At 51.8% G+C, this 139,262-nt stretch overlaps 6 protein-coding genes across 10 annotated transcripts in view; 3 read left to right on the top strand and 3 right to left on the bottom strand.

The window, feature by feature from the left end:
• LOC144277734 (C-type lectin domain family 10 member A-like) overlaps positions 1–606 on the bottom strand; it is a 7,456-nt gene extending 6,850 nt beyond the window's left edge. Inside the window, exon 1 of one of the 2 annotated variants that reach the window (XM_077838698.1) lies at positions 460–606. In XM_077838698.1, the coding sequence (XP_077694824.1) occupies positions 460–538 (79 nt within the window). In that variant the 5' untranslated portion in view covers positions 539–606. The remainder of the gene's footprint in view (positions 1–459) is intronic. The other variant, XM_077838699.1, reaches the window with a different exon arrangement.
• A 4,287-nt stretch (positions 607–4,893) lies between these two features.
• On the bottom strand, positions 4,894–26,954 carry LOC144277732 (C-type lectin domain family 4 member G-like). Of its 2 annotated transcripts, XM_077838696.1 has the most exons (12): positions 26,828–26,954; positions 25,588–25,722; positions 25,182–25,217; positions 24,707–24,760; positions 24,271–24,324; positions 23,321–23,446; positions 21,422–21,484; positions 9,885–9,950; positions 7,916–8,011; positions 7,317–7,468; positions 6,095–6,204; positions 4,894–6,008 (listed from the first exon to the last, which is right to left on the bottom strand). In XM_077838696.1, the coding sequence occupies exons 1-12, from the start codon at positions 26,901–26,903 to the stop codon at positions 5,876–5,878; spliced, it is 1,101 nt and encodes a 366-aa protein (XP_077694822.1). In that variant the 5' UTR covers positions 26,904–26,954; the 3' UTR covers positions 4,894–5,875. The 2 variants fall into 2 exon arrangements, with proteins under 2 accessions (XP_077694822.1, XP_077694823.1); XM_077838697.1 differs by lacking the exon at positions 24,707–24,760.
• An 8,728-nt stretch (positions 26,955–35,682) lies between these two features.
• NDUFB7 (NADH:ubiquinone oxidoreductase subunit B7) lies at positions 35,683–38,027 on the top strand. Its single transcript, XM_077838791.1, has 3 exons — positions 35,683–35,867; positions 36,811–36,979; positions 37,852–38,027. Exons 1-3 carry the CDS (start codon positions 35,756–35,758, stop codon positions 37,940–37,942), a joined length of 372 nt encoding a protein of 123 aa, XP_077694917.1. The 5' UTR covers positions 35,683–35,755; the 3' UTR covers positions 37,943–38,027.
• A 2,287-nt stretch (positions 38,028–40,314) lies between these two features.
• On the bottom strand, positions 40,315–85,056 carry TECR (trans-2,3-enoyl-CoA reductase). Of its 2 annotated transcripts, XM_077838596.1 has the most exons (14): positions 84,926–85,021; positions 63,195–63,345; positions 60,179–60,229; positions 51,178–51,229; positions 50,217–50,261; positions 49,613–49,716; positions 49,414–49,529; positions 48,651–48,756; positions 48,422–48,494; positions 46,738–46,781; positions 46,317–46,374; positions 45,277–45,365; positions 42,900–42,945; positions 40,315–41,787 (listed from the first exon to the last, which is right to left on the bottom strand). In XM_077838596.1, exons 2-14 carry the CDS (start codon positions 63,210–63,212, stop codon positions 41,660–41,662), a joined length of 930 nt encoding a protein of 309 aa, XP_077694722.1. In that variant the 5' UTR covers positions 63,213–63,345; positions 84,926–85,021; the 3' UTR covers positions 40,315–41,659. The 2 variants fall into 2 exon arrangements, with proteins under 2 accessions (XP_077694722.1, XP_077694723.1); XM_077838597.1 differs by lacking the exon at positions 63,195–63,345 and having other exon boundaries at positions 84,926–85,056.
• Positions 85,057–102,148: 17,092 nt separating this feature from the next.
• DNAJB1 (DnaJ heat shock protein family (Hsp40) member B1) lies at positions 102,149–107,272 on the top strand. The gene is made up of 3 exons (XM_077838628.1): positions 102,149–102,423; positions 104,572–105,143; positions 105,678–107,272. Exons 1-3 carry the CDS (start codon positions 102,213–102,215, stop codon positions 105,906–105,908), a joined length of 1,014 nt encoding a protein of 337 aa, XP_077694754.1. The 5' UTR covers positions 102,149–102,212; the 3' UTR covers positions 105,909–107,272.
• Positions 107,273–111,958: 4,686 nt separating this feature from the next.
• Positions 111,959–137,291, top strand: GIPC1 (GIPC PDZ domain containing family member 1). 2 transcript variants are annotated; one of them, XM_077838687.1, is made up of 8 exons: positions 111,978–112,040; positions 113,593–113,784; positions 116,981–117,313; positions 117,678–117,863; positions 123,642–123,822; positions 132,631–132,743; positions 133,241–133,322; positions 134,054–137,291. In XM_077838687.1, exons 3-8 carry the CDS (start codon positions 117,032–117,034, stop codon positions 134,203–134,205), a joined length of 996 nt encoding a protein of 331 aa, XP_077694813.1. In that variant the 5' UTR covers positions 111,978–112,040; positions 113,593–113,784; positions 116,981–117,031; the 3' UTR covers positions 134,206–137,291. The 2 variants fall into 2 exon arrangements, with proteins under 2 accessions (XP_077694812.1, XP_077694813.1); XM_077838686.1 differs by lacking the exon at positions 113,593–113,784 and having other exon boundaries at positions 111,959–112,040.
• The last annotated feature ends 1,971 nt before the right edge of the window (positions 137,292–139,262 follow it).

Here is a 139,262-nt window from a genome sequence, read left to right as displayed (position 1 = left end):
TTTGAGTTAAATGTGCACTCACAAAAATGAAAAGCATGAAGCCAAAGGGCCAAACTCTGCTCCCAGTTACACCAGTGTAAATCTAGACTGAAGGCAACAGTGTGACTCAGGATTTACACTGGTGTAAATGGGAGCAGATGTTGGGTCAAATAGTTTCCAAACCTTTGGAGGAAAATAATCACATCCCCTGCCAAGCAGTGAGGTTTCCCCTGCACAGGGTGTGATGCTGTAGACCTGCCAGCTCCCCAGTCAACCCCGGGGCTTCCATGGATGGCAGGGTAGGTGAAACCCCCATTTCTGATCTGTTTTTGAAAAGAAGAAAAAACAAACTGCTTTTTGAGCTTTCTTCCAGCACCACGAAAGAGCAAAAAGAGAAGGAACCTGACAGCCACCCCAGGAAACAAGCAACACACGGAACAGTGGATTCCTCATCAGCCAGCAAAGGAGCTGACGTCTCACCGCGGGGAGGGGACAGACCCCCAGTCCATGTTCCTGGGTCCTCCCCGTCCCACTGAGGTTCTCCAGCCACGTCGGACATCTGCTCTGGGTCTCCTCGGATCTCTCAGTCATCCAGGCGCCTTCCTCTCTAGGGCCAAGGTTAGTGGGCTGGGTGGGTGCCCCGGGTGCTCTGCTGTTAGCTCCGATTGGGCTTCTTATACACATGGTGACTGAGGTGCTCCCACGGTGCAAACTGGGTGGGGCAATGTCAGGGCAACGCCCATCACCCTGCCTCCTGCATTGCGCAGTGGTGACCTTGATTGAGTCACAGATTCAAAAAGGGAACAGCCCTGCTAGGTCCCATCTGGTCCTTTGTCCCAGAGCAGGACTGTTCTCCCCAGGCTAGTTTTAAAGATAACATAACTGGGCAGGTTGTCAGGATCACACTGTGGACCTGAAGCCGTGATACTCAGATCTCAGGAGACAAATTAAGACTCAGCATTACCCAAGAGAGCCACAGTCGGGTGAATTCGCAGTTTCATTTACTGTAGGACTCTATGGTCATATTGAACCAGTGTGTCCGGTTTATACATATATGTATTCTCACACCACAACGACTGACCAAGTACCACTGTTTTATCAGCTGCAATTGGTTAAAAGCACCCTGGTTGGTTAATAATTTAGACTGGTCAATAATTACGGAAGCAAGGTCTGAAGCCGCTCTCCTCGGACATCTAGTGATGAGCTGCGGGGAGGGGAGGGGAGGGAGGCTACACAGACACACCGGCTCGGCCTGGAGATCCAGCAGACAGAGCTGGGTTGCCCACGTGATCAGTTTTGGCTGGTGCTGGGTTACAAATCGCTTTCGAACGCGGGGGCCTGAAATGTTTTCCTCCTGATTGTGGGAGGAACGGGCAGCAGAACGGTGCTTAGCCAGCCCTGGCTGACGGGATCTCCCTCAGCTGAACTGAGCTCACAAAGGGGGTTCGGATGCCAGAGCCCAGTGGTGAGGGAGAAGGGCCAGGGCGGGGCCAGGCCAGGCCAGTGTAAAGACAGAGGTACCTAGACTCCATCAGGTCTAAGGGCTGTTTAGATCTGTTGCGGGACAGCGTGTCTGCGGAAGAGACGGCTAGGCCCGCACTCGCGGTGAGGTTCCCCGGCTGAGGTCACAGTAGAGAGGCAGGTGCCAGCAGAAGGGGACAGCACAGGGCCAGCGGTGACGGAGAGGATGGCGCGGTGTGGTGACCGGAGACACAAACAACAGCAGCGGAGTGAATGACGCACAGCAGCGGGCAGTGAAGGCATTGCTCGATGCCCCCCACCCCCCAGGTGTGAACTCACGTGTAGGCACCTCTGGGTCTCTGCGGACCAAGGACAGCAGCTGTGAGTGGGGTGTGGCAGAGGGAGAGGGGAGTGCGTGTTAAAGGGACGTTTGTTTGTTGCACTTTCACACCGCGGTGAAAAAACGGAGGCAAAGGACACGGCCCAGTGTCCTCTGGGGTGGGAGTTTTGCTCATGGTCAGATGTGTTCGACTCATGGTTGTGGGGTTTCCCCCAGTTAATGCCGGGTTCTTTCCCCCTTTTTATTAAACGTTTTCTCGGCCATGCACAGATTCAGTGCTTGTGAAAGGGGAAGTGTTGCCTCTTACAGGCGCCCCGGGGAGTTTGATTTTCCCAGATTGCTGGGTGGGGGCTCGAGGCAGTTCTGTGGTGTATTGTTAAGAGGGACCCCTGGATACCGAACCCGGCCCTGGTGGCTGCCGACTCCACCCGGCAGAAGGGTACAATTCAATCACACCGTGTTTCAATATCACGTGCTGCGAAGAGCCGCCGGAGAAGCATTAAAGAGCCTCTTACGGCTCGCGAGCCTCAGTCTGAGTAAGGGTTGCCCGGAGTCTGGTTTTCAACTGGAAAGTCCAGTCGAAAAGGGAACCTGGCAGTGTCCGGTCAGCAGTGCTGACTAGCCGCTAAAAGTGCCGTTAATCACAATAACCAGCCTCCGCCACCGGGGGCAGGACGAGCAGAAGGTGCTGGAACCTGGAGGAGCACATGGGAACTGGGGATCGCGGTACTGTGGGCTCCCCCGTCCTGCCCCACTCACCCCCACGCCCGGAGTGCGGCTCTCCCTCCCCCGCCCTGTCCCACTCAGCCCCCTGACCCCCAGAGAGTGGCTCCCCCTCCCCTGTTCTGTCCCACTCACCCCCTATGACCCCCAGAGTGTGGCTCCCCCTACCACATCCTGCCCCTCTCACCCCCCACCCCACAGCCCTGGAGCATGGCTCTTCCTGCCCTGTCCTGCCCCACTCACCCCCCCCCCCCCCGACACCCAGAGCACAGCTCCTCCTTCACCACTCACCCCCATGCCCGGAGTGTGGCTCTCCCTCTCCCATCCTGCCCCACTCACCCCCTATGACCCCCGGAGTGCATCTTCCCCTCCCCCGTCCTGCTCCACTCATCTCCTGGCCCCTGGAACATGGCTTCCCCTCCTGCATCCTGCCCCACTCACCCCCCACCCCACAGCCCTAGAGCATGGCTCTTCATGCCTTGTCCTTCCCCCCTCCCCTCCAGCCCTGGGAGCATGGCTCCCCTTCCCCATCCTGCCCCACTCCCCCCCGCCCCCACACCCAGAGCACGGCTCCCCCTTCCCCACTCAACTCCCCACCCCCAGAGCGTGGCTCTCCCTCCCCCGCCCTGCCCCACTCGCCCCCCCACCCCTGGAGTGCAGCTCCCCTTCCCCCATCTTCCCCCATTCACCCTACACCCCTGGAGCACGGCTTGAATGATGGGTTGCCAGGTGTACGGTGCAGGGGCGGAGGGCAGCAAAGTCTTTAAGTGGGTGGATCCGTTTGGAGCCGGGTCCACCCTTGCCCGAGGGCTGGGCGAGAGGAAGTCACCCACGTGCAGGTGGTGAGCGCTGCTGCTCGAGGAAAGGGCCACCCACTGGGACTGCTCTAAGGGGAATCCAAGCCTCTGCACCTCGATCTCCGAAGGGTTTCAAGCTCCGGAGGTCTGAACAGAGACCAACCACTGCCCCAAGCCTGGGGCACCTAGGCTCACTACCAGGGCACAGATGTTCCCTGTAGCACCCCCTTCCTAGCGTTGGACCCTGCTGTCCAGCTGCCTGCCCCTCTGGCCACAGCGCTGACCCTTCAGACTCCCGTCCTTAAACCCAGCCTCCCCCAGAACTCCACCCAAAAGGTGCCATGCTTCCGACCTACAGTTTAACCCTCTCAGGGACACGCCTCTGTTGAGAAGCAGTTACACACACATTATGCAAGGTAGCCTATTTCCTCTTGTTTTTTCCTACCCCCCGCCCCAGATGTTCTGGTTTAACTTGGATTTAAACTTGGAGAGTGGTCAGTTTGGATGAGCTATTACCAGCAGGAGAGTGAGTTTGTGTGTGTATGGGGGTGGGTTTTTGGAGGGGGGTGAGGGAGTGAGAGAACCTGGATTTGTGCAGGAAATGGCCTAACTTGATTATCATTCACATTGTGTAAAGAGTTGTCACTTTGGATGGGCTATCACCAGCAGGAGAGTGAATTTGTGTGGGGGGGTGGAGGGTGAGAAAACCTGGATTTGTGCTGGAAATGGCCTAACCTGATGATTACTTTAGATAAGCTATTACCAGCAGGACAGTGGGGTGGGAGGAGGTATTGTTTCATATTCTCTGTGTATATATAAAGTCTGCTGCAGTTTCCATGGTATGCATCCGATGAAGTGAGCTGTAGCTCACGAAAGCTCATGCTCAAATAAATTGGTTAGTCTCTAAGGTGCCACAAGTCCTCCTTTTCTTTTTGCGAATACAGACTAACACGGCTGTTACTCTGAAACACACAGACAAACACACACACACTCTTCGTTCAGTCTATCAGCTTTATGTTCATTATATTTGATCATGTAAAGCCCAGGAGAGCACAATTCACACAAAAAAGCAACGAGAAACAAGGTGGGCGAGGTAATTGACTGGACCAACTTCTGAGAGAAGCTTTCGTGCAACTCTGAGCTCTTCTTCAGCTCTGGGGAAGGAGGCAGAGCAAGCAAAATACAAGTTGGCACAGATTGTTGAGCAGAAGGGGTCATACGTGGCGGAGGCGGTCACAGGAAATGAAGTGGGCAATTGGGGGGTAGTGTGTTATGCATAAAGGGCTTGAGGTGGGCCGCATGGTGTGTTACAAATTGTTGTAATGAGCCATAAAACCAGTGTCCCTGGTAAGTCCATGGCTTTTGGTGCCTAGCGGACTCGCCTTTCGAAGGCGTTGTGCCGTTTGCCTTTGAGGACAAGTATGGAAAGGTCAGATAGGGAGCAATCGCTTTGAGAAAAGCGTTCACACACGGGTGATACAGTGTTTTTGTCTTTGATCATTTTCCTGTGTGAGTTCATTGGCAAAAACGAACAATACACATATAAAACAGCCTGAAAGCAATTGCTAAATAATATAGTCAATTGCTTGCCCATGCTTTGGCTCGTTATGAAACATATTCAAGAGACCAAACAATCAATATCAGTCAGGTTTATTGCTAAAAGCCAGTAATCATATAATAGAGGAAGAAAAGTTGAACAGTTTACCACTTTCTGGGCAGCCATATAGTACAGCACCAGGAGGGGTTATCCCATCGCTAGAGGAAATCCATCTCCCCGAGACGGGTAGCGTTAAGTAAACAGAAGAATTATTCCACCAACTGAGCTCTCCACACTGGGTGTTAGGTCAGTTTAACTACATTGCTCAGGGGGGTGGATTATTCACTCACGTTGGTGGGTCAGTCTGATTTTCTAGTGTAGATCAGCCCTTAATCTGGTGCAAGGTGGCTCTGTCCCCAAGAACGCTCCCCCCTGGGTGTCCCTTTCTAAACTGCTGCTTCTTTCATTCTGCCTTTTGGTAACTTTCCATTACTTCCAAGCCCCCCTCACCTTGGACAAGAGCAGAAAGCGCCATCTCCGAGGCAGAGGAAACTCATTGTCCCACGGTGTTTAACGTAATGTTGCATGCTGGTCCGTTCCCATTGTGTCTGGCCTGGCAGAGACATGCCGACCCTGCTACCCCCTGGGGCATCCACACACACGTAGGCATTCCATGACCCAGCCATTTCATAGTACAGTGTCATACAATCATCCAAAATTCAGAAGTGATACAGCCTGAGCCCTTACAAGGGGAAACTGAGGCATGGGGAAGGGAGTTGTCCAAGGTCCCAGGATGAAGCAGGGAATAGAACCCAGGTCTGCTGTGCTCCAGCCTGATGCCCTACCCACTAGGAAACACTGCAGAAATACCATCCCCCCAAGGGATTCGGAAAAACTCCCGGCTCCCAGAAAGAGCTGCGCGACGGGGAGCATCACCAAGAGAACACAGCTTGGGGAGACTGTCGACCTGGAGGAGGCAGGGCCTGGTCCCTCAGCCCATGGCTCAGGAAGGGCGTGGGCCGGCGGCCAAGCCAGGCTCTAGCAGAGCCAGGCCTTTTCGCAGATCCAGTAGTCGGTCATGTAGCAGTTTATGTCATTCCAGCGCCCGTCGGTCGCCATGGTGCCGCAGTCCTCATTGCCGGAGTCATTGGGCTCCCCGGTGCTCCAGAAGCTGTGAAGAAGAGCAAAGCTGCATGGAGACCACAGCGGGGAGCAAGGGGTTGGGCAGAGGGGCATGGTGCCTTTCACCCCGCACACCTGAGGTTCAGAGGGGAGCCATCCACCCAGAGCCATTGATTTTCCTTTTTCTGGTCACTCAGCCCCAGCCAGTACACGCGGGACGTTGTGCGGGCCTTCACCAGGAATGCCTGCAATAGACAAGAACAGACGAAGGGGGTGAATGGGTGTGGGACAGGCCACGCGCTCTACCAACACCAGGAGCAATGGGACTCAGGAGACCCAGGTTCAAATCCCAGCTCTGCTACTGACTCCCTGCATGGCCCTGGCCAAGTCCCCTGCATCTCTCTCTATGCCTCAGTTCCCCCACCTGGACAATAGCCCTGCCCCTAAGGGTGCTAGCAAGATAAAGGCATTGAAGAGTGTGATGTGCGGGTGGGGGGGAGTGCTTAAATACCATAGATATGTCACCACCTCAAATCCAGCCATAAGTGAGAGCTGCTCCTGGCAGGTGGGTGAAATGAGTTGGTGTGGTCTCAGTCCAGCTCTCACCCCTGAGCAACAGGAGGTCTGAAGGGGGCATGAGGCCTGAGCTCCTGGGGAGGTGGGGATGGATGCAGGGAAGAATCATGACCTGGTGTTGGGGGAACATACAGGGGTTCAGGGTGGAACCAGCGCTATAGTCATGTAGGTTTGTCTGGCTGATCTCTTTAAAACACCCCAGCAATTCCCATCCCAACAGACATGGCAAAAACTCCATAGGGAGTCCTAGAAATATGGGGTGGAAGGGACCCTGAGAGGTCACTGAGCCCATCCCCCAGTGCTGAGACAGGACCAAGGAAACCGAGCCCATCCCTGACGGGTGTTTGTCCAGCCTGTTCTTACAAACCCTGCTCCCTGCTTATATTTTCCAGCTCTCGCAGGTTTTTGCCATGCTATTTAGGCTTTTGTTCTGGGTGCTTTTCTGGCATGTTCAGGCCCCAATATTCCTCTGCTGGGAATATTAGCCCGGGCTGCCCTCAGAGCTTGCCCACGGTGGGCTGGTTAACACGCGGCATGTTGCGTGTGCTGGTTTGCAGAATGCCAGGCTGCCTTTGAGACCCAGGCCCGCTTGCGGTTTTTGAAAAACCTGGTGACCCTTAAAAGAGCCGTGTTTTAAGGGCCAGGCGCATTCTCACCCGCTGCCTGGTCACCTGGGTCCCACCCGCCAGGGATTCCCAGGGTAAAGCTGCTGCTGTCGCCGGTAGCTGTCCAATTCCCTGGCCCGGTCGGGGTACGCCAGGAGGGTGGCAGGTGGCTTTACCTGCTCCTCTTTGGTGTTAATGATCACCAGCTGTGCCCCGGCATCCAAACAGAACTGCTTGGCCTCATGCCAGGTTTTGGTAGACTCTGAAAAGTGGTAACAGGTTCTCTGGAACCAGACCCAGCCCCATGGGCAATGGCCGCAGACAGAATCTAGAAAGCAAAACCCAGAATAACCCAATTCAGGGCCAGACAGGGAATCTGGCAGAGCCAAGAAATGGACCCAGGAGTCCTGACTCCCGGCCCCCTGTTCTAACCCCATTCCCCTCCGGGGCCCAGGGGACCAAGTGCAGCCCCAGCCGCAGCGCCAAAGCAATAGCCACCCGGCTCTTTTTAGCATGCCAGCGCGAGGCTCCCTTCCAGCTCCAGGGTAGACATACGGAGAGAGATCCACAGGGGATGGCTGTAGACAGCAGCCTCGGTGGGCCTGGGGTTGGCTCAGAGAATCCCCCGCCCTGCAGCTCCCCCTGAGAACCACAGAGAATCCCGCAAGGGGAGATGCCGTGTGCTGAGAGCTCCCTTGAGCATCTGGCCCTGCCCTGTACCTCCCTCTGATTGCAGCCCTAGTGTGGGCATGGCAGCTGGCACTGTGCTCCTCACCTACTCTTTTCTGTAACGCCGTGATCCGCTCTTGCATTTTACTGCTAAACTGCTTCACAGAGGCCAGCTCCCCAGATACCGAACGATGGACAGCGTCTGGATTGGTGGAGGAAAGGAGGTTAGCAGCCAACGCGCAGCATGGTCATCTCAGAGCTTCCTGCACGGCCTCCAACGTAGGGCCGCTTACAGACGCCGCGGGCCCTGCTCGAAGTCTCCTCTGCGATGCCTGGAACCTGGACCCCTGGCGACAGTCAGAGCAGCCTCCTGGCTGCTCTAACTCACACTCTGCCTCCTCTGGGAAGCAGGGAATACCCATGGTGCAGCACGCTCCTGATCCAAGCCCCTGATCCATCCCTTACACCAGGGGCTGGGAGCCGAGGCTCTGACGCCAGCTCCACACTAACCTGTGATTCCCCCCTGCCCAGGGCAGGGGCAATTTCCACCCCCTTCACACCAGCAGTGTGGCCCAGTGTGACACAGGATCAGTCCCTTTAGGGGACTGCAGAAAGCCAGTACCAGGCCGCTTAGGTCCTACTTAAAGACCCCAAATAGGGCTTTAGGCAGCCTTTGAGCCAGGTGCTGGCTCCTGGGCAGACGAACCAGCTATGCGAGAATTGTTAACAAAACAATTTTCTGTGTCTGTTTCTTTAAAAATGGATCACTCGGGAGGGTTTTTAATTGCTTCCACCCTAATTAAACCATCGAAGCTCACCCCTAAGAGTTCATCAAAAATGCTTCAGGGCAGCCACTGCTCGGCAGAACCCCACCAGAGGTGGGTGGGTACCAAACCTACAGAACTGAGCAACGTGTGAAGGAGGCAGGGTAAGCTCGTGGAGACAGCACTGGCCTGAGGCTCGGGAGATCTGAGTTTGATCCCCAGCTCTGCTAGTAACCCACTGGGTGACCTGGGGCAAGTGATTTCCTCTCCCTGTGCCTCAATTTCCCCATCTGTCAAATGGGGATAATGATACTGCCCTCCTTTGCAAAGTGCTTTGAGACCTACTGATGAACAGCACTATACAAGAGCTAGGGATTATAATATCTTCCTTGCCCTCTACTGTTTAGCTGTGTGTTGTAGACCCGATACTGCTGATGGAGATTCTCCTTAAGATCTGCCCTACCCCCAGCCTTTGTATTGGTATAACTATTTTGTTTAGGGATATGATTATTTTTTTAAACTGCTCTAGGTATTCCATTACAACCCCTAGAGTGGACCCAGTTATACTGAGTCGAAGGTAGCTTTTACAGGTAGAGCGTATTCCGTCCCTGTATAGGAATGGCTGTGTTGGTGTAAGTACATTTACACCAGGATAACTGGACCTCCACTCGGAGGGTTGTAGTGCTTTAAATGGACCAATATAACTCGAGTAGCTCACTTTTGTGTGTAGCCCAGGCTCAGCTGGAGAGGTAGGGACTGTGCTTTCGGAGCAAGAAGCAGATTCATAGAGGGGCAGGGCAGAGGGGAAGAAAGCCTGCTGGATTCCGGGGGGCCTGGATTTCACCCACAGATATTAAGGCCAGAACGGACCGTTCTGAGCATCAGGGCTGGCTCCCTGCATCGCCCAAGCCAGAGAATGTCAAAGCCCCTCTCTGCATCATCCCTGCAGTGTTCTGAGAGCCCCAGCTGGGCAGGCCAGGGACAGCCGCACAGCCCTCAGTGGCTACAGACTCTCCATCCCATGGACACCGGGGTCCAGAGACGTGACTTGCTTAGGCTGGAAGAATTTTGGTCTGTGTTTGTACAGGCTGGGGCTTCTCGGAGCTACCGTAAAACACCTAATTACATACAGCATCTAGCACACTGGGGGCATGAGCCATGACTGGGCTCCAAGGAGCTACCATAATACACCTAATAAAAAACTTGCCCAAGTCCACAGCCCCAGGTGGATACAAAGCCCACAACCCCGACCTCGCAGCCCCTCACTCTCGCTACTGATGAGAGGCAGAAGCGTCTGTGTCATTCTCTCACCTACTGTTTTCTGCAGTGCCGCAACCTCTGCTCGGATCTTCTCCCAATCCGCCAGGTTCTGGGACACTGCAAACACAAACGCCTTTGGGATCAGGAGAGGGGAAAGGTCGCCACCACTAGGATGATGTCCTGAGTGGCCCCTGTAACACTTGGGGATGGCGGCAGCTGTCTGTCTCCATGGAGAGGAATAATTTGGTAATGGAGGGGTTCGTTGCTGACCATGGGGATTGTGACGCATGGCCAGAAAGGGTGAAACACCCTGCAAAATAAATAACCCTCCAAAGACGCGTGGGGAGATCATGTCTGTGGTTTTGTGTATTTACAGGTGTCAGCAGAGTCTGAGTGAGCTCTCCCCTGACGTCTAGTGGTGAGCTGTGGAAAAAAACTTCAGGAGCTGATCTTGTTTGCTTGGACACACCCACCCTGCCTAGGTGCTCAGCATGATGGGATTGTTTCCCCCAAATGATTCCTTGTGGCTGGTGTTGGCTCCCCCAGTCTCCTCGTTATTGGGACAGGAGTAATAAAGGATTGTTATCCTTGTTGTGTGAACCAAGGGCAGCAGACCTGTACCTGGCACACCCCAATGGAGGGACTCACCCTCAACTGAATGACACTCACTAGGCAGGGGACATGGTTCCAAAGCCCAATTTGCTGGGAGAGGGGGGGTCTTGGTTGGTGTTGTGGGGCCCTGTTTAAAACGTCTGGATATCATTTGATCCCTTTTCTCTCCATGCATAGTAAAAGAGCTAATTTAGACTCAATAGAGAGTCCTGTTACATGCTGCAGAGCTGTAATCACTGATGCCTAGGTCTAAGTATTGGACCTCCTTTGGGACAGTGTCTCTATTGCAAGAGACTGCCCAGTGTGCACCAGCTCTGAGGCTCTCCCACTAACAGCTGAAATCCCTGAGAGCTGTGTTAAGTACGGGGAGAGGGCTGAAGGCACCTGAGTGAGTGGCTAGTAAGGCAGCTGGTGGAGAGGTACGGAGAGGCGTGGCAAGCAGCCAGTAGTGTGCCGTGCGGAGAGGCATAACAAGTGGCCAGCAAGCAGCCAGCAGGGAGGCTGGCAAGGGGCGCGGCTGGCAGAGAGGTGTGGCTAGCAGGGCAGCTGGCGGAGAGCCGTGGTGAGTGGCCAGCAAAGAAGCTGGTGGAGAGCGTCAGAACAGAGCCCTGCAGAGGTATGGCAATTGGCCATTGGGGCCATGAATGAGTGCCCCAGCAGTGCAGTGTGTAAGGTGCCTTCTTGCCCCACCTCTGCTCCCCCGCCTTCCACACAGGGTGGGAGGTGAACTCTGAGGATGAACCTCTGAACTCTGGGGCTGCACTGGCCAAGGACAGCAACTGTGAGTGGAGTATAGAGAAGGGATGGGCGTGTTAAAGGGACTTTTGTGTTGCTGGACTTAAGACCCTGAGGGGAAAAGGACAATGCCCAACTTACTTGAGGGTGGGTCTTTTGCTCGTGGCTCTTGTTTACCAACCATAGTTGTGGTGTTTTCCCAAATTAATGCTGAGTTACTTCCCTCCTTTTATTAAAAGTTTTTGCTACACTCAGACTCTGTGCTCGTGAGAGGGGAAGTATTGCCTCTTAAAGGCACCCAGGGGGTGGTGTGTAATTGTCTCATGTCACTGGGTGGGGGCTCGAGCCAGTTTTGTGTTGTATAGTTGAAAAGGAGCTCCTAGATACTGAACCTGACCCTTGCTGCTGCTGGCAACACCTGGCAAAAGGGTTACACATATGAGGTAATAAAGGAGCTGTTTTATGCTGGCTTGGTCAATCTAAGTATGGAATATCCACCAGCTTTTTGGGGTTTGGCTGCCCCATTCTTTGCAGTTCACCCTAATTTAGTGACCACAGCTGGCTCCCCACTAGAACCCAGGTCACAGTGGCGTAATCATGCTTGGATGCACATTACCACAGGTTAAGTGGGTTTTTGGATCAGAACCACACGCTTGTCAAAAATTAATTTTGATATTGGAGAGTTTAAGGGTTAAAAATCAGTTACAATGAGTGACCCATGATCAAGTTCCTGACAGAAAAAAACTGGAAGAATTGTGCTTACAGAGGGGGTTGTCTTTTAAGAAAAAGGCCCTAGAGCAGGAACTGAGAAATCTGTTAATTGCCAGTGATAAGGAAGCAGACCCAGCAAAACTGCTTGCAGTGAGAAATCAGCAGCTAGAACTTGAACGAAAGCAAAAAATAGCTGATATGGAAGGAGAAGCTGCTGAAAGACAACATATGTGTTTTGAACATGAACAAACACAAGAGAGTATTTTTTCACGCAACGCACTGTCAACCTCTGGAACTCCTTGCCAGAGGGTGTTGTGAAGGCCAATACTATAACGGGGTTCAAAAGGGAGCTAGATAAATTCATAGATATTAAGGTCAGACGGGACCATTATGATTATCTAGACTGACCTCCTGCACAATGCAGGTCACAGAATCTCACCCACCCACTCCTGCGATAAACCTCTCACCTATGTCTGAGCTATTGAAGTCCTCAAATCGTGGTTTAAAGACTTCAAGGAGCAGAGAATCCTCATCAAGTGACCCGTGCCCCATGCTACAGAGGAAGGCAAAAAACCTCCAGGGTCTCTTCCAATCTGCCCTGGAGGAAAATTCCTTCCCAACCCCAAATATGACGGTCAGCTGAACCCTGAACATATGGGCAAGATTCACCAGCCAGATACCCAGGAAAGAATTCTCTGTAGTAACTCAGATAGATTCATGGAAGATCAGTCCATCAATGGCTATTAGCCAGGATGGGCAGGAATGGTGTCCCCAGCCTCTGTTTGCCAGAAGCTGGGATTGGGTGACAGGGCATGGATCACGTGATGATAACCTGTCCATTCATTTCCTTTGGGGCACCTGCCATTGGCCACTGTCAGAGGAAAGGATACTGGGCTTGATGGACCTTTGGTCTGACCCAGTATGGCCATTCATATCTAAAGAATGGCATATATTCAATTGCAGCAGCTAGAAGCCAAGGAAAAAGTGGACAAACTTAAGCTCCAACTCAAGAGAATAAAGGTACAACAGGAACTGTATCATCCTGGAAAGCCAGCTCCTCTCAACAGCAAAATGGGGATAAAATCTATCCAGTTTGTAACAATGTTGGTACGTTGTTTAACTCTAAGAAGTTACCTGTTTGTAATCAAATTTACCCCAACATGGCCACCTTTTATGTAAATGCTTTTTCTGTGAGCTCAAGTGAAGGTAACCCCATAACTTGTGCAGAGAATGTAAAAGTCAATGGTAAAAGCTGCTTAGGGCAAATTACAGCTTCTGACATCACTCTTGTTAAAGCAGATCTTGTCAAAGAGGAAGATTACTTTACAAAGAAGGTTGTGAATATTGTAATCCTCTATGAGTTTACTGTAAGTGTGCCTTTAGCCAGAATCCATCTTGAATGGAATAGTGTTAAACATGAAGTTACAGCTGATGTAAGGAAGCTATTGCCTAAGGATCTTTTGATTGGGAGTGATATTAAAACTTTGTTCAATCAAGTTGATGACATAAACCGGTCACAGGAAAGAAATAGTCCTGAACCTGCGTCTACTAGGGGTAAGGATTTGCCTGTGGAGAGTTTATCCAGATGTTTGTCCGAGGAAGATGACTGTTTGTCTGTGCAAAGAAGCAGTGCATATGTGGAAAAAATTTGTGAGTGTCTGTCTGGTATCTCAGAAGTGAATCTGGCATTAGATAAGGCTCAGGAAGATGTTTCTCTAGAGCAAATTAAAATTGGTGATTAGGTTAAAGCCCTAACTGAGGAAGGAAGGGGGACAGTCTTGGTAAGTGACACATTGTTGGCTACGTGGGAAAGTAAGCCTGACCCAGGTAAAAGTGATGTGCTTAAAAGCAGCTCAGTGTAATACGACACTATTTGTGGAAAACAGCAGTTTATCTGTTAAGGGAGAGAAAGGCAAAGAGTTTAGATGAGCATAAGCAGCCTTCTGAGCTGATGGCTTTGTCTAATCAGCAGTTTGGGAAGGCAAGGTTAGTGGAACATGAGTATCCCTACACCTTACCTGTTACAGTGTGACAGTGAAGGAAATGTTCCTGTGTCTGTTAGGGGTAATGACTTACCCATGAAGGGAGCTACCCCAATCTCCAAGCAATTGTCCATGAATAGCCATGTGTGCTGGGACAAGGGAAATGATATCCCAAGCTGTGCGCCTGTTAAAGGGGAATATTTCTCCAGGTCTTTTCTGTCTGTAAAGCAGACAGAAGAAGCCTTTCAACCTATGATGGTTGAAAATGTATCAATTGACCCAGAGTTGATTCTGGATACAGTTAAAGCCCAGGAAGGAAGTGGTCCTGAATTTCTGTCTGCTAGGGATGATGACATTGTAACTAGGTTGCATCCAGTTAATATCACAAATAGCTCCCAAAGACCAAGCGATTCTGGTGCTTTTATTTTGCCTGTTGCTAGTGTATTGCTGGGTGAAGATATGACAACCTCGTCTGATCAGGGTGATATCGTAGCCAGGGCACAAGGAAAGCATGAAGGTGATTTGACTATATTACCCACTGACAGTGTGAAAACTTGTAACAAGGAAAACAATACTTCTGATCTTGTGACTATGAAGTCTAGAAGTTTGCCTGAAAGGGGTTTTTGTGAAAATCCTCCTGATGGGACAGAGGTGATTCTGGATTTAAGTGAAGCCCAGAAAGAGTCTGTTGTTGCTCAGAAAAATTTTCCTTTAGAGCAAGTCCTAGTTTGCTGCAACTGATGGGTGTGCAAGTGATTTGACTGAGTTAACTCAGGGTGAATCACTGTATAGAGAAAGCAACAGTTTGTCTGGGAGACTTGTTCCAGTTCCTAACTGCCAGAGTCTTTCTGAGGTGTATAGATCCACTGACTTTGCTTTAAAAAGACCCAGTGTGGATAGCTTTGAAAAGTTTTCAAACGAAATACAAATTGTTAGCGAATTTAAACAGCCCTAAAAGCTTAACCAGCTTGTTGGGGAGACAATGTTGTTGGAACATGAATGTCTCCATGTTGATTCTTTAAGTAAGCAGTCTGTGACTCAGGTACTGAGGAAAGATCGGGATACTGGTTACTGGGTTACAAGAATGCAGGAGAGAGCAGGCAAACTCTCATCTCTAGATATTTTGGATATGACTTGTAGTCTCTTAGTGGACTTGACATCTGATTCCATGTGGAAGCAGAGGTTGGTAATGCAAGGACAAAAGAACCTTGAGTCTAACATGCTAGTGAAAATGGATGGAATTTCTTTAAGACATAGTCCAGCCGTGGAATTGGTAAAGGTTGAGAATCTGAAAACTAGTAAACAGGTGAGTGTCTGTGTTGATGCATTTCAGAGTAACAGCCGTGTTAGTCTGTATTCGCAAAAAGAAATGGAGTACTTGTGGCACCTTAGAGACTAACCAATTTATTTGAGCATGAGCTTTCGTGAGCTATAGCTCACTTCATCGGATGCATACTGTGGAAACTGCAGCAGACTTTATATATACACAGAGAATATGAAACAATACCTCCTCCCACCCCACTGTCCTGCTGGTAATAGCTTATCTAAAGTAATCGTCAGGTTAGGCCATTTCCAGCACAAATCCAGGTTTTCTCACCCTCCACCCCGCCACACAAATTCACTCTCCTGCTGGTGATAGCCCATCCAAAGTGACAACTCTTTACACAATGTGCATGATAATGAAGTTAGGCCATTTCCTGCACAAATCCAGGTTCTCTCACTCCCTCACCCCCCTCCAAAAACCCACCCCCATACACACACAGACTCACTCTCCTGCTGGTAATAGCTCGTCCAAACTGACCACTCTCCAAGTTTAAATCCAAGTTAAACCAGAACATCTGGGGGGGGGGGGTAGGAAAAAACAAGAGGAAATAGGCTACCTTGCATAATGACTTAGCCACTCCCAGTCTCTATTTAAGCCTAAATTAATAGTATCCAATTTGCAAATGAATTCCAATTCAGCAGTTTCTCGCTGGAGTCTGGATTTGAAGTTTTTTTGTTTTAAGATAGCGACCTTCATGTCTGTGATTGCGTGACCAGAGAGATTGAAGTGTTCTCCGACTGGTTTATGAATGTTATAATTCTTGACATCTGATTTGTGTCCATTTATTCTTTTACGTAGAGACTGTCCAGTTTGACCAATGTACATGGCAGAGGGGCATTGCTGGCACATGATGGCATAAATCACATTGGTGGATGTGCAGGTGAACGAGCCTCTGATAGTGTGGCTGATGTTATTAGGCCCTGTGATGGTGTCCCCTGAATAGATATGTGGGCACAATTGGCAACGGGCTTTGTTGCAAGGATAAGTTCCTGGGTTAGTGGTTCTGTTGTGTGGTATGTGGTTGTTGGTGAGTATTTGCTTCAGGTTGCGGGGCTGTCTGTAGGCAAGGACTGGCCTGTCTCCCAAGATTTGTGAGAGTGTTGGGTCATCCTTTAGGATAGGTTGTAGATCCTTAATAATGCGTTGGAGGGGTTTTAGTTGGGGGCTGAAGGTGACGGCTAGTGGCGTTCTGTTATTTTCTTTGTTAGGCCTGTCCTGTAGTAGGTAACTTCAAGCCTCAGAAACAACTCTGACATCATAATCAAAAAGGCTGACAAAGGAGGTGCTGTTGTCATCATGAATAGGTCGGAATATGAACAAGAGGCTGCTCGGCAGCTCTCCAACACGAGTTTCTACAAGCCATTACCCTATGATCCCACTGAGAGTTACCAAAAGCAACTACAGCATATGCTCAAGAAACTTCCTGAAAAAGCACAAGATCAAATCCGCACAGACACACCCCTGGAACCCCGACCTGGGATATTCTATCTACTACCCAAGATCCATAAACCTGGAACTCCTGGGCGCCCCATCATTTCAGGCATTGGCACCCTGACAGCAGGATTGTCTGGCTATGTAGACTCCCTCCTCAGGCCCTACGCTACCAGCACTCCCAGCTACCTTCGAGACACCACTGACTTCCTGAGGAAACTTCAATCCATCGGTGATCTTCCTGATAACACCATCCTGGCCACTATGGATGTAGAAGCCCTCTACACCAACATTCCACACAAAGATGGACTACAAGCCGTCAGGAACACTATCCCCGATAATGTCACGGCTAACCTGGTGGCTGAACTTTGTGACTTTGTCCTTACCCATAACTATTTCACATTTGGGGACAATGTATACCTTCAGATCAGCGGCACTGCTATGGGTACCCGCATGGCCCCACAGTATGCCAACATCTTTATGGCTGATTTAGAACAACGCTTCCTCAGCTCTCGTCCCCTAAAGCCCCTACTCTACTTGCGCTATATTGATGACATCTTCATCATCTGGACCCATGGAAAAGAAGCCCTTGAGGAATTCCACCATGATTTCAACAATTTCCATCCCACCATCAACCTCAGCCTGGTCCAGTCCACACAAGAGATCCACTTCCTGGACACTACAGTGCTAATAAACAATGGTCACATAAACACCACCCTATACCGGAAACCTACTGACCGCTATTCCTACCTGCATGCCTCCAGCTTTCACCCTGACCACACCACACGATCCATCGTCTACAGCCAAGCTCTGCGATACAACCGCATTTGCTCCAACCCCTCAGACAGAGACAAACACCTACAAGATCTCTGTCAAGCTTTCTTACAACTACAGTACCCACCTGCGGAAGTAAAGAAACAGATTGATAGAGCCAGAAGAGTTCCCAGAAGTTACCTACTACAGGACAGGCCTAACAAAGAAAATAACAGAACGCCACTAGCCGTCACCTTCAGCCCCCAACTAAAACCCCTCCAACGCATTATTAAGGATCTACAACCTATCCTAAAGGATGACCCAACACTCTCACAAATCTTGGGAGACAGGCCAGTCCTTGCCTACAGACAGCCCCGCAACCTGAAGCAAATACTCACCAACAACCACATACCACACAACAGAACCACTAACCCAGGAACTTATCCTTGCAACAAAGCCCGTTGCCAATTGTGCCCACATATCTATTCAGGGGACACCATCACAGGGCCTAATAACATCAGCCACACTATCAGAGGCTCGTTCACCTGCATATCCACCAATGTGATTTATGCCATCGTGTGCCAGCAATGCCCCTCTGCCATGTACATTGGTCAAACTGGACAGTCTCTACGTAAAAGAATAAATGGACACAAATCAGATGTCAAGAATTATAACATTCATAAACCAGTCGGAGAACACTTCAATCTCTCTGGTCACGCAATCACAGACATGAAGGTCGCTATCTTAAAACAAAAAAACTTCAAATCCAGACTCCAGCGAGAAACTGCTGAATTGGAATTCATTTGCAAATTGGATACTATTAATTTAGGCTTAAATAGAGACTGGGAGTGGCTAAGTCATTATGCAAGGTAGCCTATTTCCTCTTGTTTTTTCCTACCCCCCCCCCCCAGATGTTCTGGTTTAACTTGGATTTAAACTTGGAGAGTGGTCAGTTTGGACGAGCTATTACCAGCAGGAGAGTGAGTCTGTGTGTGTATGGGGGTGGGTTTTTGGAGGGGGGTGAGGGAGTGAGAGAACCTGGATTTGTGCAGGAAATGGCCTAACTTCATTATCATGCACATTGTGTAAAGAGTTGTCACTTTGGATGGGCTATCACCAGCAGGAGAGTGAATTTGTGTGGGGGGGTGGAGGGTGAGAAAACCTGGATTTGTGCTGGAAATGGCCTAACCTGACGATTACTTTAGATAAGCTATTACCAGCAGGACAGTGGGGTGGGAGGAGGTATTGTTTCATATTCTCTGTGTATATATGAAGTCTGCTGCAGTTTCCACAGTATGCATCTGATGAAGTGAGCTATAGCTCACGAAAGCTCATGCTCAAATAAATTGGTTAGTCTCTAAGGTGCCACAAGTACTCCATTTCTTTTTGTGTTGATGCAAATTACCTGACTGACTGGAGGGAGAAAGACTTGCCTGTAGCTGTTAGCAAAAAGGACATACCCAGCCGGCCAATGAATGGTAAGCAAAAGACCTCAGATTTTGACCCTCTGGAACAGGGAGAAAGGGGAAAAGTTTATCATGCAAATAAAGCCACAGGTTAACCCTTAAATACCAAAACCCCAAGGAAGTGGTTAAACTGAAAGCCTATGTTAAGGAAGACCCCGAGGTCAAGAAAAAGCTGCAAAGGTTCAAAAGGGATATTGAACAAGCTGACCTAAAGAATAATTTGTCTGAACCAAAGACTTGGCATGACAAAAATGATTGTAAATGTACACTTGTGATAGAACTGATGTTAATGTTCTTGCTGATGATTGCAACTAACTTGTTGCTGATACCAAGAACTGTAAAAATGTACAATGTGCATGGTCTTTTGGAAAAGCCCATGATCATTTTAAGAGTGGTACATAATAGAAACCCTTATGATTATGTGGTTGGTTCAACAAAAAAACACTTTGTGTTAAAAAGTCTAATAATGTTGAGGCTTCACAGCTAATGCATAGACATATTTCTAAAACTTTCCACAGCAGAAAAACCAGTACAAGCTTGAACAGCTGTGCATGAAGGGAAACTGAGTTACAACAGCTCCCAGCCTTCATGGCTGAATACCAGAGTAAGTGCTCTCCGAAGAACATTAATGGCTATGTTAAGTTAACACATAGACCAAGCCCTGGAATCACTGAAGTGTTTCACAAAGTATGGACTAAGTTTTTGGCTGGAGCCAAAGCATGCCTCAATAATTTGGCCTTACAAATAATTCAGTGTAAACACAGCTCATATCAATGTGGGGAGATCCTTAAGGTGTATCCAGGACCTCTCATTTCACCCTTCCACACCAGTCTCACGTTCGGGGTGTGACACATGGCTAGAAAGGGTTAAAAATCCTGCAAAATAAAAAGCCCCAAAAAGGCATGTGGGGAGATAATGTCTGTGGTTTTGTGTATTTACATATGTATGAGTAGGGAGGACAGTGTAATTAACAGTCCCCGTCTGTGCTGTATTCTGATAATTCAGAAGTCAAAAGAACATCTTATCATGTAAATGAATTGTAAACAGGGGATATCTCAGTATTCATCTCTCTTTGAAATGTACTGTGAAACGGGGAGGAACAAGCAAAAGGCCTTATGTTAATTCGTATAGCTAAGTATCAGTGATGGACCTCCTTCAAAGCCATCCTAATTACCTTTTGTTCCCCCAAGGAAATCGCAACTTGTCAAAGAGGACATGAAATTGTATAAAAGAGCCTTGGGTCCTGATTCTGTCATCTCAGATCTGCTTAGACTTCATCAGGGGAAGTCTGAGTCACAAGACTGAGGTCCCAGTTATGCTGGTACACCCTGAATATGAGATTCGGACATTGGACTATCACCTATGAACTATTTCCAAAAGAACTCTTTGCCACTACAAAGCTCACCGTCTCTGCTGTGAATCTGCACCTCAATGGATTGAACTCATGTCTGTCTGTATATTGATCGTTTAACCAGACTCTCTCTCTTTTGTGTTTTAATACATTTTAGTTAATAAGAATTGGCTGAAGCGTGTGTTTGGGTAAGATCGGAAACATGTGTTCACCTGGGTGGTGACGTGTCCGACCCTTCGGGATAGGGAGAACCTTTTCTTTTATATGAGGAAACAAGATTTACAGAAATTTTCATCATATTTGATGTGGGTATTTGGATGGAGGCCGAGGCTGGATCATTTTAAGGGAATTGTGTTGTTTGGACTTCTGAGTAACCAGTGAGGTAATAAAGAAGCTGTTTTATGCTGGCTTGGTCAATCTAAGTTTTGGAATATCCACCAGCTTTTGGGGGTTTGGCTGCCCCATTTTTTGAAGTTCACCCTAATTGAGTGACCACAGCTGGCTCCCCATTAGGACCCCGGTCACAGGGATACAAACTGAGTCTGACCTCTCTGAGTAGCAGGAGTTATGTAGAGGTTTGTGATCAAATGGTGCCTTTGGAGGGAAGGTTATTGCTGGCTGATGGGTGGTGCATAAGAGAGTCACGCATTCAGGTCTATGATGTTGAGAATTAGGATACGGAACCATTTACTATGGCTGATAACACTAGTAGCAGCTAGAGCTGCTTACAAGTTTTCATTTGGTTGTGTTAATGAAAATTAGCCTTAAAAAGTAGAAAACTTGGGAAAACACTGACATTTTCGTGATGTTTTCTAATTTCTTAACTGAAAATGTGTTTTCGGTGCTTGGCTACTTGAGGTCTGGTGTGAACATGCCCATGTGCCCCCCTCCACTCCATGGTGTCTCTTACTCACCTACCCCCGCCTGACTGGCCACATTAGCTCCCCAGTGGCATTTCTTGAAAATCGAAACTTTTTGGCTTTGGAAAGTTTCCAAAAAACTCTCTGAGAGACAAACACCTTGATGGGAAAACTACTAACATGGAAACAAAAAAACCCACCAGTTTGTGTCTTTTTGAAACCAAGTGAGAATTTCAAAACTCAGGCTGCTAAACAATTCACTGTAATAAAATGACCAGCTACAGCGACCCCACCCAGCCAGCGTCTATGCTGAGCCAGAGACAAGCATGCTGGGCTAGCCTGGGATTGGGAGCTTTTACTTACCATTAGCTGCCCTCTGGAAAAGGTGGAAATTCAGCTCCTCTGACTCCTGCTGCACCTCTGGGCCTGGGAGATGAACAAAGAGCAAACAGCAGAGTTGTGATCTCCCAGGGCATCCTTTACACTAGAAACTGCTCCAGGCCCCAGTGGCTGGGTTTCTTCCCCTACTAGGGGAATCGGTTTGATGGGGAGGAAGGGGAGAGATTTTCCAATGCCAGGTGTTCAAGAAGTTATGAATCACGCCCCCCCCCACCCAAAAAAAACCCAAAACATTAATCCTTTTAAAATAATTTTGGGGATTCTTCTTGTTTGCCCTCTGGTCTCTTGAGCTATTAGTAATTGTGTGTACAAAGGCAGTGTGTAGGGACCAGCCAAGATCGGCGCTCTGTTGGACCAGGCACTGCACAAGCTCAGAGTAGACAGTCCCTGCCCTGAAGAGCTTACGATCTACATAGCCAAGAGAGACGCAGAGTAGGAGGAAAGGGTCTAACACACAAGACCCCTTGGGGATTGTGTTCTCCAGCTATTCCTTTCCCAGCCATGAGGGCTAAGCATTTATTGGTTTGTTTGGAAATGAGCTAAGAGTCTCCCATCATCCCAGGACTCCGGGAGCTGGGGCTTTAAGGGTAAATGCCAAATATAGTGAGGGTTGGCAGCACTATTAACACCACCCCCTTACTCTTAGGTGGTGATTCCTCATGTTTATAGACCAGGTGCTGAGTGGAGTAAATCCAGAGTTACTCCCTTGCCGATACAGCTCCTTCTGCTGCACTTTGCTCTTCTGCAGCTTAGCCTGGGTGCTGATCCTTTAGGGTCCGGCCCTGCTGAGTGCTTCCCTTGCAGCTTTGGGCTCTTCGGTTTGGAGCAAGGACCCACCCTGCCTTCTGGGCCGGATTCGGATCACACTCCTGGCACAGCTACTCCGCTGGTTTCAGCGGAGTGATGCTGGATTTCCATCGGGGCCAGTGAGAGCAGAATCGCAGCGTAACACTTTTCAGGTACGAATTCTGGCTCCAGGGGAAGAGCGTCCGCTACTGAGATGCAGAGTTGCTCAAGATTTGCCCCCCACCCCCTTCAGATCTGGTGACGCTCGAGTCCGGGTGGCCTTGCCTGTGGACAGAGCTTGCTGGAAAATGCCAGACTTGTCCCCCAGACATTTTTTACACACACACACAAAACCTTAATTTTTGACTAAAATTCATGGAAAATTGATTTTTTTAAGACCTTTTTTCTTCCTATGGTGGAAATCCAAATACTGAAAAACTTTGATTTGGAAATTCTGCCCCGGCACCTCATGGGAGTTGTAGTTTGGATGCCTCATGCCCTCTTCCCCAGTAGGAACTCGTCTCCCCACCCAGACTTCATCTCCCATGATGCACCACCACCAGGCCCCATGATGCACTGCCTGTCCTCTCCAAGAGGGGAGACCGTCACACACCATGTGAGATTTTAATGGTCCAATCAGGGAGCCATCCCTCTCTCCCATGATGCACTGCAGTCTCCCCTCTTGGAAAGTGGAGGTGGTGCATCATGGGAATCCCTGGCAGGGGTGCATTCTGGGAGGTGTAGTCCAGTTGAGGAGACCAGCCCAGAGAGGAGAATGGGGACACGTGGTAGCTGAACTCAGCTCCTTTGAGGCACCATGGCAGCATTTCTGAATGAAAATATTTCTTCTTTCCAGTGCTTGGTTTTTCTCTGAAAAAGGCAAAAAATTTCTGTGGAAACCGACCCCTTTTTGCGAAATTTAGTGGAATCAAAACCTCAATTTTCTGCCCCAAAGTCTCACTGGGAAATTCCTGAGCAGTCCCGTCCCTGTGAGGAATCATTCCTGGCACGGAGAGCCCAGCCTGCATGACCCCACTTGCAGCTGTCCTGACACACCCGGGACCGTACCACACTCACGTTTCATGAGGGCCAGGATGAGGAACACGCTGCACATGAGGAAGCAAACCCCCAGCAGGATGTAGGTGATCAGCAGAGACCTTCCAGGGCAGCCTCTCCGTGAGGCAGGCTTAGGGAGGGGAAGATCTATGGGAAACAGCAGCACTTAGCTCTCTGAGGGGCGAGAGTATCAGGACAGGGGGGAAGCAGGGAGGGCTGGGTAGGACAGGTTATAGCGAAGGACTCTCCCTTCAGTGGGTGACTGGGAAATGTCGGCAGGAGGTACTTGCTGGTACAAATGGGTTTATGGAAAGGAGGAGAGGTTTATGGGGCATCCCACCAGATAGCTGGGTAACTCTACAGAGAGCACCTCCATTTGGCAAGAGCCAAGAAGCCAGACCCCCAGCTCCCTCTTCCCAGCTGTGTCCATACAGGGATCGCTTGTCCCAGCACTTCAGTGCAGCCACCTCTGGGGCGGCGTGCTGCAGCCATTGGAGAGTTGTGTAGCACAGGGCCTGGCTGGATGGAGAGTTCCCTGGGCGGTTGACAGGGCAGGGGGAATCCAGGGAGAGAGAATGAAATTCCCCCGCAATGGGCAGGATGCGGGGGTGAGCACCCCGACTCTCCCCAAAAGCTGCCCCAGGAGCTTTGCTAATTGGCTGTGTTCGGGCGTAATCGTCTGATTGTATGCCTTGCCTAAAAGAGATCACAGCGCCCCCTATGGCACTGGGGCCAGCACTGACTGCGAGGAGAGAGCCCCCTAGTGCTGCACTGTGGCACTGGGGGGTCAGCATTGACAGTGAGGAGAGCGCGCCCCCTACTGAGCCCTCTGGCCCGCTCCCAGCACCATAGTGCCCCCTAGGGCCGCACTGGGGTCAGCACTGATGGGGAGGGAAGAGAGCCCCCAACAGAGCCCCCACCCTGCAGCACAGCACCCCCAGTGCCCCCCTGCCCTGGCAGACTCTACTCACCTCCTCCCGGGGGCTGGAAGGCAGCTGCCACGGCTGCAGACGACAGGTCCAGCCCTGGGCATGGGGGAAAAAGAGCGTTAAATCTGCCAGCTCTGCTGACAAAGGCCATGAAATCGTACCCTCCTTCCTGGGCTGCAGAGGGGGCCGTGCACACAGCCCCTACCTTGCTGGGCTTCACCCTCCCCACGCATCATGGCTTGCTGCTCTGGGACAGTCTGTGCCCCAGTCTGGGGTGCTCCTGCTGGGACCCCCCATCTCCCCACCAACCAGCACTCAGCTACCCCAGCCACCCAGGAAGCAACTGGGCCCCAAGGGATGGACCAGCCGGGATTGATAGCCCCGGGGAACAGACTGGAGGGACAGATTCTGCCCTGGGCCGGGATGTGGGGTGCAGGGGGTGTTCTGCCTCAAGCCGAGCAGAGCTCCGAGTCCTCACCGAGCTTGGAAGGCCTAAGGGCCGGGTCCCCCGAGATCACTGAAATGGTCAGGTCTGAAAGGAAACAGGAGGGATTATACCGTGCGAGCTCCCAGCGCCGGGATGGGGGTTTGCATGGGCGAGGGGCAGCCCTGAACTCGGGCAGGGGATGTTCCTTCCAGTGCCATAGTGAGCAAGGGGGTGCCAGGGAGGTAAAGCCTGCGATGCCCTGGAAATGGGGGGGGAATGGGACACACACTGCACAGCCGGGACGTGTCAAAGCAGCTCGGGTATGTGGCGCTGCCCCCTGCTGGCTGGGACATGTCACGGCTGCGTTAGGCCAGCAGTCGTGAGAACAGAAGGTCGCGAGTTCTGTCCCCCGATGCTGCCTGTACATGACGAGCCCTCAGCTGCATGGACCTGCTGCTGGATGGCAGGGGCTGCTCTGTACCCAGGCCTCACTTGCTCCCCAGCAAAAAACTGGAACGTTTCTCACCGGTTTTGGGGGGTCTGCCTGGTGTCGCTGCCGGACCTGGAGAGAAGAGAGAAGGGTGAGTCTGGCTGGTGGCTTGGGGCGCCTAACAGAGACGGGTGCCTGAGTCTGTGCATCAGGGACCCGGGCAGTGCCCAGGGGTCAGGAACTGACCACAGGCCCGGCCTTCCCCTCCGTATACCCAGCCTGCTCGTTCTGTGCTACCACCTCCCACTGTGGGCTTGCCCAGCCGTTCCCAGCCGGGCCGGTTTGTGAGCAGCCAAGCCAGGCCCAGACTCACCGGCTCCCACGGACCCAAAGGTGGCTCGGGGCTGGATGCTGAGTTCTTCGCTGACACCCCCTCCCCAGCCTCTGAGCAGTGGGGCAAGAGCGATCCCTGCGGAGCGGGGCAGCTGGGGCTCCCTGGTACCTGCTCCTCCTTTGTCCTTGTGGTTCAGCGCGGCCGCCTTCGCCTTCTTCCCGCGCGGCAGGGGCGGGGGCTTGGGACAGTTCTCCAGGGACACATTCTCATAGTCATCGTCATTGTCGGACTCAGCGGCCACACCTGGACATTACAGAGCCACTCAGTCTCACCAGGACAGGCTGGGCCAGCATGGGGGGAATGGGAGATCTCCACGGGAGGGAGCTAGCCATGGGAAGAGAGGCTGGCTGGTCACATACCCTCCCTTGGGTGGGAAGGAAGAGGGAGGGTGGGGGCTCTTTTTGGGCAGCAGACGAGCTGGCTCAGCTGGAGGAGGGGGCTGCTTCACCCAGGGTGGGAGCGTGCTCACACACACTGATACGGTCTCTTGACTCTCCCTTTCATCCCAAGGCACTTCATGGGCTCTGGGTGTATTTCTATTGATCTATCACCTCACCCATGCCTGAGATGCAGCCACCTCTGGGGTGGGACACAGGGCTGTTTATACAAGGCTCTCGCACCCAGCGCTGAGATGATGCTGCCTCTGGGGTGTGGCATAGAGGCTGTTTATACAGGGATCCTTCAGCCTGAGATGCAGCCGTCTCTGGAGTGCGGTGTAGGGCTGTTTACACATGCAAATCCTTCATCCAGCATTGAGATGCAACCACTTCTGGGGTAGGACTCAGGGGCTGTTTATACAGGGATTCTTCACCCAGCACTGAGATGCAGTCATCTCTGGGGTGGGGGCACTGAGGGCTATTTAACAGCTATACAGGGTGGGAACAACGAATCCAATTCTCAGTTGAAACCACAATGGGGCTTTGGGGGGACAGCTGGAATTGCCTAGGCTGGAATTTGGCCAGGACACAACGGGTAACACCCAGACTTTTATGGAAGGGGCCAGAGGATCTTTAACAACCACACATGGCAAGACTTTGGGTGTACAACTTGTATGAAAGGCAGCCCTGCACCCTCTAGCACCACGCTGGGGCATTGGGGTCAGCCCTGCCGGGGTGGGAGAGTACCCACCCTGTGACACAGCATCGCCTAGCACCATGCCAGGACATGAGGGTAGCACAGACTAGCAGGGGAGAGAGCCCCGACTAATTTCCCCACTATGCTCCCTGCAGCAGCCTGGGTTTTCCTCTGAGACCTCCCATCCGAGTACCTAGCAAGTGAGATCTGCCAACCCAACAGCCCCCGGAAGGTCTGGTAGCCAGGCCCCCACTCAGATTACTTGGCCATTTACCTCTGCGCTCCGCTGGCTTTTTGCCCTTTGACTGCGAATGACCCATCCAGTTTCCGTAGTCACTTATGTGAGCCATGCCGATCCCCGACCGACGGACTCGAAGGACGTCTGTGGGGACCAGCAACAGCCTGGCTCTGCCAGGAGCTCTGTGATTTTCACATGCATGTAACTTCCTTCCTCCCCCAGCCCTACCATGGGTCACTGCCCACATTACCATACGTACCACACCCTGCTCCCAGCTGTGGGTTCAGTTAGAAGAAGAGGAACCCAGCCCATAGCCTTGCCCTTTAGATGCCAGAAAACAGAGTGACTGAAGGTGAGTCCCGTTCTGCAGTGCTTGGGCTGCAGGGATTTCTTATACGGCAGCCGTTGTCCTCTTTTTCATCTTCTACCAAGTGGGATCCAGTCAAGGGCTCGTCTAAGAATACATTTCTTTGGCATCCATGCAACAGGCCCAAACCACGTCATCCTTCTTTCTCAAATCATTGGCTTTACGGCTGTTGGCCAGGCCTTTGTGACATATCAACGTTTGTCACATTTTCCCGCCTGTGGACACCAACTATTCTCTGCAAGCGTCTCTGATGGAATGCGTGTTTCCTACTGGGGGCATCTCACATTTCCCAAGTGCCAGAGGTATATCCCAATGTGGATATCACAGCCATATTGTACATCTTCATCTTGGGTCTTGCGTGAAACTCCTTGTTTTCCCATATATTTGCCAGTCTCAGAACAGTTCCGCTTCCCTTCCCAGATCTTACTTCCACCTCCTTGGCCATCAGCACTGATTGTGCTTCCAAGATAAACAAACTTGTTAACCATGTCGTATTCTTCACTGTCAATCACAGATGTCCCGTCATGGCTGGTTCCTCTTTCAACGAACACAACTTTTGTCTTCTTTTGGCTAATTCTTAATCCTCCTTTGGTGGTCTCATGTTTGACTTTGGTGAGCGTCATCATCTGTGTCCAATGGAACAAAATTGAGATCTTGACGTTTTCCTCTGCTTGACATAACTCTGGTATCTTCCTTTGATATTGCGTTTCACTTTCGCATCACGTAATCTATCATCACACCGAAAAGAAGGAGTGAAGAGATGCGACCGTGCTGCTCTCCAGCAATGATAATCAGCTCCATTGGCCTCCCCACTTTTTGTCCTTACGTAGCATTTTACCCTTTGTACAGCATCTTAACCAGTGATATGATCTTTCTAGGAAGCCATATTGTTTCAAGATTTTCCATTGCAATTCTGGATGAATGCAGTCAAACATTTTGATGGACTCTGTGAAAATCTCAGAGTAGCAGCCATGTTAGTCTGTATTCGCAAAAAGAAAAGGAGTACTTGTGGCACCTTAGAAACTAACCAATTTATTTGAGCATAAGCTTTCACGAGCTCCAGTCAAGATTAAGTTTCTCTGCCAGGCAAGCCCTTTCTCTATCAGTCATCTCAGGGCAAATCTTTGGGCTCCACACACTCTCTTTTCAGTCTAAAACCTGCATGCTCATTACAGAGTTTTTCATATATGACCAACTTCATTCCATCCAATAGTACACTACCAAACACTTTTCCAGGTACTGAAAATAATGTTATTTCTGGCCAGTTATCACACACCAAATAGTTGCCTTTCTTTGGTAATTTACAGATCACACCTTTCTTCCAGTCCTCTGGGTAAAATTCTTTCTCCCAAACTATATTACAAAGTTTATAGGTCTCAAATATAACCACATCCTCACCAGCTCTGAGCTTTAAAGGTTCCTCTCTCTGAGAGCCCCTGGCAGGTGGCAAACACACCCACAGGGACCAGAATAGAAACCCCACCAGCTGCAGCCACCACGCTCCAGTGGAGGGGAGACCCTGGTTTGCGTAAACGCCTGTTTTACAAAACAAGTGCAGCTCATTAAAAGCCAGGCCTAAAGTGGGGCATTGGGATATTCTCAGCAGGATTGCGGGGGGTAAGGGGGGATGCGAACTGGTAAAAGGCCTGTAGCCACCCCACCTTGGACTGAGAGCTCATCAGATCCCACAAGGCTGGGTCTAAAGATCTACAATTTCCCAGGAACAGGCGGGGTGCTGGGGGAGGGGGCAACACAGATGACTTAATGGGGGTGAGGTTTTGTCTAGTTAACTCAGAGGCCAATGCCCAAGCATGGCACTAGAGGGCGCTGTGTGGTTTCCTCAGAAATGGGATCCGAGATGGCTGCGTTTCAATGCACGAAGAGGCATTTTTCCAGAAACCGTGCCTAGAAGCCTCAACCCTGGCCCAAAACCCCATAGTGCTAGGTCCTGCATGTTATTTATTAGCTGTATTATGGTAGTGCCCAGGGCCCTGTAGTGCTAGGCACTGTACATTAGTTATTAGGTTGTGATGTTCCCCTGGTGTTATCTGGACTGGTGATCTGGTAGGTCGCTCCAATCCTTGACTCTGGGAGCCAGCCTTACCTTGCTCTGCTGTGAGAACCCCCACTCCGGGGCTGTTCACGCACAGCCTCTGGCATGGAAGCTGCTCCCAGCTACGTGAGTGAGCACTTTGGGCCAGCCGCTGCTTGGATTGTGCAACCAAATGGCACTAGCTAATATCTCCAGTCCCAGACACAACCCTAGGAACCTCCGTCTTGCAGTGTCCAATTATGCCCACTGGACGCTGCAAGCTTATATGAGTTTGTCAGTTTAACACAGAAATTGATATATACCAGGCTTGTTATCCCAAGGGGAGCCTCTGACACACTTCAAACCAAATACACTGCTTCAGGTAGAATAAACAAACAAATTTATTAACTATAAAGGTAGATTTTAAGTGATTAGAAGCCAAAGCATAACAAGTCAGATTTGGTCAAATGAAATAAAAGCAAAACGCATTCTAAGCTGCTCTTAACATGTTCAGTGCCCTTACAAACTTAGATGCTTCTCGCCACAGGCTGGCTGGTTGCCCTTCAGCCAGGCTCTCCCCTTTGATCAGCGCTTCAGTCGTTTGGTGTGGTATCTGTAGATGGAGGTGGAAGAGAGAGAGAGAGCATGGCAAATGTCTCTCCCTTTTATCATGTTCTTTCTTCCCTCTTGGTTTTGCCTGCCCACACTCCCTCTGCCTTCAGAGTCAGGTGAGCATTACCTTATTGTAGTCCCAAACTGACCAAGGGAAGGGGGGTAACTCACTCGAGAGTCCAACAGATCTTTTGTTGCTGCCTAGGACAGTGTCCTTTGTTCCTGTGAGGCTGGGCTGGGTTTGTCCCATACATGCCCTGATGAGGCATGAACTGCCCCTCTGCTCCTGGAGAGTGTTTGCCTGGCCTTGTTTTAAGCCATGAGGACACATTTTCAGCCTCATAACTATATACATGACATTATAACCTATAACATCACTATAACAACAATGCTCAGTGCATCATGAGCCTTCCGAAGACACCCGACATGACAAACTTTGCATTGGATACCACACAATCATTTTATAAGGATGAACATGGGGGTGCAGGGTGTTCCCCTGAGGCACAGAGCATCACATAGGTGTATTATGGTAGTGCCCAGGGCCCCATGGTGGTAGGTGCTGTACGTTAGTAATTAGGGACATTATGGCAGCACCCAGGGCCCCGTGGTGCAGGGCACTGTATGTTATTTAGTACATAAGAACATAAGAATGGCCATGCTGGATCAGACTAAAGGTCCATATAGTCCAGTATCCTGTCTTCTGACAGTGGCCAGTGCCAGGTGCCCCATAGGGAATGAACAGAACAGGTCATCATCAAGTGATCAATTCCCATTGCCCATACCCAGCTTCTGGCAAATAGAAGCTAGGGACACCATTCCTGCCCATCCTGGCTATTAGCCATTGATGGACCTATCCTCCATGAATTTATCTAGTTCTTTTTTTGAACCCTGTTATAGTCTTGGCCTTCACAACATCCTCTGGCAAGGAGTTCCAGAGGTTGACTGTATGTTGTGTGAAGAAATATTTCCTTTTGTTTGTTTTCAACCTGTTGCCTATTAATTTCATTTGGTGACCTTTAGTTCTCGTGTTATGAGAAGGAGTAAATAATACTTCCTTTTTTATTTTCTCCACATCAGTCATGATTTTATAAACCTCTATCATATTCCCCCTTAGTCGTCCCTTTTCCAAGATGAAAAGGCCCAGTTTTATTAATCTCTCCTCATATGGAAGCAGTTCCATACCCCTAATCATTTTTGTAACGCTTTTCTGTACCTTTTCCAATTCCAATATATCTTTTTTGAGATGGAGCGACAACATCTGAATGCAATATTCAAGATGTGGGCATACTATCGATTTATACAGAGGCAATATGATATTTTCTATCTCTTTCTTAATGATTCCCAACATTCTATTAGTTTTTGACGGCCGCTGCACATTGAGTGGATGTTTTCCACAATGACTCCAAGATCTCTTTCTTGAGTGGTAACAGCTAATTCAGATCCCATCATTGTACATATATAGTTGGGATTCTGTTTTCCAATGTGCATTACTTTGCATTTATCAACATTGAATTTCATCTGTCATTTTGTTACCCTGTCACCCAGTTTTGTGAGATCCCTTTGTAACTCTTCGCAGTCTGCTTTGGACTTAACTATCTTGAGTTGTTTTGTAGCATCTTCAAATTTTGCCAACTCACTGTTTACCCCTTTTTCCAGATCATTTATGAATATGTTGAATAGGACTGGACCCAATACAGACCCCTGGGAGAGACCACTATTTACCTCTTTCCGTTCTGAGAACTGACTATTTATTCCTACCCTTTGCTTTATATCTTTTAACCAGTTACAGACCCATGAAAGGATCTTCCCTCTTATTCCATAACAACTTGCTTTGCTTAAGAGACTTTGCTGAGGGACCTTGTCAAGGGCTTTCTGAAAATCCAAGAACACTACATCCACTGGATCCCTCTCATGCACATGCTTGTTGACTCCCTCAAAGAATTCTAGTAGATTGGTGAGGCATGATTTCCATTTACAAAAACCATGTTGACAATTCCCCCAACAAATCGTGTTCATCTATGTGTCTACTAATTCTGTTCTTTACTATAGTTTCTACCAGTTTGCCCAGTACTGAAGTCAGGCTTACTACCCTGTAATTACCAGGATCGCCTCTGGAGCCTTTTTTAAAAATTGGCGTCACATTAGCTACCCTCCAGTCATGTGGTATAGAAGCTGATTTAAGAGATAGGTTACATACCACAGGTATTAGTTCTGCAATTTCACATTTGAGTTCCTTCAGAACTTTTGGGTGAATACCATCTGGTCCTTGTGACTTATTACTGTTTAATTTATCAGTTTCTTCCAAAACCTCTGTGACGTTGCACCCCCTACTGCTTTATAGAAATATGCTTATGAGTGTAAATATGACATAACTGGAATATGTTTTATGCTAGATATGCCATGTAGCATATCTTTGCAAAGGTTGTGTTCTTCTGCATGTATTCTTCCTATTCATATGCATGTATCATTTTTATATCTGAAGTTATGAGCGTTGGCTCTATGCTTGTATTTAAAGTGTTTGCTGTAGAAAGCACTAAGGCAAATTTGATCAACATAGTGTGAGGGGATTATTCAAGTAAATGAAAGTACTTGGCAAACTATGGACCTTGATAGACACCAATCCACATCTGAGCTTTTCTGGAAACATTCCTGTAAAGAACTAAGTCATGCATGGACATGGGACTTGCCCATATGACTCCAAAACTCCGTCTTGTAGAAGGGATTCTACACAGGGGGAGGGAGGGGTTAAGACCAACTAGGAGAAACTATATAAAGCCTTGGGAGACCCCTCCATTTTGTCTTCAGCTGACTCAAGAGATAGCTTCTCCACCCCCAAAGCATACCTAAAAGAAATTGGAACAAAGGACAGTAACCACAGCTGGACCCAGACTAGAAGGAGGCTAGTCTGTAAAAGAAATGTATTTGAACATCTCTGAGGGTGAGATTTCATCTGTAATCACGTTCTTACTGTATTAGGGAGTGTTTTATTTTATTTTGCTTGGTAATTCACTTTGTTCTGTCTGTTATTACTTGGAACCACTTAAATCCTACTTTTTATATTTAATAAAATCACTTTTTACTTATTAATTAATCCAGAGTATGTATTAATACCTGGGGCAGGGCGAACAGCTGTGCATCTCTCTCTATCAGTATTATAGAGAGCAAACAATTTATGAGTTTACCTTGTATAAGCTTTATACAGGGTAAAACGGATTTATTTGGGGTTTGGACCCCCTTGGGAGTTGGGTATCTGAGTGCTGGAGACAGGAGCACTTCTTAAGCTGTTTTCAGTTAAGCCTGCAGCTTTTGGGGGACATGGTTCAGATGTTGGTCTGTGTTTGCAGCAGGCTAGCATGTCTGGCACAACCAGACCAGGCACTGAAGTGCCAAGCTGCCAGGGAAAACGGGCTTAGAGATAGTCTTAGCACATGAGGTGGCAGTTCCCAACGGGGTTTCTGTGACCCAACCCATCACAACTTCCTCTAATGGCACCTCAGTCTGGGACAGCTCCTCAGATTTGTCACCTAAAAAGAAGGGCTTGGGTTTGGGAATCTCCCTCAAATTCTCAGCCGTGAAGACTGACGCAAAGAATTCATTTAGTTTCTCCGCAATGGCCTTATCGTCCTTGAGTGCTCCTTTAGCATCTCGGTAATCCAGTGGCTCCACTGATGGTTTAGCCGGCTTCCTCTTCTGAGGTACTTAAAAAAAAAATTGCTGTTATTTTTTGAGTCTTTGGCTAGCTGTTCTTCAAATTATTTTTTGGCCTTCCTAATTATATTTTTACATTTCACTTGCCAGAGCGAACAGAATGTTAGGAATCATTAAGAAAGGGGTAGATCATAGAATCATAGAATATCAGGGTTGGAAGGGACCTCAGGAGGTCATCTAGTCCAACCCCCTGCTCAAAGCAGGACCAATCCCCAGTTTTTGCCCCAGATCCCTGAATGGCCCCCTCATAGATAATAAGACAGAAAATATATTAGCTCTATATAAATCCATGGTACGCCCACATCTTGAATACTGCGTGCAGATGTGGTCGCCCCATCTCAAAAAAGATATATTGGAATTGGAAAAGGTTCGGAAAAGGGCAATAAAAATGATTAGGGGCATGGTAGGCTATGAGGAGAGATTAATAAGACTGGGCCTTTTCAGCTTGGAAAAGAGACAATTAAGGGGGGACATGACTGAGGTCTATAAAATCATGACTGATGTGGAGAAAGTAAATAAGGAAGTGTTATTTACTCCTTCTCATAACATGAGAACTACAGGTCACCAAATGAAATTAATAGGCAACAGGTTGAAAACAAACAAAAGGAAGAATTTCTTCACACAACACACAGTCAACCTGTGGAACTCCTTGCCAGAGGATGTTGTGAAGGCCAAGACTATAACAGGGTTCAAAAAAGAACTAGATAAATTCATGGAGGATAGGTCCATCAATGGCTATTAGCCAGGATGGGCAGGAATGGTGTCCCTAGCCTCTGTTTGCCAGAAGCTGGGAATGAGCAACACTTGATGATGACCTGTTCTGTTCATTGCCTCTGAGGGACCTGGCACTGGCCACTGTCAGAAGACAGGATACTGGGCTAAATGGACTTTGGTCTGACCCAATATTGCCGTTCTTATGTTATGTACCATTTATGCTCCTTTCTATTTTACTCAATAGGATTTAACTTCCACTTTTTAAAGGTTGCTCTTCTGCCTCTAATTGCTTCTTTTACTTCGCTGTTCAGCCACAGTGGCTCTTTTTTGGTCCTCTTACTATGGTTTTTAATTTGGGGGTATACATTTAAGTTGAGCCTCTATCATGGCATCTTTAAAAAGTTTCCATGCAGCTTGCAGGGATTTCACTTTTGGCACTATACCTTTTAACTTCTGTTTAACCAGCTTCCTCATTTTTGTGTAGTTCCCGTTTCTGAAATTAAATGCTATCGTGGTGGGCTGCTCTGGTGTTTTCCCCACCACAGGGATGTTCAATTTTATTATATTGTGGTCAGTATTACCAGTAAAAAGAAAAGGAGTACTTGTGGCACCTTAGAGACTAACCAGTTTATTTGAGCATGAGCTTTCGTGAGCTACAGCTCACTTTGTAGCTCACGAAAGCTCATGCTCAAATAAACTGGTTAGTCTCTAAGGTGCCACAAGTACTCCTTTTCTTTTTGCGAATACAGACTAACACGGCTGCTACTCTGAAACCAGTATTACCAGTGGTTCAGCTATATTCACCTCTTGGACCAGATCCTCTGCTGCATCTAGAACTAAATCAAGAATTGCTTCCCCTCTTGTGGGTCCCAGGGCTAGCTGCTCCAAGAGGCAGCCATGTAAGGTGTCAAGAAACTTTGTCTCTGCACCCCGTCCTGAGATGACATGTACCCAGCCAATCTGGGGCTAGCACACATTTATTAGGTGTATTACGGTAGGGCCCCAGTTGTGCTCGGTGCTGTACATTATTAGGTGCACTGTGGTCGCGCTAGGCGCTGTACATACACAGACAAGGAGGGCTCCCAGCACGGGCAGCGGGCGGACACTGGCGGAGGCTGGGGAACAGGCCCCCCTCGGGCCTCACCCACCGGGAGGCCCATGTCTTACCCCAGGAGCTGTGGCAGCCAATAGAATGTTACATGCAAATTCCCCCCCCCCCGCCCCCGCCCAGCAGAAGGGTGGTGATTGGCTGAGGTGTCCCTGCTCCTGGCGAACGGGAACACACCCTCCGGGGGACCCACGCGCCGGAGGCAGGGACAGGAGCAGGGGGCCCAGGGGAAAAGAGGCGGGGCGAACAGAGGGCCCGCCCCCACGACGACTTCGGCCAGAAACCGGAAATCCCCCCCCCCATCTAGGAACTGCCCAGTGAACTCTCTGGTACTGGGGGGGCGGAGCCAGCTCGTCACGTCCGGTTCCGGGTGTGGGGGAAGTGCTTCCGCGGCGGCGCGGCCCCGAGGTGACCGCGGCGGGCATGGGGGCGCACCTGGCCCGGCGCTACCTGGGCGGCGAGGACGTGGAGCCGGACCCGCTCCGCATGCCGAGCTTCGACCCGGGGCTGGGCTTCGCGGAGCGCAAGGAGCGGGGTGAGCCCGGGGCACGGCGGCCTGGCCCCGCCCCTTCGCCACTGGCCCCGCCCTCCCCGGGGGGGCTCAGGCCCCCCACCCCCTCCAGCGCAGAGGCCCGGGGGCCTGGCGGGGGGGGCCGGGGGGAGCCCCCGGGGGCAGTGGCCGGGGGGAGCCGGGCGGGCGGGGAGGTTCAGGGACCGAGGGGCGAGGGCGGAGCCCCCTGATTCGAGCTGGGAGTAGCCCGTGGGGGTCCCGCCTGCACCGGCCCGGCGCATGGGGGGCAGGCGAAGGGAGCCGATGTCGCCAATGTAGGGCCCTAATGTGGGGAGGGGGGGAGCCTCCCGCAGGGCTCTGTCCTTGCTGCGGGGGAGGCTGGTGCCATTGAGCCTGTAGGGTCAGCGGATCCCCCTTCACCCTTGTTCTGGGTGAGTGTTTAACAGCTGCCTTGCCCCACCCCAGAGGTGGCCGCGTTTCAACACTGGAGGAGCGTCTGAACTGCCTGTTCCAAGGGTCAGTCAGTGCTCTGCGTTGGAAGGACCGGTGTAAACCCAAGATCTTTACAGAGGGCAGCCGAACCCCGTCCTGTGTGTAGAGGCATCGATCCTGAGACAAGTATAAATAATAATCCGTGTAATTGAAATGGAGAGAGAGAGAGCTTGGAGCTAAAGACTCCTGACTTGTATCCCTAGCTCTCCCTCTGTGAGCCTGGACAAGTTGCTTCCTCGCCCCGTGCCTCAGTTTCCCCTTGGGGCTTCATCAGAAGGGCTCCTGTATAGGGCGTTCAGAGTCCCACTCTGTGCCCGATCCACGTAGGAGGCAGCTGTTACGGGCCCCGCTGTGGAGCCTGGCTTTTTGCCCAGGAGGTGCGGGGACGCTCGTGTTTTTAGCTCTGGAGGTCCCAGGTTCAGTTCCCACGTCCTGCTCCCAGCCTCACCTCTGCCCCTCCTCTCTGTCCCCGCAGTGATGGTAGCGACGCAGCAGCAGATGAATGACGCTCAGCTGCCCCTGGATCAGCGCGACTACTGCGCCCACTACCTCATCAAGCTGATGAAGTGCAAGCGTGACAACTTCCCCAACTTCCTGGCCTGCCAGCATGAGCGGCACGACTGGGACTACTGCGAGCACCTTGAGTACGAGGCCACCTGTGCCGGGGAGCTCCTGGCACCATCCACAGGCTACTCCAATCCCAGGGCCACAGAGCTGGGGGTGGCAGCCCTAGGGGTAGAGAGAGGCAGCATGGCCTAGTGGAGAGAGCACAAAGGAGACCAGGGTTTCTATTCCCAGCTCTGCCACCGGCGTCCTGGGTGACCTGGGGCAAACTGGCCTCCTTTGCATGGTATTTTGAGATCTACTGATGAAAGGTGCTGCCAGAGCTAGGTGTGATTGGCACCTGCCCTTCCCACATAGGGTATTTAAGCCGAAGAATGTGCTGATGGTCCCCAGTAACCAGCTATGGCAGGGGTTTAGCACAGAAATAAACCGTCCCCTCCCTCCCTCTTTGCGGAAGCCATCTCAGAATGCAGCATTCTGGGCCATTGCTGATTCCCTGGGCTCCACTGATATGGCTAAGCCTGCAGGATGGTGATGAAACACGTGTAGTGCCCTTCCCACAGAGGGTCAAGCCCTGGGCCTAGGCTGAGTAGACCCCAGAGAGTGAAGGGAGGGGTACTACATGGAACGTGGTTATGTGGTTGGCCTGGCTGTGTCACTGTGGGGATTGTGGGGTGGAGGAGGGATCTGGAGGTGGAAGATGTGGGGCAGAGGATTGTGGGGGGTGGAGGGGCCAGAGATCACAGGGATTGGTTTAAAGCAGTGAACCTAATTTCAGTGAGCCCCCCCAGCAAGTGGGACAGTCAAACAGCTCTGAGATCTGCCTGTACCTAATGCAGAGTGTGCCAGTCTGCCCCTGGAGTGTGGGGTGCAGCATGCCGGGGCAGGGGCTTGCTTCTAATGGAGATGCAGGTGGACCCCCAGCCCCGACTAGTGTCTCCTCTCCCCCCAGCTACGTGATGCGTATGAAGGAATTTGAGCGGGAGCGGCGCTTGCTGGTGAGGAAGAAGAGGCTGGAGCAGGAGAAGGCGGCTGGAGCATAGCAAAGCCCCGTGTCCCCATCCACATGAGAGGCTGGAGGAATCCTCTACTTGTGTCATATGTAAGGGAATAAATAATGGCTCATCAGCATCTGGAGTGGTGACTGGAGTGGGGTGGGCAGGGCAGGGCATGAGCGCTTATCGCACTGAGGCTGTAATGCCCCATCACTGCAGGTGCTGGTAGGGATGGGGAAGCCAGGGTGACTGAGGTAATCTCTCTCACTGGACCAGCTTCAGAGCTTCTTCAGATTTGGACCTGAAGTTATGGGGAGCAGAGAGCGGTGGCATTTCCTAGTGGTTAGAGTGGGAGGAGTCAGGACTCCTGGGCTACGTTCCCATTAAGCTGCGTGGCCACGCAGCTGCCTGTTAAACCCTGTGCAGAGGCTCAGGGCTGTGGTGGGGAGAGGTGCTCGTCCATGCCGGCCCCAGCACAGCCCTGCCTGGGGCGAGGTGCCCCTCCCCGCTGGCTCCAGCGGACCTGCCCTGGACTTGCCGTGGCCGGGGGAGAGGCGCCCCACCCTTGGCCCAGCCCAGCCCTGCCCCGAGCTGCTGCAGCAAGAGAGGGCTGAGGGGAGTCCTCTCTCCTCACCGTAGCCTGGGGGCAGCCTGCACTCCAAAGCCCTCACCCCCCAAACCCTCTGCCCCAGCCCTGAGCCCCCTCCCACACTCCAGTGTGCTTGGCCCCACCCCCACATTAATTTTATGTGCACCAATATGAAGGTGATATGTCACCTCATCTCCATATTGGTGCACATAACAAAATTCATTCCGCACATGGACATAAAAAATTAGAGGGAACACTGGTCCTGGGTTCTGTTCCTGCTCTGGGAGGGGGACATGGTCTAGTGACTAGAGCCAGGAGTCCCTGGGCTACCCCCTCTCCCCTCAGTGAGGGGGTGATGCTCTGCTCCCTTCCAGGGTTGGAGTGTGTGTGGTTGCGACATGTGTAAAGCACCCTCTGGCTGCCTCAGCACCGACGAGCTCCGCTGGGCTCAGACGCACTCATGCTCTTTGCTGTGAGTTCCAGCTCCCACAGGCACTTGGCTCAGTTCTTGCCCTGGCAGCCAGTGCCGGGAATCTACCCCCGGCCTGGAGCCTGCACAGACTTGCTCCCTGCTCTCCATGTGGGGAACCTTTGGACTGAGGCCATGTCTACACTGCACGCACTGCCATGGCACAGCTCCCGTAGTGTCGACATGCACTAAAGCCAAGGAAGGGTTTTATGGCTCCCATCTTGCTAAGTGACGGTCACGCTAGCTGTGTCCACAGTGGGGGTTAGGTTGGCACAGCTCTGACTCAGGGGGGTGGATTTGTCACACCCCGAGCCCAGCTTCCCTTGCCCCTCAAGGGCATGTGGGGGCAGCATGCTGTCAGCTGCTCTGGAGAGCCTAGGGTGTGCTGCACCTGCCCAGGGGACTATTTTCTTGCTTCCCTGCCCCTGCCATGGCCTTGGAGAAATGTCTGCCAGCAGCAGAGGGCAGAGCTAGGCTTGCTTTATCCCAAGTGCCTAGTCTCTGCTGCTGCTGTTGTGTACAAAGAAGCCAGAGCTGCCCCTCCCCAGCTGTGCTGCATGGCTGGGTGCAGGGAGGCATGGGTGGCATCAGCTGTGGCTGCACCTGGCCCTTAAGTAGGGCACAGTGCCCGCTGTTCAGGGGCAGGGGCCAGGGCCATGCAAAGAGCACCCCACACATGCCTAGAGCCCAGCTGATCCCCTCTGTAGAGGTGGGGGGGGGCACTGAGACATGGCTGGGCAGGCGCTGGCTTGGTTTATTGCTGTGTCTTGGACAGGGAGAATGATCCTGGACACACGCTGTGGCAGAGGCTCGGTGCAGCTCCTGTGCTAGGGCAGGGCCATTTTCAGTCCTACTTGCGTAGTGGCTGCTGCTCTGGGGGGGGCCTAGCTGGAGCTAAGACACTAGTTCAGCTGTCCAAATCAGAGCCACGATGGGACAAAACAGCAGCCCAAGGAAGCGAGCCTGGCTTATAGCAAGGAATCCTGGGCACAGGGGCCATGATGCATTCCTGCTGCAGTGGAGGTGTGGTGGCACCCAGGGAGGCCCCTGTCCTAGGTGCAGCCCCTCTGGGAGACTCAGAGCTCCAGGTGTAGCCATTCAGAGAGGAAGAGCCTGGCCCCTGGCCAGTCTCTGCCCTCCCTGACCCCTTGCCCCATTGGTTTCTCTCCTGCAGACCCCAGAGCCTTCCCCAGGACTCCTCTCAGTGATAGGTTACTTAGCCCAGCCCTCCCCCCGGGGGCCTGTGCCTCGTCCAACATGCACCAAGCCCCCAGGGCAGGGAAAGACCAGCTCTTCAGGGCCACCCCTCACTCCCCAGCAATCACACGGAGTAAGAGCAAAGGAGACAGAAGCAGCCAAGGAGCCAGTGCAGGAGGGAGCTGAATGGCCTCACCCCATGTCTTTATTAGAATAGCCTGCTCTAGCCCCTGCCATCCCGCCAGAGCCAGGCCTGAGCTACAGCCTGGGACTACAGGCCAGGGCAGCTGCTCAGCAACACGGGGAAAGATGGAACAGAAGAATGGTACAAAAGAAAACACTTCAGTGTGCTTACAATTAACGGTGCTGGCTTGAGTCAAGCAGCTGCCATCTGAGCTCCCCCACACAGCCCTGCTACTGTGCCTCAGTCCTGCCCCTGCCAGTGCCCCTCAATCTTGACCTGCTGCCCCTTGCTTTCCCTACACAGTAGTGCTGTTACTCTTCCCTTTTCTCTTGTCACCCCACTCCTGGCTCAGTTCTGCCCCACACCACCCCCACCTACCAACCTGCCTTAGTCCTGACTCCTGCTTGTCCCAGCATGAGACCCTGGAGCATCGTTTTAAACAGACTGATCTGTAAACTTGCTGCCCAGGGGGCCTGCTCCAGGCCTGATGCCCTTAACACCTGGGCCAGCAGAGCACAGGGGAAAGGCAGCCTGGGGCTAGGGGACTGACCAGACCCTGCCAGCCTTAGCTACCATCCTGCCCTCTTTCCATTAGCCTGGGGTGCAGGGTAGAAGCCAGAGCCCAGCCGTGTCTTGCAGCAGCCCCCTGGCTCCCCGGGCAGCTTTCGAAGGAGAGGAGTGCGGAACAGGGCCCATGCCTCAGCCCAGCACTCGCCCCCGAGGCCCTGCCATGGAGATGTGACCCAGGAAAGAAGTTGTCTTCCTGCTCAGGAGCCTGAAATGAGGCACCTATGATCCTGAGCTGATACCTGGAGAAGGGGCCTGGTCTCCAGTAGGGCTGAGCACCTGCCACTCCCAGCAGCTCCACTGGGGGCATGAGCGCTCAGCTCCTCTGGGATCAGGCCGCATTGGCAGGTGCCTAGGGCCAGGGTTAGATGCCTGAGGTTAGGCCAGAGTCCTTCCTCCAGGCCACAGCTCTGAGTGGTTGCATCCAGCCAGAGGCAGCTGCAGCTTCTCCCTGGGTTAGTTTCCAGTTAGGCAGGGCTGTAGATCTGGGCTCGCTGGGTGCATGGCGCAGCTGGAGGAGAGCATGGAAACTAGCTCTGAGCAGGGCTTGGATGTTGGCTTCCCTGGGGGGGTGGGGCCAGCCCCCACGGGAGCACAGGGGCAGCTGCAGAAACCCCAGCAGCGAGGAGGGTGAGAGTTTGCACAGCTTCCCCCGAGCCCTGTGCCAGCTGGCCAGATGAGGGGTGCAGAGACCCCCGTGGGGAGTGGGCTCCTCCCTGGACTGCACCAATACACAAAGCCCCAGCAGCCCCTGGCGGCTCAGAGCAGGAAGGGGATGATAGGCGAGCGCAGGGGTGGGTAGTCCCGGAACTCCTTCAGGTAGCTGCGGTGCTTCCCCTTCGCCCAAATGGTCATTTGGATGAAGCCGACCAGAGAGAACAGGGCCACTGTGAGCAGAGAGGAAAGTGGTGAGGAATGGGGGGGGGGCACTCCCTTGGCCCCCCCAGCATCACCCCCACCCTACAGTCCTGAGGGGACCCTACTCCAGGGGTTGGATAGGTAAACAGGACCTTGTGGGTCAGCTCTCCCCTTGCCAGGGGGGTTGGCACAACTGCGTGCCCTGCTCCTGTCGGCCATCTCCACCGAGGAGTCAGCACCTCTCACATTGCAGCAGGGGCTGGCAGGATCCAGGTACACAGTCATGGTGCCCTGGGCCCAGCTGAGTCAGCCTCCTGGCGTCCCGGCCGGAGGCGGCACCAACACTGACTCAGGTTCAATGGGAAGGGTCAGGTTGGAAAAACGACTCGAGCCACTTGGGCTTGGCTCTGGTTTGGCTCGGACGTAAAATGAGAGCTGCCCCCTTGGGCCAGCCCCCACACTAGCTCCCTCCTCCTCCCACCAAAGGGACTAAGAACCAGATGTTGACAAGATGTGGTGCCTGCATTTCCCCAAGGCAGCAGCCGGGGGCTCCTGCCTGATGGGCTGGAGGCCCCTGGGCAGTGCCACTCCTGAGAAAAGGCAGCCAGCGGATGCCAGGGAAAGCAGCTCACAGCAGGGCAAATCATCCAAGAGCCTCGGCTGCAGGGCAGCTCATGCTGCAGTCTTTGCTTCACCTACTCCCTGCAGACCGGGGCAGGTCCCTCAGAGCTGGGCACCAGGACGAGCCTCGAGCGCAGGAAGCCTAGGGAGGTGGGCTATGAACCCAGCTCATCCTACTTGCCAGGAACTGGGCTGACACCCAACAAACTCCTTGAGTGTGGTCAAGTAGACAGGGGTGGGAATCAGGATTCCTGGATTCTATTCCCCGTCTACAACGACTCCTCAGGCAGGTCCCTTGGCCTGCCTTTGCCTCGGTTTCCCCTTGCAAGAGGGAGATGATCTCTGTGACATGCTGGGAGCCCTATTGCTGGCCATGTAGGGGCTTATTGTTCCCACAGAACAAGGATGGGTGGCCCTGGCAGCAAGAAGGCAAGACCCGCCTGGCCTGTGCCCCCTGGACGTTGTGGGGAGACAATGTGGCATCCCCGGGCCCTGGCGCCTTCCCCCACACCGCGCTCACCTGGGAGACACTGGGTCATGATGGCGAAGCCGATCCAGGAGCCCAGCTGGAAGAGAAGCAGCTGCAGTTAGTGCTGGGGAAGCCAGGGGCTGGGCAGAAGCCTCCCCCCGCATGGCCACAGGGGAGGCCAGGCCCCGGCAAGTGGCGCTCACTCACAGAAAGGGGGCACTCAGTCAAGTTCACTGAGCCATTTGCAGCCAACTGACCAGCCCACATCAGGACTTTTAACATACCTGTCCCTGGGGTGGGGGGAGGAGGTGGGGGGGAAGGGGAGAGACAACTGAGCTGCACAATACAAACCCTGGTACACGGGGAAGCAGCCTGGTGACGCTGGCCGCTAAGACTCCCTGCACTCGCCTCTACGCGAAACGCCCCTGCCAGGCCCCAGCTCTGACGCCTTCATGGGCAGGGAGAATGACTGTGGGAAGATGGACTGGCCTCTGGGTGGGGGCACATCCTGGGCTCCAGCAGGGCACCTCACAGCCTGCTGCCTTGGCCAAGCAGGACTTCACCAGCTAGGCATGCACTTAATGCTGGCAATCCCATCCCGGTGCCTACCTGCTGCCCCTGCCCTGGGCTTCTCCCCCCATCTCTGCCAGTGCCCCTCAAGCCCAACCCAGTCCCCTGCTATCCCAGCTAGCACAGGGCTGTTGTGAGGAGGAGCTGCAGACCCTGTGACACAGAGCAATGCCCCCAGCCACCACACATTATTAACCCATAGTGCCCCAAGCCGCATGCCCAGAGCATAGGTGGCAGTGGGAGGCAGGGACTCCAGCCCAGCCGGTGAAGTGCTCCCTCCAAATGGGCACAAGCTCAGCACGCCTGCATCAACTGAATTCTCTGTGCGGAGTCTGCTGCGCCCTCCTTTACATGGACTCAAATGGCAGCAGCAATCTCAGACCCTCCTGGGGAGGGGCTGTCCAGCACTGGGGGTGCGGGTGCCCGCCTGGAAGGGTGACCTAATGCCCAGGGACTGGAAGGAAAGTGTAGTCAAAGGGGCCAGTTCTCAGGGGAAATCCTTCCCCCACCCTGTGCCCCCTATGGGGAGGGAGAGGCTAGGGCAGGAATAAGGGTGCTGGGGATGATGGGACTGGCAGGGGGAATTTCACCCCCTCACCTACACCAGGGATCAGGAGAGGGCAGGGCACTCCCCAAGCTGAGATCAGGGCAGCAGGGGGACCTAGTCTCCCCAGCAATGGGGAGTCCCCAGACCTGGCAGCAGTTGAGTTGGAGGAAGGGGTGGCTGGGCACATGCAAGGCGGCTGCCAGCCTGGGCAGAGAAAGATCCCTTCCTGGCAGGTGAGTGGCACTCCAGCAAAGGGACGAGCTCTCAGGAAGCAGAGCCATGGAGGGTGGTGCCTGAGAACTGACTCATGCCCAACTTTAGGAGTCATGATGGTCAAATTCAGCCCCCCCGAACCCAGCTCTGCCAGGGCCTGGGAGCCTAGAGTTGGCTGGAGGTACAGCCCCTGAACACCCAAACCCCTTGTGAGCACCACCAACACTGCCAAGTTGGAGCTGGCTTCAGGACCGAGGCTTTGGTGGTGGTGCCAGGCTGGGCATTTGCGGCCATTTCACCTCATCAGCTCCAGAAGCTATGCAGGGCTGGGCCAGGCAGAGCACAGGTGCATGCTAATGGCTGCTGCTGATTTAATAGGGGCGCTGTCCTGCAGGCAGTGGCGTGGGGAGTTCAGCAGGGGGTGCTCTGCTCTCTCAGTCAGGGCTGACTCCAGTACACACGCGGGGGCGCTGTCCTGCAGGGAGCAGAGTCAAGAGCTCAGCTGGGGGGCATTCTCCCTTCTCAGTCAGGGCTGACCCCGGTGTGGCACTGGGGGGGCTGTCTGACAGGGAGTGGGGTGTGAAGTTGAGTAGGAGGCGCTCTCCCTTCTCAAATCAGGGCTGACCCCAATGTCCTAGCGTAGCACTAGGGGTGCTGTGTCGAGTGAAAGCGAGGTCCCAGCTATTGCTGATCACTGGCACTTTTCCCAGAAGCAGGGCTGTTAACTCCCGGTTACCTGGCCAAATTCAAGTCCTACCACCTTCTGAATTCCCCCTGCAGTTTCAGTTAGACAAGGGCATTCTCCCTAATGGGCTCAGCTGTGTGGCTGTTAAGCCACTGCTGCGTTCCACCCCAGACAGTTGCATTTCTGGGGAGAACAGTGACACAAGCTTGTTATTAATTAACAGCAAGCAGGAGGCAGGTAGAAGGTCACTTTCTAGCCACCTGTCTCAGGGAGGGAGCTGCAGCTCATGGAGATGCTTCCAAGGAGACCAGAAACAAGATCTGTGGGTCGGGGGGGCTAGTGCCAGGCAGCCCTCGGCTCAGGGAGCCCGCCAGTTCGCTGCAGGCAGGGGGACGGGGGGGGGAGATGCTCACCTCATAGGTATAATTAGGACATGACACTAGCAAGAAGAGCCACGTGAAGGGATTCTTAGTGGGGTATGGGATCTTCCTGGTCTTGGAGCCTGGGAGGGAGAGAAGCAGAAATCCAGCATGGATTTATTTCACATGAACAGTGACCCCCCCGCCCCACCTCCCAGGGAGTGGCATCAGCTTTCTGGGGGAACACGCAGGCACTGGGAAGACAGCCCTGTCAGACTGTTCTCCAGGAAGATGCTGCTGCAGGACCTCGGGATCGGGTGTCAGATCTCCAGTCACACACAGGCCAGTGCTTCCTGCAGCCCGAGGCAATGGCATGTTCCCCCATCCCTGCTCTGCTGCACTGGACACCATCGGGGTGACCATCGGACACATGGGGCTGATGGGGCAGTAAAGAGGCAGTGTGCCAGGCTGGCCAGGACTCAGAGAGTTCCCCCACCCCCTCCCCGGCTGCTGGGACTACACAGATCTGGGACAGCCACATCCCGGTCAGGGTGCCATGTCCAGCATGGAGGGGCAGAGGCCTCCACGGTGCTTGTGCCTGGAGATCGAGGATCTGCCAGCCAGGCTGTTCAGACACTGCTATGAACCAGTCACTGGAGCCACCAGCGTCCAGATGGAGGCGTCTACACTGGGACGGCAGGTGTCCTCCGCAACCCAGGAAAGCCGTGGGGGTTTAGAGAGAAACTTGTCTATTGCTGCCCGTCTCTGTGGATGTTTATAGGGGGCCTGAGGAAGACAGGGGGTTTTCTCCTGTGTTTCTTACATTAAATGTTCAGCAAGACCCTGGGGAGCTGGGAGGACAGAGAGCAAGGATGAGAACCCTCTGTGAACGGGAGCCAGTGGCATGGGGGGATGGATTTTCACTCAGACTACGCCCCGGACCCAGAGCGTGCTCCCAATCCCCATACCTCAGCCAGGGATACAAGCAGGCCCCACCCCCACCCTCAGGCTGCCCTCGGACTGACCATCCTTGCCCCGTCACCCCTGAGCGACTGAGGCCCTGGGAGGGCCAGCGGGGCCCCACCCCCACTCACCCGCCGGCCGCAGGTTCCGCAGAGCAATGTGAATGGAGAAGTTCCCCAGCTGGCAGAACTGGGGGGGGAAGCAGAGGAGCGATCAGTGCCCTGGGTCTCAGCAACCCCCTTTCCTCTCCCTGGCCTGGGGGTTCAACCCTCCTTGCAGTGGCAGCATCCCCCATCAGCTCAGAGGGGCATGGGCCTGGAAGGGCATTGGTCTGGCAGCATTCTCGCAGTGGCAGCACAGAGCTGTGCCACCCACCACCCATCCTCCTGGCACCCTCATCCCTCCCTCTCCCCAGCCCCACATTCTGGCACCCTCATTCCCCCCCACACACCTTTGCACACCCTGGGAGTACCCCCCTTGGTACTTCTGCCCAAGCCCAGCTGAGCAGCCTCCTTCCCTGCTTCCCGCCCCGCCCCGGCCGGCGGCTCTTACCAGGAATATAATGAGCGCCAGCTTCACTTGCTCGTCTCCGTAGGCTGTGGGGGAGGGGAAGGGCAGAGGTCAGCCTGGCACGGGGGCGGGGGGGGGGGGGAGAGCACTCACATCACGGGGCGCCAGGGGTGAGTTTACAGGGTCAGAGCCTGGCGTCTGCGTAGGGAACGTGCTAGCACATGGTCAGCAGGGGGAGCACATAGCCCTACTGCAATAACGGCTCGGAAAGAAACAAAAATTCATAGCAAGGGTGGATCTGTTAAGTGCCCATGAATGATACCAGATTAACACCCCTAGGCCCGGTGCACATGCAGAGCCGGGCAGCACGGTGACCTTCCCTGTTCACCCCTTCTCTCTAAGGGTGGGAGCAGTGCAGTCCCAGGGGGCCCTCTTCTTCCAGGGTCAGAGCCAGCTAGAGTAATGGACCTGAGCGAGCAAAGGGGGGTGAAGTCGCTGGGCAGGGGTTATGGTACAAGACGCCGGGGGGGGGCAGGGAAACATCTGGACCGCACACTCATCAGTGCATGGAGATGAAGAGAAGGAATCGAGGTCACGGGCTGCTGCAGGAGTGAAGGAAAGTTCAATGGAACATGACATGCAAAGCAGGAGAGTTTGGGCTTGTTCATGTGGGTTTTTAACCCTTTACGATGCAGGAAGGGACAAAAGGCCTTTAATTAAACAAAACACTGGCTGCTGCTTGTTTTTTACACTAGCAAATCAGGTCTGATCACCGGGGGGGCTCTGGGGACAGCTGGGGAGCTAGGCAGTTTACGACTAGAGATGCCAAGGAAACGAGACTGAGAGGGAAGCAATTTTTCACCCATTTGTTTAAAACTGACATCGGATTTCAGGGCCAGGAGGAACTGTTCTGCCCATTCAGACTGACCCCTGCCTAACCCAGGCCAGAAACCCTGCCCCCTGCACCAACACCTGGTCCAGAACTTGTGGCCAAGCTAAAGCGGAGCTTTGAGAAACTCGTCCAAGATTTGAAGTCTCCACGTTCCAGTGAGCGAGTCGTTCCAAGGGATAGTTACCCTCCTTGTTAAATGTTTGCACCCTATTTCCAGGCTGAGTTCAGCTACCAGCCATTTATCCTGGCTTGGGCTGTGTTTGCTGTAACGCACAACTATTTAATTAGCACATTTGGGAGAAAACCTGTGTTAGCAATGCAGGTCCCTCCATTCAGGGCTGATAGTGCTCCCAACCCACACCTCCGAGCCACCACTAAGTCCTGCAGAGACACAAGCCAGACTAGCCTGAAGCCTGGACTTGCCCAATGTCTCTAAGACCTTGGCTACGCTAAGAAGGTGTGCTAGGGACAGGTCTGCCGGCACAGTGCTGCTAACACAACTATCTCTGCAGCATGTGGTCACACTCGGCTGCTTGTGCGAGCGCCTTGTGACCACACGGTTGTATCAGCAATAGCATGGTGCATGGTGGGTAGGATCCCAGTGTTTTCACATGCCACGCAGACACACTGCCTTGTGGGAAACACTGCTGTGCGGCAGCCGCTGTGCATTGTGGGATACCCGCACACCTCTCATGGAATTGGGGGGGCTGAGCAAGGCAGCGGAAAAGGAAGGACAGCCCCTGAGGCGATCGGTCTGTCAGAGAGAAGGGCTGGAATCGCATAGCGCCCTCTAGGGCACAAAGAGAGGCAAGGCAGCGGCGAGGGGTCACTTACTTGGCGGGGTGTACAGCGGGTGGTTGATGTAATACGCCATCCAGGCCGCAAAGCCCCAGTAGTAGGTGCAGTTCTAGAGACAAATCAGGAAATGCTCTTTTAATACGGGCTCCACTAATGAGACGAGTCAAAGGGATCCCCCAGGCAACTGCTGCCCTAGCCCCCTGGCTGGCAGGCCCTGCACTTCCCTCACTTCACTTCCCCTGCCCCGCCCCTCCACCCCGCTCACCTTGAAGATGTTACGCAAGGGCATCGTCCCGTGGGAGAACCGATGGACAAAGAGGGTCTCCAGCAGGCGCTTGATGTAGTGGAACGAGTGGCAGATGCAGGCCAGGCTGGAAGGGAGGCACAAGGGTGCTAGTGGGTACCAGTGCCACTGAGATACGGGCTGGGGGTACGTTCCCCCCTACGGAATTGTTCTGAGCTGGCAAGTCCCCTGCGTCCCACCAGAGAGCACCTGCCAGATCCCCTGAAGGCTCCTCCCCAGCACAACTGGACAGGGGCCGTGCTGGAGCCTAAAGCAGACCACCCTTGATGAGCCACAAGATGCTCTGAGGGTCCTAAACTGTTCCCTCCTGCCAGGGATCAACTGAGTTTCCAGTGCAACAGCTCAGAGCACTTGCCAGTCCCTAGTCCCTCTCCAAGGCCTGTCCATGGGCTGAATATCCAGTGGCTGCAATGACGGCCAGATCCCAGACTGCCTGAAGAGGCCGGCAGGGAATCTCACGGGCACTGCGTCCCTGTAGGGGTGAGATTTTCTCTTCCCCACTCATCCCACTCTAGAGAGGAGGCCAATCCAGGGGCTGCAGGCCTGGCCTGGGAGGCACGGCCCCTCCAGGAGTGGGATGCACGTCCCATCTGTTTGTTTTCCTAGGACTCAGGTTTTCTACAGGGTCTCTGCCCCCAACAGCTCAGGAGAAGGCCCAGATCCCAGGGCACAGCACCAGCGCAGGCTAAGCAGACACAGTGACGGGCCCCCGGCCGGTACTCACTGCACGACCGAGTGCTTGCTGGAGGTGAAGTCATACTTGGGGCCGTAGATGAAGGGCACTCGGAAGTAGAAGAGCAGGTAGATAAGCAGGGGCCCAGCATACTCGGTGAGGAAGACCTGAAAGGCAGAGCACGCTGTGAGCACAGGGGGGTGTCTATGGGCAGCAGGGCTCTCTCAGGCAGACCCGTGTCACTGCTCACCGTCACCCAGCTGATCTGCGCACCCAGGTCCCGGAAGTACAGCGTGGCTGTGGTGCCCACCGGCAGGTTCTGTAGCACGTCCTCATCCTTCAGGGACTTCCCCTCTGGAAGGAGAGCGGAGACTCAGAGAGGACAATGGGCGGAGGGGGTCCAACCGGGACGCCGATGCAATATGTTACCCTGGCATCAGTTCTATGGCAACGTGCCTGAGTGATCCCAGCCCCCTGAAACACGGCCTTGCTCTCCCGTTTGCTGCAGCACAGCGACACCCCCATGAAAAGCCATGTGGAGAATGGACCAAAGCCCCTGCTGCTGGGCAGAGCACTCTGATCCTGGATGTTCACGCTCCCCTGCATACAAGCTGGGAAGCCCACGGGGCCCTTCCCCAGAAGTCTGGGTCTTCCTAGAGCCCTAGTCCTTTGGTGGTCAATCAGATCTCTCACCCTTTGGAACAGCGTCAGCACCTGCCCCACAGGCCCCTGTGGCTTGTGTTCCCCTCAGGCCCTTCCCCACCCATGGGGCGCACGATGAGCAGCAGCAGAGAGGTGTGCCTGGGAACAGACGCGGCGAGAGCGGTCAGAACCCACATGGCGCTCTAACTTACTGGGGTCAAGACGGAGGGACTGTCGGGCTGGGTACCACTGGGGATCTGCGGAGAGAAAAGCAGAGACAATGGCATCACCCCTGTGGCTCCAAATCCCTGACTCTGCCAACTGATCGGCACCAAACCACGCTGCTGTTATGGAGATAAGTCCACCCACACAGAGACTCACGAGGCTGAGCTGGGCCTTCAGGCACCTTGCTAAGGGCAGAAGGCAACAGGCTGGCTCCTGCCTTGGTGGCTCCTGCTGTTGATGGGTCGCCAAGCCCATTGCCCAAGCACTGAAATGTCAGGGTGATCCCCCCCAGCCAGTACAAGGCCCAGGCGCCTGCTATGCCCCATTTTGAGGACTCCTGTGGGACACAAGCATTGCCTACACTTTGTGCTGGCCCGCTGCACAGGAGGAATTTCACTCAGCGATCTCAGGGCCTAGACGCTGTGGTGACGGGCGCACTACGAACACCGCAAGCTGCAGAGGTTTCTCACCACCCACTCGGAAGCTGGTCAAAGTCTGCCATCGTAAACTGGCTGTTGGCGGAAAATTGGATTTTTGACTGAACAAAATTTTTCAGGAGAAGTGGCGGCTTCCCGTGGGAAACTGTTTTTTCTTACGCTCCCCCTTACCACTCCGAATACTTGATACCTTCCTGAGCTCGTGGGGCATACAGCACAGCCTGTTCCACCGCCGCTCAGGCCAGGCCTGGGCCCAACGGGATGACACTAGACAGCACCAGCTAGGAGCGAGGTCAGGAGAGCCACAATGTCTGTCTGTGCTCAGCTGCCTCAAGAAAGGGCCCCCTCCGTATGCCCATTGCACAGGCAGCTCAGGTGCAAAGGCCCAACGTTGCAGGGCACTCAGCACTCGGTGTTTGGTGGGGACAGTCCCACGGGGGCAGTGACCGGGGGGGGAGTCTGATGAAGTGGGGGTGCAGGGCCGACACAAGCAAGCTCACTCCATACGTACGGGACTTGGTGAAGAGGTTCTTGATTTCGGCAATCGTGGCATTGGGCTCCACCTGCAGAGAAGCAGACAGAAGTGACCACACACCTAGGGGCACAGAGTGCGGGTCTGATCCGCTGCCATGGACATCAGCAGGAGCTTGGCTACAGACTTCCCAGGCCCCATAACCTTATACCCGGGGTCTGGGAAGAGACTCAGTGAACTCTGCCAAGGTTCTGCTCGACCCTCAGGGCTCTGACCAAAGAGACAGCGCAGCACTGGAGTCCCTGTGTTTGCCTCTGGAGCTTGCCAATACAACGGGCTGTTTCATAGTTTTCTCTCTTTGCTGCCAGTGCCACAAATGCCCAGCAAGCTTCGAAGGTCGAGCCAGGCTCTCCATGGGCCACGCGCTGCCCCAGGAATAGAGATTCCGCGGTCGGAATGCGGTTAACAGTTTGGACCATGGTGCACAAGCCGGAAGGAGCTTGACCTGACCTCCAGACCAAAGCAAGCAATAAAACCTTAGAGGGATTCCAGTGGCAGCAGCCAGGCAAACTGTTCCCCAGGGAGGTGGCTGGGAGGTGCTCTGATGCTTTGGGCTTCTGTAAATAGAAAACAGATACACAAACTCTCCTCCAGCTGCAGCGTGGTACAGTCAGCACGAGCTAGTGAACAGGGTAGGAACACAGGCCACCTGGGTTCTACTCCCAGCTCTGCTACTGACGTGCCATGTGACCTTGGGCAGTCACTTACCCTCTCCGTGCTCGTTTCCTCCTCACCCAACCTATCTTGTTTACTTAGACTGGAAGCTCTTTGGGGCAGGGATTCTCTCTCCCTCTGTGTTTGTGCAGCACGCAGCACAATGGGGCCCTGATCTCAGCTGGGGCCTGTTGTAATAACTGGGCCTACAAGTGTACCCTAACTGGGAGCTCCTCTCTAAAAGGCAGCGTAAGTTCATAAGATGTCACAATAACCTATAACAATGTATGCTGATGGGAAAAGGTGCAAAGAAAAAAAAAAAAAAAAAGAGAGACACACTGAGTTATCCAAACAAAAAGGCCTCTTGAGGTAATGCAAGGACCGTTAAGATCATGCCTGGGAAACACAAAAAGAGGGGGACCAGAATTCAGTGAACGAATCAAGTCTAACCGGTGGACAAAATAACGAGGGGCTGGGCTATTCCACCACCATTTACCTTGGGGTCCTCAAAAAAAGATTTTGGGGAGAAAAAATTGGCTATTGAGTGAGCTGCCACCTGCACCGTTTCCCAGGACTCTGAACCTTACTAGACCACGCCAGAGAGCGGGAGCCAGATGACATCGCCAACTCCACCAGCTCTGGCTGAATCCCAAATACCACTTGGGATGTGACCCTTTGTCCCCCCTCCCCACCTTATTTCTTCTCTTTCCTCTCTCACTTCTTTTGCCTTCTATCTAATAAGAGTCTGGCTTAGCTGGCCACAATTGCTTATTTTGCAACACAACTATGAGTCTGTGACCAGAGAGAGACAACTAAACACAATGCCCATCACCCATAACTGCCCAATGCTGGTACAAGTTTGCCAGGTCTTAGAGTGGCTAATCAGACCATCTGCTGGGCCCGTGTTTCTCCAGCAGTGACACGGCAAGTGAGAGCCAACCCCAGAGACCGAAGCTGCATTTTCTATCTTTGCTGTTCTTTTCTCTCCCCTTTTGTGTGTTTGTCTTGTTTTGGTGTCAAGGAAATGAGATCAGGCTTTATCAACAGCTCCAGGTCATTCTTAACTCACTTCTTTTCTTTTTTTCCCCCAAAAGGGCAGTTATCACCATTTTGATACCATCTAGTCTGACAAGAGGGTTTTTCCTTCTAAAAACTCTATCCCACTAAAGAGGAAGGGAACAAGGGACACTGCTGAAATGAAAGCCTAGCTTACTACTTTACATTTTAAATGCTTTAACTGTTTTTCCCTCTTTTCTCTATCTTTAATACCACGTTAAAAGGATTGTTAATGGCATGTTTGCCATGGTACTATGCAGGCTGAAGTCTCTGCCAAACCCCATCCCTTGTTTAACATTGTTTAATGCTGGACAATGACAGATCATGTCAACACCTTTGACTCTTTGGGCCCCTTTATTCCATCTAAATTAATACAGCAGGCCTCTCACTGCTACCGTAACACATCTAATAGCAGTCAGCACCAACTCACAGGGCTCAGGAAGGAACCTCTTTCAAGGGCAAGTAATTCCACTGGGGTGTTTTCTGCTCCATTCTCTGAAGCAGCTGAGATACCGGACTAACTGGGCCATTGCTCTGATAGTCCTTGTACAAAGGCCGAAGCACAGCTGCTGTCAGGGTTTGCAAGACGCCGAGTTAGGAAAATGGTTTCAAAGGGAAGGGTTGTTCTCCCACGCTAGTTCTGGGCCTGATCCTGGCAGGCATGGAGTCCACGCCCCGCTCCCCAATGGGTCTGATGCGAGGCTGTGCTGAGTATTACTGTGTACACAGCATGTCAGCAGCTGGGTGAAGCTGGTCACAGATCAGCACTCTGCTGCTCCTCGCGCTGGTTCCTCCCGTTTCTCTCACTGAGAGTGACAGCTTTCACACACAGCTCCTGGGAACCTTCTGTTCCCCTAGGACCCCTCCCACCTTCAGTCCCAGTGTCCTCCCTGGGCGGATCCCAAAATGCGGACTGTGCCTGGCTAAAGGGTGTTCTGTGAATCACCGCAGGACCAGACACTTACATTTAAGGAGGTTGTGGCCACTGCAAACCCAGCTAATCCAAGCAGGTGCTGGTGTAGGGTGTCTACAACAGCTGACAGCCACTTCCACAGTGGGGAGACCAGGCTCCCGCCTGAGAAAGCTCTCCAGCCAGCCAGCGTAAGTCAAAGGAACCCAAACAAACAGAAGCTGCTCAGAGCAGAACTGGACTTGTGCATTTCATTGTGGGCCCAGGAGGAGTCTTTCTGGCCCTCCTCGCAGGACTGTGTGTTGCGAGTACTCCAGAGCGTGGGCCAGGGGTTTACATCCTGCGACAATGGCAAGAGCCCAGCCTGGCTGAAAGTTTAATGTGGGATTAGACTCAGCCAGGCTAATGAAATTTACAAGTCAGCAAAGTGACTAAGCGTCAGAGATCCTCCTCATATGGACGAGGCCGCTTAGCACGTCTGCGGCGCACCCCGGCTGCAACCAGGGATTAGTCAATCCTCCTCGCAGCACCCTTGGGAGCTGGGCAGGGCAGTGCCAGCAGCCACTGTTCACAGAGTGGGACACTGAGACACAGGGAGGGGAAGCAGGTACAAAGTGAAATGGTGGCAGTGCCCTGTCCTTTGTACCTAGGCCACACGGCCTCCCTGAGATTGTCTTCTGTGTATCCAGACAAAGGGTGCACACAACAATCAGGACAAGTAAAATAAAGCCACATTCAGTGCAAGGCAGAATGTGCTGTGGGAGCTCATGGGTTCCTTAAAGCCTTTTCAATCACATGGCACAGTGCAAAAAAGAAAAGAAAAAAAGTAAATGGGGCACTGGCTAGGGGACCGAGCCTATCTCCATACCAATCCTGGGCAGAGTGCTCTGCTATAAGTCTATCTCCTGCCCTAGTTCTGTGGGCAGGACCGCCATTGAGGTCAGTAGGAGATTGACACCCACAGCTGAAGGGCCTGAAAGGGCAGTTCTGCTTTGAAAAGGGACTCTGTAAGATGGCCCCATGCAGCCACACAGCCACCATCTCTCAGCGACTCCTGGTCCAACAGGCTCACAACACAAGATGGCTTTAGACCCCGCCTCCTGGGATCAGAGAATCAAGCTGGTTCTTTCCTTCTCATGCATCACTAGTATTCATTACGACTGCCCTCAGCAACACCCATGCCAACGCATTAGCAGTTTGTCCAGGCGTGAATGATTGGAACAGTTCTGGTGATGATGCACAAGGCACAGACTTTGGCTGCCTTTCCCGCAGCTGCGTTGACTCTTCAGGGGTAAGAGGAGCAAGAAGCAGCCAGAACTTATTTTTGGCAGGAACTCTGACTCCGTCTGATACACACACAGGGAACAGAGCTGTGCAGTACAGAAAGGCCATTTTTACAGCCAATTTTCGGAGCAGAGCCTCCCTTTTAAATCACGCTAAGATTTACTCCTCAGTTCCTTTGAGGGCAAGGTTAGCTAGTGATTAGAGAGCAGTAGACTGGGAGGGCATCAGGACTCCTGGGTTCTTTCTCTAGCTCTACCACTGATTCATTGTGCCACCTCCTCCTCAGTTCTTCCACTGTAACATGGAGATCAGCTCCTCACAGGGGGGCTGATAATTATTGCTGGCAGGGACCTGCTTGGAGTTCTCTCTCTGGAGGCGGCTGATGGCTTCACTGGTCTGCTGCCTCCACAGCATCAGGATGTTGCTGCTGGATCACGATTGCTACTTCACAGTGCCCTGTGGAAAGTCCAGGGCGGGCTGGAGAAAGTTTCAGATGCCATCCTCCCCATCTCAGTTTCCAGTGCCGGGCTGCTTCAAGTCTGTGCTGCTCACAGAGATGCTGGGAACCACGAGGTTCCTTTGCAAAAGATGGAAAGACACCCCCACAAACTGTACAGCCAGGGTCACACCCAGGGCACCCTCATGCCAAGTGAAAACAGTAATACGGGGAGACCCCCACCTTCCCCAGCAGCCTGACAGTTCAGAAGGTGGCAGTATCTGACGGGTTAAAGGGAAAACACGAGGGTTGTGCCCTTTTTCGCTTCTCTAGGAGGGACAGAAATGCTCTGAAATGGAGACGTTTTATTGGTTCGTCTTAAACAAATTTTCTGCCCTTTTTAAAAAAAATTAAATATGAGGTGAGGCAAGTCTGCTTTTGCGGCAGGTCCCAGCTAGCTGACCAGCAAGCGGCGTGAGACAGAACAAGCACTCACAGCTGGAAACTGTAGCCAGACAAACTCACAGTAGAAAGGAGGCGCCATTTTACTTTAAACACTGGGGGGGCATTGGAACAAACTCCCAAGGGGAGTGGTGGATGGTCCATCTCTTGATGGCTTCGGATCAGAACTGAAGGCCCTTCTGAAAGATGCTTTAGTCAAATACAAATTGATTGAGCTCAATATGAAGAGAACTGGACGACATGCCCTGGCCTGTGTTATACAAGGGGTCAGACTAAATAATCTAATATTCTAATATCAATTAATCTTAAAAACCAGGGCTGCTGAATCTTTGAGGAAGGGATTTTTTTTCTCCCAAATGACTCTGTTGAAGAGGTATCCACAAAACCAAAGAGTTTTAAATAGTCTACGATTTAATTTCCCTCTCCGTTAAGCAGATTTCACTTCCTTGGCACTTGGGTTGTCACAATGCCCACAGACCCCCCCCCCCGTAAGCCAAAGTCACCCAGGGTGGATGAGATCTGAATATTTAACCTATAATTCAACTGAATAGAGACACCCTTTCACTAAAAGCAGCAGAGAAAAGGGGCCCTGCCCATTTCCTTTGCAGGGCGCCTTTTAAGACTGCACTTTAGAGGACCCACAAAAAGCCACATTTGGGATCCCAATCACTGCGCCTCTGCAAGGTATGGTGGCCTGAGGTATGGTGGACTTTTGATCCCTGCTGTATTGCCACATATGTAGGCATGACAGAACGAGGTCTGAAACTCAGTGCTTCCTGGCTTTGGTGGGTGACCTGCAAAGGGAGCAGTGAAGTCCCAGGGGCCACCCGCCCAGCCCAGAGCTCAGCAGAGGGAAGAGATTCAGGCCTTACTGCTGATGCCCCTGGTAGCCTCTTGGGCACAAAGCACACAAAGAAGTTCTGATCACTCCCATTGCAAGATTATTTTAATCACATCTCTATATTTCGTTTTCCCATTTCTTCCTTGCCAGTCTGAATGGATTTACAACTCACACCGGGTTTATTCAGAGAGGGGCATCAGACCCGCTCAGACACAAAGTTAAACCACCAACGCCAGTTTGCCCACAGGACTGGGCCTGGAGAGAGTTGCCCTGGGGGCCCTATGGTGCCTTGTGCACAGTTGCTGACCTCAGTACTGCTGCACTTCAAAGCCTGCTGAGTTTATGGGGAATCTTTCCTGACATCAAGAGAGGCAGTGCTGTCTACTGGATAGAGCACTAGACTGGGGCTCATCTGTGCATTCAACTCCTGATTCTGACACAGGCCTGCTGAGTGACCTTGGGTGGGTCACTTCCCTGCTCTGTGCCTCAGTTTCCCCATGTGTAAAATGGGGGTGATGCTCCTGACCTTCCTTTGTAAAGCGCTTGGAGATCTACGGATGAAAACTGCTAGATAAGAGCAAGGGGTTGTTATAACGCCCACTCCCCCATAGACACTTCACAGCAAATTGCTTTGGAAGGACAACGCTCGAGCTCATGAACTAATCTCTCCTTTGCTTGAGCACAGGAGATGCTGCAAAGCATGAGGGGAAGCTCGCTTCAAAGCGGCAACGCTAACGGAGTCACAGGCTCATGGTGCTGGCGGTGTCTGGTGATCCCCAGATGGCAGCCAGCAACCGGGAGACACCCCATCATGGTGACAGATTCAGTCAGCTCGGGCAGCAGCGTGGCTCTTTTTCTGACCAAGGCCCTTCCCTCCCTGAGGCAGGGGAAAACTTGTCTCCCAGCAGTGGCTGTCAGTGCAACCCTGCAGGTGTCACAGGGGCAGCCCCTGGGGAACTCCAAACCTTCGCTGATGCTCTGGCAGCCAGTCAATTCAGCTAGGATTTGGGGGCATGGACAAGGCTGCTCCCTGCTTTGGGATTCAGCTTGGTAAGGGCAAGCACAAGTGATTGATGGGTGCCGGCAGAGAAGTGGGGCTTGAAATGGGAAGCAGCTAGGTGAGTGGCAGAAACAGAGAAGATCTGCAGTGGCAGGACAGAAAGATTGGTCTCCAGAGGGAAAAGGAACAGCTCAGAACAGGCTGCAGAGGGGGAAACAGAAGTGGGTCTCATAGGATCTGGGAGAGCTGGTCTCTGATGCTGGGCAGCTAGCACCAACTACTATGAAGGACACACAGGAACGGCAGTAAGGTTTGGGCAGCTCTGGTATGTTTAGTTAAACACTACAGCCTCTCTGCATCTGGTGATGGGGCAGAAGAGGTATTTACACCTCGGCTGCTGCAGATCGTCTGGGCGTCCACAGGCTGGGAAGGGAACAGCAGCACAAGTGCAGTGGACGCAACCTTTGGGCCTCCTTCCTAGGGCTGCTGAGTGAGGCGGCAGTTCTCAGGTAGAGGAGTTTCTCACAGACCCAGCCCCCTGTACTGACCGCAAAGCCAGTCACCTCTTTCCAGTAGCTGGGCTAGAGAGGAGACTCCACGCGCCTGGCAGGTGGCCCAACAAAAGGCCACAGGATCATAGATTCATTCGTAGTGTCAAGATCAGAAGGTACCATTAGAGCCTCTCATCGGACCTGCCTACAACAGGCCACAGAACGGCAGTCAGTCACCCTGCACTGAGCCCAGTAACTTGTCTGGCTAAAGCATCATCCAAAAGGCAGCCTGTCTCAAAGGCACCAAGAGACAGAGAATCCACCCCTTCCCTGGGAGACTGGTCCCGTGGCTAACCCGTTAAACACGTGTGCCTGTCATCGTTACTGCTGTCCATGCTGCACCAGCATCCAGGGGCTATAATCAGGAGCAAGGCCCCCATTGTGCTAGGTGCTGTACAAACCAAAAAGGAAGGCGCTTCCTGGCTCCGAGGAACCGGTCTCCACTTTTGCACAGACCAAGGTACTTTATGAAGGCGAGTGAGTAGCATTATCCCCATTTTATGGCGGGATACTGAGGCACACAGTGGGGAAGGGACTAGCCCCAAATCACACAGCAAGTCTTCGGCAGAGCTGGGGTTAGAACCCCAGTCTCCCTCCCAGGTTCTAGCCATCAGATCCCGCTGGCTCCCCATCTCATTTGATAAAGTGGTTACAAGATGACACATTGCAGGTGGAATCAGCACAAACGGCCAGACTGCATGAGGCTAGGCTACATTCTCTGTAGCCACTGTCACTCCACCAAGCACCTCAGACTGCAGGCACTTGTTAAACTACAGAAACCGAGAGTTTGTGTTTTGTTTTCTTTCTAAGAAAGCCCACAACACACACTGCCAGCTCAGTGCAAATTAACCCACATGTGTGTAAACAGGTCAGGCCTGAAATGCATGCAAAGTCAGGCAGGCCAGGAGCGTATTTACTTTTCTTCAGAATGAGAATTCAGCCCCAGATGTGGCCAAAGTGCCAGAGCCACATGGCTGGGGCTCCCTCCGTCTGAGCCTGCACCCGATGGGAGTATTTTGTTAAGGCTGACGAAAGATGCTGGATTTACAGCCTGAAGGCCTGTGTGTACTCGCAGTCTGGGCAGCACGCACAGTGGCACTTGTTCCTACGCCAACATCCCCTACCCCTCTCTGCTGAGGCTGCCAGTGAGGGCCAGTCCCACTGGCAGCTCTCTGGGATGTGGGTGCCTGTCTGCTAGGCACTGGGCCCAGACTCTGCAAACTCAACCAAGGTACGTAACGACTGCCAGCCTGCAAAAGGCTCAAACCGGCTGTGTCCCTCACGGTCAGAGCCCTGACTCCTCCGCTCCCACACAGCAACCGCTGTTTGAAAGGCTGTCCCTACCCGTGCTCGCTCACTCTGAACACACCGAAAACCCCAGGCCCCGCTCAGCGAGGCAGTGGGGCTCCCAGCCCTGAACAGAGGCAGCACGCACCTCTCAAGGCACGTAAGGGAATAAAGACAAGGGCCTTGGTGCACCAAACACTTTTCCTTCTGCTGGGACCAGGTGGCCAAGCCCCGCTGCTCAGAAGCCCAAGGCTGAGACCTGGCTGCACAGTGTCATGCTCTGGCACCCATCGCTCATGACCACATGCCTTGGGGCTGTAGCTGAGAGGCAGAGGAGGGTCCCTGAACCTGGGAGCTTCAGGATGGCTTTAAGGGAGGGGAGAGCATGCTTCACTCTGGAAGGGACAATCCACACTGAGAAATGACTCAGGGTCCGGGAGGCATCTTTACAATAACCACAGCAGCCACCCCCCTCCCAGCCCCCAGGGCACAGACCTACCTTATCCAGGAAGCACAGCTTGTCCCTGGTCTTGGCATCCAGGATCTCCACCTCAAAGAAAAGAACAGCCTTTTTAGATTTCTTGGCCTTGGGGTGACGCTTGAGCCCGATGCCGTTCAGACCGATCAAGAGGGGCTGGCCCCCCTCCAGGGGCACCACGTTCGTGTCCATGCCTCTCCACAACTTTTCCAAGCAAACCCCAGGGAGTGAGTGGAGCCAGGGACTCAACACTGCAGCTTTGCTCTGGCTGTCCCAGTCAGTGGATTCCTGAGGGAGCTGCTTCTCCAAGGCTCAGTGAGATCTCCCCTTGCTCTGGGAGGATTCCAGGGGCCAGCCCATGAACGGGACCCAGCCCGGAGACCAGAGATCTGTTCTGCAGGCTGATTCGGAGGTGTAACCTGATAGCACAGGGAGGTGAATCACTACCGTATCCAGCTAAATATAAAACAGAGCCTAGCTTCTCACAAGCAAGCAGCTTCTACCAGGGGCTTTTTAAAGGCACTGCCAACACCCCAGAGGATAAACACCGCCCAGCATTCGCCTGGATTTGTTAGTCGCTTTCAGACTTTGCAGTTATTAAATGGGCCACTGCAGGCTACAACATACCCAGCCTGGTGAAAGTGTCTCTGTCCTGAAGTACCCACAAGCACCCAGGAGCCGATCAGGTGCTAATCTCACATCATCAAGAGTTTGCATTCCTTGAGATCTATTTGTCAGTATTATAGCAATACATAGAGGGCCCAATTAGAAAGGAGGATCTATTGTGCTAAGTACTATACAGATATGAACTAAACAGTCATCTCCCTTATGGTGCTCAGTAATGGTTTCGTTTGTATCAACCCGTTAGACGGATGGATTTCCCTCTGCTACTTAAAAGAATAGCATGCATAATTCATCTGTGGAACTCTCTGCTGCAGGATATAATTGAGACAAAGGGGCCAGCAGGTTTAAAATACAGGGCTAGGCATTTATAAGAGTTGCCTCTGAAATTACAGTGGCTAGGCTAAAACCTCCCGCTTGAAGGCAAAAGCTGCTCACTGCATTCACAGACATCTCCATCCCCGTCACCAGGAAATGGCATTACAGTAGGTATAGTATAGACACATTATGCCTTCTGAAGCAGCTAGCACTGGCCAACTTCAGAGACGAGACCCAGGACTAGATGGACTCCAGGTCTGTTCCAGTCCAGCAATTCCTGAATTCCAAGGTGCACACATGACAAGCTTGGCCCTGGATTTGGAAAGATCTTCTGCTGGAAGAACCACTGGCTCATTCTTCTCACTGCATTTTAAATGCAGTATATTTTTTCACTTTAACTGCATTCTCCCGATTTCCCTATTCTCTCCCCACCTGTTCTTAATGCACCCCCCCCCCTTCAACAAATCAGAAGCATTGGAAGCTTTGTACTGACAGATTAGAGCCTCAACTCCACCAGGGAAATATTACAGCAATGCCACTGTTGCAGAGATGGGCTCCCACTGGCATTTCATCACTAGGCATCTTAGATCTCCTCTGAGGAGGGTTAGAAGAGATTATGCTTATCACACCCAAACCAGCTGACAAACCATCTCCACTAGGGCTCTGGTGCTGCTAACACAGGTGATGCTGACCCTTGGCTTAAGCAGAAAGGCATTTTCCTAAAGCTAAGCCTGGTTAGAGATTTTTCCCCAAAAGAAGTAGTATTTGTTTCTTACTCTTAAGAGTGCGGGATTTGACATTGTGCATCAATTAGCCAGTCTGAGGCTTGCCTGCTAGGAGCATGGATGTCTACAATATTGCAACACACAGTCTGTGAGCAATAGAACAGGGACTGCACTGCAGAGAGCAAAAACTAAATGCCGTTACCATATGAAACATGTCCCACTCTCTCCCCAGGCAATTAGGCAAACTTCTGAGAACTAGCTAAAAGTTAGAACTGGCTTGCACAGAAGAGTGAGAAGTCTGTGGGCGGTTTACACTTGAATTAACACTGCATTTTTAAAAGGAGCTGCCGAAGGTCTGGTTTTGAGTTCAGAGCACGCAGCATGGAAACTTGGGTCCAGGATGGGATGGACCTTTCAAATCTTGAGTGATGTCCAGCCATTAAGTTTCAATCATTCTGTTGGAGTAGCTGGAAACTTGCAGTCAAAGGCACCGACTCCGTGGGTGCTCCAGGGCTGGAGCACCCACGGTGAAAAATTAGTGGGTGCTCTGCACCCACCAGCAGCCAAGATCCCCTCCTCACTTCACCTCCGCCTCCTCCCCTGAGCGCGCCGCATCCCCGCTTCTCCACCTACCTCCCAGCGCTTGCCGCCACACAACAGCTGTTTCGCGGCATAACAAGCTCCGGGAGGGAGCGGGGAGGAGCGGGAATGCAGCTCACTCAGGGGAGGTGGTGGGAAAGAGGCGGGGCCGGGGTGGGGATTTGGGGAAGGGGCAGAGACTTTGGGGAAGGTATTGGAATGGGTGTGGAGCAGGGGTAGAGTCGGGGCAGGGCCCGGACGTAGAGGGGAGTCGAGCACCCACCAGCACCAGCAAAAGTCGTCACCTATGTGTGCAGATCATCTCTTAGGGGCTTAAGGAGGTGGCAGTGATCTCAAATGTGGAGAAGACACAGCACTAGTTACGTATTTTAAATAATGAAGATATAGCTCTTCCTCTCCCACCTTGGAGACCCCAAAACCAACCTGGGGATCACGAAATTACAACACAGTGAAGTTTGTCCCTGAGAATTACAGGTCTAGTTTTCAGAGGTGCAGCCAATAGAAGCTGTACGGGCTCATGCTCTGTGAAAAGAAGTCTGACCCTCGGTACTATGGCATATTCCTACCCACAACAAACTCAGTGCACATGGTGGAAAGAGATGAATAGGGGAAACCTAAGCCGGTCTCCTTGGAACACAGCAAGGGGTTACTACAGGAGCTTCTACCTTTGGTAATTGCAGGAAGGATTCTCAACCGCCTTGAACCAAAAAAGGCATCATCAGCCATGAGTGCAGGAGGAAACCCAGAGCAGAGGTCATGTTATTGATTCTCACCTGGATGAAGTCAGCCATCTAGGACTGGCCTCAGGAGACCTGGGTTCTACTCCTTGCTCTGTCACCAACCTGCTCCATAACCATGGGGCAGTCGCTTCCAATCTCTGTGCCTCTGTTTTCCATCCCTCTGTCTGCCTGGTTTATAGATTATCTGGGAAGAGGAGGTGTCTTATTATGGGCAGGTCTACACTTAAAGCGCTGTACCAGTGCAGCTCAGCCACTGTAGCGCTTCAGCGGAGATGCCACCATGCCACTGACAGAGCGTCTCCTGTCATAGCTAAATCGAGCTCCATGAGAAGCAGTAGCTAGGTCAACGGGAGAAGCCCTCCCATTAACATGGGTTTGGTCGGTATAACTACATTGCTCAGAGGTGTGGATTTTTGAGTGACACAGTTATTCTGATGTAAGTTCATAGTGTAGACCTGGCCTCAGGGTCTGTACATGGTTTAGCACAATGGGGCCCTGATCTCAGCTGGAGCCTCTAGGTGTTACTATAAACACAAATAAGAATAAGCCAATTTACTGGCTGTAAAGGTTTTAGGGCCTGATTTGCAGTCGTTCTGAATCTGCCTCAGCTCCCACTGACTTCAGCCAGACTTGCAGGTGCTTAGCGCCTCAGAAAAAAACAAGCCTTAAATGCCCATGCAAAGATTACAGAATAAAAAAACCAGCAGTTTCTCTCCTCCTGCTGCTTCTACTCATTGCCATTCTGAACCATTAATTATTATTAAACAGTTCAAAATTCACAGCCACGGTGGCGTTCAGTTAGCCCTCTCCCAGCTGTCGGGGAGTTCTGGGTATCTGCAGAATTCAGAAGGCAGAGAGTGCGATTTCCTGCTGCACTCCCCAGGGACACTTGGGATTATTTTCGCTTTGCATTGAAGCGGTGGAGAAGGTGACAAATTCCTGAGCTTGTGGATTCCTGAAAACTGCCCCCAGACAAGCTGGGAGAGAAAGGGTCAGGGACTGTGTCAGAGGCACCCAGAAGCTCCCCAACATATGAACAACTCATTGTCTCAAAGATAACACACACAAGTCTGTGCTTCAAGGGACCCTGATGCATGGATTGGAAAGGCTTTAAATTCAAGGGGAACACTACCAAAAAATCAGATCAAAACGGCACAGAGGTGCACGTCACAAATGTGTTTGTCTGTAACTCATCCTTTCCTTCCCTTCCCCCCCCCCCCAGCACTCACCCTCAAAGCCCCCTTCCTAGCCACATCCACAAACAGAAGGGAAGAAAGCCTCTCTCCTTCCTGATGGTTTCATGGAGACCCATCGCTCTGGAAGGATGCAGCCCATGGCTGCTTGCAGGGGGCAGGGACAGCATGTTCTGCACTCTCAGCAGATCGGAAGGACTGAGTCCAAGCAGGTGTATTAATAGAAGCTGTGCTCTAGAGGCTAGGGCAGTTTATCATATGCCTCTAAACCCTGGAAACAACAAGAATCTCATGCAGGGGTAGCAGCAGGAGAGATACTGCAGAGGCAGTCAACATCTGAAAATACAAACAGCCAACTCTGGACATGAGGGACAGACTGGGGGACTTAGTACACCAGAAGGGGGTCAGGCAGAGCCACAGATCAAGAGAGCTTGAATCAGCAAGTGGTTGGAATCAGAGAAATCGATCTCAAGCCACCATGACCCTGCAGGCCACCTATGGGATCCCCATGGGAAAGAAGAGGCTCTCCACTGGAGACGGAGCTGGAGACAGAAAGCATGCTCATTTCAAGAGCAAAGCGGAGGGACGGTGGAGCAGCCCACTGGTCACAGAAAGGTAAGGGACATCCCTACTAAACAACTCCCTGCTACAGAGAAAAAGCTGCTAACTGTAAAACAGTCAGGCTGGGCTCCGCTGCACAGACTGGACTCACCAATCTGGGTACTGAGAAAGTTTACCCTGAGTCTGGACTAACTTCCTGAGGTTCCTTGCAAGAACCTCAAAACAGGTCTAACCTGTTCCCAACAGAAGCAACAGCATGTGGTAGAAAGCCACAGGTGTATGTGCAGGGTATATATCCCTGGCAATGAGATGGGCTAAACAGTGATTCTCAAACTTTTTTTTACTAGTGACCCCTTTCACATAGCAAGGCTCTGAGTGCGAATCCCCCATCAATTAAAAATGCCTTTTTATATATTTAACACCATTATAAATGCTGGAGGCAAAGCAGGGTTTGGGGTGGACGCTGACAGCTCGTGACCCCCTGTGTAAGAACCTTCCGACCCCCCGAGGGATCCCGACCCCCAACTTGAGAACCCCTGAGCTAAAAGGTTGCAAGCAGGATCAATTGGGCACATGTAGTTATTTCTCCTCTTGCACAACTTCTCCCTAGAGATTCCCAGTCACAGAGCTCGCTTGGAGAGAATTAGAAAGCAGCATGCACCATCTGAAATCAAGCCATCTGCTTTGGCCTCTTAACACCAGAGGGACACAAGTAATTATGAACTTGCCAATAATCAGACACATCGTGAGCCCAGGGCCTAAAACTCTGCTTGCTGTAATTATTTAAGAGCCCATAGGCGGGGGTAGGGTGAAGGTGTTCTGGTGTAAATGACACATGCCATTACTGTACAGATGGACTGTGGTTTTCCAGCAATGGCTGACACTATGACTCAGACTCCAAAGTCCAGGCTGGTGACTAGGAAGGACAAACAGGTGTCTGGGGAGCAGCCAGCTGCCCCACAAGTGAAGACAGGAATTTTCACATAGGCAGTACTTTTCATCTGAGAATCTCAAAGGTGGGTCAGTATCATTATCCTCATTTCACAGAGGGGGAAACTGAGGCACAAAATGATATACCCGAGGTTTCACAATCCGTCAGGGTGGGGCCACAAACAGAACCCAGATCTGCCAACTTCCACCCCCTGGCTCTAACCACTGGAAACACTGCTGCTCCCCAGGATGGAGACAGCAGAACCGGCACATGCTTTAGAAGGGAGCGTCTGGTATGCGGGCTTCTGAGAGAGATTGGCTACTGGGCCCACCCAGCATGCTCAATATGTTGAATACTAATCCTCCCAGGACCCAGAGAAGGAGGTTCTTAGGGAAGGACAGAATCCAGAGATGGTTGGGGAGAGGCCTTTCTCACGGACACTGGTTGCAGGGGGATCTTAGGCTCGGCATACAGCATCTGGAACAGTGCGTGCTGCGGGGCAGAGAGCCAAAGCCCCCAGGAAGCTGTGGGCTGCCTCACCCATGTTTATTAGGGGAAGAGCTGACCAGAAGTGGAGGGCATAGCACGTGGTAAAGCGTCAAGCAGCTGCAGCTCCGTGCATGCTGGGAGCAGAACCCAGAATCCATGTGTAGTCTCAGAACCAGATGCAGAGCTCAGCACGCTCTTGTCTGTGCTTAACGGTCAGCGACACCAATTGCTGAACTGGGGCTATTCCCCAGAGTGGAGACAAGGCCCAGGAGAGAGCCAGGATGGGGATGGAGTTCTATTTCCCCATTTACCAGGCTCTCTTCTAGTTAACACTGAATGAGGAGATGAGCTGATCATATTCCTGTAAGAAGCACGAGCCATCTCTGGGATATGGACTGGATCTCATGGTCAGTGCATGTGGGGGCTTTAATATAGGGACAGTCTCATCCACACAGGGGAAGTTCTCCTAAAGGAGCAGCATTCCCTTTGTGGGGCACCAACGGCTGGACAATGAAGGAACTCTTCTGCTGGAGGATTGCAACGTCAGCAGCTAGTGGCTGTCAGTGCACAGCACCGCTACCATAGGGCAGGAGATTCTCCCACCTGAAACACAGCTTCATCCTAGCCCCCTTTAGCACTCCATGTCCCCTTAGGCTAGGGAGTGTGTTACGCACTCAATGCTCCTGCATGGGGCTGTCTGGCATCAGGAAGATGCATCTCTAAAAGCCTCATTTACCCTGATCTGTTAGAGCAGAGGGTCCCAGAGGCAGTTCCACTGAACTGGCGACCGAAAATGGAAGGGGCCCCACCCATGGGAAACCCAGCACTGGGTTAGGCCTGCTTTGGCAGGCTGACTGCAGAGCACCTACAGAGCTGCTGTTTCTAGGACATCCTTGACAGGTACCAGAAAGGACGTTCTAATGAGGAGAGACAGACACAGACAGCCACTGTTGCTTTAGTGCTGTGACAATGACCACTCAGAAGACGCCTCACTAGCTGTAGCAGTGAGCAGACTTTAGCAGCGAGCAGACCTTAGCATCAAGAACCAACCAGAGAAGCTATGATCAATCTGTATAAAGTGCTTGGTTCAGAAGACACTTCTTGGTAAATTAAGTGGTGGCCAGATCCCCTCTGGAGCTTCCTAGAGGAGTCTAGCTCTCCCCACCTTGGAAGCACCATCACTCATGACACCCCTCCTGGCAGCAAGAGGGGCTGGTCAAGGTGCCCCTCCAGAAGCAGTCACAGTGGTCCTTGAGTTGTTCAGAGGCCAGTACCCTAAAAGGGACTTACACCACAGTCAGCCTTCTCTAGGTTCCTGGATAGCAGTGGAGTCATGCAATGCTCAATTCCCTAGCCTCTAATGCCAAAGCCTCCCTTGCACAGATCCTTCCACGATTCAATTCATTTTACAACCGGTTGCACCTGTCCCGTAAGAATCTGGTTTTAAGAGGCTACAAAGACCACACTCCAAACTGAAGAGCAGAGACAGGGAGAACTCTGAAGGCTGAATGTGGGGGTGCAAACCCAAATATCTTCCCCCACTAGCAGGGGCCCCAGAAAGATCAGATCAAATGAGGGGAGAGAACAAAAGTTGTAGAAGACAGTGAATCCCGTACATTACAGCAAAGGAGGATAGAAAAGTGGGGACTGGGGGGGTACACTGCTTCTTTAAAAGGAAAAAATTGGGGTGATAAATTAACAATAGAAGTTTGGGTCTAATCTACCAGCTTTTCCTGGAAGACCCAATGGATAGAGAACTTGTAAGAGGACTACATCACAAGCACAAAGGACGTGAAACCTGAGCACTAAGAAGTGATTTGCATTCAGACCACTGAAAATTTTGGTTTTGCGCAACAGCAATTTAACATGAAAGCCTAACAAACAGTGGGAAGGAACGTTCTTTGGTAACTGTTTGGCACCTTCATCCAAAACCCCCAACCTGTTCTATTAAGGGCTGAGAAAGCTCCCAGGTTAGCTCTCTGGACCTCCATGAGGACTGTAGCATAAGACAGGATGAGAAGGCTAGATAGTCATGATATTTTTAGAGGAGGGGGTGAACTAAGTGGGGAAAAAATAACTTTTAGATGAACTTTCAAAGAAGCAAACAAAGGCATGAGCCCAACTCCTTCCCAAAACCATCCCCACATGCAGATCACTGTTAAGCTACTCATCAGAAGAACGGTGCCAGGCTGGCAGGTGAAAGTAGCAGAGCTGTTTATAAGAAAGATCCTACAACATGTCCTTGTTAGTACAGGCCTGGTGCCAGCAAACAGTGGGCTCTGCAGCCTTCAAAGCACCAAAGGAAGGGCCACTAGACTTCAGCCCTTTCCTCCTAGCCTTTGCTAATGCCAATGGGAGGCGCATTGCAAAATCCACAAGCTCCAAAGGGCATGGAGCAGAAAGCAGTGAAGAGACACACACCAAAAATCCTTGTCTGGGAGAGCCAGTCACAGCCCACAAGGCAGAGAGCTGCTGCAGCAGGGGCCCCTCCCTCTGTACAGGGTGAACTCAGAGACTGGAGACCTCTTCTGGGGCAGACTCCACTCCTTCCCCCCTTCAAGGGTAACCACATACAGCACTGGAATGTGGGAACTTTATCCCTTAACTCCTGCTAATTGGGAACATAAACAGCCTCAGTCTGTGCCTGGCCATCCGACGCTCCTGGAACTTCTCAACCAAGGCAGACATAGCCCCCGTAAAATGCTCCACCTTGTTAGGTGTAACGTGCAGCACAGTTCTGCGTTCCATTCGCTCAGGGCCCATGATAGCGTGTTTCACTCTGACTCAAGTTTGCTTCTCCTCCCTCAGTGCTCAGCCCACATGTGGAAAGCAACGATGATCTCCGTTACATCATGGCAAATCCACTGGAGCTAGCAGGATTACACTAGATTTACACCCGTATAAGTGACAGCAGAATCTGGCCCACGTTTCACACACGCAGCCTGTACAAACTTGGTACTTGGAATCAGATCAAGGGGTCAGACTTACAGCACGATGGAGGTGTTTGGACACTTGCAGTGATCTATATCTTGGCAGGTGGATGGCACTTGTCCCAGACATATATTGGCAGTGAGAGTTATTTTCCCATCCCCTGTGGGTGCGTTTGAAATAGCAACAGGGTAGAAGGAGCAAGAGTTATAGACATCCACGTTAGTTCTGAAAAATTGTCCATTAGAACAGGAGAAAATAAAGATATTTTTAGAGGGCAAAAGCAGCATAGAGCAGTAGAATCATCAGCCAGTGGAGTGAGGAAGGTGTGTGAGAAAAGACCCGATACAGAAAAGACTTGTGCTGGAATTATCTTTATAAAAGAAGATACAAGAACAGCCCTGCTGGGTCAGGCCAATGCTGCATCTAGCCCAGTGTCCTGTCTTCTGATGGTTAGGCAGATAGATGCCTGGGGCACATGGAAGGGATGAGCCTAGGGCTAAAGTACAGGAGTTGGGGGGGGGGGGTCAAGACTGCTGGGTTCTACTCCCAGCTTTGACATCGATCAAGTCCTTTCCCCCCTCCGCGCCTCAACTTCTCCCTCATAAAATGGAGGTGGTGATACTGACCTAGCTCAAAGGGTTGAAGTTTAATTAATTAATGGTTGCAAAGAGCTTTAAAAGCATTACTGCAGGGCCAGATTTTCCAAGAGCTCTTACTGTGACACTATGCCCCCATATTCTGCATAGAGATATTGTTATGATAGGATTATGGCATAACTAAGATGTGTTCTATGCAAGATGGACCACGTGAGAGATCACTGGAAAGGTTATGATTTACTGAATATGATTATCCTATCCTGTTGGGAAGGGCCATTAGAGCAAACAATACGTCTTTGAAGACGCTAATCTCCCACCTTCCTGGGAAGCTGCAAACAGCCTCCGAGTTATGGCTGCAGGGACATGTGACCAAGCTACCTGGTACTAGACTCCATGATGATATGAGTGTTTTTCCACTGATTGGGGGTGGGAATCACATTGTTGGGATTATTTTTCACTTATCAGTGTTGAATTTCATCTGCTATTTTGTTGTTGCCCAGTCACCCAATTGTGTGAAATCCCTTTGTAACTCTTCGCACTCAACTTTGGACTTAACTGTCTTGAATAATTTTGTATCATGTGCAAACTTTGCCTCTTCACTATTCACTGCCTTTTCCAGATCATTAACGAATATGTTGACCAGCACGGGCCCCAGTACAGTTCCTTAACCTCTTTCCATTATGAAAACGGACCCATTTATTTCTACCCTTCATTTCCTGTCTTTTAACCAATTGCTGATCCATGAGAGGACCTTCCCTCTTATCCCATGACTACTTAGTTTCCTTAAGAGCCTTTGGAGAGGCACTTTGTCAAAGGCTTTCTTAAAATCCAAGTACATTATATACCCTGGATCTGCCTTATCCACGTGCTTGTTGACTCCCTCAAAGAATTCTAATAGACAGGTGAGTCACGACTTCCCTTTACAAAAGCTGTGTTGACTCTTCCCCCAACAAATCGTGTTCATCTATGCGTCTGATAATTCTGTTGTTTACTATAGTTTCAGCCAATTAGCCAGGGACTGAAGTTAGGTTTACCGGCCTGTAATTATCAGGATCACCTTTTGAGCCCTTCTTAAAAATCAGCCTTACATTAGCTACCTTCCAGTCATTTGGTACAGAGGCGTGTTTCAGTGATAGGTTACATACTACAGTTAATAGTTCGCAATTCTGTATTTGAGTTCCTTCAGAACTCTTGGGTGAATACCATCAGGTCCTGGTAACTTTTATTACTATTTATCAATTTGTTCTAAAACCTCTGCTATTGACTCATCAGTGCGGGGACAGCACTTCAGATTTGTTGCCCAAAAAGGAGAGCTCTGATGAGGAGATCTCCCCTACATTCTCTGTAGTGAAGACCGATGCAAAGAATTCATTTAGCTTCACTGCAATGACCTTGTATTCCCTGAACGCTGCTTTAAAACCTTGGTCATCTAGTGGACCCACTGCTTTTTTGGCAGGCTTCTGTTTCTTAAAAAAAAAAATCTTACTGTCAGTTTTTGCATCTTTAGCAAGTTGCTTCTCAAATTATTTCTTCCCGTCTTATTATACTTTTACACATACCCTGCTGGAGTTTGTGCTCCTTCCTATTATCCTCACCAGGATCTGCGTTCCAAGTTTTAAAAGGTGTCTTTTTGGGTATGTCTACACTGCAGTTAGACACCCACAGCTGGCCCATGCCAGCTGACTCGGGCTCATGGAGCTGTTTGTGGTGTAGACTTTTGGGCTCAAGCTGCCCAGAGCTCTGGGACTCTCCCACTTTGCAGGGGCCTAGAATTGAAGCTCCAGCCAGAGCCTGAACATCTACTCTGCAATTAAACAGCCCCTTAGCCCAAACCCCGTGAGCCTGAGTCAGTTGGCATGAACCAGCTGGGGGTTTTTAATTGCAGTTAGACATACCCATAGCCTCTAACAGCCTTCAGTATTCTGCTGTTTAGCCATGATGGCATTTTTTTTGGTCCTCTTAGTCTTTTGTGATTTGGGGTATACAGTTAGTCTGAGCCTCTATTATGGTGTTTTTAAGTAGTCCCATACTGCTTGCAGGCGTTTAACCCTTGTGGCAGCTCCTTTTAATTTCTAAGAAGTATCCTCGTTTTTGTGTAGTTCCCCTTTTTAAAGTTAAACATTACTGTAGTGGGATTTTTTTGGTATTATCCCCCCTACAAGGATGTTAGATTTAACCACTTTATGGTCACTATTACCAAGCAGTTCAGATATAGTTACCTCTTGGACCAGATCCTGTGATCCACTTAAGACTAAATCAAGAATTACCTCTCCCCTTGTGGGTTTCCAGGACCAGCTGCTCCAGGAAGCAGTCATTTATGCTGTCTAGAAATGTTCTCTATATCACACTTTAAGGGGACATTTACCCAGTCAATATGAGGCTAGTTGAAGTCACCCATTATTACTGAACTTTCTGCTTTTGTAGCCTTTCAAACCTCCCTGAACATTTCACAATCATTGTCACTCAGTCTCCTCCTTAAGACCAGACTCCTTTCCTCTCAAGTCCTGTCCTGTACGGTCTTGAGTTCTTATTTTTTAAAGCCAGATTCTCCTCTCATTTTACACCCTGCAAAATCTGGAGCAACTCCATCATCTCCAGCAGTTGCCCTGCTTTCTTAATCTGGGGTTTTAAACTAGGTTCACTGGGGGAAGGAGACCAAAGCCCTGAGTTAAGTGGGGAAGTGGGATACCAGGAAGAAGCACGAGCAGTAGTGCATGAGAGGGGAGGGCTCCTGCCTCATACTGAGAAAGAGGGGCGATCAGCGGGTTATACACAAATGCACGAAGCCTGGGAAACAAGCAGGGAGAACTGGAAGTCCTGGCCAAGTCAATGAATTATGATGTGATTGGAATAACAGAGACTTGGTGGGATAACTCACATGATTGGAGTACTGTCATGGATGGATAAGCTGTTCAGGAAAGACAGGCAGGGCAGAAAATGTGGGGGAGTTGCACTATATGTAAGAGAGCAGTATGACTGCTCAGAGCTCAAGTATGAAACTGCAGAAAAACCTGAGAGTCTCTGAATTAAGTTTAGGAGTGTGAGCAACAAGGGTGATGTCGTGGTGGGAGTCTGCTATCGACCACCGGACCAGGGGGATGAGGTGGACAAGGCTTTCTTCCAGCAACTTGCAGAAGTTACTAGATCGCAGGCCCTGGTTCTCATGGGAGACTTCAATCACCCTGATATCTGCTGGGAGAGCAATACAGTGGTGCACAGACAATCCAGGAAATTTTTGGAAAATGTAGGGGACAATTTCCTGGTGCAAGTACTGGAGGAACCAACTAGGGGCAGAGCTCTTCTTGACCGGCTGCTCACAAACCGGGAAGAATTAGTAGGGGAAGCAAAAGTGGATGGGAACTTGGAAGGCAGTGACCACGAGATGGTCGAGTTCAGGATCCTGACACTAGGAAGAAAGGAAAGCAGCAGAATACGGACCCTGGACTTCAGAAAAGCAGACTTTGACTCCCTCAGGGAACTGATGGGCAAGATCCCCTGGGAGAATAACATGAGGGGGAAAGGAGTCCAGGAGACCTGGCTGTATTTTAAAGAATCCTTATTGAGGTTACAAGGACAAACCATCCCGACGTGTAGAAAGAATAGTAAATATGGCAGGCGACCAGCTTGGCTTAACAGTGAAATCCTTTCTTATCTTAAACACAAAAAAGAAGCTTACAAGAAGTGGAAGATTGGACAAATGACCAGGGATGAGTATATAAATATTGCTCGGGCATGCAGGAGTGAAATCAGGAAGGCCAAATCACACCTGGAGTTGCAGCTAGCAAGAGATTTTAAGAGTACCAAGAAGGGTTTCTTCAGGTATGTTAGCAACAAGAAGAAAGTCAAGGAAAGCGTAGGCCCCTTACTGAAGGAGGGAGGGAACCTAGTGACAGAGGAAGTGGAAAAAGCTAATGTTCTCAATGCTTTTTTTGCCTCTGTCTTCACAAACAAGGTCAGCTCCCAGACTACTGCACTGGGCAGCACAGCATGGGGAGGAAGTGACCAGCCCTCTGTGGAGAAAGAAGTGGTTCGGGACTATTTAGAAAAGATGGACGTGCACAAATCCATGGGGCCGGATGCGTTGCATCCGAGAGTGCTAAAGGAGTTGGCGGATGTGATTGCAGAGCCATTGGCCATTATCTTTGAAAACTCATGCAATCGGGGGAAGTCCCGGACGACTGGAAAAAGGCTAATGTAGTGCCCATCTTTAAAAAAGGGAAGGAGGAGGATCCTGGGAACTACAGGTCAGTCAGCCTCACCTCAGTCCCTGGAAAAATCATGAAGCAGGTCCTTAAGGAATCAATTCTGAAGCACTTAGAGGAGAGGAACGTGATCAGGAACAGTCGGCATGGATTCACCAAGGGCAAGTCATGCCTGACTAATCTAATTGCCTTCTATGACGAGATAACTGGTTCTGTGGATGAAGGGAAAGCAGTGGACGTGTTGTTCCTTGACTTTAGCAAAGCTTTTGACACTGTCTCCCACAGTATTCTTGCCAGCAAATTAAAGACGTATGGGCTGGATGAATGGACTATAAGGTGGATAGAAGAAAGCTGACTAGATTGTCGTGCTCAACGGGTAGTGATCAATGGCTCCATGTCTAGTTAGCAGCTGGTATCAAGTGGAGTGCCCCAAGGGTCGGTCCTGGGGCCGGTTTTGTTCAATATCTTCATAAATGATCTGGAGGATGGTGTGGATTGCACCCTCAGCAAGTTTGCAGATTACACTAAACTGGGAGGAGAGGTAGATATGCTAGAGCGTAGGGACAGGTTACAGAGGGACCTAGGCAAATTGGAGGATTGGACCAAAAGAAATCTGATGAGTTTCAACAAGGACAAGTGCAGAGTCCTGCACTTAGGACGGAAGAATCCAATGCACCACTACAGACTAGGGACCGAATGGCTAGGCAGCATTTCTGCAGAAAAGGACCTAGGGGTTACAGTGGATGAAAAGCTGGATATGAGTCAACAGTGTGCCTTTGTTGCCAAGAAGGCCAATGGCATTTTGGGATGTATAAGTAGGGGCACTGCCAGCAGATGGAGGGATGTGATCGTTCCCCTCTATTCGACACTGGTGAGGCCTCATCTGGAGTCCTGTGTCCAGCTTTGGGCCCCACACTACAAGAAGGATGTGGAAAAATTGGAAAGAGTCCAGCGGAGGGCAACAAAAATAATTAGGGGACTGGAACACATGACTTATGAGGAGAGGCTGAGGGAACTGGGGATGTTTAGTCTTCAGAAGAGAAGAATGAGGGGGGATTTGATAGCTGCTTTCAACTACCTGAAAGGGGGTTCCAAAGAGGATGGCTCTAGACTGTTCTCAGTGGTAGCAGATGACAGAACAAGGAGTAATGGTCTCAAGTTGCAGTGGGGGAGGTTTAGGTTGGATATTAGGAAAAACTTTTTCACTAGGAGGGTGGTGAAACACTGGAATGCGTTACCTAGGGAGGTGGTGGAATCTCCTTCCTTAGAAGTTTTTAAGGTCAGTCTTGACAAAGCCCTGGCTGGGATGATTTAATTGGGGATCAGTCCTGCTTTGAGCAGGGGTTTGGACTAGATGACCTCCTGAGGTCCCTTCCAACCCTGATATTCTATGATTCTATGAATTTGGCCCTCAGATTTGCAATGCATTTTTGTAGCTACACAAAACATCATGTGCAAAGTTTACAGGACCACAGGCCAGAGTTCAGCACCCAACGTGCTCCCAGTCCCATGTGCTGAGTGCTTTTGAAAACCAGGCCCCTTATTTTGGGGCCTGAACTAAAGCTTGGCTTTTTTTAAAAAAAATATATCTGGCTCCAAATAAATCATTAATCCAACCCCGTAAATTGTCCTGCGGTTATTGCAACCGACAGCAGAGCTTGATTTTGCATGAAGTGACGTGGCAGTGGCATCTCTTTAATACTGTGCTGTATGATGTTTATTTCATAGCCGTGCTGGCTCTCCAGTTATAGCAAGCAACAGGTGTTTGTCTTGGCAGAGCTTGGGAGCTTCGCTTGGGAGCATGACTCTGCAGAGGGCAGCAATAATGGAAACCCCAGCACAAGCCTTAGCCAGAGACATTTTCCAGCAAGAGGGTCTTTCTGAGCAATCACATAACTGATTGTGGAAAGAGTCCTGAAATCCATGGTAAACAGGGGGTGGGGAGACATCTATGTACTTATCTGGCCCTGTTACTATGGTACCCAAGGATCTCACAATCTTCAATTTATTTATCCTCACAGTCCCCCTGTGAGGCAGGGCAGTGCCATTATCCGCATTATACAGATGGGGAACTCAGACACAGAGAGACTAAGTGACTTGTCCAAGGTCATGCAGAAAGTCAGCTGCAGAGCAGGGAAATGAAACGGGGTCTCCAAAGTTCTTGGCTAGCACCTGGACCACCGATGCTCAAGATTATTTCAGTGGGCACCATGACAGGGCAAGACAAAAGGGTGCCTGCCTCACCAACTGGACTCTGCTGACAGGAGAGGACTGGCTCAAGGACACTTGCAGAAGTGGGGGGCCTCATGTGGGCGAGAGCAGCAGGTTAACATATAACAGGCTTTTGGGGAGGATGCATTCCTGATATGCACATGAGCTCAGCCAGTCAGTTGTCAATTTCACCAGCCAGCAGCTCCTTCACCGGGTATGGAAACCAGAACAAGACGGAGCCAGCAGAGATGGGCCCTGGAATAGGGGGCAGGCCTGGTGTTTGGGGCGACACTGTGCTCAGACGCTTTGTAAGATGTCAGAATCCAGGTGTGACTGTATTTTGGTATTAGGCAGGTGTGTCCACTCCCCAGCTTCAACCGCATCCTGCTTTCTATGGAGCTGCTGATCCCAAGCGGTGCAGACAGCCAAAAGCACGATTAAGTTGCAACATTACAAAAAAAAACCCAGGCCCGTCTCTACAGTTTATATAAATGCTTATCAAGCTGGGCTCCTGTTTCAGGAGGGCTTTTACTGCTAAATACCATGCTAAGCCAGGGCAGGATAGGACCTAACTGAAAATAGAATAAATCAAAAAACATCTGTTCAGCATCAAAGAGCCAACAGCACCCTCTTGCGTACACACGAATGCCCTAGTGCGAAAGAGACTCCAACACCCTCATCCGGATCTGAGGAGTAATTACACGCTAACCGTCCCTTCACATCACTGGAGTAGCAGCACCACTAGAGGCAAGGCAGAGATCTGTACGACAGCACCAGCCAAGAATAAGCCCCCCACTGTGGTAGGCACTCTACAGCAGGGGTCTCAAACTCAATTTACCTTAGGGCGAGTGCCAGTCCTCAAATCCTCTCAGTGGGCCAATATCATCGCTGAAGGTGGTGTTCAGAAGAGAACACATTTATATTGTATTTTTTATTTCAAATTTCTTAGAAATAATAAAACTGTCATACAACTTTATACAATTCTTCACCTGCCATGGCTGACTCTGCCCGGCAACTAGTGATGGTATCTCTGTCCCTCTCCGCTAGCCAATGGGAGCTGCGCTTGCGTCTCCCCGCCACGGGCCACAGTGGAAACAGCCATTGACACAAGGCCCAACATTTTAAATATGATAACAAGCTTTTATATATACACACAAGGAAACATTTTCTTTTAAAGCGCAAACAACTGTTTTAAGAATGCGCGTCGCCAGTGGTGTTTGCAAGCCAGCCATGGCTACTAACCACCTGAAGGTGAAAAGGACTGTATGAACAACACAAACTGATTTAAATCACTTTTGCTGTCTGAGCAGCAAGAAATGCAGAGGAAACAGAATAGTGACAAGTGCAATTTAATAAACTGTTCCGGGGGAAGTAATAACAAGGAAAAGACCTTTCTGTTTATAGCACCTATTTAAAAAAAAACAATGGAGAGAGTGGCCCTTTGATTTGCCCAATTCAAGACCTCTCTGCTAGGAACAAGCACCTGAAGTTTACCAAACCCCTGCTGGCAGGTTTACTCACAATGCACCCTCCTCCTCTGCCAGCAGTACGAGTGTCTGCAAGTATCAGGGGGTCACCATGTTAGTCTGTATCCACAAAAACAACAAGGAGTCTGGTGGCACCTTAAAGACGAACAGATTTATTTGCTCAAATAAATCTGTTAGTCTTTAAGGTGCCACCGGACTCCTTGTTGTTAGTGTCTGCAAGAGGGTTAGAGATGAAGCGTGGACAGGAGCAGAGCACTGAGGGCAACCACAGAAAGGGAGGTCACTTGATCTTTATTTGCTGTGAGGCAATAGCATTAAAGAACAGCATCAGCTGAAGAGATGTAAGCCAGACCAAATAAACGTGTTTGGCTGTGGGCACCATGCCCACCTGCTCCATCAGACCGATATCCACCCATGAACAGGGCACTGATATTTACAAGCACCCTGCTCCTTTTAGATTTCCAAGAAGCACATGGGGATCACAAATCAACCCAGAACTCTGCATTTGCCAAGGTGGGATCCCATCCATTGTGCATCGCTCCTCTCCCTGAAGAGCTGATCAATATTTTGGATACAGGAGGAATGGGGAATTTAAGAGTTAGTTTTTAGAGCAGGAGTTTTGGACAATCCCACCCCAAAAACTCCAACCAAATTCTATTAATACTTGGCACTTAGAGGGGCTTTACATCTTGGGATCGCAGCACACTTTACAAAGGTCAGTACTGTTACCCCCATTTAACAGATGGGTAAATGGAGGCAAGGAGACAGTGAAATGACTGGCACATAAGGTGTCAGTGGCAAAGCCAGTCTCCTGACTCCCAGTCTGGTGCCTGATCTCAAATTCCATACTGATCTGCAGAGTTTCTGACTGGCTACACTAAAAATAGGACAGAGATGCTGGTTGAAGTTTCTGGGAGACGTAATACCAGTTGTGAGTTTGTCCTGAAATGTCTCATCACTCTACTGCATTCCTAGGGCCACTTACCACATTAGTTCTAGCCTCATCAATGGCTCTCCATGAGCAGTGGCATTGCACTGGCTTTTGAAGTTGCATCCCAGTGCAACCCACAAGCAGGTTAATCCTTCAGCAGCATTAGCAGGAGCTGCCGGATGCAGAGCAGCTAGGGGAGAGGCTTCAAAGAAGCACTTCCATCAAGAAATCCCAGAACTATTATGTTCCAGCCACAGAAAAGATTAAAATTGCCTCCTCCAGAGCATTCTTCAAGGTGACCAGAGAAGAGAGGGGAAATGTGTGTTCCCTTTGTTTCTCTGGGATGTAGACATTGAAGGGGTCTGTGTCAGGTTTTAATATTACAAGTTAGGTCATGTCTACTAAGAAGTGGGGAACTGGGCAGATGAGGACACCACACATACCAAAAAAGAGAATCCCAACTGACTAATGGGGCAGTGATTTTTATTCTGCCTGTTGGTCTCTTAACACCCTCACACAGCAGCAAAAATAGATTCAATGTTTGAAAGACCCTTTGCTTCTTTTATTTGGAGTAGAGTTAGACACCCAATTCCACAATTAATAATTTGGCATCTTAAACAGTTTTTCTTTCTTTAAAAGATTTTTAAAACCCTTGCTGTACCCTGAACGTTGCCTTAGGGGAGGAGTTGTTCGAGGAATACAAAGGCTAAGGGGCCATCAGTTGTTAAAGTGACACTGTTTGACAGTTGTTTGCACACTCTGATTCATCCAGGACTTTAATTCCCAGGCTGCTCAGCAAAGAAAGTCCTTGCGGGAAGCTCCAAGATTCCCAGCACCCAGGCACTGGACCTCGGCATGCTGGGGAGTTTAAACTTAGCTATCTAACTGATGACTCCAAAGACCGTGGAGGTCAGTATCTGTTACCACAGCTCATCAGATGTATATATGTTATATACTGGATATGCTGTCCTCCTGGAAGTGTACTGTCCCACCTAATTTTTGGTCCTCTATAATGCATTGCTACATTCAAGCCTAGTAACAAGTGCTTTATGTTGTTTGCAAGCCGAGATCCACAGACCATCAGCTTTCAAATGAGATTTGATACAACACTTCTTTCCGCCTCTAGCTGGTCATGAGGCATTAACCTTGGAAGTCACATCATTCTGATTACCCCCTCTTGCTCCTCCCCCACACTACTTGACTCCCATACACTTTGACAGCCTTACCACAACAGCCATTACTTTACACTGTCTCAAAGAGGTGATGCCAGCAGTACATTAGTATGCAGAAGTGGGAGATAATGCATTGATTGTTAGCTCCAGAAGACTGGAAATATTAGCTGGTAAAGTAACGCAGGCAGCTTCACCTCTATAATTCCTTGGAGGTAGATCCAACTGTGCCGTGGGTCTGATGTGCCCAACTGACAGCCTCCCTGTCCTGAAGAGCTTGTTTTCTAAAGGCACAAGATAAAACACAGACCAGGCAGAGTTTCATAGTTTCAGGCCAGAAGGGACCACTAGATCATCCAGTCTGACCTGGAGAGCACAGGCTATTCCATTTCACCCAGATACCACAATACTGAGCCCAATTATTTCAATTAGACCAAAGCACTTCAGTCCTCAGGAGACCAAGAGAGACCGAAGTGCCTGGGATGGCAGCAAACTGATTAGGTGAGATAGGCCCAGCTGACCTAGCAGAGGATCCAGCATGAAGAGGAGTCTCCCATCAAAAGGCTCACAAGGGGGCTACAGAGCCAACTAAAGTTCAAGTGTGCATGCATAACAACCCTCCCAAGGCTCAATGGGCCATCTCCCCTCCTGCAGACCTAACAAGCAACCCCACACACCCAGTTCTCACCCCCTCCCTATGGTTCACAGCAGCAACAAGATGCTACTGGTACAAGAAACAGGACATTCAGCGGAGATGCATTAGTTTTTACACACACACCCCTGGCCAAGGTGGGAAGTCTCCCCACCATGGGTGCCTTTGGGTGGGAAAACCTCGTTTCCATTCCTAACAATTAGGTTACATTTTGAGCTCTCTTGGCACGAAAAAGGGCTAGAGACATTTTAAGAAAATGAAAAGCTTAAGTGTCCTCCAGCAGGCACTGAATGATCTGGACCAAGGTTAGCGAACAGCGATCTATTGAAAGCTGCACACTCAAGAGTAAGAGCTTACTAATCCCCTGAAAGTAGATTTTAAATCAACTCAATTGATTTGGTCACTAGGTCTCATTGAAGGGAGTCCAGCAAGCCAAATTGTGTCTCCTGCTTTTTGCTAGAAAGTGGTGCAAAAACATTAAGACTTCTTGAACTCTGAAATGGAAACACCATCCAATTCACTGCCAGTCTGGTAGAAAAGTTATACTTAACGTCACGTTGACCTCATACAGTAAGTTACTTGGTAGATTTTAATGGCAAGGCCAAAAATGCAAAGTCAGCTGCAACTTTAATTATGGAGCAATTACCACGCCTCTGTTATATTGCTCCACCCTTAGCAATAACAGGAGAGAGAGAGAGAATACTTATTGCAAAATCTAAGCTAGCCTGGGGGATCCCTTTATGCCATTTATACACAGGCAGCATGAGATGTGCCAAAGTGTCACCCTGAAGAAGGAAGCAAGATTCAATATATTTCAAGAGTCTCACCAGTAACCAGCGATACAGATTGTTTTACTGACTACCCAGTACAAGTCCTCACAAATGGACCATTATGGAAGCTCTTCTCCCTCTCCACACATCCCCTCTGCTCAAAGCAACCACAAAACATTATTTCTATTGTGGCAGGACCTCACAGCCTTAGTCCTCCCAGACCAGGACCCAATTGTCCTAGGTGCTGCACAAACACAGAACTAAAAGATCCAAAGAGCTCACAATAACCCTGCAAGTTCCACATTCTCAGGGAAGCTCAAAGTTTGCCTCTCTTACAAAAAAGTTAGGTAAAGAAACCTCTGAAACACCAGCTCAAACTAACTGGCTTCTGTGGGTTTCCCTGATCCTCCCAGCACAGCCATGTGCTCAGTAAGAACAAGAGTAAAGGAACCTTGAGGTTTTTAAATACAAAATTGTTAATGAAGCACGTTTAGTGCTACTGTAAATGTGCCCTGAACAGGAGTGGCAGAGCAAGCTTCCCTCTCCTGGAAATATCCTCAGCCTTTATTTGAGATGAGAAGGGAAGTCAGTTTTCTGCAGCTGATTTGAATTATTTTGGGGACTTTCTCTAGCCTGTGTTCTACAGGAAAGCAGACTAGATGATCACAGTGGCCCCTTCAGACCTTGGAATCTGTGAATCATTGCTGTCTGTTGAGGCTGTCAGCTAAGGCACCAGTTAGTGTCCGTATGGGGGTCAGTGACATGGATGCCTGACTCATGGGAACTGGACTGTAACCCAATAAATTGTTTCACACACAGGTCACTGAAAGCCAATAAGACAGTAAATAAGATTTTTTTCACTCACTACCAACCAGGGTTGAATTTAAACCAGCCACCTAGGAGCACAAGACTCCATATTCCATTATCACTCCCCTACTGAATGTTCTGCTAGCAGTAACATGCAGGTGGGAGAGTCGCTTACTCCTACTGACAGGGAGAACAAGACTCACTAGTCTAGAACAGTGACAAGCATTTTCAGGGCTGCAGAGCAATGAGGAGCTCCCGCGGTATCTTTAGAGGCCCTCGTCCGATTAGTCAGATCACACGCCACACCCAATCCAAGCAGCCTTTCCAAGATTTCTCCCAACTCCTCCGTGGTGGGAGTAAAATCAGGGCTTAGAAACTACAGGCTGACACTGTAAATACATGAGATACAGCGACAGAGAGGGTGCCTCAGGCGATTTCTCCCTTGGTGTGGAATCCTTCCGTTGGAAGACTATGTACCAAAGATCCCTGCACGTCCCCCTTCCATATTTGCTGGGCTCCGTGGTGCCCACTAACATAGGTTGGGAGCCACATAAAAAGGTGTTTAGTGGCAATCCCACTGAGACAATCTACAGTCTGAGGACACAAGCCAGTATTCCTGAACTAGTTCCTTGGGGTGAGCAGAATGTGATGCACAGGTACCTGTTTTCTGAACTGCAAATACAGATGTCTTTTGGGGGGTGAGTCCTTGTCAGGGAAATCCCAGAACCCCAGGCTTTGGGGAACAAATGGTTCTTCCCTTTTCTATGCTCAGGGAGGTGATCCAAAGGGCACAGAGCTATGATAAGGCAGTAAGACAAGCAAAGAAAGAACTGTCCACACTGGTGCAGACCTTTGTCCCCTCTAGCAGCCCAGACTGCTAGGAGCAGCACAAATCCTACACTTCTTTATATAGCTTTTAATTTTCACCATGTGGTTGTCATCTCACCCCTAGGTGTGCCTACAGTTTTCAACTACCTGTATCCTTATTAGTACAACTGCCAGGGATCATTAATAGCCATAAAAGGTTCAGCTGCCATTTTCAATAGAGGTAAATAGATGGTGTTAAGACCACAGCTGACATGAGCTGACCTGCATAAGATAACCAGTTCTGACCTTGTCAGCGAATCAGGAAGAGCATGTCCACGCACACACATCTGTCCTTGAGGGTGGGAAGAGTCAGGAGTACAATGTTCAGTTTGCAGGATAGTCTGTCGCACTCCAGATTCTCCTCCCAGATCAAAAGAGCACATGTGGGAGTTATTAAATCTTCCCCTACTTCATGCCCTGCATTCAACATTCTGGTTGGACAGTTTGCCAAGTGAAGCATTTGGCAAACTGCTGAACTTGCTGAGAGAGCTGTACTTACAGCCAATATTAATAGCCCTGCATATCTGGGTATATATCTGTTTACAAGACAGGTGCAAGGATTGCTGTGACCTCCTCTCCCCATAGCTGTCCAAGCTGATTTCAGCAGCTTCTCTTTACAGGCTCAAATAGTTTTCTAGGTTGGTGGGTAGTCTGCACACTCACTCCAAAAACGTCACTCTGAAAGCAGAGGACTTCAGAACTTTCAAACAATTAAGGAAAGAATAAAAATCATTTTACATTCATATAAGCAGCTTTTATTCGGAAGGAAGACGCCCCAAAGCACTTATACTATGTTCATCCAGAACCACTGAAATGCAACCACTTCTGGCCGTGGGAGGGGAAATTTTTGATCAAAGCCAATGGGCCATGCCCACCTTTTATGAAGACTGCCATAGGATATTTGGCATTCATGCTAATTACAGTAAAAGTCTGTTCACATTTCACCAGAAATAACCCCATGAGCAGAAATCTCCTTCTAGAGACCACAGCAGTGCTTGGACTTGAAATCATTACACAAACCCACTCCTCTTCCTTTCTAATTGAAGGGGGCGGAGGGGAGGTAGGGCACAGGGTTGAGACACCGGATGGTTCAAGGGAACATAAGCAGGAATCCAGCCCAACAGAGATGGTGAGTTACCATCCCACGTGTCCACAAGACCCGAAACATCCACAGAGTCCAAATCCTCCTCTACACTGGCTAGGGAAGATACTGGGGGTACGCTGAGGCTGCCAGTTCTGCCCCTGCTCAGGGGTCAGAGGCGCCCAGGGTTGTCAAGCCAGCACTAAATTCCGCACACGCAGAGGATGGTTCCGAGGGCGACAAGTGCCTTGTTAGTGAGTTAGCTGGCAGTGAATGAAAAGAGGCTGCTCGGGCAGCGGTGGAGCCAGCACGACCCGGTGACTCTGGGGATGCCCCTGCTGGGGGAAGGGACGTGCAGAGAGGGGCACGTGCATGCAAGCTGCTGGAGCTGGCACCTGCAACAGTCAAGGGCAGGCAGGTCTGGAAGGACGGGCGGGTGGGGGGGTATCTGCCCCCCTACCCATCAGCCCCCCCCCTTGCTTGCGATATAAATCCACCCAGCTCATGCGCACCCAGGCCCTTGTCCACCATGTGCGCATGCGTGCTCTCACCCTCCCACCCACATCAGTCGCTGAGCGCATGTGCCCTTCGCCTGCTCGTCCAGAGATCAGGCATGCACATGCGCACTCTCACCTCTCCGTCACATTTTTCGCGCTTTACGCGTACGTTCCCCCGCCCACTCATCCCACGCGTGCGCACGAGCGCCGCCTGGCTGGTCTTGCGCATGCGCAGTGGGCGCCCACCGCTTCTCAGGGCGGAGCCTGAGGGACCGGTTCTCTCGCCGCCAGGCTGAGTGACGGCCCGCAGAGGGGGGCCCCTGCGTTCGAGCGTTGCGGGGCTGGGGCCACGGCCGCCGCCGCCGCCGCCGCCGCCGCCTCCTCCTCACCTCATAGTGCTTCATAGTTCCTCCCGCTCTAACCGCCGCTGCTACCGCCGCCGCCTGGCACCCGCTCCCCTCACGTGACTCGTCCCCACTCTCACCTGGGGGGCGGGGTCCGACCAGTCGGAACGGCCAATTGTAGGAGCCAGGCCGCCGAGAGCCAGACAATCAGAGCTCGGGGGGCTCCACGTCCCGCCCCTCCGCTTGCGAGCCCGCCCCAAGCGTCCCCATGGAAACTGAAGCGCGTGACAAGGCTCCGGCCAATCGGAAGCCAGCTAGGTGGACGGGAATGATGGAACGGCGCGCCAATCCCCTCAGAGCTTTGCCCGCCTGGAGCCAATCAAGACACAAGGCGCGGAGGCTATAACACGGAAGGGTCAGCTGCTCAGCCACGTGGCTGTGGAATAGCCTTTGTCTCTGCCTGCCAGCGTCCGCCCGGCCCCGGCCCCGGCCCCGGCCCCGGCGTGCCGCTTTCCTGGTGACTGGTCCCTCTGGCCAGGGGCCCCGCAGCCGGTCCGAGTGGGCCGGAAAGGCCTGGGCAGGGTTTGGGGGTCTGGGGGGAACTGGCAGGACTCGGGGTGGAGGGCTGGAAGGGCACAGGGAGGGTTTGTGGGGGAGGGGGCCGGGAAGGCATTGGCAGAGTTCGGGGGACATGGGGGGAAATGGCAGGACTGATGGGGGGGGGGCTGGAAGGGCACAGGGAGGGTTTGTGGGGGAGGGCATCGGCAGGGTTTGGGGGACCTGGGGGAAACTGGCAGGACTGGGGGGGTGGGAGGGCGGGAAGGGCACAGGGAGGGTTTGTGGGGGAGGGGGCCAGAAGGGCATTGGCAGAGTTTGGGGGGAACTGGCGGGAGGGAGGGCTGGAAGGGCACAGGGAGGGTTTGTGCGGGAGGGGGCTAGGAGGCATTGGCAGAGTTTGGGGGACATGGGGGGGAACTGGCAGGACTGTGGGGGGGGTGGAAGAGCACATGGAGGGTTTGTGGGAGAGAGGGCCGGGAGGGCATTGGCAGGGTTTGGGGGATCTGGGGGGAACTAGCAGGACTCGGGGGGGGGGGGGCTGGAAGGGCACAGGGAGGGTTTGTGGGGGAGGGGGTCAGGAAGGCATGGGAAGGGTTTGTGGGACATAGGGGGAACTGGCAGGACTGTTGGGGGGGGAGGGCCGGAGGGGCACAGGGAGGGTTTGTGGGAGAGGGGGCTGGAAGGCATGGGAAGGGTTTGGGGGACACTGGGGGGAACTGGCAGGACTGGTGGGGGGGGCGGAAGGGCACAGGGAGGGTTTGTGGAGGAGGGGGTTGGAAGGCATTGGCAGAGTTCGGGGGACATGGGGGGAACTGGCAGGACTGGTGGGGGGGGGCCGGAAGGGCACAGGGAGGGTTTGTGGGGGAGGGGGCTGGGAGGCCATTGGCAGGGTTTGAGGGACATGGGGGGGGGGGGGGGACTGACGGGAGGGAGGGCCAGAAGGGCACAGGGAGGGTTTGTGGGGGAGGGGCCTGGAAAGCATGGGAAGGGTTTGGGGAGGGAATGGCATGAGTCTGGGAACCAGGACCTCGTTCCTTCCTGCTATTGTTTGAGCCAGCACTAAGTCACCTGCTGATCTGTGCTCTCACAGGGCGTAGCCAGCTGTAGGGACACCCTGAGACTCAGCTACCTGCTGGGCACAGCGGGTGGGGAAGGTACAGAGGAAGCAGCACCAGGCAAAGAAATCCAGGTGGATAAAAATCAATGATTTTTTAAAAAAAAAAAACAGATTTTTTTATTTAAATTGTATGTTTTTGATAAAATGCTTTTTGAGGAAAAAAACTATCTAAAGATAGATACATTATAGCTCAAATATATCTCATCATGGAACAGGGATTATAAATTCTATAGTATGAGATAATATATTCATGTAATGTTTAAGAACAGTTTTGTAAATGAGTTCCAATAGTTCATGGATTAGGGACCCAATTTTATGAGGTTCCAGGGGCTTCTGTATAGATTATTCAGGTTATTCTTTCATCTACCTAATGGGACTCAGTGCTCAGTCTAGAAGATGCCATCAGAGATGCTTAATTTTACAGTTCTCAAACTGGATTTGTGTCTCCAGAGATAACATGCTTGTTAACAGCAAACATTGTTTTAAAATAAATAATATATAGAGGTGAGAAATAACAGACATCAGCCCTATTGTTCCTCTGCAAATTTGTGTACACAGAGTCAATCCCTTACCTCTCTCTTAAAGTGCAAAGTTTCAAAAAGTTCAATGAATAAAAGATCTGGCCAAGGAGAAGTCTGGAGATAAATGCAAGGGAGAGACAGGCAATAGAAACAAAAGTGAAACTGAGCAGTATATTCCAGATGTCTTGAGGTCTTTCTGAGTGTAGCCTTCATTAATTTGAGATCTACCATACCATTCTCTCGCTAGAAGGGGGAAAACCTATAATGGCAGCAGGCCGTTAAAGAGGCCCAGTCTGGGAATAAGAACCATTCAAGAAATGTTTGCTGCTGATGTTTTAAAGAAAGTCACACCAGTGAACTGGTGGAAGTCACTTAAGCACTTGGATTCAGAGACTGTTGAAGTGATCATCTCACTTTAACAGCAGTAACTTCTGTTGGTGTAGAAAGAATATTTTCTTCCTTAGGACTAATTCATTCCAAACTGAGAAATCGTTTGGGACCTGAAAAAGCAGGAAAGTTTGTTTTTCTTTTTGATTATGAACAAACAGGAAATAAAGGTGAAGACAACTGTGTTGGCTGCAGAAACCAATATTTTAAGTTTCTCATGTTGACCTGGCTGACATAGTCTGAAACCTATTTAATTTTTGTTTTTGTGTTTTTAAATATTTCATTTAACTATTTTAGTTAAGAACAATTTTAACAAAAACAAACCTAATGTTAACAAAAACAAACCTGATTTTAAAAAACGTGAATGTTTAACTAAATTCATAAATTCATATGCTTTTTTTGTTAAAATATTATATGTTTGCTGTTGAAGAAAAAAATCCAGAATACATAACGTTGTTTTAGTTAAATAAAACAATTTAAATGTCTGTCTGGTGATGTTCTCCTCCTAATACAGCATGGCAAGAAAATCCTCCAAATATTAATGATTAACCTGTTGAACTGGAGATAGTTCACTGCCGAATGACTTCATAAATATCTGCTTCTATTACCTTTGGTACATGAAATAGCCAAACAATCATTCATTTTCTGATATAGCTGTAAAACTAATCTAAAGTTTTCAAAATAAGTCCCTTAAAAATGTATTGTGTGTACCTTCTAAAAATGAAACCTACATCTAGCTCTGAGTTGTGAAGAATATGTATTAAGGTTATAACAACCAACAAGAATGCACTTTTGTGTAGAAATCTATGATTAAATCAAGTTTTCCTGACTCGTGATTTAAATCAAATCCACCCTGAAAGAGATGCACCAAGGCAGCCTGGTGACTCATATGGGTGCAGGCTGGGAGCGTCTGGAGGGAATTACCATGTGAGAGGCAGCCAGCGCCTTCTGGAAGCTTAGGGGAAGTGGGTAAGGATCCCAACATCCCTCCTGCCGGTGGAAGCCCCAGTAGTGGAAGGAAGGGTTCAGAGTACCCAGTGTGAGCCCCACCTGGTTAACCTTGGCCCAAATCCAACTCCTAAAAGGAGGCAGGACTGGACCCACCTCCTTAACCAGCCCTATGCCCTTGCTGCAGCTGTGCCAGGTGTTTGTGCTTGGCCAAGTGTTGCCTCCCTCTCCTGCCCTAGGCCTGCAGCGAAGGCCTAACCCTGTGTTTGGAGCATCCCACAAATGGATGTGGTCCCATGTGCAGGACCGAACTTGCTGGTTATTCATGCTCCTATCTATGCCTGCCAAGGCCCCCCGAGCTTCAGCTAACTCCAGCTTGTTGGGGGCTGTCACGGATAGGGCGGGGGCTGCTGAGCCAGCTCCGCTTATTGCAGGAACATCTGGAAGGCAATGAGCTAGAAGGGGGTTACCCAATCTAGTTCTACACTAACCCCTAAGGAATTTCACTTGCTCAGGTTCTGGCTGAGATCCTACGATCAACCCAGATTTTTTGGGGAGGTGGAGGTCAGGAGAAAGGCGGATGAATGTAATAACATATGCATGGGTTTTACATTTACTGTCCTTCTAAAGACTAGCCTGTTGATTTTTTTAAATCCATGGTCTGCAGTTTGGGTGCTTGCTCTTCGCTGCTGAACTTCAGAACTCCCTCCCTCCTGTGACAGCCGGAGAAAACAAGGCATATGCTCTTATCATTTCACAGCACCTGTCAGCTGAGTGGCTCCCAGGATGCTTTGCAGAAGTCACCAAAATGCAGCCACCTCTCGATGAGGGCCACAACAGCTGTTTAAAAGTGCACAGCAACAACACAAGTAGTGACGAGTAGTCTCTCCCTGTGAAACCACAGGAGGAAATTGAGAGTGGTGGGACGGAAATGGGCTTGTTGGAAACTGGCGAAGACGGCGGTTAACAGCCCAAGTCTTGGGCGTTAACTATAAACAGGATGGCAGGATGTGAGGTTTCCAGCAGCCCAGCACCTCCTACTGCCCATCAGATCCCTTTATTCACCACATCCAGAAGAGGTCTGTCCCCATCCAGACCTGGCCTACCCCCTTTCGTGCCTAGGATCATGGCATGATATGAAAATCTCTACATTCTTTACAGTCAGAGCCTTGGGAGGATTAGATTTTTGTTGGTAAATGGCAATTTCACCAGATGCACAACCCTACAAAAAATATTTCCATTGCTAATAACTGAAATTGGCAGAGGGGCAAAGTAAGACAAATGCTGCTTGAGAATTTATTAGAGGCAAAAGCCAGTGATTTAGACTTCTGAATTAAGCTTCTTACAAATGACTAGCGAATGACTAGTAAAAGCAGGTATTGTGTGTTGACTTAAGGCTGCTGTCTTTGTGTATTTTGGCATGTGGTGGTGACAATTTGTGTTTTAACCATCTATACAGCTTTCACTTTTTGAATCTCCGTGTCGACTGGCATTAGATAATTGTCTGACCTCCCCATAATTTCTCACAACCGTGAAAATTAATTGATGAAAGTCTAAAAAAATGCTTAAAAATAAACATCAGTATTTTCCATCTAAATTATATAGAAATCCAATTCTGTCAAGCTTCCATTGTCAGCATGACTGTTTAGCTGCGACTCAGGGGAGAAGCTGATGCGCTCCTCTGCCTGAGCGAATGTGGTTTTCTCTCTGCAGCAATGGTGCTGGTGGAAAGTCAGCACCTTCCAGGGTTTATCTTGCGCTACAGTTTTTATTAATTAAACGAACCACTGCCCTAGTGAGCTGCAAAACGTCTGTCTAGTTTAACTGCTCCGGCGCTCCCAAGACTGCGCCTCGGTGACTCATGCCATGCAATGGGATTACAAAATGGAATAATGCTCGGCTCTTTATAATAACCCCTTACCGGCAAGGCTCCAAAATGGCCTTTCAATCTGTTAGTCAGCGTCACAAACGCCCCAGTTGTATTCATGGGGAAACCGAGGCACAGAGTGGCGACATGTCTTCCTTACAGTCATGCAGGGAGTGACTGACAGAGCCACCAGCCTTGGCTACTTTTGCCCTGCAAATTAGCACATGCTCTTCCTAAACTTGGCTTAAAAAACAGCTGCAGGGTTTTCCCATTTCTTGCTTTAACCACTATACTCCCTTCCCGGGCCAGGGCTAGAACCCAAGAGTCCTGACTCCCAGGCTGCTCCCTGCTCTCACCCATTAGACTCCACTTCCTTCCCGGGCCAGGGGTAGAACCCAGGAGTCCTGATTCCCAGGACACCACCTCTGCTTTAGCCACTAAACCACACTCCCCTTCCAGAGCCAGGAATAGAATCCAGGAGTTCTGACTCTCAGCAGAGAGACAATGAGGCAAGGCAGCTCCAGAGGCTACAGTGTAGTGGAGGAAGGGAATGGGGAGGGTTCTGTCATACTCAGTCACCCGTGTGACTAGCTGACCAGTAATACAGACCAGGATATGCAGCCAAGCTAACTGCCAGTGGATCTCCTGCTTAGTGCATTTCCTCCCTTTAGATTCAAATCTGCAAGGCTAATGCACAACCCTGCCTTGCAGAGTGACTCTAAAGCTGCCCATGGGGGGTTCCACATTTATTGCCTCAATGGCTCCAATTTGCAGGGCCAACTTCCATTTCTGATCTCATAAACTAGCCCTGCGATCTGAGAGTCAAGCTGGGCTATTCTGCATCTTTGCCAGGAATGCAAATCATTGGGGTTCACGATCCCAAGGCCGGAGGGGCCCAGTGTGATCATCTTGTCTCACCTCCTGTATAACACAGGCCAGAGACCTGCCCCGGAGTAATTCCTACTTGAACTAGAGCAGATCCCGTCGTGATTTAAAACCATGCTGCGCTGTTGTCTTCAGATTGTGCTCTCAGTGACCCCTCTAGCGTACTGTTGTCCACAGTGATTTTCACACGGAGGTTGCAGTTAAGGGCTTGTCTGCCTGGGGAAGTGGCCGGGAAAAGCTACTGCAGAAGCAGAACAAGAGAGTCCACATGGCCAGCTGCAGAATAGGTATCGCTAGAGACACGCTGCCTTAGTCCAAAATAAATCCTCAGTGTAGGCAAGTCCTGAGGCCCAGGTTCTCAAAGGGCGTTAGGGACCCATTGAGGGTCTGGGCCTTGTTCAACAAATCTTTTGCTTTGGAGTAGAATCTGTCTTGCTCTCCCTAGCCGGGATGGCTCCACAAGGCTAACAGGAGCCAGAAGTGATTGACACCGTTACACTGGACAGTGCTAATGGGATCCAAAGACAGTCACCGATCTCCTTGAAGCCAATGGGTGGCCAAGCTTGGTAAGGCTCAACAGAAGGAGTGATCAAATCCCTTTATGTATGAAACTGCTGCAGACAACGGAGGCAGCTGCCCAAGGCACCAGAGAACTGTTTTCAGACATGAGTGCAGCCACCTGTCTATTTGTTTTGCTGTAACATTTGTATCAAACAAACAGAGCTGGTGAGGCTGGGATTTATAGCCTAATAGTAGGGCAGGGTGTCCAATTAGAACAGGGGGCTGGAAGTCCGGACTCCTGGGTGCCATTTCCAGGTTTGGGAAGGGAGTGGTGTCTAGGGGTTAGAACAGCAGAGGTGGGAGTCAGTCAGATAAAGTGACCAAGGAGAGAGAGACTGCCCGGAACTACATGCTGACAATACTATGGTTAGCTAAGGGTCACTTTCCCACCCCATGAGCCCTAGTCTCTGTTTCCATCTCACTTTTAAAAATGTGTTTTGTTTAACCAAGCTGCTGCGGCTTCACCTTCCCTCCCTTCTCCCTCCCGCAGCCACATCTCTGCATTTTGCTCCCCTGGTCACACTCTGTTCAAAGCGACTTTAAGGCTGGTGAAAGGTTGCAAGCCCTGGCGCTCAGAGCCCACACCCTCTGGAGACGCACCAGGCAGCTCTGCACCCACATGCGAGATGGTGAAAACCTTGGGCGCAAGACAGCCAAGCTTGTGCATTGCAAAGAGAAGAAGAAAAAAACCTACAACCCGCTGCAGGGATCGCCCTGGGAAGGCAGCGATGGCTGGGTCTGCAGGCCAGGTGCCTGCAACCCAAAGATCCTCTCTGAGCTTTCCAGCTACCAGAGCAATGAGGTCAAAATTACCCACCTCAGCACCTCACTCATCAATTCTTTCCCTCCCTGAGCCCTTTCCAGTCTCCTCTCCTCAGTTCTTATACCATGCCCATCACTATGGTATCTGATCTCTTTAACTTGAGTTGCAGAGATGACCAGTTTCTTGCTCTAACCGTCAGATATACTCCCTTCTACAGCCAAGGATAGAACCCAGGAGTCCTGTTCCTGGTCCACCCATGTTCTATTCACTAGACCCACCCCTCTCCCAGAGCCAGGTATAGAACCTAGAACAACCTTACTAGGCAGCATTCGTCACACAATGCACAGTTAGCCTGTGAAACGTGCTTCCAGGGGATATCATGAAGGCCATGAGTAAAACTGGGTCCAAAAAAAGAATGAGATAAGTTCCTGGAGGGTAGGTTCAGCGATGGCCAAGATGGTCAGGTACGCAACCCCATGCTTCAGGTGTCCCTAAATCTCAGAAGTTTCTGGCGCTGGCCACTGTCAGAGACAGGACACTAGGCTAGATGAACCATTGGTCTGACCCAGTGTGGCTGTTCTTACGTAAGTCCTGACTCCCAGCCCGCCTGGTCTAGCCACCAGACGCCACTCCCCTCTCAGAATCAGGTATAGAACCCAAGAATGCCGACTCCCAGCCCCCTTCCTCTAGATCATTGCTTCTCTGACCCCAGCACTGGTTTGACCTCTCCTAGAACACTGTGTCCAGTTCTAGTGCTCACAATTCAAGAAGGATGTTGATAAATTGGAGGGGGTTCAGAGAAGAGTCACAGGAATGATCAAAGGATCAGAAAACCTGCCTTAAAGGATAGACTCAAAACAAAGAGAAGGTTAAGGGCTGACATGATAATGGCCAATAAGTACTAACATGGGAAACAAATCTTTGATAACAGGCTCTTCCATCTAGCAGAAAAAGGTCTAACACAGGGGTGGCCAACCTAAGCCTGAGAATGAGCCAGAATTTACCAGTGTACATTGCCAAAGAGCCACAATAATACGTCAGCAGCCCCCCACCAGCTTCCCCCCGTTCCCAGCGCCTCCCGCACACTGGCAGCCTCACCGATCAGCGCCTCCCCCTCCCTCCCCACACCTCCCGATCAGCTGTTTTGTGGCGTGCAGAAGGTTCAGGGGAGGAGCGAGGGCACAGCAGGCTGGGGGGGAGGGGGCAGGGCCTATGGCAGAGCAAGGGGTTGAGCAGTGAGCGCCCCCCGGGCACTCTGGAAAGTTGGCACCTGTAGCTCCAGCCCCGGAGTCGGTGCCTGTAGAAGGAGCCGCATATTAACTTCTGAAGAGCCACATGGGGCTCCGGAGCCACAGGTTGGCCACCCCTGGGCTAACATAATCCAATAGCTGGAAGTAAGTCAAATTTTTAGCAGATGGGTAATTAACCACTGGTCATGGTAGATTCTCTATCACTAGCAACTTCTGAAACAAGATGGGATATTTTCTCAAAGATCTGCTCTAGTTCAAAGAGAAATAAACCTGTACGATACAGGAGGTCAGACTAAATTACCACAATGGTCCTTTCTGGGCTTGGAATCTACGAATATCTAACCTTGCACTGAACATGCCATACCCAGAGCAAGCCTGGCCCCTTCCCCTCACCTGCTGTCCTGGTGATCAACCAGTGTTTCCCAAGGCCAGGGCACATGCAAGTAATTCACTCCCCACAATAACCAGACTGCTCTTGCATGAGCTAGACCATTTGGGCCCAAAGAGGGTATTTCCCGGCCTGTCACTCCTCCAGCTCTTCCTGCAGTAACTTCTGAGACCAACTCATCACTTTCCTGGCAGGCTTTCTCCATCCTGGAAAGCTGTAAATGAAATCACTGTGCATCATCTTCCAGCAGCAGAACGTGTATTTCTAAACATTTTCTGCCAACCAGCTCCTCCTTCCTCCTTCCCCACTCTGAGGCAGGTCAGCTCCGGCATCGCAGGACAGAGGATGTGGTAGCCACTTAAGTACGAAAACAAGGGGCCAGATTCTGAGATCAGTTACTCTGGTGCAAATGAATGGGTCTGCCCTGGTGTAACTGAGCTCAGATTCTGGGCCATGCTTTCTGTCCCAAAGAGATCATTGCAGTCTGAAAAGCCTGTCCAAATCTGCCTGAGCCAGAGGGACAGCAGCCCCTTGCAATGCCCCTTCATAATGCTGAATTCCTATGTCAAATGCTTTGAGCTCTGCTGATGAGAAGCTCGATAAGAGCCAGGAATTACCAGTGTTACCACTAGTGAAGTGGGCTAACACCTGTTTTACCCCACACATCCGGCTGGTTAGCCAGCACACAACTAGGCCATGACACATGGTTTTTCATCAGAGGATCACAGAGTGCTTGACACATGTTACACAAACCTCACCCACCGCTCTTGCCACAATTACGCCCATTTTCCAGACAGGCAAACTGAGGCAGAGATGATGCAGATTGCCCCAGGTCACACAGTGAGCCAGCAGTCCAACTGGGAAAAGTCTTGGTTCCCAGTCCCCTGCTCTAACCATGAAAAATACTCCCAAAATCCTGATTTCCAATCTTCTTTTCTAACCACTAGAGCACCATGATCCCTCCCAATCAGCATCAGAACCCAGGAGTCCTGGCTCCCAGTCCCCTGTGCTCCACTTGACAAGCCACGCTGCCTCCCACACTTGGTTTAGTCTTTGCCAGCTCTCCTGTTGCTTATTTGGTATCAGCCAATGGTCAAGAGCGGGGTGAGGGGATCAACAAGCAAAAAGTGTGTGAAAATGATCAGAACATATGTCTAGAAAAATTTGTAGACAAACAGATCTGTGGAAATGTCAGGGACAGAGGTACCATGGCAGCCCCATGCAGGGGCCATAAATTGTTCTCTTCTGATGGCTCTTCAGTGGCCCTCGTTTGGGGGTCTCCTTCCATTTCCCAGAGGGTAGAGGTCCCCTCCCATCACAACTGGTACTAAGTGGCCCTTTGCTGGCAATCTCTTCAGAGAGGCCAATGTCCATTTGGGCCACAGTAGCTGATCTATCTTCTACTCCTTCAAAGGAATTGTCAGAGGTCCCCTTTTGGCTACTCACTGGACTGCTGGGGTAGGGGAACCAGCTGCTGGATCCTGTGTGTTTTAAATCTCTGACTGGGGTCTGAACAGAGTCCAGGCAGTGACCCTGGCTTGAGGTCCCTAGGCGTACTTTCGGTGCACAGACCCTCTATCTACTAGCCTGTCCTGAGAGCTTAGACCAGGGGTGGGCAAACTTTTTGGCCTGAGGGCCACATCGGCTTTCCAAAATTGTATGGAGGGCCTGTTAGGGGAGGCTTTGCCTCCCCAAACAGCCAGGCATGGCCTGGCCCCCACCCCATGTCCGACCCCCCCTGCTTCTCACCCCCATCTACCCCCCCATCCCCTGACCGCCCCCGGACAGCCCACCCCTGACCGCCCCCGCCACCCCATCCAACTAATCCTCTCATTCCTGACTGCCCCCCCGGGACCCCTGCCCCATCCAACCACCCCTTCTCCCTGACCGCCCCCGGAACTCCTGCCCCTGACTGCTGGCCGCCACCCCATCCAACCCCCCCTCTCCTTCCTGACTGCCCCCCCCCCGAACCCCTGTCCCCATTCAATCCCCCTGTGATGAAGTGGGACTGTTCTTAATGTTTCCTCTGAATACTGTGCGGGTGCCTCAGTTTCCCCTAGGCATTTCTTAAGTATCTAGGGGGTGGGATAAGGGTGTATGATCGTTGCAGAGCCCTAGAGGGCATGTGTGTGCAGGGGTCTGGACACAGAGAATGGCCGACACCCTGTTTCCTGGCAACTGATGGCCTGGGCCCTTCCCCCCTGCAAGGTGAGAGCTAAAGGGTTGGGGAACAAAGGGATCAGGTGACCTCCTGGCCCGGGAAAGGGACAAAGCCCAGAGGAGGAGGGGCTGGAGGGCGTTTCAGTTTGGGGCTGGCTGGAGTCATGTAGTGAAGGGCAGACGTGGTTGTCTGGCTCACTGCCCCCCAAAATGGACCCAGCTGAGGGGTCCTGTTCTCTGCACCTACAAGCTCTGTTTAGACCATGTTCCTGGCGTCTAATAAACCTTCTGTTTTACTGGCTGGCTGAGAGTCACGTCTGACTGCGAAGTTGGGGGGCAGGACCCTCTGGCTGCCCCAGGAGCCCACCTGAGCGGACTTGCTGTGGGAAGCGCACGGAGGGGCAGAGGAGGCTGAATGCTCCGAGGTCAGACCCAGGAAGGTGGAAGCCGGGTGAGCTGTGTGTCCTGCAGACAGGCTGCTCACAGAGAGGAGACTTCCCCAGAGTCCTGCCTGGCTTCATGGGGAGCAGTTCCAGAGCATCGCCCAGGGACTCCGTGACACTCCCTGTTCCCCGCCCCCTGACCGCCCCAACCCTTATCCAGCCCCCCGCCCCCTGACCGCCCCAACCCTTATCCACACCCCCGCCCCCTGACCGCCACCCCGAACTCCCCTGCCCGCTCTCCAACCCCCGCTGCTCCCTCACCGCACTGCCTGGAGCACCGGCGGCTGGCAGCGCTACAGATGGGCTGCCCAGAGCACCAGGACAGGCAGCCGCGCCTCCCGGCTGGAGCCAGCCACGCCGCCGTGCAGCACAGAGCACCGGGTCAGGCCGCGGCTCTGCATCCCCGCCGCCCAGAGCATTGCAGGGAGGGGAAACAGCAGGGGAGGGGCCGGGGACAAGCCTCCCCGGGCCAGGACCTCAGGGGCTAGGCAGGAGGGTCCTGCGGGCCGTAGTCAGCCCACTTCTGGCTTAGACCATACCAGCGCCAGCATCGCAAACTAGTGCTGAGTATTCGCAGAACTCCAGCTGCAGGCGTGAGCCTGGCGGCTCACCACGTAACTCTCTCAGGGGGCAAGTGCCAGGCATAAAGCATGAAACGCACATTTAGACTTTGCACAGGGGTCATAGGCAGCGTTGTCTTTCCTTAATTGCTTGAGAAATACACAGATCTGTATCAAAATCACAAGCCCTGCGTGCATTTCCCTGCCTGTTTCCTCACCGCTCTGCAGCACCTTTTGGGCTGGGGTCAGAGTCCTGTGTGCCCCTCTCGGGCCTTCTGGCTTGCATGACGTAACGTCCAGCCTTCTGCCAAGCTTGGTTACTTTGACCTTGGCCTTCCCCTTCCCAAACATCCTGTGCTTGTCTCTCCCCTCCCTGAGTCCTTTTATAACCTTAAAACACAGAGGATCCAGCCATGGATGCCATGGGGGGGCTTTGGAACCAGGGTGACGGGTGCCTTGTGGGGGGGCTGTGGGACCCAGGGTGATGGGTGCTCTTGAGGGGAGGACTGTGGGACCCGGAGTGATGGGTGCTCTTGGAGGAGAAGGGGGGCTATGGGACCCAAGGTGATGGGTGCTCCTGGGGGGGGGGGGCGTACAACCTGGGGTGATGGGTGCTCTTAGGGGGGGACTGTGGGACCCAGGGTGATGGGTGCTCTTGGTGGAGAAGGGGGGCTATGGGACCCAGGGTGATGGGTGATCTTGGTGGGGAAGGGGGGCTGTGGGACCCGGGGTGATGGGCTTCCTGGGGGGGCTGTGGGACCCTAGGTGATGGGTGCTCTTGGTGTGGGAGGGGCCTCCAGGCTGCTCCTTTCGGGAGCCTGGCTCCGCCCCTACTAGAGGGACACCACCACGACCAGGGTGATATGAAGGGCGTGGCTTTCACGAGTGGGTGTAGTCAGCGACATTGATGTTTAAAGAAAAGGAGGACTTGTGGCACCTTAGAGACGAACAAATTTATTTGAGCATGAGCTTTCGTGAGCTACAGCTCACTTCATCAGATGCATACCGTGGAAAATACAGTGGGGAGATTTATATACACAGAGAACATGAAACAATGGGTGTTACCATACACACTGTAATGAGAGTGATCAGGAAAGGTGAGCTATTACCAGCAGGAGAGTGCGGGGGAAACCTTTTGTAGCGATAATCAAGGTGGGCCATTTCCAGCAGTTGACAAGAACGTCTGAGGAACAGTGGGGCAGGGGGGATAAACATGGGGAAATAGTTTTACTTTGTGTAATGACCCATCCGCTCCCAGTCTTTATTCAAGCTTCAGTTAATTGTATCCAGTTTGCAAATTAATTCCAATTCAGCAGTCTCTCGTTGGAGTCTGTTTTTGAAGTTTTTTTGTTGAAGAATTGCAACTTTTAGGTCTGTAATCGAGTGACCAAAGAGATTGAAGTGTTCTCCAACTGGTTTTTGAATGTTATAATTCCTGATTTATGTCCATTTATTCTTTTACGTAGAGACTGTCCAGTTTGACCAATGTACACGGCAGGGGGGCATTGCTGGCAGTTGATGGCATATATCACATTGGTAGATGTGCAGGTGAACGAGCCTCTGATAGTGTGGCTGATGTGATTAGGCCCTGTGATGGTGTCCCCTGAATAGATATGTGGACAAAGCTGGCAACAGCCTGGACCAGTCCACACAAGAGATCCACTTCCTGGACACTACGGTGCTAATAAGCGATGGTCACATAAACACCACCCTATACCGGAAACCTGCTGACCGCTATACTTTCCTACATGCCTCCAGCTTTCATCCAGACCACACCACACGATCCATTGTCTACAGCCAAGTTCTATGATACAACTGCATTTGCTCCAACCCCTCAGACAGAGACAAACACCTACAAGATCTCTGTCGAGCATTCTTACAACTACAATACCCACCTGCTGAAGTGAAGAAACAGATTGACAGAGCCAGAAGATTACCCAGAAGTTACCAACTACAGGACAGGCCCAACAAAGAAAATAACAGAACGCCACTAGCCATCACCTTCAGCCCCCAACTAAAACCTCTCCAACGCATCATCAGGGATCTACAACCTATCTTAAAAGACGACCCATCACTCTCACAGATCTTGGGAGACAGGCCAGTCCTTGCTTACAGACAGCCCCCCAACCTGAAGCAAATACTCACCAGCAACCACACACCACACAACAGAACCACAAACCCAGGAACCTATCCTTGCAATGAAGCCCGTTGCCTACTGTGCCCACATATCTATTCAGGGGACACCATCATAGGGCCTAAGCACATCAGCCACACTATCAGAGGCTCGTTCACCTGCACATCTACCAATGTGATCTATGCCATCATGTGCCAGCAATGCCCCTCTGCCATGTACATTGGCCAAACTGGACAGTCTCTACGTAAAAGAATAAATGGACACAAATCAGACGTCAAGAATTGTAACATTCAAAAACCAGTCTGAGAACATTTCAATCTCTCTGGTCACTCGCTTACAGACCTAAAAGTGGCAATTCTTCAACAAAAAAACTTCAAAAACAGACTCCAACGAGAGACTGCTGAACTGGAATTAATTGGAAACTGGACACAATTAACTGAAGCTTGAATAAAGACTGGGAGCGGATGGGTCATTACACAAAGTAAAACTATTTCCCCATGTTTATTTCTCCCCCCCCTTACCCCCAGTTCCTCAGACGTTCTTGTCAACTGCTGGAAATGGCCCACCTGGATTATCACTAGGAAAGGTGTCCCCGCCCTTGTTGTTTCCTGATCACTTTGGTTGCAGTGGATGGTTGCCGTGTGTAGGGTGTGTATGTTGCAGTGTGTAGGTTGCAGTGTGTAGGGTGTGTATGTTGCAGTGTGTAGGTTGCAGTGTGTAGGGTGTGTATGTTGCAGTGTGTAGGGTGTGTAGATCGCAGTGTGTAGGGTGTGTAGGTTGCAGTGTGTAGGGTGTGTATGTTGCAGTGTGTAGGGTGCAGTGTGTAGGGTGTGTACGTTGCAGTGTGTATGTTGCAGTGTGTAGGGTGTGTAGGTTGCAGTGTGTAGGTTGCAGTGTGTAGGTTGCAGTGTGTATGTTGCAGTGTGTAGGGTGTGTAGATCGCAGTGTGTAGGGTGTGTAGGTTGCAGTGTGTAGGTTGCAGTGTGTAGGGTGTGTAGGTTGCAGTGTGTAGGTTGCAGTGTGTAGGGTGTGTACGTTGCAGTGTGTAGGGTGCAGTGTGTAGGGTGTGTATGTTGCAGTGTGTAGGGTGCAGTGTGTAGGGTGTGTATGTTGCAGTGTGTAGGGTGTGTACGTTGCAGTGTGTAGGGTGTGTACGTTGCAGTGTGTATGTTGCAGTGTGTAGGGTGTGTAGATCGCAGTGTGTAGGGTGTGTAGGTTGCAGTGTGTATGTTGCAGTGTGTAGGGTGCAATGTGTAGGGTGTGTACGTTGCAGTGTGTAGGGTGCAGTGTGTAGGGTGTGTATGTTGCAGTGTGTAGGGTGCAATGTGTAGGGTGTGTACGTTGCAGTGTGTAGGGTGCAGTGTGTAGGGTGTGTACGTTGCAGTGTGTAGGGTGTGTAGATCGCAGTGTGTAGGGTGTGTAGGTTGCAGTGTGTAGGTTGCAGTGTGTAGGGTGTGTATGTTGCAGTGTGTAGGGTGCAATGTGTAGGGTGTGTATGTTGCAGTGTGTAGGGTGCAGTGTGTAGGGTGTGTACGTTGCAGTGTGTAGGGTGTGTACGTTGCAGTGTGTAGGGTGTGTAGGTTGCAGTGTGTAGGTTGCAGTGTGTAGGTTGCAGTGTGTAGGGTGTGTATGTTGCAGTGTGTAGGGTGTGTACGTTGCAGTGTGTAGGGTGTGTACGTTGCAGTGTGTATGTTGCAGTGTGTAGGGTGTGTAGGTTGCAGTGTGTAGGTTGCAGTGTGTAGGGTGTGTACGTTGCAGTGTGTATGTTGCAGTGTGTAGGGTGTGTAGATCGCAGTGTGTAGGGTGTGTAGGTTGCAGTGTGTAGGTTGCAGTGTGTAGGGTGTGTACGTTGCAGTGTGTAGGGTGCAGTGTGTAGGGTGTGTATGTTGCAGTGTGTAGGGTGCAATGTGTAGGGTGTGTACGTTGCAGTGTGTAGGGTGCAGTGTGTAGGGTGTGTATGTTGCAGTGTGTAGGGTGTGTACGTTGCAGTGTGTATGTGCAGTGTGTAGGGTGTGTACGTTGTGTACGTTGCAGTGTGTACGTTGCAGTGTGTAGGGTGTGTACGTTGCAGTGTGTAGGGTGTGTAGGGTGTGTACGTTGCAGTGTGTAGGGTGCAGTGTGTAGGGTGTGTACGTTGTGTATGTTGCATTGTGTATGTGCAGTGTACATGGTGACACCCATTGTTTCGTGTTCTCCGTGTATATAAATCTCCACGCTGTATTTTCCACTGCATGCATCGGATGAAGCGGGCTGTAGCCCGGGGAAGCCTGTGCTCGGATAAGCGCGCTCGCCTCTGGGGCGCCGCAAGTCCCCCGGTTCCTTTCGCGGACGCAGGCGGACAGGGCGCCTGCCCTGGAAACGGACATTTCAGCCCTCAGCTCGCGCCCAGCCCCGCCCCGAGGAGGGGGCGGGGCGAGAACGCTCGGAGGGGCCGCAACCATTGGTCCCGCCTGACGGGGCTGCGACCGTTGGTCGCCCAGCGCGCGCCTCTGTCCCCGCCCACCCCACGGGTGCCGGCGGAGGAGGGGCGTGGCCTCCGCGACGGTTACGCTCTCTAGGGGGGGGAGGGTTGTGTGCGGTCACGTGACGCAGACCCGCCCCCCCCCCCCCCCCCACTGGCGGGGCGCGGCCGGCCCCGCGCTGCGATTGGCGGAGGCGGCGGCCGGGGCGGAGGAAGGTTCTGGAGGGCCGTGGCGAGCTCTGGAAGGTTCCGCCACCCGCCGTATAAATGCGGGGCGGCGGCCGCGGCGCGGGGGAAGGGAGCGCGCCACGGGCAGGGACTGCGCCGCCATGGGCAAGGACTACTACCGCACGCTGGGCCTGGCCCGCGGCGCCTCGGACGACGACATCAAGAAGGCCTACCGCAAGCAGGCGCTGCGCTACCACCCGGACAAGAACAAGGACCCCGGCGCGGAGGAGCGCTTCAAGGAGGTCGCCGAGGCCTACGACGTGCTCAGCGACCCCAAGAAGCGGGAGGTCTTCGACAAGTTCGGCGAGGAAGGTGAGGGGGCTGCGGGGGAGGGGCTGCGGGCCGGTTGCCGCAAAGCTGGGGGAGGGGGGGGCTGTGTGGAGCTGGGGGGGGAGCGGAGTATCGGGGGGAGAGCGGAGTATCGGGGCTGGGGGGCTGCCCCCGTAGAGCTATGGGGTGGCGAAGGGTGCTGGCTTGATGTGAGGGGGGGGGGCGGCGGCGGGGGGGTGCCGGGGGGGGGTAGGAGAAGGAAGCGTGAATCCTGGGGCGCTGGGGGAAGAAGGGTGCTGCTGCTTTTCGGATAAAGTAAAGGGGGCGGCTGGCTTGGCCCGGGACAGTGGTGGACGGCTAAGGCTGGGTGGGCGAGGAGGGGAAATGAGGTGCCCGGGTTTGGGGTGCAGTTGTGGTGGGGACAGGAGGGCCTCTTTGGAAGGGGGGCTGGGGCAGACCGTATGTCCAGGGGGAGGAGGACATTCTGGTGCAGCTCTGTAGCAGGGCCCCCTGTATGGGGTGGTGTGGGGTGCCATGGTGATGGGTATCCTGTGTAAGTGCTTTCCCTGATGTGAGGTGCGGCTCTGAGACTGGGGAAGAGGGATATTATGCCCTAATGGGGCACACCTGAACTCTCTGGAGAGAGAGCTGGATATCCCTTTGCACCTGGTATCCCCGGTACATCCAGGATGATGGAGAGAGGCTCTCTTGGGGCAGCCCTGGGAGTGACCGAGAAGTATTCACTAGTAGCTGGACTCTCTTATTTCTATCCTTTACCCCTGCTCCTGAAATTCATTGGTTTTGTCTGCAAGTCTGGAGAGGGGTGACTTTCAGGGGACAGTACTGAATCCTGGGCTTGTGTGTGTACAGGAAGGGGACACAACTTGACTGTACAGCTTGTAGATGCTGTCAATGGCATGGGACGGCTAAGTGGCTGTGAAAATGACTGTCAACAAACTAATCTAAGAGGAGACTCCTAGGAACAGGGAGATCTGGTACAGGGCTAGTTATGAAAGAAAGTAGAACTAGTTCCTACTGTCTAAGTGGATTTGGGAATTGGCCAGTTTCTTTATTATCAGCGTCCTGTTGCATTAATAACATAGCCTGTTAAAACTATTAATAGAACACCAGTGTCGGACTCTTTGGGAGAGACCTGCTCTGAAGTCCATGTGCAAAGCCTGGAGGCAATGTGCCTGCCTGACTTCCTCCAGATTAAGGAGTTAAACTTCTGCACCAAATCTCTAATTTAACATTAGTCCAGATTGTTTTTTCTAGGGCGCAGTCTCCTCCATTTAGATGACTCAAGCAAGGGAGCTTGCTTTGTACTTTCTCAAACACTGCTAGCTCGGCTAACTCAACTGTCAATATTTGTATTCAGCTGAAACTGGAAGAAGAGAAGGATTTGTTTAAAACTAATTTAGTTGATATTTCCAGCTAATAGAATTGTAGATAACTGTCCTTAAACTACTTCCAAAAAGTGGAGTCTGAGCTGCTTTACAGTTGCTAGTTTCCTGTGTCTCTTATCTTGCATTTCCTGTAAATTCTTAGTGATTTCCCCTTAAGAGCTGATGTCTTAGTGGTAGTATGCTGATAGGCCACTTTTCTAGGACAGCTGAGACATGGCTAGAGAATGGCTTTGCTTGTCACTAGAAGATTCTAGTTTGTTCGTTTGTTTGTTTGTATGTTAGGTTATGAAACTTGCCTCAGTAACAGTGTTTCATTGAAGTAGGAAGAATTTAACTTTGCTGTCTCCAACCATTTCAGTTTAAATTATTTTTGCCTACAATGATTCTAAATCAGACTCTCTGTAGATAGAGATGGGAAGTTTATAGGCCAGCTAGGTTTGCTGCCATATTAAGGAGTACAGTTGGGTCAATTATAAAAAAATAAACTGCTCTGAATAAGTTAATACTTTAGGAGACTCGGTAATTGGGGGAGATGAGAGCTCTTAAACATGACTAATTTCTGACTAGGGAGGTTTGAATCTTGACATCATTTTAAGATGACAGCAAACCTCTTTTTGGTGATGCATCTCAAACGTAGTCATGAATAAAAATCTCTTTTCAAAGATCTTAAGGTGGGGGAGAGTCTTGCAGTTAACAAAGCCATGGTGGACTGGACTCTTGGTAAGAACTGAGTAAACTCAAGCTTTATGACTAACTACTGGATTATATTTACTCTGTTTTTCAGGACTAAAGGGAAGTGGTCCCAGCAGTGGTGGATGTGCCAATGGTGGTACCTCATTCAGCTACACCTTTCATGGAGATCCTCATGCTATGTTTGCAGAGTTTTTTGGTGGGAGGAACCCATTTGATACCTTTTTTGTACAAAGGAATGGAGATGAAGACATGGATGTTGATGACCCTTTCTCCACTTTTCAGATGGGGGGCTTTAGTAATATGGGCTTCTCTCGCTCCCGCTCGGGCCATGAAAGTATACGCAAAAAACAAGACCCTCCTGTCATTCATGATCTGAGGGTTTCCTTGGAGGAGATCTACACTGGCTGCACCAAGAAAATGAAAATCTCTCACAAACGACTCAATACAGATGGCAAGACCACGCGGAATGAGGACAAGATTCTGACCATTGAAGTCAAACGAGGGTGGAAAGAAGGAACAAAGATTACTTTTCCCAAAGAGGGAGACCAAACAGCAAACAACATTCCAGCTGACATTGTCTTTGTTTTAAAAGACAAGCCACACAATGTCTTTAAGAGAGATGGGTCTGATATTATTTTCCCAGCTAAGATCAGCCTCCGTGAGGTAAGCAAAGGTGCCTGATTCAGTATGGGACTCTAATGGGTGGCTTGGCTTGGGTTTTAGATAGTGGGAGTGACAAATGGGAATACTGAGATCTCTTCTCTCTCCTACACTTTGTTCAGTATCTGGCTTGAATCCATAATAGGATACCTGCCTAACTGTTCTCTGGTCTGTATAAAATAAGTTAGTAGCCTCAGGATACTTCCTTCTGAAGCAACCAGAGGGCATAAGTCACCATTAGAGATGGCAGATCACGGGCAAATTACTCTCGTGAGAAAGTGAACTTTCAACATCTAAACTGACCCTGCTGATCCATCAATGTGGAAGGGTTGCACAACTGTTTGTTTGTGGTATATTTGTACAATTTCTAGTGCTGTTGATCTGGTGCCTGTATCAGATTAACTCAGCAGGATTCAGAAGAGCCTAACTGGAATAAACAGGCCATCACAATGAAACGTTTTCTCTTTGGTTGTTCGGGAAATCTGCTAGAGATTGTGTTTGCAGACAGTGTTTTGATTGTCCTGTTTTTATACTTAGGCCCTGTGTGGTTGCACAGTCAATGTGCCGACGCTGGATGGCAGGACCATTCCAATGGTATTTAAAGATGTCATTAAACCTGGGATAAAGCGGCGAATCCCTGGAGAGGGCCTCCCATATCCCAAGAATCCAGACCAGCGAGGGGACCTTATTATAGAATTTGAAGTAAAGTTTCCAGACAGAATTCCACAGGCTTCCAAAAGTGTACTAGAGCAGATCCTGCCAATATAGCAAGGCTGCTCACGGAGAACTGAAATAAGGACACTTCCAAAGCAAAAGGTTTTTGGACCATAACCAGGACTTCAGGGTTTCTCTTTAGTGGAGGTTGTTGACTTTCACGCTAAGTATCTTTTTCCCCAAGAGTACCATCTTCAAAATTGTGCATTCACTTTTCAGTGACTCTCTAGTCTCAGATCATCACTTGAAGTATTTACGTCAGTGAGCAGTTGCTTGTGGGAGGAATCTGCAGAACATCTCATGGCCAAACCTTTGTTCTGGTGACCAGTTTCCACCCTAGTGCTCAATGTGCTGCCTTCCCTTAACTGGTTACCCATAGACTGGGCATCTGTTTCATTTCATCTCATGCAGACCTGTAGTTCCTCCATTGGAAAGGGTGAAACATAAATCTAAAACTGGACTTGCAAGTAAAACAATCTCTAACATCTTGCCTTTGCTGTTGTACTGTGTTGTGTCCCTTGTCACTTCCTACACGTAAGGACTTTCCTACTGGGACACTCTTAAATGTTAACTGTTTTTAGTTCCTGTAAGTTGTCAATGTCTTGCTAAGGGTTTTCTAACAGTTTTTCCTTCTGTCGATAGTGTTAGAAGGAAGCCACCCTGTGTTTGACCTTAATCTGTGACTCTGGAAACATTAGAGAAGTCCTGATGTCTTTCAAAATGTGAGCCTGAATGAGTAAGCCCTTAGGTTTAAACTCATCATACATTGGCTAACAACCAAAGTTAACAAGGTCTGGTCTAGGAAAAAATATGCAAAGGAAAATGGATCTTAAGTATAATACTCTGAATCATTCCCTCTATGAAAGTCTTCCCCTCACACAGACATTTTAAGGTCTCTTATCCTGGTTCCTGGTCATGGGCTGAACAAATATGGGGCAGCCATTTCTCATTCCAGGTACACTGTACCTAAACAGGATGTTGAGTTTCCATCATCCTCCATGCAGGGTCAGTGTCAAAACTTATTGTGTTAAAGACTTACTCCGTACACTAATGGACTCTGGACTTTTTTCAAAGGACTCTGATCCTCTGAATAGGTAGCACCACCGGAGTTATCCTTTTTGATAAAAGGGTTTTTGTTCCTGATATAGGAGCACAGTGGCACTTCCTGTACATATTATATATTTTTTGTATACATTTGTGTAAAGTTGATGTGTGTAATGCAGTAGAGCAGCTTATATTTTATAGGATTGAGTACATTGATAAAGATTCATGAGGGGGTTGTGAGAGAACATGCTCTCTATCCAATGTGGGAGCATGAACCCGGAATGCACTGGAAACTTAACTTGTAATGTTACTGCCATGATAGACTAATGTCAAAGAGCTGCGCCACAATTAAAGTCTCCTTAACTGAAGAAAAAGATCTAGGCATGTCTGGGGGCAGGGTTGGGTATCTGGAATGAAGGACTTATCTAAACATGTCATTACACTTCAGTGTAATGGGAAAATGCAGTTGAATACTGGTTTAGTCACTAAACACCCATCTTTTGCAAAGCACTAGCGCTTTTCACTGAGCTACGATGGTACCTATGGTGGAATTACTAGCTCACAGGGCTGGGGCCTAGGTTTTTACCCTCCAGTGCGGTCTGCGTTCTTTATGCTGCTTTCAGCGTTACCACCGCTGGAACAGCTCCACTGGTCCTGAACCGGGGTGGTGTAAACATGGCTTAATGGCTTCATTAGAGTTGTGCAGCACATAACTTTCCCAATAAAGCTTAGAGCCAGGGGCCGTGAGGAAACTAGTCAAGCTAGTCCATGCATTCTATCCCTCCTCTGTCTTGTGTGACAAACATACTTTGGGAAGGTGTTCTATACCTTTTTTCCTATGGGAGAGCTCCCACGTGCTAGCACCATGCTGCTTCAGTTGTCTGAGTTGTGGTAAGCTACCACCATCTCTTCTCTTGATGATCATCTTCTCCCCCAGAAGGATGCAATTTCAAAGTGGATATCTTGAATACTTGTGGTGGCTTAAAAAGCAAAGGGCTACAGACTGTGCTCCATAACAAAGATACTGCTGTTTAAAACTACTCAACTCATGCCTGTTTTTACTACTGTTTACTGACCATGCTTGGAGCTCCAGGGACCACTAGAGGTGACAGGGGCACCATGTCGCTCCCTGCCCCTCCCAGGACCAGAGGATCCTGCAGCTCCTGACCACTGTAGTCTGAAGTCACAGAGGTAGCTGGAAGTCACAGATTCTGAGACTAAATTGTAGCCTTATGTAAGCACTCCCCTGTGGGCTTGAAGCTCTGATCCCTTGTGCTCCCTGTGGGGCAGAAGCCCTGAGGCTATGGGTGGAGTTAGGATGTGGAGGGCGTTTTTCCCTCACCCCCCAAAAAAAAACCCAGCACAAGAGCATGGCAGTCTTAGGGGCAGCTCTACAACTTCCCCCTGCCCCATCTCCTCTCCTTGGCCGGGTCAGAGATGGCCCTGCTCCAGCTTCCCCTGTGAGACAGCTGTTACTCTAGCTGGTGCCATGGAGCAGGCAATGGCAGCGTTCCCTCCTCTCCTGGTGCCCTACGTTGAAGCTGGTTTTCAGCTTTCCACCCCTTTTGCTCCCGCGGCCACAGCAGGTAAGAGTCCCCTGCGCTGGGGGGCCCAGCTCAGTGGCTGGCAGACCTCTCAGGGAACAGGGACCATAGCAGAGCCCACCAGCACATAGCCCCTAATACCCCTCTCCCTATACCTCGAGGCTATGCCCTCCCTGCAGCTTGAGCTACCCCATGTATGCACAGCCCCCAGCTACCTGCTCCCTACACCCTAAGCTGTTTTCAAACTTTTTGAGGTAAGCTCCCCACCTCTGCTAGGCCCTTGAGTTTTTATTGCATGTCAAGGGGGGGCCTCAAATTGAAAAACGTTTAGAACCCTTTCTCTAATGGAGTTGTAAAAGAGCATGTGAGCTTCATATGAAAGAATCAGGCGTTGAAGAGGAATTGGTTGTACTTTACTACTATCATTTTATCAGATGGTGTTACATAAAACTTCCTCTTCCACTCCTGTAACTGTCTCTCTTACAACACTAGAAAAGTAAGAGTAGGGAAGTATTTAGGTATCTCAGCTGGCAGTTTCTCCCCTCTTCTTTTCCTATCAAGAGTCACCATTTTTGCGCTCTCGTTTTAATGGCCCTATGGCTTCTTTCAAGAGTCTGCCTTGCTCTGTCATCACCTGGTCTTTACTGGGTGCTTGATATTCATGGCACTTTCTAGTGCCTGTCCTCAATAGCTGCTAGTTCTGGTCCTCCTCCTTGGCTGTAGGCACTAGTAGCTGCTCATGTTTCTTCCTTCAGCGCAGCAACCCCTACTGGATAGAGCTAGACTGACTACTTGCATCAGTGTGTTCTTTGTACAGAAATGACTGGCTGGACTTTAGAAGAAAGCAGTGTGACCTACTTCTCTTCCATGAATAAGTTTGAGAACTTGTTCCAGCCCAGCAGTATTACCTCATTTGTACCTATATAGCTGGAAAACAAAAGCCTGCTCCCCTCTAGGGTGACAAATGGAGCAAGAGCAGGAAGTTAGGGGCAGCATAAATACTTTCTCTTAAGTTTTCAGAGCTGGTTCACCCCACTGCTCAGGCCATGGTTTCTATGGGGGATTCCATGTAGCAATCTGATGTCCATGTCCCAAGCTCCCATATGTTAAGGCTGTCAATCAAGGGCCCTGTATTAAGCCAGGCTTCAATCTTCTTTCCCTTCAGCAGTCTTCATGAGTAGAAACTTTCCACAATGAAATGATACAAATCCAACTCTTATCATATTCCCCCACTTTTTTTAGTATATATGTAAATGCTTTAGTGTGCTTTATATTCCAGGGGGCCCTGGCATAGGGTTGTTGGGTGAAGGGTTAGAGAGCAGAAGATGTAATTTGCTGCTGTCTAGCACATCACAAGCATTTCATAAACAACTGACCCATAAGAATTGTCCGCTATTAATAAGGCTCATGTGCAGCTACCAGGCCTGCATGCCCGTGGAAACTACCTGAACCGGCATGCAATGCACGCTAGTCTAATGCATCATAAGAGCATTGCAGCTGGGGGACTATTGTATCAAATTCCACCTATGAAGAATTAAGGTGGATGTAATGGTCCATCCCACCCAGATTAGATATGGTCCTCAGGCTCCCAGCAACCCCCTAGCTCAGCCAGTCAATGGTACAAAATTGAGAGGCACTGTGCTTTGTGTTTATTTTATTATAATAGTGCTTAGGGGCCAACTGAGAATGGGGTCCTACTGGGTTAGGCGCTGTGCAAAACCCTGCAGAGCTTACACTCTAAACAGACAAACTACATACAGTGGGTGGAGGAAGCAGTATAACAAGCAGAGTGAACTATGTGAGAACAGCAAACATATCAGTTTCGTGAGTAGTTTTTATTTTGGGTGGGTTTAGCTAGGAGGGGATCAACTAGAAGGGAAGGGAGAGGGCAAGAGAGAAGAGGTGTAGGTGGCCAGCTAAGGTGAAAAAATGGGGCAGTGAAAGAATGTTGGAGCAAACAAACCCTCAGCATTCAAGCACAGAAAATCCACTAAAAGCTAAATTTTATTATTAAAAGTTCACTTTAAAAAGTGTCAGGTAGTTAAAAGTGCTTATTATTGTAAGCTTTGAAATGCAAAACTGTAATGTCACAACCTTGAATAACTGCATCCCACCTGTATCTAATATCTGCTAGAACAAAAGGCACTAACTACCAAAGTGAGGGAATGTCAAATGCACACCTCTCTTACTAGCTTGCAAACAGTACAATTATTTGTGTGTATTACAGTAGTGCCTAGGAGCCTCCACCTACAAAATGGGAACCTAGTCCATCAGGTTGGGCAGTCAAAGGCAGTTGAAGATGGGGCTAGCCAAATCGCTTCCTTGTATACTGTTGCCCATGAAACTTACATGCCTTAACTGCATCAGCTGGATGATCAGGGGATCTTTGACTAGGAGCCCCAGCCCACAGACCAGTTTTCAGAGTGGCAGCCGTGTTAGTCCGTATCCGCAAAAAGAACAGGAGTACTTGTGGCACCTTAGAGACTAACAAATTTATTAGAGCATAAGCTTTCGTGAGCTACAGCTACAGTTCACTTTATTGGATGCATAGAATGGAACATATAGTAATATATATATATATACATACAGATAAGTTGGAAATTACCCTACAAACTGTGAGCAGCTAATTAGTTAAGATGAGCTATTATCAGCAGGACCCCATTGTACTATATGCTGTACAGCCTCTGAACACTCAGTCCCTGCCCCCAAAGAACCAAAAATCAGATAGATGGATACAGACAGGCAAAAGTACAGGGAAGCAGTGACCTGAAGTAAGAGCTCTGTGTAAACTTGAAAGCTTGTTTCTTCCAACAGAAGTTGGTCCAGTAAAAATATTACTTCACCCACCTTGTCGCTCCCATTCTGGGACCAACATGGCTACAACACTGCAAACCAGGAAGCAAAGAGACAGTATTGGTCAGCATGCTAGGCTGTGGACTCTGCTCATTTTGGGGATAGAAGGGGACAAAGCACCTGGTACAGGTACTCCACCAATACCTTTGCCTGCTAATTTCTGATTGGCTAGTTTCGACCTTCTTGCTTGTGATTGGCCAGGGGAAGCTGCTGGGGCAGAAGTGGTTAGGAGGCATTTGCTACCAGCTCCCCTCCCTCTTCAGGTTTCAGAGTAGCAGCCCTGTGAGTCTGTATCCGCAGGAAGAACAGGAGTACTTGGGGCACCTTAGAGACTAACCAATTTATTGGAGCATAAGCTTTCGTGAGCTACAGCTCACTTCATGGGATCCTTCTTCAATAGTATCTCGCTATTCCACCTCTGAATGGTATCTACCACTCTCCCTAGGGCTTCTGGATGGTATCTCCCCTTCCCCCCCCCCCCCCCATCTCCTGGGATGGTCTCTCCCTTGCTGTTTGGATTGGACGCTTCCATTGCACCGTGGATTCGGAACCTGCCCGCCCAGCTCACCTCCCCATCCCGCAGAGCGAGCTGTGATTGGCTAGCGGGTCTGCGCGGTGTGCTGTGATTGGCTAATGGGCTTGGCATTGCTCCCGCCTTCCCTCCCTCCCCGAGCGACAGGCCCCGGCTGCGCCCGGCCGGAGTTTGGAGGAGGGTCGGGACCGGCTCTGTGGGGAGGCGGACGGAGTGAGTCGGGGGGTGGGGTCCAGCTCTGAGGGGGCGATGGGCGGGGGGAGGTGCCCGAGGGTGGGGGGATGGGAGCGGGGGGGGTCCAGCTCTGAGCGGGGATGGGAGCGGGGGGAGGTGCCCGAGGGTGGGGGGATGGGAGCGGGGGGGGTCCAGCTCTGAGCGGGGATGGGAGCGGGGGGAGGTGCCCGAGGGTGGGGGGATGGGAGCGGGGGGGGTCCAGCTCTGAGGGGGGGAATGGGAGGGGGGGGGTCTAGCTCTGAGGGGGGGATGGGAGCGGGGGGGGGGTCTAGCTCTGAGCAGGGATGGACGGGGGGAGGTGCCCGAGGGTGGGGGGATGGGAGCGGGGGGGGTCCAGCTCTGAGCGGGGATGGGAGCGGGGGGAGGTGCCCGAGGGTGGGGGAATGGGAGCGGGGGGGGGTCCAGCTCTGAGGGGGGGAATGGGAGCGGGGGGGGGGTCTAGCTCTGAGGGGGGGATCGGAGCGGGGGGGGGTCTAGCTGAGCGGGGATGGGCGGGGGGAGGTGCCTGAGGGTGGGGGAATGGGAGGGGGAGGAAGGGGATGCTGTTGCTGGGAATGGGGTTCCAGCTGGAGCGTGTTTGAGGGGGCTCAAGCTCGGTGCGAGAGGTGGGAGGGGGTGCCGTTGCTGTGTACTTAAGGGGGGGCATTGGTGGCACGGAAGGATGGAGGTGCCCCCTGTGGGGTTTATGCCGGGGAGGGGCAGAGGCTCACGGTACGTGTGGGATTCACTGAAGGCTATGAAGTAGTGGGAATAGTACCCAGGAGTCCTGGCTCTCAGTACCCTCCTGTAACCACCATACAGAGCTCCCCCCTTTGTGCAAATGCATAGGGGTCCCAGCCCTGCAGTCTTGTGCAGGATACAATGCATGTTTGAGGTGCTGGGCTGTACTTGGAGACCAGGGACAACAGTTAAAGCAGGAAACTGGGTGCCAGGTCTCCTGGTTATATTCCCAGTGTCATCATCAACTCCCTGTGTGACCAGGAACTCTAGTTTGTACTCAGAGTAGCAGCCGTGTTAGTGAGCTGTAGCTCACGAAAGCTTATGCTCAAATAAAATGGTTAGTCTCTAAGGTGCTACAAGTCCTCCTTTTCTTTTTAGTTTGTACTCAGTTTCCCTATTTGGAAAATATGGGTAAAGAGACTTGGGAGCCTGGTGGGGTGAGTGGGGATTAATCGATGTATGTCTGAAGCACTTTGAATTCTGCTGATCAGGGGTTCTCATATAGAGATGGGCTGTGTGGAATCTCCAAATGCCCATGCAGAACGGGGGACAGCACCCTGTAAATTAGGCTTGGGTTTGGTTTAGGTTCTTCTCCACCCCCCCCTTGTGAAAGATCAAAAGGTTCTGACTTAAGTTCAAAGTTTGCTGTGCAAAATCTACTGGAGATTTCCCATGTTTGCTTGTCTATTTAGTATCTTTTAGCCTGTTCCTCCCCTTACCTTTTCCTATCTAATGAAGGCAGGTGGTGAGAGGTTTGCAGAGGAGTGTCTGGTGCATAGTGCAGCAACGGGAACTAACATCACCCTTTTAGGTGTTTGTTTCTCCTCTGAGTGTGATTTCTCCTCTGAGTGTGACGTGGGGCATGAGGGCAACACAGTGAAGACTACAAATGCTACAAAACAAAAGAAATAATCATTCCTAGTGTTGATCATCCCTCAAATCAGTTCAACAACCTCTACTGCCTGAGGAGTCGAGGAAAAACACAGCAGCCTTTCTACTACAGGTGGTACACCACTGAATTAATTATCTCCCAAATCAAATCCCGCTCCATGGTCATTCGGGCTCCCAGAGAATGGTGGGGAATGCTTGGGTAGGTGTGTTCACTGAGGGCAACGGGTGCTGCTCCTTCCCTGTATCTGCTGTTCTAGCTCTGGCGGATCATGTTATAATCTCTTGTCAGCCAGGCTGGGGATTAGTTTTCTCTCACTGCCACAGAAAGGTACTAAGGACTGCTGGTGTTTGCAGCACTTGCAGTTTAGCCGGCGGGGGTGGGTTAGAAGGAGAAGAGGAAGAGGTTAGTAGAAGTTCGATATGCATGATTGAGCAGCCAGAGCCCACTCACTGAATGCATAGAATTCCCTTTATGGCCATGAACAAAACCATCCATGTGTCATTTTGCCCTTCAAATTCCTGAATTGCCAGGTGGTGCTGAATTAAGCCTTATGTGAGAAGTAGGGAAGTATTGCTCTCCAATTTCAAAAGGGAAAACTGAGGTACCTTTTGTGGGGATGTATGTGAGGGGAAAGTGACTTGTCCAGCATGTTAGTGAGTTAGGCTGGAACTGGGCATCTGAACTGAGATCTCCTGAGTCCCATGTCTGTGTTTTAGCCACAAGATCAGTCAGGACATACAAACATGCACACAGTGCCCTACTTTTACTGGGCAATTTGAGAATCCTTATTTTTTATCCCATCTGATGCCTCTAGGCCCCCCACCCAGCTCTGTCATCACAGAGGGGTCACTAGTCACAAGTTCCTGGGGCAGAAAACTGCTGCCACTTTAATGGGCAGCACCATTTGTTATCTCCTTCCACTTGGCAGCAGATGGCCCCAGACCCAGCAGCTGGGGAAAGCCCCCTGAGCATTTCCAGCCATCGAATTTCCTTATTCATCTGAATTGTGAATCTTTTTTTTCCTAACAACTTTGCCCTAAAGTTCCAAATGCTCCTTAGTCATTCTGTATTTACTTAGCAAACGCTCTGCAATCTAGAAGGGAATAGCTTCACCCTCTGCTGAAAATGCAGCCACTTCTGTGGTGGAGCATAACAGTTGTTCAGCTGCTCGGTCCCTATGCACACAAACAAAACAAGTGTCTATATAATGTCTTTATGGTATTAGCATTTCAAAAGCTGGGCAGGATAGCTGCAAACGGAACTCTAGTTCCTCCCTAAATGCAAAGACAGGACTGTGAATAGCTGTACAAGGAAGTTGTAGAGCAGATACTGGCAGTGTTATCCTGCCTGCCCCACAACTGTCGGTTGTGTGTTAGACAAATAAGTGATCTGGCAGGTGCAAAAGTTAGGCATAAAGAGGTAGTAGTCCTAAATTGATTTAAGTGAGTAATACCCTGAAGTTGAAACTTTAAAATAGGGGGTCAATTTATCTGACCGCTTGGGTCCTGTAAGAACTTGGCCTCCTGCATTTTTTGTTTGTTGCTCTTTAGAATAGTTTGAATGAGTTAGTTATGGTAGGCCTGGCGATAGTAAGACAGGCATTCAGTGCTGAGTCTGAGTCTGTCTGAGCAGGAGGTCTCAGCTGGGTCCCAAGATCCCCAAACAGTGTGGTGCTAAATGGCTGTTTAGCACCAGTAAGTGAAGAACCATGTCCCAGGAAACTAGGATTTAAAATGGGCAAAGAAGGCTAGGTAAGTTCGGTTTCTGTGTGAGTGATAGACACAGTGAGACAGGAAGCAAAGAGCTGGAGGTGAAACTAGTAAGCATAAGGAAGAGGAGGAGACAGGGAAGGGAGGAAGTAGGGGAAAGATCGATGTGGGCACAGAATAGGGTATAAGGAGGATCCTGAGTGAGCTGGGCAGCTAGGGGGAGAACATGGATGTAGAGAAATTCTGCAGCATGAGCTGAATCCTCTCTTGGGGAATGCTGTTAGGAGCTGTGGGTTCTGGGCTGGGTGAGGGGGATGGTGGGTGGTAGTTCTGGAGGCATCTTTCTGCCCTGGGTGGTGCTGGGATCCATTGGACTGAGCAGGTTCCTGACATGGAGTAATCACTGACAGGCTTGGCTGAGTTCCTCTGCCATTACACCCTCTGAGGAACGCCCAGTAGCCGGTTTCTCTGCTCTGAATCAGCCTGCCAGGGTGCGCTCCACCCTCATTCCAGAACAGAGACGTTGGAGGCTCCCGGTCTGGAAGACTCCCGCCAAGGCTGCCCCTTCCTCCTCCATGTACTTGCTTCAGAGGTCAGGGCATTCCTAGCCAGCAGCACCAGGATCCTCAATCCTGCTGAGCCCCTCTGGAATCCCACTTCCCCTGGGAGTATCCTTGGAGTGTAAGGGTCAGTATGCATGTCCTGGCAGCAAGGAAAGCTCTGTGGGCCTGACATAGATTTTTCTTTGTCTGGGAGGCAATTGGGCTGGCATTTCCCTGTGGTTTGCTCTCTGCAGTACTCTGTCGTCTCTGCTCGCCAGCAGGGCCTGGGGGTTTTACTTTGTTTCCAGGTGGCAACTATGCTGATTTTTATTTTTTATTTTTAAATCATTACTCGGGGTCAGGCCCAGTGGGTGTTTTCTGCCTCCCCAGCAGCTCAGCCCTGAGGAGCAGGACTCTGGGGTTTATACTTTTCATTCTCTGCCCATACCCCACACGCACTGCAGCACTAGGAATCATGTGAACAGCCCAACACCACTGGAGGGGCTTTGGTATCAGAAATGCTGCTTCCCCTGTGTTGGCTAGTGGAATGGAGATGCAGGGCCACTGCTAAGCCATGAGATCACTTGATGCTTACTCATTAGACAGCTTTGTACTGAATGTGTTTTCAAAGCAGGCTAGAAATACCTATGGCTGCTTCTCTCTCCATAACTTAGAGCTGTGCATGGGGGTCTGGCAGGAGCTGCCACTTGACTGCTGGCTTCCAGCAGGAGAGCACTGGTCTGGGGCTGTACAGTAGGACTTGGGGGAGGTAGGCAAGGGGCAGGGAGCTTCCAAAGCTGTCACTCCTCTTTTTACATTATTCTGGTTAATTTTAAAAGTGGCTAAAGCCGTGCAGATGAAACAGGCCTTGTCACGCCACAAGTGTGACTCCCCTACCTTTCAGGCTCCCTGATCTGGGGCTGGATTGGAGCTGATGCCCTAGAGGAGGAATGCTGCGTGTCCCATTCCCTGACACCCTGTCAGCCAGTACTCCTAGGTTTTTGTTGTTGATTCCAGTGCCGATTTCCTACCATCTTTCCCCTTTGCTTCCTACAGGTCTCTCCTGTGGGTGACTGAAACTCCCTGCTGTCTGGCCACTCCACCCTCATGCCGCTCGGACTAGGCCGCCGGAAGAAGGCCCCTCCGCTGGTAGAGAATGAGGAGGCTGAACCCATTCGTGGCAGCTTGGGTGGGGTGGAGGTGGGCAGTGGTGGCAGTGTGGCAGCCCTGCAGCCTGGCCTGCCGCCGCCTCCTGCCAGCCTCCGCCCTCGACTGGTGTTCCACACTCAGCTGGCCCATGGCAGCCCCACTGGCAGGATCGAGGGCTTCACCAATGTCAAGGAGCTGTACAGCAAAATTGCAGAAGCTTTCAAGATCCCACCAGCTGAGGTAGGTGCTGAGCACCCAGGCTGCAGGGTGGGGAGCTCAAAGAGGATGCCCTGCAGCCTGGCAGTGTCTAGCCAGTCAGTGGGGTGGGCCCTCTGCGTTGGTGCCTTCTCTGGCTTCGTGGGCCAGCACCCTGTGTCAGGCTGTGCTGTGCCCTTGGCTTTTTGCAGGTCAGTGACTCTGGGCTCAGTGGTTACATGCACTCTGAGGTCTATGCCCAATTGGGTTGAGCCCAGGGGGGCTGGTGCTAGAATCCTGACATAACCTTGGGGATATGGGGCCTTCCCAGCAGAGATGCTGAGTGGGCAGTGGGGGAAGCTGTGGTCCCCAGAGTTCCTCACTCTGTATCTCTCTTCCCGCCTCCCAGGTGATGTTCTGCACCTTAAACACCCACAAAGTGGACATGGACAAGCTGTTGGGTGGCCAGATCGGTCTGGAGGACTTCATCTTTGCACACACGAAGGGCCAGAGGAAGGAGGTGGAGGTCTTCAAGTCCGAGGAGGCCCTGGGTCTGACCATCACTGACAATGGAGCCGGCTATGCGTTCATTAAGGTACAGATGACTGACCTCTGCTCACACCATCCTAGTGCCCAGGAGGCCCTGTCACTGGCTGATTGGACTGTGAGTGGGGTGCATAGTCTGAGAGGAGGGGTGCTCCTCCCAGACGCACACTATGGTGTCTTGCCTTGCTCCTTCCCTTCCTATCTGTCTCTCCATCCCCAGAGAGCTGCAGTGTGAGCCCCTGAGCACCAGCGATGCTGTGGGTCTTTCTGGGAGAATAGAAACCTCAGCAGCAAATCTGATCACATGGAGCTCCTAGTCCCAGAGACTCTGAGCCATGTGAACAGTCATACTGGACCAGACCACTGGTCCATCTAGCCCAGTATCCTGTCTTCCAACTGTGGCTGGTGCCAGATGCTTCAGAGAAATACCTTCAGAGGGAACAAACAGAATGGGGCAATTTCAAGTGATCCATCCCATCGTCCAGTCCCAGCTTATGGCAGTCAGAGATTTAGGGACACCCAGAGCATGGGGTTGCATTCCTGACCATCTTGGCTAATAGCTATAGATGGACCTATCCTCTATGAACTGATCTAGTTCTTTTTTTGAACCCTGTATAGTTTTGGCTTTCACAGCATCCACTGACAACGAGTTCCACAGGTTGACTGTGTGTTAACTTTGTTTTAAACAAGTTGCCTGTTAATTTCATTGAGTGACACCTAGTTCTTGTGTTATGAGAAGAACTAAATAACACTTCCCAATTCACTTTCTCCACTGGTCATGATTTTATAGACCTCTGTCATATCCTCCCTTAGTCGTCTCTTTTCTGAACAGTCCCAGTCTTTTTAATCTCTCCTCATATGAAAGCTCGCTATCCCCCTAAATAATTTTTGTTGCCCTTCTCTGTACCTTTCCCAATTCTAATATATCTTCTTCGAGATAGGGCAACCAGAAATGCACCCAGTATTCAAGGTGTGGACATACTGTGGATTTATATAGTTGCATTATGTTATTTCCTGTCTTATTTTCTGTCCCTTTCCTAATGGCTCCTAACATTCTTTTTAGCTTTTTTGACTGCCGCTGCACATTGAGCAGATGTTTTCAGAGAACTATCCACGATGACGCCAAGATCTTTCTTGCGTGGTAACGGCTAATTTAGACCCCATCATTTTGTATGTATAGTTGGAATTATGTTTTGCAATGTGCATTACTTTGCATTTATCAACATTGAATTTCATCTGCCATTTTATTACCCAATCACCCAGTTTTGTGAGATCCCTTTGTAACTCTTTGCAATCAGCTTTGGACTTTACTCAAGATAGTTATTTTGTATCATCTGCAAATTTTGCCACCTCACTGGTCAATCCTTTTTCCAGATCATTTATGAATGTTGAACGGTACAAATCCTTAGGTAAATAGCAGGGTCCCCCTTCTCCATTGTGAAAAATGACCATTTATTTCTACCCTTTGTTTCCTATCTTTTAACCAGTTAATGATCCATGAGAGGACCTTCCCTCTTATCTCATGGCTACTTACTTTGCTTAAGAACCCTTGTCAAAGGCTTTCTAAAAGACCAACTCTACTATATCAACTGGATCACTGTGGTTCACATGCTTATTGACCGCCTCAAAGAATTCTGATAGAATGGCGAGGCATGATTTTCCTTTACAAAAGCCACGTTGACTGTTCCCTGACATATCGTGTTCATCTGTGTGTCTGATCATTCTTTTCTTTAACCCTGTTTTCGACCAGTTTGCGTGGTAGTAAAGTCAGGCTTACTGGCCTGTAATTGCTAGGATCATCGCTGAAGCTTTTTAAAAAAAATTGATGTCTCATTAGCTGTTCTCCAAATATCTGGTCCAGAGACTGATTTAAGTGGCAGGTTATATACCACAGTTAGTTAGTTCTGCCATTTCATATTTGAGTTCCTTTAGAACTCCTCGATGAATTCTATCTGGTCCTGGTGCCTTACTGCTGTTTGTTTTATTTATTTGTTCCAATAGCTCTTCTATTGACACCTCAGTCTGGAACAGGTCCTCAGATGTGTCCCCTAAAAAGAATGGTTCAGGAGTGGGAATCTCCCTGATGTTCTCTGCAGTGAAGACTGATGCAAAGAATTCATTTAGCTTCTTTGCAATGGCTTTGTCTTCTTTGACTGCTCCTTTAGCACCTTGATCGTCCAGTGGCCCGACTGATTGTTTGGCAGGCTTCCTGCTTCTGCTGTACTTAAAACAATTTTTACTGTTAGTTTTTGTGTCTTTTGCTAGTTGCTCTTCAAATTCATTTTTGGCCTGCTTAATTATACTTTTACACTTGACTTGATAGTTTTTCTTTCTGTTTTCTTCAGTAGGATTTAACTTCCAATTTTTAAAGGATGCTTTTGGCCCCTAACCGCCTCTTTTTACTCAGCTTACAGCTCTTCCTGCTTCCCGTCCCCTGCTCTGACCCAAACCTCATTTGGAGTCATTCTCTGAAGGAGCTAGGGAATCAGTGCACCCATCCCTTCCTAACCTGAGGCTGCCCCAGTCCTTTCTCCTGCCTTGTCACTTTCTCACATGCTCTGTGTCCCAGATGGTTTTCCCAGGTGCTAGGAGCTGCAGCAGTTCCCTCAGAGGCGAAGAGACCCCTTTGTGCCCCCATAGCACAGTGATAGTGACATCCCTGATCAGACTCTAAACCTCCAAGTAAATGAGAGAGGCCCAAACTAGTGGATCCGATGGAAAGAATAGAGCCCTGCCAACAGAGCAAGCTTGTGGTATTAGAGCACAAATCCTCTTTGGAATCTTACAAAAGATCCCCTGGTACTGTGGTGCATTCGCTAATTCTCAGCTAATGACCTTCCCTAAGAAGCTTCAATTCCAGAGTCTAAATCACTGCAGTGGTGCAGTATGGCTGTTAAGCAGCTACCATGTTCCACCCAATAGTTGGCTGCATTACAGCAGTGGCTGAAGTGACTCGTTTATAGAGACAGTCTCAAGTGCTCTGGGTAGAGGTACAAGGGAGCCTAATTAAATATTTTTGAGTTAATACACAAGATGTGTAGACTCTGCAGCAACTCCAGCTGGTAAAACCAGGACTGTCAATCATCATGCCTCCTGATGCCATGGTCTTTTGTCTCATGGTGCCATTTGGTTAGTGGGAGGCATTGGGTTTCTAGGCCCTTGTGAAAGGATGTATGATTCCTAGATTCCAAGGCCAGAAGGGAGCACTGTGATCTAGTCTGTCCTCCTGTAAAACACTGCCCAGAGAACTGCCCTGAAATAATCCCCAGAGCAGATCTTTTGAAGAACCGTCCAGTATTGACTTAAAAATGTTCAGTGATGGAGAATCCACCAGGATCCTTAGTAAATTGTTTCTACGGTTAAATGCCCTCACTGTTAAAAATTTAACCTTTATTTGCGGTCTGAATTTGTCTAGCTTCAACTTCCAGCTATTGGGTCATGTTAGACCTTTCACTGCTACACTGAAGAGTCCATGATCAAATTATTTGTCCACACGTAGGTAATTTACAGACTGTAATTGAGTCACCCTTTAAGTGTATCTTTGTTAAGCAAATAGATTGAGCTCCTTGAGTCTGTCGCTATAAGGCAGGTTTTCTAATCCTTGTTGCGGCCCTTCCCTGACCCCTCTCCAATTTTTCAACATCCTTCTTGAATTGTGGAGATGGACCCAGGATTCCAACGGGGGTCACACCAGTGCTAAATACAGAGGTAAAATAACCTCTCTGGTGCTCCTCAGGATTCCCTTGTTTATGCACTGCAGGATGGCATTAACCCTTTTGGCCACAATTTTGCACTGGGTGATCATGTTTGGTTAATTATCCACCTTGACCCCCAAATCTTTTCAGAGTCACTGTTTCCTAGGATAGAGTCCCCTGGTGTGTAAGTATGGCCTGCATTTTTTGTTGTTGTTCCTAGATGTATACATTGAGACACATTAAAACACACAGTGCTTGCTTGAGCCCAGTTTACCAAACAATCCAGATCACTCTGTTCTAATGACCTCTCCTCTTCGTTATTTGCCATTCCCCATTTTTTTTGTGTCCTCTGCAAACTTTGTCAGTGATGATTTTGTTTTCTTCCAGGTCACTAATAAAAACGTTAAACAATATAGGGGCAAGAACTGATCCCTGTGTGACAAACTAGGAACGCACCTGTTCGATGATGATTCCCCATTTACACTTACTTTTTGAGACCTATCAATTAGCCAGCTTTTAGTCCATTTAAAGTGTGCCATATTAATTTTGTAATTCTAGTTTTTAAATCAAAATGGCATGCGGTACCAAGTCAAATACCTTAGACATCTCAGTATATTATATCAACACTATTACCTTTATCGACCAACTTGTAATCTCATTTAAAAAACAAATCAAGATAGTTTGACAGGATCTATTTTCCATAAACCCATGTTGATTGGTATTAATTATATTGTCCTCCTTTAATTCTTTATTAAGCAAATCCCATATCAACTGCTTCATTATCATGCCTGTGATTGATGTCCGACTGACGGGCATATAACTACCCATGTCACCCTTTACCCAGTCTTCTGAAATTTTCCCAGTCTTCCAAGACCAATTGAAAATCAACATTAACAGTTCAGCGAGCTTCTCAATAGCTCTATTAAAACTCTTGGTTGCAAGTTATCTGGACCTGCTGATATTAAAATGTCCGACTTTAGTAGCTGCTGTTTTAACATTCCCCTGAGATACTAGTGCAGTGGAAAGAGTGTTAACCTAGGATATTAATACATTATTTTTTCCACAAATACAGAACATAAATATTTGTTCTCTTCTGCCTTTTCTGTTTTACTATTGATAAAAAGAAAAGGAGTACTTGTGGCACCTTAGAGACTAACCAATTTATTAAGCTCACGAAAGCTTAGGCTCAAATAAATTGGTTAGTCTCTAAGGTGCCACAAGTACTCCTTTTCTTTTTGCGAACACAGACTAACACAGCCGTTACTCTGAAACCTTTACTATTGATGATTCTCTCATTTCCATCTAGTAATAGACCAGTATTGTTAGCATTATTTTTGTTCCTAATATACTAAAAAAACCTCCTTCTTATTGTCCTTAACTCTGCTGGCGATAGATTCTCCTTGACTCTTTGCTTCCATTTTCAATTTTCTACAGTTCCTAACTTCTGACTTATATTCCCTTTCTTTTCTCCTTTCTTCCATTTGTTACATTATTTCTTTATTTTTTATAGCTGTCTTCACTTCCCCACTAAACCAGGTCATTTTGTAACCAATACAGTCTTCTTCCTCAGTTGTGGCTTTATGGCCATCGCGTAATGTTCTTAAACCCAGTCTTCCTCTCAGCTGATGTGGCTCATAATTGTTTTCAGCTTTGGGGAACTGGCCCTTCTAAAGCACCGAGTATTTATATCACTGGTCTGGATTTCATTCTGTTTGTATTTTATAAATGTGATCAAATCATGAGCCCTTGTACATAAGTCACCATTAATGTGCTAAGGAAGGACCAAGCTTGTCCTTGTGCGTGAGACTAACTACAAAGGGAAGACCCTGTGGCCTGATGGGAGCCAGGGTTCCTGGTTCTGTTCCCTGCTCTGCTGCTGACTTGCTCTGTGACCCTGGAGATGTCTCTGTGCTTCAGTCTCAATTGACTTGTCTTACGGGGTTCTGGGCAGCTTTGCTGAATACAAAGGGCTGTGCGCGCCCCTGTGCTGAACGGCAGTACAGCAGAGAAAGTGCTGCTGTTCACGCTCTCTTGTCCGAGTACATCTTGCCCTCCTGGAAGCTGCGGGGAGAAAACTGCCCCAGGACCCGCCATCTGTGCTGTGAGCCAACCAGCCTGTCTCTTGCTTGTAGAGGATCAAGGAAGGGAGCGTCATAGATCGGATCCAGGTCATCAATGTGGGCGACATGATCGAGTCCATCAACGGGCAGAGCCTCATCGGCTGCCGGCACTACGAGGTTGCCAAGATGCTCAAGGACCTGCCCAAAGGCCGCACCTTCACGCTGAAGCTTACGGAGCCCCGGAAGGCATTCGGTGAGTGAGCCCCACAGACTGCGCTGGGCAGATGAGGCGGGGTGGCCACTGGCAGGCTCAGGACAGTTGGAGCATGAGGCCTGTAACAAGTTGGTTCCACCCGACATGTGTAAAATGAACACGGTAGGTCTCAGTCCAGATCCTAGTAGGGCAGGTGTCCCTGGCTCATGGCTAAGTAACTGGCTCCCCTTGTTGGCAGCCAAAGCAGAAAGGACCAAGCACGCCACAGAGAATGAGCTCCCCCATCTCTCCAGACGGGCTCGTTCCTGTGCCGGGGGGGGGGGGGGAGGCCTGGCAGCAGGGGGTGGTATGTTTGCCATTGACCCTGCTGAGACCTTCAGCCTCCAAGGCAATTAGTCCAGCACAGAACGCACTGGGCTTTGTTTTGCACGTTCTGTCCTTCCTCCTTCAGTGAGGAGTCACATTGGGTGCTTATCTGGGAGCACCTTTCATCATAGCCCAAAGGCCCAAGCCCTGCTGGCTGTTGTGGGCACTAAGGGCCATTACCTTCTGTCCTACTCGGCCATTAAATGGGAGATGGGGAGGGGCTTTGCGTCAGGGTTTTCCAATCTTTGGGTTGCCGGAATGTTTCAGAGGGCCGCAGGGTGGCTCTGGTCCCGTGGCTCTGGCTGGGCTTGCCTCCCTCGAGCTGCTGTTGCTGCTGCAAGGTGAGCGCAAGGTGGGCTCTGCAACCTCCTTCAGGGTCACCCCAGCCAATGTGCTGGGTCACAACAGGCCCATCGACGTTTACAAATGGGTCCTGAGCCGAAAAAGGGTGAGACCTGCTGCTTGAGGGTTGAGTGAGGTGTCCTGTGGCGTGGTGGCCAGCAGGTGGCATTGTAACCTCACTGCAGCGCCTAGCCGTATGGCCTGTGCGCAGGGTTGGTTGAGAGGTGGGTCAGTTCTGTTGCTTAATTTCAGGGTAGAGCTTCACCAGCCACGTTACTGCAGGGAACCCTTCCTTGTATTGCAAGAGGGAAAAGGAGGCTTCTGCCATGCAAGGCAGATGGGATCTGGAGATTCCTGTAGCTACTGAGCCTGCACGTGGGCCTTCAGGCAGCCAGCCTGTAAAGCTGACCCCTTTCTGCTTGGACTTGGGGGTAGGTGGCCCTGCCAGGGTATCTGTGAATGACCCTCTGTGTACTCAGTGATGAGAGGAGGCTGCTCACAGGACAAGTGGGAGGGGCTGACTCTGCCTTGCAGATCTGCACCCTCTTTCTCTTCACTCCCTCCGCACTCCCCCCCCGCCCCCCATCTCTATGGTGGCCTGAGGAAAGAAGTCTGTACTCACTGTCCTAAATGTCACTAAGCAGACAGGCCTGTTTCAACCCCAGCAGCTGGCAAGGTGAAGGCTCTCTCCCTACTTATCCCTCAAAGCACAGGGCTTTGAGTGAAGCCTGAGGGAAAGCTAGGTCCCCAGGATGGTGCTGAAGGCCAAGGGGAGACAACTTGATTCCAGGCTGGACTGTTCCAGCCCCTGTGTGTGTTATCCAGTGCTGGCCTTGTCAGTGGCTCCCAAACGTACCCCAGGGATGGGGATTCCAGCCCTGTCAGCTCTGTTCCGGGCAGACTCCCTCTGATCACAGTGCGACCTCACCCTCTGTCTGTGCCGCCTTCTCCGAGAGTCCTTGAATCCGGATTCCTCGGCTGTTGGTAGCACCTTCAGACTGAGGCTCTCCAGGTGCTCTTCAAATGCTGCACAAAGCCCCGGGCTGGGTCATTGTTGCTACCCTCACGTTGCCCCAGATCACACCGAGGCAGTGTGGAAGTAGAACCCAGGAGTCCTGGTTTGCCAACCTTAACCACTAGGCGGCGCTCCCTCCCTGAGCAAGGGATAGAACCCAGGAGTCCTAGCTCCCAGTCACATCACTTTCCCTGCTGCTGGTGTCTCAGTTCATTCATCCACGAGGTCAGCCTGCCACTACGAATTCCTTCCTCCTTGAGTGACTCACTCTGATCTGGGAAGGAAGATCATTTTCCTCTTTATTTCCTCCTTGGCTTATACTTCTCAGCCCACACACACGTCCCTGGTTTCTGGAATCTGGCAACTTTCTTCTCCCCTCCTTCCACCGGGTACCAGCTGCATCTGTTCATCTCTGGCACTTCGGGAGCCCTCACGCCAGCATCCGTGCCCCTGCTCATTCCCTGCAGTTCCTTCCATGCTAATTAGTGACAGCTCCGTGGTACCGGCTGTGCCCGTGAACGTTAGGCTCCTCTGCTCGGCTGTGCTGGAGAGAGACCGGGTGCCGATGCTCGCTGGCTCTGCTTTGGCGAAGCAAATGTGAGAAAGCTAAGCTCAGTCCTGCCAGCCCTGTGCTCTGCTGCCTGGATCCACAACTCACTGGCGGTTCAATCCAGCCTCATCACCTGCCCTGCCTTCCAGTGCGCACGGGACCCTCTGGACGAGGCATGAGGGAAGAAAAGCTCCATGCTGTTCTCTCAGAATGCCGGCAGCTAGAGCGCAGGGAGAGCGCCGTTAGCTGCCAAGAGTAGACTGGCTTTTCACCTCTAGAGCTGCCAGAGGGAGACATAACTTGGGAGGACCGGGGCAGATCTGATAGCATCCAGCAGAGGGCAGCAGTGGGTGCACCCCAACATGGGTGTTACAACCTGTTTGCAGGTCATGCTTGATTCTAGGAGAGGGCGGGGATGTTCTGCGTTCCATCAGCCTGGCCTGAGGGACCGTGCGGCGTCCGTTACAGGTCTTTCTCCCGGAGGTGGCCTCCTGGGTGCACCCTTCTACCCCTGCTGTGTCCCCCTTACTGCTCTTGGCAGCTCTTTTCTGCTGCAGGGCCCTGGCCCAGCTCGCGGGCTCTTGCTGAGGACCCAGATCACCAGCTCCTTGCACAAACGCACAAGCAGCCTCTTGTCCTCTGATCGAAGCAGGGAGGTGGGGAACTGGTTCATCCTATGCTGGCCCTGTTCAGTTCCCACCTCCTGTTGAAACCCACTGGAGAGGCATCCGTCCGCTGGGCTGTGTGCCAGCCCTGGATCACAGGACTGGAGGGAACGCTGTGAGAGCTGCTGATAGGGAAAGTGCTGGCCTCTGGGGAAGAGCTCGAGGCCAGCTCACTTCATTTGTTCCCCTCTATGGGAAACCTGGAGCAGCCTCTTCTTTTAACCTCTCTCGCTGGCTATTTCTAGCTCGCCGGACTAAATGGCTGTTATCCCCCATTGAGAGTGCTCAGGACCTTCCCCGTGATCTGGGCAGGGGCCAGCCCCCTGCCCCGGCTGGGGAGACGCTGATCACAGAATTCTCTCAATGCTCTTGAGTGAGACTAACATACAGGCAGCATGGTTGTGCCCACACCCCTCCATCCTCTTTGCAGCACCTCCTACCTTCTCCCTGCACATATCCCTGCCGCTACCCTCAGCCCCCCCCACACACACACACAGACCCCCTGCTTCTCCAGCCCTGGGCTTCCCCCCACATACAGCCTTGCAGGTCCCCCTCAGCCCCCACCCACAGACCCCCTGCTTCTCCAGCCCTGCAGGTGCACCTCAACATCCTCACACAGCTCTGCCAGTACCCCTTGACCCAGCCCCCCTGCTTCTCCAGCCCTGGCCCCCTCCCCCCACAGCTCTGCCAATGCCCTTGCTATTCCAGTCTTGCACTTATTAGACTATGTTGGTCATGTGACCTTCTGCGGCTCCTCTGGTCTCCACGCTTTGCCAGCGCCGGAGTCTTGGTGCAGACATGCCCTGCTCTCCCCTCCCATGCAGGCCCTGTGCCCTGTCCTGCCCGCTGCTGTGCTGTGGCATGACTGGAAAGGCTGTTCTTTCTCTTGGCTGTGAGCTCTAGGGCAGAGGCCAGAACCCCAGCCTCCCCATGTGAGGCAAACTACTCCTCCCTCTCTGAAAGGAGCCAAGCTTTCCTGGAAAGGCAGGGGAGTGTCTCTGCATTCCCAGTTTAACACAGCCACCCCCTCCCAGCTTTGGGGGAAGTGGGGGGATGACAGGAAGCCTCAAATACCAGTGCCAGGAACACCTGGAGCTCCATCCCCACTACGAGCCAAGCCCATGTTCCCGTTAGCAGAGGCAGAACAACTGGGCTTCTGTGCTGGGGCCAGGCTGGTCTTGTTCAGTGCTGTTCCCTGCCCTGTGAGGGCTCTAGCAGGGGGGCTGAGGCAGGCTGACCTGGGGGCCAGTGACCCCTCTTCCCATGGCTTCTGGATCAGTGATTCTCTCTGTATGTTGGGGGGGAATAGGTGCAGGGGTGAAAGTGGGCCAGTACGGTGTACCGGTAAGAAGTGGCCGCCGGTACCAGCCCATACGCAGCCCATGTTAAAGCGCTGAATAGATGGAGCGTGGGGTATGAACAGCGCCCGCCTATGATAGCCCCAAAAGGGAAAAATCCTCCCTGTCTTTTGGCCCAGAACAATCTCAAACCAAGATCTATTGACACAGTGCAGCCAAGAGGATCTGAGCACCATCATTGCCAGGAGGTGTTGGAGATGGATTGGGCATGTGCTTCGGACAGAAACTGATTCCATCACCAGAGTAGCAATAAGATGGACACCTGAAGGCAAGCGTAAAGGAGGCCGCCCGAAAACAACCTGGCGAAGAGCTGCGGAAGCCGAGCTGAAAAACCTGGGGCAGAGCTGGGGAACCACTGAAAGACTTGCCAGAAGCAGGCAGGAGTGGAGGAGCTTGGTCACTGCCATACGCGCCCGAGGCAGAATAGGAACGTGGTGGTGATGATGATGATGGCCCCTCCCTGTCACCCTGTCCTCCGGGTGTACAGTAGCCAGGCGTCCCAGGGGTCTTAATGGCATTCAGCATCCACCCAGCAGAACAGGGGCTGCTCGGTGCCCGGGGCTGCAGGGACAGTGGCTGTGTGGGCACCCAAGGGGTTATGCCGGCTCTGGGCCAATCGCTTTTTACATCATCTCTGGCCCTAGTGTAGATGGGGGCCGGAGGTCTCTTGGTTTGTGATCTCCTAGGAGTCTGCCTGCACGGCCCACACTTGGCCGGGGCACAGAGCAGCCTGCGCGGCAGTGTCTGGCGCCGTCCTTTCCCCACAGGTGGTGGGTTGGCTCTCAGGGCTTTGGCCTGGCGTCTGTGCATGAGGCACACACGCGGCAGGGTGGGGTGCCGGCCCGGCACGCCATCCTCTGATTGCGGCTCCAGCCCGGACACGTTGATGTGGCTGGAGGATATTTGAGTCTGAGTCCAGGGCCTTTCCCTCTCCCGTAGCCCATACTGTGCTAACCACACTGGGCGTGGGCGGGGTGTCATGGCTCCTCCAGCCCAGCCGCTGCCAGGCTGTGGTGGCCGCTGCTGCTCCAAGGAGTTCTCCGTGGAACGTGGGAAGGGAAGCAGCGTTTTCCATAAGAGACAGACGCTAGTGTGTGCTTGGAGGGGCAGGGAGCAGCTGCTAGGGCCAGCGCCAGAGAGCTGGGGAACAGGTGCATGAGGACTGTAAATAACCAAGCAGTGCATGCCCCCATGAAACTCCTGTACCCCAATGCACCAGGCAGAGCAGTTCTAGCTGCCTTACAAACAGTCGGGGGAACCCGTACCCTCTCGTGTCCCTGGTGCTAAGGCATCCACGCCCCATGCTGCAGGGCCACGGGATCCGCTCTTGGAGGCAGAGTCCTAGGAGGAGTTGCATATGGCCTCTAGGCTGTACCTCGCCTTCCTGAGAGACTTGTGACCCTTGGACACGTCCACAGTGTCTGCTTCCCTCCTCTCAGAAATCACCCCAAAACCCCAAAGGGGGTTCTAGCTCTCATGTGACCCAGGCAGTGACTGCTGACTGACTCTGCTGACAGCCTGAGACTATGGCTAACCGGGTGCAGGCAAGTGCTCACTCCTCAGTCCAGTCTCCCGGTGGTGTCGTCTGCAACTGCCATTCTGTCTCAGCTCCAACTTTCTGTGGTGGAGGCAGGGTGGGAATTGGGAGCTGGGGCAGGGGGAAGAAGAGGGAGAGAAGCCGAGAGCGGAGGATGGGGACAGGAGAGAAGCACAGGGCAGAGAGCAGTGGCCTAAAGAGCGGAGCATTTATTGCCATGTTCGGTGAGAAAGCACTGAATATACAATCCCCAACAGTGCAGTTGCCACAGAGGCCAGACCGTCCCCGTCTCTCCCAGAGGGAAATCTGTAGATCAAGGGAAGAAGTGACTTCAAAATGAACGCCCTGGGCCAGAACTGAACGTGGCATTCTGTCTTCCACACCGAATGAGCGATACATCAGCCCCTAGAGCAGGGGTGCATCTGCCTCAGTTTGCTCCCCTCGCTTGGCATGGGAGGGTGAATAACCAGCTCCCCCGCCCCTTGCGTCCTGGCAGCATAGCACCCACAGAGTCGTCTGGGCTCCAATCTGCTGCAGAAATTTTTTTTTTTAAACGGGGCATGGGGGAGGGGCAAACCAAAGTCTCTTGCGGGGGGGTTTCTTCACAGCCACAGCTGTCGAGCCTACCCGATAGCAAGGACATCTGCCGGAGTCTGCAGGCAGCCTGAGGCGGGAGCTCGTTCGTCGCAGACGTTTATCGAGGACGCTAACAGTTACCAGTCTCGCTGCTGCTCGCTTTGGCAGACTCATCGGGCTGTCCTCCTCCCGGGCCGTGGGCCATAGCAGCAGAGAACTGGGTAGCGGGAGCCAGCCTTTGCTGAAGTTTGGACTGAGGAGTTCAGGCCTTCCCCTGCTCCGCATTTAATGTCCTCTCTGCCCCTGCGCGAAGGGCGTGGGGAGGTGGAAAAGTGGCAAAGCACCAGCTGCCTCCAAAAGCTTTGCCCGGGCAGGTCACGAGGAGTGTGAGGGCAGCATGACATAGAATTTAATGCAGAAATAAATAGGGGCTCCTACAGCGGTGTGTACAGCCTGCTGTATTGGGCTGGGGCAGTGAGGTGGGGGGAGCCATGTTGCTGCACGTGTCCCCATCTTCCTTTTCCCCAAGCTGCCATCCCTCGCCCTCTGGCTCAGCACATCCAGGGCCTCTCATCCCGTTTGTGAAGGACAAACGGCAAGTGAAGCAGCCTCTGAAGAGCCTAGGACGAGAAGGGACCTCCTGCACCGTGCGAGTGGAGCCCCTCTTGGACAATTCTTGTCCCGCGCCTGCCCCAGCATCCATGCTCCACACACAGGATCTCTGCTCCCATGGCCAGCACCCCGGCTGCATGGCATTTGCCCTCCGCCTCCAGACAGCTCTAACAAGCAAGAAAGCGGGGGCCCTCAGACCCCCCCCGCACTTGGGGGCACCTCTTTGGCACAGCAGCTGGGCTTTGGGAATGTCATTGAGGGGCAGAGAGGAGACCATGGCTAGCAGGAAGCAATGGATCCAGGGGGCTGGTAGGAAAAGGAGCACAGCCGACTACTCTCCCGTGCCCCTTCTGGCAGGGACTGAGCAACACACAGCCCGGTGCCTAGGCATTTATACCATATTCCTGCTGCCATCTGTGTCCAGCGTGGGCGTTTTAGGGAATGGGCTCAGGGGACCCCTCCCCTGTATGTCAGAAGCAGGAAAGTGGCTGATCTGATGACATCTTCCCAGATTATTTTTACTTCGTGGGACTGTGGGAAACATCAGTGGGGCTGGATCTCCCCAGCACGCAGTAAAGACTGGCTGGAGAGGCGCATCACAGGCTGTTAACCCTTTGGCAGCCTGCAGGTCCCCTCGGCCCTGGCAGCTGCTGTTCTAACTGGCCTGAATAGAGAGTCTCTTTTAGAAACACAACAGCTGGGTTGGTTGCCCCATGAGGGTTTTAATAGGATGATGCTGAAGCAGCTCGGTCCCTTGTGGGGAGAGGAAACGGAGTGACCAGTGCCGTGTATCAGCTCAGGGGGACAGGGCTGTCCGGGGGCAATGTTGGCTGCTCCGGAAGTGCATTGGAACAGAGGTCCCTGCAGGCGTGGGAGCTGCTGCAGGATGCACCACGGCTTCCCTGGGGATTCCAGGCTGCCCAAGGGCAGGAAGAAACCGATCACATACTGGAGGAAAGAAGAGCTTGTGGGATCCCACACTGCTGCTGGCAAGAACTAGACCCACCCAGGAGACAGAAAGGCCTGGAGTGGAAGGCCTGGGGGTTCCATGAGGCTTGCACTGTGGCTTCTTGTCCCCATGCCTCAGTTTCCTATCTGTGAAGCAGGGATCCCAGCCCCCTGCGAAGCAAGAGCACATCCCTCTGCTGTGGAGTATGGAGACCTGACCCTCCACAGGCTGCGCTGCCTTGTCAAACGGTTGGTTCTCGCACTGCGCCCATTGCCTTGCCGTGACTGCCAGGGGTCCCTTCTCTCCCCCACCCCCGCGCATCCCTGGTCCCACAGGCTGATCTCAGTGTGCCTCTGCCATCCCGTGTTGTCAAACTGACGCAGTTGAGTCTTGTGGGTCCGAGCCCCACTCTGTGGGACCCAGCAGGGCAGATGGGGGGAGGGGAAGGCAGTTCTGCAGCTTCCTGGGGTGGATGTTACTGCGAACAGCCTGAATCCCAACCTGCAGCATCTTCTCCAAGGCCCTGGCCATCCCGGCCTTGGGCTCCCCTCCACCAGCTCCGCTTGTGCCCCTCAATCCCAGTCCCCAGCTGTCCCGGCCCTGGGCTCCCCACACTCTGAGTTGGGACTGAGGCATCAGCACAATGCACACTACCCCAACCCTGGCGGCCTCCCAAGCACACCCTGCCTGTTGTGCCCAGGTGGTGGTGTCTGATACCTGGCCCCACTTCCTGCTGGAGGGTGGCTGCCCATTTGGCTGCACCGGTGCCTCGGGCTGGGCTAGGATTCTGGGCTGCGAGGCCAGCGTGCTGACTGCCCCCTACCCCCCCACCACCTCCGGCGTGGTCTCATGGGGTCGTCTCCTTGCTGTGTTTCAGATATGATCAGCCAGCGGGCTGCAGGAGGCAAGCACAACAGTAGCTCCCAACTGGGCACTGGCAGAGGGACCCTACGGCTGCGGGCCAAGGGGCCTGCCACCGTGGAGGAGCAGGTAGGTATCAGCCCCTGGGAGCTTCCCCTGACAGCCCTTTGGAGCCTTTCAGTGTTCGCTTGGGCCCTGCCCTCTGCCCAGAGGGAACTGCGGGTGGGGAGCCAGAGCAGAATGAGAGGGGAGCTGAGGTCCCAGCTGTCCCAAGAGCGGGGAGGGGACAGGTCCTCCATGTGGGGCTGCTCCCCCTACTACAATCCTTGCACTGCACCTGCTTCCCAGTCTTCTCCCACAGCCCTGTCGATGCCCCTCAGTCCTGACCTGCAGCCCCCTGCTGTCCCAACCCTGGGCTCCCCCACAGCCCTGCCGATGTCCCTCAATCCCGACACGTAGCCCACTGCTATCCCAGCCCTGGCCCCCAACACCCACACCCCTCTGCCCAAGAATGGGCGGGGTTGGAAGAGGCTTTAGAGGGCCCCTCTTTTCCCATGGGTTCTGGGTTGGGGGGGAGCTATATTTTTGCCTCGGTCTCCTGCTCAGCAGCTCTCCTGCCCCCCCAGCTGTCTGCGTTTGAGGAGAGGGCTATTGAGAAGGTGGACGACCTGCTGGAGAGCTACATGGGCATCCGCGACACAGAGCTGGGTGAGTCTCCTGCCAAGCAGCCCCCAAGTCACCCTGGGGCTGGGTGCCCAAAGCATCGGGGTGTTGGGGAAAGGGCTGCGTCACGGTCCGCCGGTATGGGAACCCTTCCTGGGCAGCTTGGGAGAGGCCCAGGCTGGAGTAGCTAGTAGCACCCCCCACAGCCAGTGCTCCTCCCCTGCTCCCTCCAGCGCCCCTGCCTGGAGGGGCTGGGTCTGGAGGAGCTGGACACTCCCCAGCAGTTAAGAGCCAGCTCTGCTGTTAGTGGCCCAGAGGCCTGCATCCCTCCTGTGCAGCACTGAGTGTGAGGAGAGACGTCTCCCCTCTCTGAGAGGTGAGCAGGGCTCTCCCGGGGGCACAGAGCAGCATTTCGGGGGTTACTGTGGAAGTGGCAGTGACAGCAGGCTTGTCAGTGTGTTCTGGGAAGCTGGGCTGGGCACAGGGAGAGCTAATCACCCCTGCAGGCTCTGCAGGCTGGTGGCTCGCAAGGCTCCCAGCTGCCGTGCCTCCTCGGCCGCTCCTGTCAGCCAGGGCTGCGGGCAAGAGCAGCGCGTTGGCGCAGGGGGTCTAGCGCTCCTGGCAAGGGCGTGGCAGTGCTCTCGGGATGCACGCAGCGTTGGCACTGTTGGTGTCAGTGGTGGGATAGCACTAGGGCTGGCATGTCCTGCCACAGGTAACGTTGTGGCAGTGACTGCTCCTCGTTACCCTCCCTCCCCCGTCTCTGCTCTCTGTAGCTGCCACCATGGTAGAGCTGGGGAAGGACAAGCAGAACCCCGACGAGTTCGCTGAGGCGCTGGATGAGCGGCTGGGTGACTTTGCCTTCCCCGACGAGTTCGTCTTTGACGTGTGGGGCGCCATCGGGGATGCCAAGGTTGGGCGCTACTAGGACTCTGCTGTGCCCACGCTGGATCTGCTGTGCCCTTGGGCTGGGCGAGGGAGGGCTGGGCCGCTGCCCTCGTGTGGACCAGGGGGTAGGGGATACACCACGGGCCCGGCTCCAGCACCGCTCTGGCAAACTCTCCAGCTCCGGCTCCTCGCCCCTCCCCTCCACCCAGGGCCGTGTGTGCACCTCACTGTAGGCAGCCCTTCCTGGCGCCGCACGGGAGTCGGGCTCAAAGCCTCACTCTTCTCCTCTCCTTCCCCCCGCCCCCCGCCCCCCGCAGTACTAGTGTAGTGGAGGGGACAGCTGCTGGGCGTTAGGGAGCAAGAAGCTGAGCCATTGTGTGCCCCTGGGGAAGGCTGCAGGGATGGGCAGGCCCTTGGGGGTGCTCCCTCCCTGGTCCTGGGGGGCAGCAGGGGAGTGAGGGGGCCCCTTTTTGGGCCCCTTTTCTCTTCTGGGTGCTGGTCAGGAGATGGACAGGATTCCCAGCTCCCGCACTGCTCCCTGGGGCGGAGCAGGGTGTGTGTCCGGGCAGGTGCAGGGCCTGGCACCCCATCCCCTTTTCAGTCAGCAGGGTAACCCGGCCACTGCCGGGGAGTCCCTTGGCGCAGCCTCCCGCCGGGCAATAACCCCGGTGCCTTTAAACTAACCCAGGTGCCTGTGTTCCATGTGTGGGTGTTTGTGAGCAGAGTGGCCCCCCCCCACCTATAGGGTATACCCACCCCGCTGCCTGTCAGCACTGATCTAACCACTAACGGGAGCGAGGCTGCTCCGGGCGGGCTGCGCATGGCAGAGGGCCCGCACCAGCCTGCCCACTCCTCCCCAAGGGCATTCTCAGCTCACTCCAGCTCCCTGCCATGCTGATCTGTTGGTACTGTGCTGCCCTGTCCCTTCACGTGCTTTAATCCTTCCTCCTCCCGAGGCTGGCGGGGGCAGGCAGCGTGGGGGGCTGTGGACCGGCTCCTCGGGTGGTTCTGCAGCCCCGAGCAAGGTTGAGATCCCTAGTTCCCCTCAAAGGCAGTGTGAGACTGGGAGTTGCTGTCAACTTGAGGGGGGGTGGCTAGCTCCCCTCCCCTCCTCCTGCTCCCCTGTTACCCTCCCTGCCCCACCCAGGGGAAGGGAATCAACAGCCTGCAGTGCGCCCTGCTGGCAGAGACCTGGCTGGGGTAGCTGGAAGCTCCCGCCCCCTGCTGGCAGAAGCTGTCTGGTGTGTTCAGGCTCTGTCCCAGCTGAGCCCCATCACCCTGAGACCCCTCCTCCGTTTACCTGCTGCCAGAAAGGCTTCTTTGTGGGGCAGTGGGGCCATGCCCCACCTCCCACAGTGGAATAGCCCCAGGATCGGTCCTGCTTCTTGGGACTGCTCCCCCCCCTTCAGGGAGGGTGGGCCGGGGGGAAGGTCCCCGCTCCACCTCCAGCCCCACCTGGTGCAGCAGCATTCTTCAGGAGCCGCTCAGGAATGACTGAGCGTCTCTTGTCATGCATCTGTTCCTGAGGCTGGAGCCCTGCGCTCCCCTAGCTGTGCGGTTCACACCCCACATTCAAAGCAGCTGGTCTCTGCTGGCTTGCAGGCAGAGGGTGAGTGTGATGGGGCGTGTCCCTTAGCTCTCAGACAGCCAGGCAGCGCCCACCCCCTACTGCTGCCCCTGGAGCATCGCAGCCGTGCGGGGTGGTCAGAGGGTTAAATCCACCTGCCTCCTGCTAAAAACCACACTGAGCAATCAGGCCAGGCAACAGCCCTGTGCCAGTCAGGGGCCTGTTCTGTTCACAGCTCCCCAGCCCACCTTTCCTTCCCACCCATCTACCCTCCTCTCCATTCTCGGGGGCGGGGGGAGAAGAGTTTGAATTGTCTCCCCACCGGAGCAGGTGCACCAAACCCTTCAGCTTGTATACGTCACTGGGTCTTGTGGTGGGTTTCCCAGCTGATCTAGGCTCCCTCCTCTGGCTCAGTCAAGGTCCCTTGCCTGCTTCATGCTGCTCTGACTTCCTGTGTAAAGAGATTATCCCTGCCCCCCTATTCAGGGGTGGGGGGGTGCCCTCATCCCCCTTTCCCTCCATGGCTCCAGCACTGGCCCTAATGTCCCATCCGTAACCCAGGCAGGTGGATTAATGATCTCTCCTAGCGTTTACGCTCTGTGATGATTAATTGCCCCTGGAGCCCGTTGTGGGGTTTCGCTCACCACTCTGAGCCTGTCATAACACTGTCCCTCCCAACCCCCTCCGCAGTGCCCCATGTGTGGATGCGCCTAACACCTCCCTCTCACACCTTACTCTGAGTGAATCCCCCACTGCACGCATGGGGGGTGGGGGGGGTGAGCTGACACACACAATGCTGAATGGCTGGGGTCCCCTTGGGCTGGCTTGGAGTTTTTCAAGATCCTTCTCTAAAAGAAGGCCCACGGTTGAGTGGCTGGATCAGGACTCCTGGATTCTGTCTCTGTCTCTGGAAGTTGGGGGGGGCCCCTACGGATTAGACTGGGGCATTTGAGCCCAGGACTCCTGGTTCTGTTCTCAGACCTGCCTCCACCTCTCATCCTTGGGCATGTCCCTCCTCTCTCTGTCTTGTCTTATCCATTCACTCTGGATCGGACTGACCTACCTCGCAGGGCGGGTGTGAGGACACGCAATGTTTGTAAAACTCTACGTGCTGCAATATTTATATCCCGTCCCGGGCTGCAGGCTGGGAGCCCCAGAATTGCTCCCTGCCCCCCAGCTTCTTCAGTCACTCTCCAGCCCTCAGGCACCTACCGTATCCACGACACTAAGCCCAGCACTGGTGCTTGGGCCTGGGCCCCGGCTCAGAGGGGAGTGTGCAAAGCACGGGACTTGGAGGGGATGGTTCCATTGCAAGGGGCTCCAGGCCCCCAGGGTGGGGAGTGACCCCCTGCTGAGCAGGACGTGGTCAGGGTCTGGAGTCCCAGAGAGCAAGGCCCCTGCGCCCCCACTCATGCTGTGATGGAAGTGAGCTGTGACCTCTCTGCTGAACCCCAGTCCCTTGGGAGCTGCTGCAGACCCCCCCCCCCCCACCTCCTCCCAGGGCCTATTTTTGTATTTTACCTGTAAAGCATCTTTAACATAAAAATATATCGACTCTAGCCAACCAGCTGCATGTCTGCGGGGGCAGGGAGTGCGTCAGGCATGGGCCGTGCCTGGGGCAGTCGGGAACTTGCCTACAGCTGCAGGGCAGGGGTGGGCGCTGGGGAGCCTGGTCGAGCTGTGGGGCTGGGCAGTGGGTACAACAGGAGGCAGTACCAAAGCCCTGCCCCCCCACTAGCAGCTCCCTCTGCAAGGGTCCGATCAGAGCATCCTTCCCAGGGGGCAGCACTGGAGGAAAGAACAGGCACGCCTAGCTCAGCCATCACACACACACCCCTGCCTGAGGCTCCAAGACGAGGCCCCGCTGGAGGTTCCTGCCCCCTCAATGCCTGTCTCCCCACCCTGCCCCGATGCTGGGTCCTGCTCAGTGCAATAGAGCAGACCCCGAGCTGCCTCGCCCCGGAGCCTGCACTCAGTGCCAGTTGTATGGCTGTCCTGGGCCTGGCTTTCTGGGGTTGGGGGTGGACATGTATCCCTTCAGCGGCTGCCCTGCTGCCCTCTGCGACTTCCGCCTTCCCTGGAGTCAGAGGGCAGGCTAACAGGGAGACCAAGGGGATGGGAGACACCAGGGGCGATGCTTCAGCAGGGGGCATTCTCCCCACAGCGTGCTGACCCCAGGGCGGCGCTAGGGGATGCTGTGCTGCAGGGAGGGTGGGGCTCAGCAGGGGGCGCTCTCCCCTGGCAGTCAGTGCTGACCCTAGGGGGCGCTGTGCTGCAGGGAGAGGGGGGCTCAGCAGGGGGCGCTCTCCCCTGGCAGTCAGTGCTGACCCCAGGGCAGCGCTAGGGGACGCTGTGCTGCAGGGAGGGGGGGCTCAGCAGGGGGGTGCTCCCCTGGCAGTCAGTGCTGACCCTAGGGTGGCGCTAGGGGGCGCTGTGCTGCAGGGAGAGGGGGGCTCAGCAGGGGGTGCTCTCCCCTGGCAGTCAGTGCTGACCCCAGGGCGGCGCTAGGGGACGCTGTGCTGCAGGGAGGGGGGGCTCAGCAGGGGGGTGCTCCCCTGGCAGTCAGTGCTGACCCCAGGGCGGCGCTAGGGGGCGCTGTGCTGCAGGGAGGGTGAGGCTCAGCAGGGGGCGCTCTGCCCTGGTAGTCGGTGCTGACCCCAGCGTGGTGCTAGGGGGCGCTGTGCTGCAGGGACGGGGGGGGGCTGAGCAAGGGGGGCTCTCCCCTGGCAGTCAGTGCTGACCCCACGGCGGTGCTGTAGTTCTGGCTTTAAGATGAGGGGTAGAGCCAGAGCCGTGCCCACTGGTGGTAAAATGATCCCCCAGCGTGTTCCCACCAAGCCGGAGGGTGAGTCCTGCTGCCCTGGCTCAGCTCCGTCTGGGCTAATTCTCTTTTAACCCCCGTCCCACAGCTTCAGCTGGAGTCGCAAGGCTCTGGCCCTGCTGTCAAAGACCTCTGTGGGCCCCTTTGCCCTGCCTGGCGTGGGGCTGCTGACCATATAAACACCTAAACCTCAGCCAGGGTCAGGGGCACGAGGCCAGCTGCAGCCTGTCCTGGGGTTCCTGCCCCAGACACAGAGCCGGGCTGCAGCCCCCTCGCCAAGGAGATGGGCAAGCACGGGAAGGGAGCCCTGGCTCTGGGGCTTGGAGCTGCCAGCATTTCGCTGCCACCGGCTGCCCCTTCCCCAGCTCCAGTGCCCCTTCCTTTGCCTGCCTCAGCCCCTTAGGTGCCTGGTGTCGACCTGGCAAGACCCCACCCCCACCCCCAGGCTGTTCTCCATGAGTTTCACTCTTCCCAGAAGGTGACCCCAGGACTTGGGACACGGACTTCATGTCCCAGGCCAGAATGCGTCACTGGTTCCAGTCCAGCCAGGATGGCCTGGGCTCGACACTGCTGCCGGTGGACATGGGGCTCAGCCAGGTTCCTCCTGGACAGGCATCTGCACCGGTGGCTGCCCCCACTCTGGGCTCAACAGGGGGTGCTCCCCTCATTAGGCTGGGATCGTAGGTGCTGGAAATCTGGCTTTAAGTGG

This window comes from Eretmochelys imbricata, chromosome 20, assembly GCF_965152235.1.
Source record: "Eretmochelys imbricata isolate rEreImb1 chromosome 20, rEreImb1.hap1, whole genome shotgun sequence".
In the NCBI taxonomy this organism is placed as follows: domain Eukaryota; kingdom Metazoa; phylum Chordata; order Testudines; family Cheloniidae; genus Eretmochelys; species Eretmochelys imbricata.
This window is presented reverse-complemented; position numbering and strand designations above follow the sequence as displayed.

Excerpts from the sequence above, each read along its gene's own strand:
- GIPC1 (XM_077838686.1), top strand. The coding sequence starts at position 117,032 with ATGCCGCTCGGACTAGGCCGCCGGAAGAAGGCCCCTCCGCTGGTAGAG. Across the intron at positions 117,314-117,677 it reads TCAAGATCCCACCAGCTGAG|GTGATGTTCTGCACCTTAAA; the intron begins GTAGGTGCTGAG and ends CCCGCCTCCCAG. Across the intron at positions 133,323-134,053 it reads CATCCGCGACACAGAGCTGG|CTGCCACCATGGTAGAGCTG; the intron begins GTGAGTCTCCTG and ends TGCTCTCTGTAG.
- NDUFB7 (XM_077838791.1), top strand. The coding sequence starts at position 35,756 with ATGGGGGCGCACCTGGCCCGGCGCTACCTGGGCGGCGAGGACGTGGAG. Across the intron at positions 35,868-36,810 it reads CGCGGAGCGCAAGGAGCGGG|TGATGGTAGCGACGCAGCAG; the intron begins GTGAGCCCGGGG and ends CTGTCCCCGCAG. Across the intron at positions 36,980-37,851 it reads GACTACTGCGAGCACCTTGA|CTACGTGATGCGTATGAAGG; the intron begins GTACGAGGCCAC and ends CTCTCCCCCCAG.
- LOC144277732 (XM_077838696.1), bottom strand. The coding sequence starts at position 26,903 with ATGGCTCACATAAGTGACTACGGAAACTGGATGGGTCATTCGCAGTCA. Across the intron at positions 25,723-26,827 it reads AAAGCCAGCGGAGCGCAGAG|GTGTGGCCGCTGAGTCCGAC; the intron begins GTAAATGGCCAA and ends TGTAATGTCCAG. Across the intron at positions 25,218-25,587 it reads CAAGGACAAAGGAGGAGCAG|GTCCGGCAGCGACACCAGGC; the intron begins GTACCAGGGAGC and ends TCTTCTCTCCAG.
- DNAJB1 (XM_077838628.1), top strand. The coding sequence starts at position 102,213 with ATGGGCAAGGACTACTACCGCACGCTGGGCCTGGCCCGCGGCGCCTCG. Across the intron at positions 102,424-104,571 it reads CGACAAGTTCGGCGAGGAAG|GACTAAAGGGAAGTGGTCCC; the intron begins GTGAGGGGGCTG and ends TCTGTTTTTCAG. Across the intron at positions 105,144-105,677 it reads CTAAGATCAGCCTCCGTGAG|GCCCTGTGTGGTTGCACAGT; the intron begins GTAAGCAAAGGT and ends TTTTATACTTAG.
- TECR (XM_077838596.1), bottom strand. Across the intron at positions 48,495-48,650 it reads CCTTGCGTAACATCTTCAAG|AACTGCACCTACTACTGGGG; the intron begins GTGAGCGGGGTG and ends ATTTGTCTCTAG. Across the intron at positions 42,946-45,276 it reads GTCCTAATTATACCTATGAG|CTGGGCTCCTGGATCGGCTT; the intron begins GTGAGCATCTCC and ends CTTCTCTTCCAG.